The sequence below is a fragment of the Xenopus laevis genome, chromosome 7L, assembly GCF_017654675.1.
Source record: "Xenopus laevis strain J_2021 chromosome 7L, Xenopus_laevis_v10.1, whole genome shotgun sequence".
Taxonomy (NCBI): Eukaryota; Metazoa; Chordata; class Amphibia; order Anura; family Pipidae; genus Xenopus; species Xenopus laevis.
In genome coordinates, this window is record NC_054383.1 from 139,684,690 (window position 1) to 139,828,868 (window position 144,179).

The 144,179-nt window shown below is 42.3% G+C and overlaps 1 protein-coding gene and 1 pseudogene across 4 annotated transcripts; both read left to right on the forward strand.

The window, feature by feature from the left end:
- Positions 1-3,653: 3,653 nt before the first annotated feature.
- On the forward strand, positions 3,654-87,923 carry LOC108705063 (leucine-rich repeat-containing protein 4B-like). Of its 4 annotated transcripts, XM_041569942.1 has the most exons (6): positions 3,654-4,329; positions 22,779-22,886; positions 41,440-41,500; positions 56,304-56,393; positions 81,969-82,037; positions 84,740-87,923. In XM_041569942.1, exon 6 carries the CDS (start codon positions 84,808-84,810, stop codon positions 86,731-86,733), a length of 1,926 nt encoding a protein of 641 aa, XP_041425876.1. In that variant the 5' UTR covers positions 3,654-4,329; positions 22,779-22,886; positions 41,440-41,500; positions 56,304-56,393; positions 81,969-82,037; positions 84,740-84,807; the 3' UTR covers positions 86,734-87,923. The 4 variants fall into 4 exon arrangements, with proteins under 4 accessions (XP_041425876.1, XP_041425878.1, XP_041425877.1 ...); XM_041569944.1 differs by lacking the exon at positions 22,779-22,886; XM_041569943.1 differs by lacking the exons at positions 3,654-4,329; positions 22,779-22,886; positions 41,440-41,500; positions 56,304-56,393 and adding an exon at positions 63,883-64,516.
- Positions 87,924-99,639: 11,716 nt separating this feature from the next.
- LOC108705057 lies at positions 99,640-111,770 on the forward strand (annotated as a pseudogene).
- Positions 111,771-144,179: the final 32,409 nt, after the last annotated feature.

The window sequence follows — 144,179 nt, forward strand, 5'->3', positions numbered from 1 at the left end:
TGGAGTATGTATGTGAGGTGTAATAGAGGGGTTGGTGTGAGTGTGAGTATGTATGGGATTGTATGGAGGGGTCGGTGTGAGTGTGTGTATGTATGGTGAGTGTATAGAGGGGTTGGTGTGAGTGTGAGTATTGGTATGTGAGTGTAATGGAGTGTTGTGAGTGTGAGTATGTATGTGAGTGTATGGTTGGTGTGAGTGTGAGGTGATGTGAGTGTAGTGTGATGTGAGTGTGAGTATGTATGTGAGTGTATGTGGTGTGAGTGTGTGTGAGTGTATGGAGGGGTGTGTGAGTATGTATGTGAGTGTATGGAGGGGTCGGTGAGTGAGTGTGTGTATGTATGTGAGTGTATGGAGGGGTTGTGAGTGTGAGTATGTATGTGAGTGTATGGAGGGGTTGGTGTGTGAGTATGTATGTGAGTGTATGGTTGGTGTGAGTGTGAGTATGTATGTGAGTGTATGGGGGTTTGGTGTGAGTGTGAGTATGTATGTGAGTGTATGGAGGGTTGGTGTGAGTGTGAGTTGTATGTGTGTAGAGGGGTTGGTGTAGTGTGTATGTGAGTGTGTGAGTGGAGGGGTTGTGTGAGTGTGAGTATGTATGTGAGTGTATGGAGGGGTTGTGTGTGTGAGTATGTATGTGAGTATATGGAGTTAGTATGTATGTGAGTGTATGGAGGGGTCAGTGTGAGTGTGTGTATGTATGTGAGTGTATGGAGGGGTTGGTGTGAGTGTGAGTATGTATGTGAGTGTATAGAGGGGTTGGTGTGAGTGTGAGTATGTATGTGAGTGTATGGAGGGGTTAGTGTGAGTGTGAGTATGTATGTGAGTGTATGGAGGGGTTGGTGTGAGTGTGAGTATGTATGTGAGTGTATAGAGGGGTTGGTGTGAGTGTGAGAATGTATGTGAGTGTATGGAGGGGTCAGTGTGAGTGTGAGTATATATGTGAGTGTATGGAGGGGGTCAGTGTGAGTGTGAGTATATATGTGAGTGTATGGATGGGTCAGTGTGAGTATGTATGTGAGTGTATGGAGGGGTCGGTGTGAGTGTGAGTATATATGTGAGTGTATGGAGGGGTCAGTGTGAGTGTGAATATATATGTGAGTGTATGGAGGGGTCAGTGTGAGTGTGAGTATGTATGTGAGTGTATGGAGGGGTCAGTGTGAGTGTGAGTATATATGTGAGTGTATGGAGGGGTCAGTGTGAGTGTGAGTATGTATGTGAGTGTATGGAGGGGTCGGTGTGAGTGTGAGTATATATGTGAGTGTATGGAGGGGTCAGTGTGAGTATATATGTGAGTGTATGGAGGGGTCAGTATGAGTGTGAGTATGTATGTGAGTGTATGGAGGGGTCAGTATGAGTGTGAGTATGTATGTGAGTGTATGGAGGGGTCGGTGTGAGTGTTAGTATGTATGTGAGTGTATGGAGGGGTGGATATGAGTGTGAGTATGTATGTGAGTGTATGGAGGGGTCAGTGTGAGTGTGAGTATGTATGTGAGTGTATGGAGGGGTCGGTGTGAGTGTTAGTATGTATGTGAGTGTATGGAGGGGTCGGTGTGAGTGTGAGTATGTATGTGAGTGTATGGAGGGGTCAGTGTGAGTGTTAGTATGTATGTGAGAGTATGGAGGGGTCGGTGTGAGTACGTGTGGATTCATTGCCATTGAACTTTATGGACTTTGGTCTTTTTCAAGCTGATTTAACAATATAACTATGTAACTATGTAACTGTGTAACTATATAACTATGTAACTATGTAACTATATAACTATGTAACTATGTAACTATATAACTGTGTAACTATATAACTATGTAACTATGTAACTATATAACTGTGTAACTATGTAACTATATAACTATGTAACTGTGTAACTATATAACTATATAACTGTGTAACTGTGTAACTATGTAACTATATAACTATGTAACTATAACTATGTAACTATGACTGTGTAACTATAACTATGTAACTATGTAACTGTGTAACTATATAACTATGTAACTATAACTGTGTAACTATAACTATGTAACTATAACTATGTAACTATAACTATGTAACTATATAACTATGTAACTATAACTGAGTGACTATAACTATGTAACTATAACTATGTAACTATATAACTATGTAACTATAACTATGTAACTATATAACTATGTAACTATAACTATGTAACTATATAACTATGTAACTATAACTGTGTAACTATAACTATGTAACTATAACTGTGTAACTATATAACTGTGTAACTATATAACTGTGTAACTATATAACTATGTAACTATGTAACTATATAACTATGTAACTATGTAACTATGTAACTATGTAACTATATAACTGTGTAACTATGTAACTGTGTAACTGTGTAACTATGTAATTATGAAACTGTGTAACTGTGTAACTGTGTAACTATATAACTATGTAACTATGTAACTATATAACTACGTAACTGTGTAAATATGTAACTATATAACTATGTAACTGTGTAACTGTGTAACTGTGTAACTATATAACTATATAACTGTGTAACTGTGTAACTGTGTAACTATGTAACTATATAACTATATAACTATGTAACTATATAACTATGTAACTATATAACTGTGTAACTATATAACTATGTAACTATGTAACTGTGTAACTGTGTAATTATGTAACTGTGTAACTGTGTAACTATATAACTATATAACTGTGTAACTGTGTAACTGTGTAACTATATAACTATGTAACTATATAACTATGTAACTATATAACTATGTAACTATGTAACTATGTAACTATGTAACTGTGTAACTATGTAACTATATAACTATATAACTGTGTAACTGTGTAACTATATAACTATGTAACTATATAACTGTGTAACTATGTAACTATGTAACTATATAACTATATAACTATATAACTATGTAACTATATAACTATGTAACTATATAACTATGTAACTATAACTATATAACTATAACTATGTAACTATGTAACTATAACTATATAACTGTGTAACTATGTAACTATTATATCTTTATTATCAGAGAATGTTGTCAGAACACTGGTTCTGTGCAGTTGCAGATCCATTTGGGACATTTCAGTTCTAATAAATAGATTTTATAGGAAGAAGCCCAGTGTGTTCCAGTGTTGCCCCCATATGGTACGTGGCAGTTGCATTTGGAATGACCTGGAGTCCATGTGTGAGTTTTGGTGCCGCTCCATGAAGCACATTATACCCACTCACCCCATGGCACAGCCCTATGGAAGGTACTGTACCCCTGTGCCAGGCCACTGCAAATATTATTATACCCATGGGCACAAGGCATTTTGTATTGGTGCCCTTATACCCTTGTACATTATATACCCAGGAAAACATGGCACTGTTCCATGGAAAATATTGGTGCCCTGTACCCGCCCTCTGTAACATTCCCGGCTATGGGCACCAGTGATGTGTGGAAGGTATTGTGCCCTGGTGTCAGTCCATAATGTAGAGTGTGAGGCTGTGGTTGCCCTACAGTGAGTATTAGTATCCCTGTGCCACGCTTGGTGCCAGTCTCTTGTGCAGAATATAGTGTGTGAGGCTGTGACTGCTCCAGGGTGGGTATTGGTGCCCATTGAGAGGCAGGGACATGAGTGTTTGTGGCTCTGCACATGCTCTGTGGGTGCAGGGAGTGGGGCCCTTAATGGCAGTGCAGATGGAAGGCAGGAGGGAGGAATGAATGAGTAGGTGGAGGTGGCACATCTGCATTCCTGGGGCTCGGGGCTCACTGCCCATTGGAATCTCAGAGAGGGAAAAGCTCTGTCTCTTTCCATATTTAGATTTCCGCCTCCATTTCTCCCTTTATCCTCCCCCTCCCCCTCCTTGTTCTCCCCCTTTCCTTTTGTTTTGGTTTTCTGCCTCTTCGCTGGGTTCCAGTGGTTTCTTCCTCTGCTGCTGCTGAACATTTCTCATTCCTCAGTGGCTCCAGCATTAGTATTCAGTGGCTGTCCGAATGCTCTGCACCATCAATAGGGATGTTAAAGGCAGGGGAGGACGGATGCTGCACCTCCAGCCTTGTCTGAAAGAGCTTGTGCTAATTAGGGCTCTGCTTCCCATGCTCTGCTGGAGCCTGCAGAGCCTTTCCTTCTGCCTGATGCTCACTGATCAGTAATAGAACTGGACCCCTTCTCTTCTCCCACCGTCCCTCCATCTCTGCTCCCCCGGACTGCAGTCTCACTGGCGACTCTGTAGCAGCAGCAAGAACCTTGGGGAGTCATTCAAAGGGGAGTCCGTCTCTGCAGTGGCCCCAACGTGTGGCTCTTCCCCAGCACTGGACTGGCAGCAGCTCAGATTGACTCACAGCAGAACAGTAAGTGGCCCTTTGTATCTATTACTTACAGATGCCCAGAGCATTCCACTGAGCCCATGTCTGTCCCTGTCTCCTAAGCAGCCACCACAGGTATTTGTCCCTCACCTCTGTCACGGCAGGTGTGTTTGCTTGTGACATGTTAGTTAGTACTCAGGGCCGAGGATTTGTCAGTACCATGTTAGTACTCAGGGCAGGTAGGTTTGGCAGTGACATGTTAGTACTCAGGGCAGGTAGGTTTGGCAGTACCATGTTAGTACTCAGGGCAGGTAGGTTTGTCAGTACCATGTTAGTACTCAGGGCAGGTAGGTTTGGCAGTGACATGTTAGTACTCAGGGCAGGTAGGTTTGGCAGTGACATGTTAGTACTCAGGGCAGGTAGGTTTGGCAGTACCATGTTAGTACTCAGGGCAGGTAGGTTTGTCAGTACCATGTTAGTACTCAGGGCAGAGCATTTGTCAGTACCATGTTAGTACTCAGGGCAGGTAGGTTTGTCAGTTATCAGTCAGTGCAGGAATGTATTGGCTGTATTATCATTAAAAACAGGATTGATTAGTTTTACTTCAGTGACTATAAATAAATGAGTATTGACGATATTTTGCTGGGCGTCAGAATATACAAAGGTGAGTATATATTTCACTAGGTGACTGGCCAAGTGTTTATGGCTCAGACATGTCATGAGTTGGGGCAGGTATTGGGGGGCCATAAGTATAAGAATTTCTAATAAACGACTGCCCCATGTAGCTATAACATCTCAGGTATACAAGATATAGATATATAGGATATAGGGGTATATATAGGCAGGTAGGATATATATATCTATAGGTACAGTATATACTGGATCAATAACATAAATAAATAAATGATGATGATGATAAATAACATCCCTGAAATTCTTCTTTATACCTAAGAATGTGATGTCTCTCCCCTTCCTCCTGCTCTTCTTTCAAATGGAGGTTGTAGAGTATGAGTAGAGTAGGAGTAGAGTAGGAGTAGAGTACGAGGGTGATGATTAATATTAAAGAAAATGGAGAGAATTAAGACATTGGGTTTGTGTGGGAGAATCTCATGTGTGTGGGACTGGCAGGAGTCTCAGGTGAGGCCTGTGGGGCAGGGACCCCTTTCCTCTTGTCTCTCCCCCTTTATTGTAACTGAACTTTCTGTCTATTTCTGTATTGTCCCGTTTGTTCTATTTACTGATCAGCTGTGCAGTGCTTCTTGCATAACTACCACAATCTTCACACACATATATATATATACAAACACACACACACACACACACACACACACATACACACACACACACACACACACACACACACACACACACACACACACACATACACACACACATACACATACACATACACATACACATACACATACACACACACATACACACACACATACACACACACATACACACACACATACACACACACATACACACACACACACACACACACACACACACACACACACACACACACACATACACACACACATACACACACACACACACATTCACACACACACACACACACACACACACACACACACACACACACACACACACACATTCACACACACACACACACACACACACACACACACACACACACACACACACACATACACACATATATATACACATAGACACACGTGAACAGTTGAATGAGGGAGAGAAAGTTTGGGGTGAGGAGACTGGATAGAGACAAACACAAGACCCTCTGCACTCAGAACATTATCAATATATTTAGGACATTGGGACATTAAGTTGGACGGTCAGAGCCAGGGACGTATTTACAAAGAGGAACCCAAGGGACTGTGTGTAGGGCAGCAGTTATTTGGGGAGGCACGTGGGTGCCCATATAATTGGGGTTCAGGCCTCGGCGCAATGTAATATGGAAGTGACATCACGTGCACCCCAGGGTGGGACCGGACCCATATACAACACTGGTCACATCTTGTAACAAGAGTGTTTGGTTGTGGGGATCAGTGAGTGGATTATTTGGGGTGTATAGAATTCTATATCCTATAACATTATTCACTTTGGGCCACTTCTGGTCGGATCAGAAGGTCAGTCCCAGTGTTGGACAAGAGGAAGATTATTATTATATAAATATATACAAATATATTACCAGGTGTGAAATAACTTCTCCCCAGTGGCTAGTGGGGTCCCCTGTCCCCCAATCATCGTATTCCTTTCAGCACATCTGACCCAAGAACTTGGAGTATAGGCCTGTTCAGGCACGGACTGGCAATCTGTGGGTTGTGGCAAATGCCAGAGGGGCTGCTATAAGGTCCCATAGAAAGTCAGTATTTAGGGGGCTGGTGGGGGCTGTTTGGGCCTCTGTGTAGCTGAAATGCCAGGGCCTGTTTTGACTCTCAGTCCAGACCTGGGCCTGTTAGTATCAGGGTTCCACATATTTATCTGATATACTCAATGTGTGTGTGTGGGGGGGCTCTTGATGTTACTTCAGGTAACCGGGGGCTCTTTATGTTACTCTGGGTAACCGGGGGCTCTCAGATGAGTACCCCCCCCAAGTAACATAACAAGCAGACACGGTGCTAGGAATCAGCATTCTCATTGGTCACTTCCCTTGCACCTGTAATGAAGTTTTTACTCAGCTGAATTCTCATTGGTCACTTCCCTTGCACCTGTAATTAAGTTTTTACTCTGAATTCTCATTGGTGAATTGGTTTCCATGGTTATTTCTGTTATTTCTCTATAGAGAACTAGGGGTGCAGCGGGGGACACCTTTATGGTTGATTTTTGTGTCCCTTTAAAGCAGTTTATTTTATTCTGCTTTGTTTTTTTTTTTAATGGTGTTTAATGTTCATTTCAGCTGACTTGTCTGGGGGTCTGTCCCACGGGGCAGTTTTGAATTACAAGGGGGTGAAATCCCTTAAAGGGACACTAAACCCAACTATAAAGTCAACCCACAGCCCCTCTAGTTCTCTATTGAAGTTGAAAAATAACATAATTACACATGGAAAGCAACCGACCAATGAGAAATTGACTGACCAAAAACATAATTAGAGATGCAGAAGTACTGACCAATGAGAATGCAGATTCCCAGCACTGTCAGCCATCTTGCTCTTATCTTACAGACAGAGATAATTATGTTATTTATTTCATTATATGACACTGGAATGAAGGATAAAGGACTTGTTCACTGAAACTGGGCTTAATGTTTCCAACTCCAGTTGCAGAACAAACAACATGGAGCCACATCAGCTGAGATTCTCATTGGAGGATTGTTTTGTATTTGAAAGCAGTCGCTGGCCGTGGAGATTTGCGGGAAAGTTTTATTGTGCAATATTGCTTTAAGAACACAACCCGGATGTTGCTGGACTACAACTCCCTGCATGCCTTAACGGTAACAATATGTTAAAGTGTTTTGGGATTTGTAGTTCAGCAACAACAGTAAAGTGTGGTTGAGCCGTGCAGAGCAGCAGGGGTTCATGTCCCTTTACTTGGGGGGCTGCTGAGTGTTGCAAGGAGAGACTTCATGACTCCCAGTAACAGCCACTTTAGTCAGATAATCCCTACAGAAAATAAAGGTTAATGAGCCATTTGTTATACTCTCTATCACTCTACACAGCTGCTCATCTTCTAAAATCCAAAAGAACTGGACTCGTGGACTAAAAGCTGAAGCCGTGGAATTATTCTGTCGTTATTTTCATCCCTGTCCTCTTGTCCTTCTCTTATTTGCCCAAATTCTCTTTGAGTCCCATTGGGAGAACTTGGCTCTGAGGGTTTGTGGCGCAATTGTCCTGGTGCCAATGGACCGGCTCTTGGCTTAACCCCTTATAGTTAGTGATTGGCAAATGTATTTTAATCATCACCGGCGTCTAAATTGTCGCCAACATCAATTCCGTTGCCAGCTTCAAAAAACAATTGAAGACAATTTAGTTTAACTGTCATCGGTGTTAAAAGTTTGTTTTGCGAATTTTTCGTCCGTTTCACGAAATTCGTGGCAAAGCGAAATGGGACAAATTCGCCCATCACTACTAATAGTTCCTTTTGGGTGAAAGTGATTGGACTTGAGATGTTGCTCTGTGACCCACTCCCCATGTTCCATCTAAATAACGGAACCTTCTAGAACCAACCTGCACCGTCAGTGTTATAGTTCCACACTCACCAGACCAACATTTATTGCCCCATTGGGGGTAAGTTGTCCATGAATGTCCCATGTGTGCGGGTGCCATGTTACTGCTCCCCTGGAGTATAAATAAAAACCAGAGCCAAAGTCACAGTGGCTCTTATTGGCCATAATGTCCCATGTGACTGGTCAGCACATTTATCATGGGGCCGGGATTGGGCAGATCTGTCCCATTGATGTGAATGTGCCCAGATACATGGCAAGTGCTTCCACCCTGGAGACTCCTGGATACTATTTGGGCCGTAGGAAAGAGATGATACTTGAGTATCAGGAGTCACTTCTCCATGTCTCGCCCTCTTGTTGGGCCCAATGGTTTCTACAGCTCAGAGTCCCTCACTGGATTTATCAGCAGGATCCGCCTCCCTTTCCTCACCTGACTCACACAGTAGGGTTAGCTTTGCCTTTATTGAAACCAGGGGCCCCACCCTGAAATTCACCTCCAGACTCAATTCCTCCTCCATCCAACTTTATACTCAGTACCGCTATAGAGGAGCACTGGATTTGCTTCAGGATTTTATCAATGCAAATCACTTTCTGCTGGAGGGTTAATAAGCCCCAACCCTAAAATAAAATCCTTTACTTCGTGGAATGTTTTGGGCAAATGAAAGAGATTGTTCCCCTTCACTTCAGTTGCTTTCAATTCCCCAGAAATGTATTGGAAGGTGAACTTGCCCTTTAAGGCAACAATATTTCCCACTGATATGCAAATGAGGGTTTGGATTTGATTAGGGATTAGATACTGATTATTTAAGCAGTTATGGGATTTAATGTGATAAGAAAATTGTATCTCCTAATTTACTTCCAGATTTTCTCATAGATCCAGATGGAATTCCACAGGAAAAACTGTTTATCACCTGAAAACTCTATTGAGTCTATGACAAACTGTTTTTTAGTGGGACAGTCCCAATTTTGACAGCTCAACCCGCAGTCCCAGATTGTTACTGAAATGTCCCGACTTTCTCTTTGATCTCCTGCGCTGAACAGCCAGAAATAGATACAACGTTTTTAACTTAATTGGCTTTTGGCAGAGAGCCCAGAACAGATACATAGATACATTTATAACAGTTTAAGCAAAGAAAGCATTGTAACAATTTATGATAAGTAAAGCTACAACTGTAACATTTTAAGATAAGCAAAATAACAATTGTAACAATTTAAGGATAAGCAAAGAAAAAATTGTAACAGTTTAAGGATAAGCATAGACGCAATTTTAACATAAGATAAGCAAAGATATAATTGTAACAATTTAATTTAACCAAAGAAGCAATTGTAACAATTTAATGTAAGCAGGTTACATGTGAGAACACTCACAGCTTAAAGGGCAATTCACGCACATGTAAACCCCTCTATAAAAATGTAATCATTAAACTGCCACTCTGGTTGTTAAAAGGTTAACAGTAAGGCTGCAACATCCTCTTAATCACTTAGAGATCTTTCTCCTCCTCTAACCCACTGTGCCCCCTCCCTCAGGAATTCACTTTGGCTGTTGGCTAATGAGCATGCTCAGTTCTTCTCAGCTCAGATTACTAAACACACCCTCCAGTCTAACAGCCAATGAAGAGATAGCTTTTCTGGTCCCCATAGAAACTCTTACTGTCTCATCCTATTTATTTCGGAGCTCAGTGTAACTATTTCAGTGCTCAATCCCAGCAGAACTTTTTATCTAAGTATGTTGTGCCTGTGTAAAGCTGCATTGTATTACATTGCATGAACTTTATAGCTCACATGTCTCAATGTTACTGATGATGTCAGAGGGAAAATGGCCAACGGGTGATGTTGTGATGGTGATGGCGCTGGCAAATGGAGGGGGGTATATGCAGGACAAATGATGTGGCTTGGGTGGGGAAGATATGCCCAATGTATATACATGGAGGGAAATGTAGACTTTACTTATCCTTTAATTAGTAAAACTGTAATACACATAAAAACAACCTGCAAAATTTTGTAAAATGAACACTGTAATTAGGGGGTGTGGCCACAAAGATGGGCGTGGTCAGAACATGTAACCGCTCCACATGGTAAATCTTTTTATCCCACTTTCTATTTCCATAATGTTGGGAGGTGTAAATGGGAAACTCTGAAATTAGGAGAAATTAGGAGAAACGTTTATTCTTGTGTCGTACTTCATATCTCAGTTTTAAATCAACGCTGGGAGTTGTAGTTATGTCACACGTGTGCCCCTATAGCCCTTGGGAAAAGCATGATGGGAATTTATGACCCCCCCACGTGGCAGTGCAAGTGGACTTGCTGGAATTAGGCAGGTTCCTGTGTGGAGCATACCAACTCCCGTACTAGGGGGATTCTAGCTTCTTTGTGGGATTTACCACTTCTCACTGCAGGGGGATTATACCACAGAAAGGGAAATCTCTTGTGTGTTAGATGCAGTCAACTCACCCCCATTTTATTGGGAGTCACCCTGATTTAAAGGGGTGTTTGACCTTTACATTAACTTCTAGTAGAGTGGCTAATTCTAAGCGACTTTTCAACAGGTCTTCATTTTTTCTTTTTAATATTTTTGAATTATTTGCCTTCTTTTTCTTTCCAGCTTTTAAATTGGGGTCACTGACCCCATCTAAAAAACAAATGCTCTGTAAGGCTATAAATGTATTGTTCTTGCTACTTTTTAATCTTCATCTTTCTATTCCAGCCTCTCCTATTTATATTCCAGTCTCTTATTCCAATCAGTGCATGGTTGCTAGGGTCATCTGGACCCTAGCAACCAGGCTGCAAACTGGAGAGCTGCTGAATAAAAAGCTAAATAAGTCAAAAACCACAAATAATAAAAAATGAAAACCAATTGCAAATTGTCTCAGATTATCCCTCTCTATATCCTACAAACAGTTAATTTAAAGACAAACAACCCCGTATAACCCTGGTCTCCTACAGTAACAGATCTGTCAGGAATTTGCATCTGAAACTGAACTTACCCAGTGAGCTTGTAATCTAAGGTCCCCATGACATTCCCATCCGTTCCTGTCCAAGTGAGCTTGTAATATAAGTTCCCCATGACATCCCTGTCAGTTCCGTTACAGTGAGCTTGCAATCTAAGTTCCCCATGACATTCCCATCAGTTCCTGACCCAGTGAGCTTGCAATCTAAGGTCCCCATGAAATTCCCATTAGTTCTTGTCCCAGTGAGCTTGTAATTTAAGGTCCCATGACATTCCCATCAGTTCCTGTCCTAGTCAGCTTGCAATCTAAGGTCCCCATGACATTCCCATCAGTTCCTGTCCAAGTGAGCTTACAATCTAAGGTCCCATTGACATTCCCATCAGTCCCTGTCCCAGTGAGCTTACAATCTAAGGTCCCCATAACATTCCCATCAGTTCCTGTCCAAGTGAGCTTGCAATCTAAGGTCCCAGTGACATTCTCGTCAGTTCCTGTCCCAGTGAGCTTGCAATCTAAGGTCCCCATGACATTCCCATCAGTTCCTGTCCCAGTGAGCTTGTAATCTAAGGTCCCCATGACATTCCCATTAGTCCCTATCCCAGTGAGCTTGCAATCTAAGGTCCCAATGACATTCCCATCAGTTCCTGTCCCAGTGAGCTTGTAATCTAAGGTCCCCATGACATTCCCATCCGTTCCTGTCCAAGTGAGCTTGCAATCTAAGGTCCCAATAACATTCCCATCAGTTCCTGTCCAAGTGTGCTTGTAATATAAGTTCCCCATGACATCCCTGTCAGTTCCGTTACAGTGAGCTTGCAATCTAAGTTCCCCATGACATTCCCATCAGTTCCTGACCCAGTGAGCTTGCAATCTAAGGTCCCCATGACATTCCCATTAGTTCTTGTCCCAGTGAGCTTGTAATTTAAGGTCCCATGACATTCCCATCAGTTCCTGTCCTAGTCAGCTTGCAATCTAAGGTCCCCATGACATTCCCATCAGTTTCTGACCCAGTGAGCTTGCAATCTAAGGTGCCCATGACATTCCCATTAGATCCTGTCCCAGTGAGCTTGTAATTTAAGGTCCCCCATGACATTCTCATCAGTCCCTGTCCCAGTGAGCTTACAACTAAGGTCCCCATAACATTTCCATCAATTCTTGTCCCAGTGAGCTTGTAATCTAAGGTCCCCATGACATTCCCATCAGTCCCTGTCCCAGTGAGCTTACAATCTAAGGTCCCATTGACATTCCCATCAGTTCCTGTCCCAGTGAGCTTGTAATCTAAGGTCCCCATGACATTCCCATCCGTTCCTGTCCAAGTGAGCTTGCAATCTAAGGTCCCAGTGACATTCTCGTCAGTTCCTGTCCTAGTGAGCTTGCAATCTAAGGTCCCCATGACATTTCCATTAGTCCCTGTCGCAGTGAGCTTGCAATCTAAAGTCCCATTGACATTCCCATCAGTTCCTGTCCCAGTGAGCTTGTAATCTAAGGTCCCCATGACATTCCCATCCGTTCCTGTCCAAGTGAGCTTGCAATCTAAGCTCCCAGTGACATTCTCGTCAGTTCCTGTCCAAGTGAGCTTGCAATCTAAGGTCCCCATGACATTCCCATCAGTTCCTGTCCTAGTGAGCTTGGAATCTAAGTTCCCCATGACATTCCCATCAGTTCCTGATCCAGTGAGCTTGTAATCTAAGGTCCCCATGACATTCCCATCAGTTCCTGTCCAAGTGAGCTTGCAATCTAAGGTCCCAGTGATATTCTCGTCAGTTCCTGTTCCAGTGTGCTTGCAATCTAAGGTCCCCATGACATTCCCATCAGTTCCTGTCCTAGTGAGTTTGCAATCTAAGGTCCCCATGACATTTCCATTAGTCTCTGTCGCAGTGAGCTTGCAATCTAAGGTCCCATTGACATTCCCATCAGTTCCTGTCCCAGTGAGCTTGTAATCTAAGGTCCCCATGACATTCCCATCCGTTCCTGTCCAAGTGAAGTTGCAATCTAAGGTCCCAGTGACATTCTCGTCAGTTCCTGTCCAAGTGAGCTTGCAATCTAAGGTCCCCATGACATTCCCATCAGTTCCTGTCCTAGTGAGCTTGCAATCTAAGGTCCCCATGACATTTCCATTAGTCCCTGTCGCAGTGAGTTTACAATCTAAGGTCCCAATGACATTCCCATCAGTTCCTGTCCCAGTGAGTTTGTAATCTAAGGTCCCCATGACATTCCCATCCGTTCCTGTCCAAGTGAGCTTACAATCTAAGGTCCCCATGACATTCCCATCAGTTCCTGTCCAAGTGAGCTTGCAATCTAAGGTCCCCATTATATTCCCATCAGTCCCTGTCCTAGTGAGCTTGCAATCTAATGTCCCAATGACATTCCCATCCGTTCCTGTCCAAGTGAGCTTACAATCTAAGGTCCCCATGACATTCACATCAGTTCCTGTCCAAGTGATCTTACAATTTTAAGTCTCTAATACATTGCCATCAGTTCCTGTCCAAGTGAGCTTGCAATCTAATGTCCCAATGACATTCTCATCAGTTCCTGTCCCAGTGAGCTTGCAATCTAAGGTCCCAATAACATTCCCATCAGTTCCTGTCCCAGTGAGCTTGTAATATAAAGTCCCCATGACATTCCCGTCAGTTCCGTTACAGTGAGCTTGCAATCTAAGTTCCCCATGACATTCCCATCAGTTCCTGACCCAGTGAGCTTGCAGTCTAAGGTCCCCATGACATTTCCATTAGTCCCTGTCGCAGTGAGCTTGCAATCTAAAGTCCCATTGACATTCCCATCAGTTCCTGTCCCAGTGAGCTTGTAATCTAAGGTCCCCATGACATTCCCATCCGTTCCTGTCCAAGTGAGCTTGCAATCTAAGCTCCCAGTGACATTCTCGTCAGTTCCTGTCCAAGTGAGCTTGCAATCTAAGGTCCCCATGACATTCCCATCAGTTCCTGTCCTAGTGAGCTTGGAATCTAAGTTCCCCATGACATTCCCATCAGTTCCTGATCCAGTGAGCTTGTAATCTAAGGTCCCCATGACATTCCCATCAGTTCCTGTCCAAGTGAGCTTGCAATCTAAGGTCCCAGTGATATTCTCGTCAGTTCCTGTTCCAGTGTGCTTGCAATCTAAGGTCCCCATGACATTCCCATCAGTTCCTGTCCTAGTGAGTTTGCAATCTAAGGTCCCCATGACATTTCCATTAGTCTCTGTCGCAGTGAGCTTGCAATCTAAGGTCCCATTGACATTCCCATCAATTCCTGTCCCAGTGAGCTTGTAATCTAAGGTCCCCATGACATTCCCATCCGTTCCTGTCCAAGTGAAGTTGCAATCTAAGGTCCCAGTGACATTCTCGTCAGTTCCTGTCCAAGTGAGCTTGCAATCTAAGGTCCCCATGACATTCCCATCAGTTCCTGTCCTAGTGAGCTTGCAATCTAAGGTCCCCATGACATTTCCATTAGTCCCTGTCGCAGTGAGTTTACAATCTAAGGTCCCAATGACATTCCCATCAGTTCCTGTCCCAGTGAGTTTGTAATCTAAGGTCCCCATGACATTCCCATCCGTTCCTGTCCAAGTGAGCTTACAATCTAAGGTCCCCATGACATTCCCATCAGTTCCTGTCCAAGTGAGCTTGCAATCTAAGGTCCCCATTATATTCCCATCAGTCCCTGTCCTAGTGAGCTTGCAATCTAATGTCCCAATGACATTCCCATCCGTTCCTGTCCAAGTGAGCTTACAATCTAAGGTCCCCATGACATTCACATCAGTTCCTGTCCAAGTGATCTTACAATTTTAAGTCTCTAATACATTGCCATCAGTTCCTGTCCAAGTGAGCTTGCAATCTAATGTCCCAATGACATTCTCATCAGTTCCTGTCCCAGTGAGCTTGCAATCTAAGGTCCCAATAACATTACCATCAGTTCCTGTCCCAGTGAGCTTGTAATATAAAGTCCCCATGACATTCCCGTCAGTTCCATTACAGTGAGCTTGCAATCTAAGTTCCCCATGACATTCCCATCAGTTCCTGACCCAGTGAGCTTGCAGTCTAAGGTCCCCATGACATTCCCATTAGTTCCTGTCCCAGTGAGCTTGTAATTTAAGGTCCCCATGACATTCCCATCAGTTCATGTCCTAGTCAGCTTGCAATCTAAGGTCCCCATGACATTCCCATCAGTTCCTGTCCAAGTGAGCTTACAATCTAAGGTCCCCATGACACTCCCATCAGTTCCTGTCCCAGTGAGTTTACAATCTAAGGTCCCCATGACATTCCCATCAGTTCCTGTCCTAGTGAGCTTGCAATCTAAGGTCCCCATGATATTCCCACCAGTCCCTGTCCCAGTGAGCTTGCAATCTAAGGTCCCAATGACATTCCCATCAGTTCCTATCCAAGTGGTTTTACAATCTAAGGTCCCAATGACATTCCCATCAGTTCCTGACTCAGTGATCTTACAATCTAAGGTCCCCATGACATTCCCATTAGTTCCTGTCCCAGTGAGCTTGTAATTTAAGGTCCCCATGACATTTCCATCAGTTCCTGTCCCAGTGAGCTTGCAATCTAAGGTCCCCATGACATTTCCATTAGTTCCTGTCCCTGTGAGCTTCTACGGTCCCCATGACATTCCCATCAGTTCCTGACCCAGGGAGCTTGCAATCTAAGGCCCCCATGACATTCCCATTAGTTCCTGTCCCAGTGAGCTTGTAATTTAAGGTCCCCATGACATTCCCATCAGTTCTTGTCCCAGTGAGCTTGCAATCTAATGTCCCCATGACATTCCCATCAGTTCCTGACCCAGTGAGCTTGCAATCTAAGGTCCCCATGACATTTCCATTAGTTCCCGTCCCTGTGAGCTTCTAAGGTCCCCATGACATTCCCATCAGTTCCTGACCCAGGGAGCTTGCAATCTAAGGCCCCCATGACATTCCCATTAGTTCCTGTCCCAGTGAGTTTGTAATTTAAGGTCCCCCATGACATTCTCATCAGTTCCTGTCCAAGTGCGCTTACAATCTTAAGTCCCTAATACATTCTCATCAGTTCTTGTCCATGTGAGCTTGCAATCTAAGGCCCTCCATGGGTTCAGTTCCCATGAAGACTTTCTATTGTTAGCATGTCTGTTTGATGCAATGTTACTGCTTTGTGTCTTTACTATGTAACCATGTTTGTTGTTTTCCAGACCACATGTCACGTGTCAGTGCAACATGGAGTTGTGTATGTTTAGTCCCAAAGGGGTGTGAGCCCCCAGGTCTTATCCCCCCTAATGTGACTTGTGTGCTTTTTGCTTCACCCAATCACAGGCCGAGGCCTCACCCTTTTGTAAATGGCAAATAATGTGACCACTAGTCTGGATATTCACAGGAGACACTGGGCCAGTCAAACACACAGACGGACTAATGACAAGGAGAGGCCCAGGCAGATTGGCCAATCACTCCATACATGTGGGGCCAATCACTCCATACATGTGGGGCCAATCACTCCATACATTTGGGGCCAATCACTCCATACATGTGGGGCCAATCACTCCATACATGTGGGGCCAATCACTCCATACATGTAGGGCCAATCAGTCCATACATGTGGGGCCAATCACTCCATACATGTAGGGCCAATCACTCCATACATGTGGGGCCAATCACTCCATACATGTGGGGCCAATCACTCCATACATGTAGGGCCAATCAGTCCATACATGTGGGGCCAATCACTCCATACATGTGGGGCCAATGAGTCCATACATGTGGGGCCAATCACTCCATACATGTAGGGCCAATCACTCCATACATGTAGGGCCAATCACTCCATACATGTAGGGCCAATCACTCCATACATGTGGGGCCAATCACTCCATACATGTGGGATATTCCCCATTGCTCTGGTGGATCTGCTGGAATCAATGTTGGGTTAATGGAAGTGTCCCCTATTTCATTCTTTCTTTATTACTATGCAGGGAACATGGCAGCACATAATCATTGTCCTGAGCCTGTAGATGTGCCGTTATGTAGATACTGGTACTGGGGGTGCAGGACCCTCGTTACAGGGAGATACAGTGAGGGGCTGCCGCTTATTGGAGTCTCACTGCAGATCATATTCACATTGGAGGAGGATATTTGGGGGGAATGTGTGGGGCCCAGTCACTTGGCTGGTGGCTTCTTATGGCAACACAGGGATTCAGGCACTGGCCCCCCGGCCCCCCGCATTATGACACATGGAGCAGGGAGGATGGAGCACGGAAAGGACAGGAGGCGGCCAGCAGAGACTGTTGCCATGGTGACAGAAGCAAGTGCAGGAAAATTCCTGTGAAATGAATGGCGGTGAGAGGAGGAAGGAGAGAGGCTGAAGGTTACCATGAAAAATCAGCGTAACATGTCTGTACAGTGGCCGCCATACTGGGAGGGACACCTGCCTTCTCTATCCACATACAAACACATATAAATATATAAGGGGATATGATCACTATATATAAATATATAAGGGGATATGATCACTATATATAAATATATAAGGGGATATGATCACTATATATAAATATATAGGGGGATATGATCACTATATATAAATATATAAGGGGGATATGATCACTATATATAAATATATAAGGGGATATGATCACTATTTATAAATATATAAGGGGATATGATCACTATATATAAATATATAAGGGGGATATGATCACTATATATAAATATATAAGGGGACATGATCACTATATATAAATATATAAGGGGATATGATCACTATATATAAATATATAAGGGGATATGATCACTATATATAAATATATAAGGGGATATGATCACTATATATAATATATAAGGGGATATGATCACTATATATAAATATATAAGGGGATATGATCACTATATATAAATATATAGGGGATATGATCACTATATATAAATATATAAGGGATATGATCACTATATATAAATATATAAGGGGGATATGATCACTATATATAAATATATAAGGGGATATGATCACTATATATAAATATATAAGGGGATATGATCACTATTATAAATATATAAGGGGATATGATCACTATATATAAATATATAAGGGGATATGATCACTATATATAAATATATAAGGGATATGATCACTATATATAAATATATAAGGGGATATGATCACTATATATAAATATATAAGGGGATATGATCACTATATTAAATATTAAGGGGATATGATCACTATTATATAAATATATAAGGGGATATGATCACTATATATAAATATATAAGGGGGATATGATCACTATATATAAATATATAAGGGATATGATCACTATTATAAAATATATAGGGGATATGATCACTATATATAAATATATAAGGGGATATGATCACTATATATAAATATATAAGGGATATGATCACTATATATAAATATATAAGGGGATATGATCACTATATATAAATATATAAGGGGATATGATCACTATATATAAATATATAAGGGGATATGATCACTATATATAAATATATAAGGGGATATGATCACTATATATAAATATATAAGGGGATATGATCACTATATATAAATATATAAGGGGATATGATCACTATATATAAATATATAAGGGGATATGATCACTATATATAAATATATAAGGGATATGATCACTATATATAAATATATAGGGGATATGATCACTATATATAAATATATAAGGGGATATGATCACTATATATAAATATATAAGGGGATATGATCACTATATATAAATATATAAGGGGATATGATCACTATATATAAATATATAAGGGGATATGATCACTATATATAAATATATAAGGGGATATGATCACTATATATATAATATATAAGGGATATGATCACTATATATAAATATATAAGGGGATATGATCACTATATATAAATATAAATCGGGATATGAATGGTAAAGAAGAGGGGGATAGTACTATAAAAATATAAGGGATAATCACTACAGTATGCATATATAAGGGGATATGATCACTATCATATAAAATCACATATATAATATATAGGGGATATGATCACTTATATATAAATATATAAGGGGATATGATCACTATATATAAATATATAAGGGGATATGATCACTATTATAAATATATAAGGGGATATGATCACTATATATAAATATATAAGGGGATATGATCACTATATAAAATATATAAGGGATATGATCACTATATATAAATATATAAGGGGATATGATCACTATATATAAATATATAAGGGGATATGATCACTATATATAAATATATAAGGGGATATGATCACTATATATAAATATATAAGGGGATATGATCACTATATATAAATATATAAGGGGATATGATCACTATATATAAATATATAAGGGATATGATCACTATATATAAATATATAAGGGGATATGATCACTATTATAAATATATAAGGGGATATGATCACTATATATAAATATATAAGGGGATATGATCACTATATATAAATATATAAGGGATATGATCACTATAAATAAATATTAAGGGGGATATGACTAATATACAAATATAAGAGGATATGATCACTATATATAAATATATAGGGGGATATGATCACTATAATAAATATATAAGGGAATGATCACTATATATAAATATATAGGGATATGATCACTATATATAAATATATAAGGGATATGATCACTATATATAAATATATAAGGGGATATGATCACTATATATAAATAATAAGGGATATGATCACTATATATAAATATATAAGGGATATGATCACTATATATAAAATATAAGGGGGATATGATCACTATATATAAATATATAAGGGATATGATCACTATATATAAATATATAAGGGATATGATCACTATATATAAATATATAAGGGGATATGATCACTATATATAAATATATAAGGGATATGATCACTATATATAAATATATAAGGGGATATGATCACTATATATAAATATATAGGGGATATGATCACTATATATAAATATATAAGGGGATATGATCACTATATAAATATATAAGGGATATGATCACTATATTAAATATATAGGGGATATGATCACTATATATAAATATATAAGGGGATATGATCACTATATATAAATATATACGGGGATATGATCACTATATACAAATCTATAAGGGGATATGATCACTATATATAAATATATAAGGGGGATATGATCACTATATATAAATATATAAGGGGGATATGATCACTATATATAAATATATAAGGAGATCATGCATTAAACCCTCTAATGCTTTATTCACCAGTAGCTCCGCCTATCTGACAGGAGGGAGCCAATCAGATTACAGGGAGAGCTGGGAAGCTGTGGGAAGTGGCTGGCAGATACAATAGACAGGTAGAAGGAAGGGTCAGATTTAGTGAGGAAATACAGGGTCACTGATATTGGATTTGGGGAGGGGTTTTATTGCCCTTTTGAAGTCAGGAAAGTTTTGCTGCACTGAGACAGAGAGGAGAAGGTCTAAGTATTCACCTTCCTTTGGATCAGCTAATTACGTTTTAATTAGAGAAATGTACTTAATGGACTTGTGTCTTTTTTAAACTCATCTACAATTTCATTATAATAACTTAAGGTGATCCTTCTATTATGGGGTTAATTTGTTACATATCCATTTATTTCCTCTTCCTATACTGAGCCTCCTCCAGCCATCATTAGCTCTGCACCTGGAGTTAAATGGTTAACCCCTGTAACTCCTCCCCCAAAACCCCAACATCCATGTTACCTACAGGATATTCTGTTTTTCTCTGCCTTGTCTCCGACCCCCCGCACTTGCCTGACCCCACTTGCACAACTACTGTTTTACTGGTGGTGTATGGTATTGAAGTTGCTGGGAGTTGCTTGTAACAATGAAGGTACTGGGAGTTGCACACTGCAGTGAAGGTGGTGAGAGTTGTAGGTGGTAGTGAAGATGCTGGGAGTTGTGCATGGCAGTGAATGTGTAGTTAGTTGCACATGTGAGGACGAGGCAAAGCTGAAAGAAAATGTCTATATGTAGAGCCAATATTCTTCCAGGGAATTAAAGTTGTGGAACAAATTGGACCCCTTCCATCTTGGAACTATGAGTTCTTCCCCTCCAAATCCAACAGTGGACCCAAAAAAAACAAATAAATCCTTCACTAAATGCCAGGTAAACTCCCAGCACCTTCACTGCCATGTCCAAGTTAGGTCAGTTAGGGGGAGATTTGGGGTGAGTGTTTATTTGTGCCCTGGGTACCCCTGGAACTATAGCAGGGTGACTGTTACCCCAATGTTTCTATATATCTGTAACCTTGTTATGAGCTAAGGGGGCCCAGTCTGAAGGTCAGTTAGGGGAGATTTGGGTGAGTGCTTATTTGTACCCTGGTACCCCTGGAACTATAGCAGGGTGACACCCCAATGTTTCTATATATCTGTAACCTTGTTATGAGCTAAGGGGGCCCAGTCTGAAGGTCAGTTAGGGGGAGATTTGGGGTGAGTGCTTATTTGTGCCCTGGGTACCCCTGGAACTATAGCAGGGTGACACCCCAATGTTTCTATATATCTGTAACCTTGTTATGAGCTAAGGGGGCCCAGTCTGAAGGTCAGTTAGGGGAGATTTGGGGTGAGTGTTTATTTGTGCCCTGGGTACCCCTGGAACTATAGCAGGGTGACACCCCAATGTTTCTATATATCTGTAACCTTGTTATGAGCTAAGGGGCCCAGTCTGAAGGTCAGTTAGGGGGAGATTTGGGGTGAGTGTTTATTTGTGCCCTGGGTACCCCTGGAACTATAGCAGGGTGACACCCCAATGTTTCTATATATCTGTAACCTTGTTATGAGCTAAGGGGGCCCAGTCTGAAGGTCAGTTAGGGGGAGATTTGGGGTGAGTGCTTATTTGTACCCTGGGTACCCCTGGAACTATAGCAGGGTGACACCCAATGTTTCTATATATCTGTAACCTTGTTATGAGCTAAGGGGGCCCGTCTGAAGGTCAGTTAGGGGGAGATTTGGGGTGAGTATTTATTTGTACCCTGGGTACCCCTGGAACTATAGCAGGGTGACACCCCAATGTTTCTATATATCTGTAACCTTGTTATGAGCTAAGGGGGCCCAGTCTGAAGGTCAGTTAGGGGGAGATTTGGGGTGAGTGTTTATTTATACCCTGGGTACCCCTGGAACTATAGCAGGGTGACACCCCAATGTTTCTATATATCTGTAACCTTGTTATGAGCTAAGGGGGCCCAGTCTGAAGGTCAGTTAGGGGGAGATTTGGGGTGAGTGTTTATTTGTGCCCTGGGTACCCCTTTAACTATAGAAGGGTGAAAATGAAAAGAATTAGGATTCAGAACAAAAGGTTGAAAACTTTGTTATTTAGGGGGGATTCCCGGGGCCCTGCTGTGCATGAATACAATACTATTTGTCTGTATATTTTCTATGGTGCAGATGCTGAGATTAAGGAAACAAATCGTCAGATCCAATTGGATGACCAAAACCTAACTCTGCGCTCAGTTCCAGGTTTGGCTGCACTACAATGGAGTTTTCATGAGAACGGTGAGAGGAATAACTGTATTTAATAGATTTGGTTTATTACACAAAGTAGCCGGGAGTAGCAGGGAGTAGCAGGGAGTTCCCGGGAGTAGCCGGGAGTAGCTGGGAGTAGCAGGGAGTAGCTGGGAGTAGCAGGGAGTGCAGAGGATCCGCACAAAATGTTATTTTTACTTACAAAGAAAATAGTGGTAGTTGGGAGGGGCTTGTGGTGTGATGTCATCACTGTGTCATTATATCGGTATTGTATAGAATTTCCATCGTTAATACACACATTTAATGATTATAATATTTTATTAATGACTCATTATCATCACAATGTAAAGCTCAGGCAGCCACATTACTCACTCTTACTCTTGTTCCGCCCCCCAAAAATCCATTGAAGCATTCTAGCCCCGCCCACTGCCTGATTCATAATGTCCCTGCCCCACCCACTGTAATGTGGGGGGAGGGCGAGTGTAAATTGCACCGTGGGGAGGTAAATATTAGCCCTTCCCCCCTGGGCACCTGCCTCTTCTGCCTCCCCGAGTTCTAGTCCTGGACTCCGGCCCCTCTATAAGAACTGGCCCATGGGTAAGAAATAAGCAGAATTAATAAGCCCCTTTATTACTTCCAGGTCTCGATGCCCTTGGGCCCCCCCATCACTGAGCGATTCCCTCTGCTCCATTTATTTTTATTGCTGATATTGATTCACCATATTGTACTTTTCTACTGAAATATTGACTTTCTGCTGATACTCTAGTACCCGGGACCCCTCTGTGTGGTGCATCACAATGTCACTGGTGCAGTCATTTTATTTATATTCTTATTATTATAATGATATATTTCTATTCCTTCTCTGTATATTTGTAGTTAGATTTGTGGCTGGAGCTGCCATACTGTAAATAGCAATCAGGTAAGATTTGGGGTGAATAGTGACTGGCTGTATGTTGGGGTGACTGTGTCAGGACATGAGAGACAGGAGTCGGGGTACAGTTTGAGGCTGGGGTGCAGTTCAGGAGCTGAGAGCTGGGATTGGGCACATGTGGAAATGGATAATAAACTCCTCCAGGAGAGAAGGAAATCAATAACAATATCACTGAGGGAAAACTCCACTTACTGGGCGCCCAGAGCAATTTCATGCTGCGTTAGTGTCGTAACAAAGAAATGTGCAATAAATGTGATTGTGTCTTTCTGTGTGTGGAACACTATGGGCCCCTCTGTATTTATCTATGATCTGCCAGTGCCCTGTCACTTCTATAGGAACCTCCAGAGCTGAGGGATAGAGATGTTACACCCCCTCCCAACCTGCACCCTCTAAACCTGGCAGCCCCCTCCCAACCTGCACCCAACCTGCTCCCTCCCAAACCCCCACCCTCCCAACCTGCACCCTCCCAATCTGCACCCTCCAAACCCAGCCCCCCCCCCCCTGCACCCAACTGGACCCAGTGAGTCACTGCTAAATATAGACCCACATGACAAAGAGGACAGAGGGCAGATCAGGTGTGACCTATAAATGTCGATTGTGGGAAGTGAAAATCGGCCATAGTCGGGCCGACCAAAGTGTCACTTGTACAGGACCCAGTAACAACATCATTACTCATCTCATCTCTAGTGAATTACTGACACTTATTGTACTTGTATTTTACCAACAACTAAAGGTCCATACTGTGAGCAGCACAGACATACACATCTTACATTTTAACTACTGTCTCCATCTTGCCCTACTGTCTCCATCTTGTCCTACTGTCTCATCTTGCCCTACTGTCTCCATCTTGCCCTACTGTCTCCATCTTGTCCTACTGTCTCATCTTGTCCTACTGTCTCCATCTTGTCCTACTGTCTCCATCTTGTCCTACTGTCTCCCTCTTGTCCTACTGTCTCCCTCTTGTCCTACTGTCTCCATCTTGTCCTACTGTCTCCATCTTGTCCTACTGTCTCCATCTTGCCCTACTGTCTCCATCTTGCCCTACTGTCTCCATCTTGTCCTACTGTCTCATCTTGCCCTACTGTCTCCATCTTGCCCTACTGTCTCCATCTTGTCCTACTGTCTCATCTTGTCCTACTGTCTCCATCTTGTCCTACTGTCTCCATCTTGTCCTACTGTCTCCCTCTTGTCCTACTGTCTCCCTCTTGTCCTACTGTCTCCATCTTGTCCTACTGTCTCCATCTTGTCCTACTGTCTCCATCTTGCCCTACTGTCTCCATCTTGTCCTACTGTCTCCATCTTGCCCTACTGTCTCCATCTTGCCCTACTGTCTCCATCTTGCCCTACTGTCTCCATCTTGTCCTACTGTCTCCATCTTGTCTTACTGTCTCCATCTTGCCCTACTGTCTCCATCTTGTCCTACTGTCTCCATCTTGTCCTACTGTCTCCATCTTGCCCTACTGTCTCCATCTTGCCCTACTGTCTCCATCTTGCCCTACTGTCTCCATCTTGTCCTACTGTCTCCATCTTGCCCTACTGTCTCCATCTTGTCCTACTGTCTCATCTTGTCCTACTGTCTCCATCTTGTCCTACTGTCTCCATCTTGTCCTACTGTCTCCCTCTTGTCCTACTGTCTCCCTCTTGTCCTACTGTCTCCATCTTGTCCTACTGTCTCCATCTTGTCCTACTGTCTCCATCTTGCCCTACTGTCTCCATCTTGTCCTACTGTCTCCATCTTGCCCTACTGTCTCCATCTTGCCCTACTGTCTCCATCTTGCCCTACTGTCTCCATCTTGTCCTACTGTCTCCATCTTGTCTTACTGTCTCCATCTTGCCCTACTGTCTCCATCTTGTCCTACTGTCTCCATCTTGTCCTACTGTCTCCATCTTGCCCTACTGTCTCCATCTTGCCCTACTGTCTCCATCTTGTCCTACTGTTTCCATCTTGTCCTACTGTTTCCATCTTGTCCTACTGTCTCCATCTTGCCCTACTGTCTCCATCTTGTCCTACTGTCTCCATCTTGTCCTACTGTCTCCATCTTGTCCTTCTGTCTCCATCTTGTCCTACTGTCTCCATCTTGTCCTACTGTCTCCATCTTGTCCTACTGTCTCCATCTTGTCCTACTGTCTCCATCTTATCCTACTGTCTCCATCTTGTCCTACTGTATCCATCTTGTTCTACTTTCTGCATGTTTTCCTCTTGTGCTTTGTACTAATAACTGTGCCTTTAGCTCCTCCTAAACTTGTCAGTCTGGCATTGGGTGACTATTCTCTTTAAATAAATATGTGTGAGGTCATCTACTTTATGTTGGCAATATGCTGCTGTTATATACTGTATATATATATTGTATATATATATATATATATATAAAATACACAATATCCTGTAAATTATATCGTAATAAACAGTGCTTAGTGATGTCATCAGTTACAATCAGAGCTGAGCGATGTCATTTCTGTCACATGACTCCCTGAAACTTGTGTATTATAATAAATAAAGTTCCCCCTGTTGCCAAATATAAGGATATTAGAAGTCACCTCGGAGTTCCATGACCTGGATAAAAACACTCGACTTCATACTTTTATCTGGTCATATAAGTCCTCGGTATATATACAACTTTATTTACTGTATATTAAATCATTTTTCTCTTGTTTATACAAAGCTAATTAATTGGTTAGAGAGAACCCGTGGCTTTTACCCTTCCAATAAACCCCTGATCCCCATAATTTAGCTAGAGACTCGCACATAATAGTGGGGTGAGGGGAGATTGGAGGAAACGAGCAGAGATGACACGGGGAGAAGTTACTCTGAGATTTACTCCATTTTATCAATTTTGGGGGAAATTTTGTTTAAAAATGTTATCTTTCATCTCTGTTTAATTTAAACCAGTTTACACCAGTTCACTCCAAATAATGTTATTCCCACTTTTCCTGTGATGTTTCTGTGTTTCCCCAAGTTAATGTGGCGTTTGCGTGAGTCCCTGAGACGCTGGGGGTTTCGGGGCAGATGGGGCAGTGGGAGGAATAGTGAATAAAAGTGAAACGGAATCATTGAGTGAATATTGTGCAAATTGTGGTTCCCAATGAGAAAGTCCCATTTATATGCCTGACGTTTGTGTTCCAGACGGTGAGAACCAGACAAGGGGCAGTTTAGGGGAATTTTGGCTGAATATTTGCCCCTCTGTCCCATTTGCCACATTCCTGTGTAAGTTTTGAGGGGCCCCAACTGAGAATGTAGCGGTTCCACTGGGCCCTGGTAATTGTTCTGGTGGCCCCCTGGGCTTGAGTGTTGCTGCAGGGAGAGTCCATTGATATTCCCCTCACACGTCTCCTCTCAGGCAACAGCAGCTGCTCCGAGCTCCCCCTCCCGCACCCCCCGTCCCCCTGTTCTATTGATTAACATTGATCTTCCCATTGACATTCAGCTCGGCCACTGCAGTCCTGAGACACTGGGGCCTTGAGACGCCTGCAGTTATTAATGGGGTGCTGGAGGTCCCCCCGTGGCTCATCATGTACATTGGGTGGGAGGCAAGGTGTTTGGTTAATACCCCCAGTGGGGTTAATGTGCAGCCCCAGGAGCTTCTCAATGACACTAATTGTCTCACTAATTGACTGGGAATGAGTTTATTGTGAATTTCACTAATAGGAGACCATTCCATCCACAGAGCTGCTCTAATTGTCATATAGCCACAAATGCCCAGCCCCCTCATGAACCCCCTGCACCCAGCAATAAGATCATTTAGGCCACCACCCCCTTATCCACCCACCCACCGTGTCCCCCAACAGCCAATCAAAAATCTGTATCTGAAGTGGATACTCAATATCTAGTGGCACCTGATACACTGGGGCAGCAACATGGCAGCACCAGCATTGGGGGATCTCTGAGACAGAAGAGACTAAACCAGCAGAGATTGTTACTCCCCCATCACCCCCCAATCAGAGGGGTTCAGGGGTATCTGTTCTTTTCCCCCCTGCAATCTGAGCCCTTGGGTTGAGCCTATCAGAGAGCGGCTTCCTCCCGGCATGTTTAACCAATAGGAAAGATATTTCATGTGATTGGTGAGAGGCTTGTCCTCTCTTCTCATTGGTTCTCCACAAAATTGGGTGTGTCCGATGTTTTCATTGGTTCTTTACTTAAATCCAAACTGCCCCACATTAACGGCCTCCGCAGGGGGCAGGGTTTGGTCTGTACACGCCCACATGGCGTTTGAGCAACAGCCAATGATCTCTTTTCACTTTCTGCCTCATCTGGTTCTTGTTTAGGGGGGACACGTTCAATGGATGGGCCCCAGGAATAGTCAGGGGGCAATAATTCTCTTGTTTTCGAGTTTCAGGAGATAATGTGATGGGAGGAAGGGGGAGCTTTTAGTTTTATGTCTAAAGAAGCCAAAAACCAGTGGGACAAGTCAGATTATAGAGAAGCAGCTGGAAGTAAATCAGGGCTGTCCAACCTTTTGGCTTCACTCGAAATACAAACACTGACGCTGATTTCTGATTTATTTGATTGTAACAATAAAAGAAAAAGGGATCATAAAGCCAGTGGGATTTTTCACATTGAGTTTGAGAAACGAATGGATCAATATCTGGTTTTCGTTGCAATTCTCAGTGAATTCTCAAGGTGATCATTTTACTCTTAGGGGGTTATTTAGAAAAGTCCGAATTTATCTCAATATTTCCTGCTACAAAACTTCAATCAAATCTAGTCAGGTGTTTTGCGCTTATTTATTATAATATTTTCCGAAATTTTGCATTGTGGGAAAAAAGCTGATTTTCACGATTTTTTCAGATTTTTCATCAGTTTTTCATGATATTTTCTGATTTTTCATCCGAAAACTCTTTTGCCTGAAAACGCCGAAAACTTTTGGGCATTGCACGAAACCCAGCGCACTTCAAATAATCATTGAGACTTCTCCTGCCATTGACGTATATGTAACCTCGACAGGTCTGAGATGCAGGATTTTCTGATTCTGACTTTTCCATCCTTGAGTTTTAATAAATTCCGAAATATTTTTTAAAAGTCCAATTTCATAAAAAAATTCTGAGTTTAGTAAATAAGCCCCCGTGTGTTATGCCGCTGAAGAACACTTACCTGCTTTTGTAAGTATCAGAACACTCACTTGTAATGGCTATTTCTGCTCGAGAAGCCACACACACCGCACACCCCATGTAAAATTGAAAGCCCACAATTAGCGAGCGCGTCATACGATCTGTGTGCGCGCGACATTGCAACATGACGTTTCCTGGATTGGCGGAAGTTCAAGCTGTGCCGCATTCATATCCATCCTGGGCCACATTCGGCTCTCAGGCCGTGGGTTGGACACCCCTGATCTAACCATCATCATCACATACAGCGCCGGATTCGCTGGGCGGGCGCCCCTAGGCTGTGTGCTCCGCGCGGTCCTAGCGACCGCCCACACTACCACACGCTGGCGCTTTGCACAGCACAGGCTCCCCACAGAGTGGCTGGGTGGCATGCCGCCCCCAAAAATGTGCCGCCCTAGGCCCGGGCCTATGTGGCCTCGCCACAAATCCGGGCCTGATCACATATCAATTCCCCCCTCCTGGACTATCAATTGCACATGTAGTGTTAATAGAGCAGCACTGATGGGGTTAATACAGCAAGGTAATACTGTTAGGGTTAATAGAATTGAGCAGCACTGATGGGGTTAATGATATAGCAGAGGTGATGGGGTTAATAAGGAAGTGCTGCTACAGGGCAGGGAAAGGGGCAGATTCAGGGGCGTCTGGGGTAGAATCGCTGGATATTTGGGGCAATTGATACAGTAATTAATGATTTAAGGGGACGGGGGTTCCTTCTGACCCAATTTCAGCCTGTTTTCCCTCTCTGTTCTAACACCCCCACGCGTTTCACTCGTTTGACTAATCCCAAGGAAACCAGGGCCACTGATTCTCCGGATTTGTCCGCGTGTGGGAGGAGATCACGGCTATTGTCAGTGTCTATTCATTTATCCCCCACACTGCGGGGGGCTTCCCTTTATTCTCCCCGTCTCATGGACACCGAGCTGGGGGTGGAATAGAAGGAGAAGTCAATAACAGTTCAATTGTAGCCTTACAGGGCAATCGGTTTTGGCTGCCTGGGGTCTGTGACCCCCATTTGAAAGCTAGAAACAGGCAGAAGGAGAAGAAGGCAAAAATAAATGAAGACCAATTGCAAAGCTGCTAGAGACAGGACATTCTAGAAGATGAGCAGGGCAGGTATTAGAGGGCTACAGGGAGTTGAGGTATCAGAGAGGTACAGGGAGTTGAGGTATCAGAGAGGTACAGGGAGTTGAGGTATCAGAGGGCTACAGGGAGTTGAGGTATCAGAGGGCTACAGGGAGTTGAGGTATCAGAGAGGTACAGGGAGTTGAGGTATCAGAGGGCTACAGGGAGTTGAGGTATCAGAGGGCTACAGGGAGTTGAGGTATCAGAGGGCTACAGGGAGTTGAGGTATCAGAGAGGTACAGGGAGTTGAGGTATCAGAGGGTACAGGGAGTTGTGCTATAGGGGCATCACAGGACTCCCACCCAAACTATATAGATATACTGTATATTCACTGTGTTCCACTGATTTCCAATCAAATACCTGGTGCCTCCTTAAATGTGAGGGATATCAGTCAATCCGGGGTCTAAACTAAATGGGGTGTATTATCTTTTTCCTGATAAATTGTAATTTATTTTAAAATCAGTCTCCCCAATATCTGCAGCACAAGGTGGAGCTGTTCTGTTTGTGTCTATGGGAAACACTGCAACTTGTTACTGCTATACACTGCAACTCACTGAATCATGTACAGGAGCCCCTGGCACTGGGCAGATAAATGATATTGTGGATAAGAACAGAATATAGTGAATAAAGTCCCCCCTCTTGTAAAATATAAGGATATTATAAGTCACACAGGAGTTTCATGATCATATAAAAGTACGAGGCCGAAGGCCGAGTTATACAAGTCATGCAACTCAGAGGTGACTTTTAGGGGCCGAATCACTAACTTCGAGTGAAGGATTCGAAGTAAAAAAACTTCAAATTTCGAAGTATTTTTTGGGCTACTTCAACCATCGAATGGGCTACTTCGACCTTCAACTACGACTACGACTTCGAAACGAAGGATTCGAAGTAAAAATCATTCGACTATTCGACCATTCGATAGTCTAAGTACTGTCTCTTTAAAAAAAACTTCGACCCCCTAGTTCGCCACCTAAAAGCTACCGAAGTCAATGTTAGTCTATGGGGAAGGTCCCCATAGGCTTGGCTAACTTTTTTTGATCGAAGGATATTCCTTCGATCGTTGGATTTAAATCCTTCGAATCGTTCAATTCGAAGGATTTAATCGTTCGATCGAAGGAATAATCCTTCGATCGTACGATCGCAGAATTTGCGCTAAATCCTTCGACTTCGATATTCGAAGTCAAAGGATTTCAATTCCTTGTCGAATATCGAGGGTTAATTAACCCTCGATATTCGACCCATAGTGAATCAGCCCCTTAATATCCTCATATTTTGCAACAAGGGGAACTTTATTTATTATAATACACAAGTTTTAGTGAGTCATGTGACAAAAAATTTATAAAAAAGTTTATAACTGATGACATCACTACTCACCGTTTATAATTGATGACATCACTAGTCACCGTTTAAAAGGATATAATTTACAAGATCAGAAATGACTGAATCTTGTCACATTAAAGGGCAAGAAAGTGTTTGTGCACAAAGAAAAACGGGTTCCAAACAGCAGAAAATGCAGCATCTGGATATAAAGCATTGAGTCTCAGCAAAGTGCCAGCTCAGCGGCCCAGTCTTATTACAATGCGCGGCTCAGTCTCACGTAAGTTGGGAAACTGTCGCCACAACTTGTACTCGGCTAAACATGAGCGTAGAAACATCTCATGCATTGCTGGTTCCAACTCCTGAACATGTTACAGTGGGAAAGGGGAGGAGTCTGTTGGTTAAACAAATTGTTCACCTTCCAACACTTTATTCTGTTCAGTTGGTTTCACTTCCCCAGAAATAAAGACTCGTCCCAATCACTTTCTATTTTCTATTTGTTTGTCTAATATTAAAGTGTAACGTTTCATGTTTCCCCTTATGTGAATGTGAAGCAGCTGTGGGAGGGGGGTCGGCGACCCTGTAACTGATCCATGAGTTGATCCATGTGTTTGTCCCTGCTGAGCAGAATCCCTGAGTGACATTAAAGGCAACTGTTAGACTTGATCCAATAGTTACACTTATATTCCCCATAGATCCTACGGAGAAATGGATCAACTAATGGATCACCCAATTGGAACCTGCAGCTCACACTCACACTCACACTCACACTCACCAACATTACATTTTACACTGACATTTTGGGAAAACTGTGAAAATGAAAAAAGGAAACCAATGGAAATCTGAAACTAACTGAAGTGAATAATGAGTTTGGAAGGTAAACTTTCCCTTTACATTCTTTGCAGCAGGAGTGATTGTAAGTGTCTGGGTGGCACCCGAATCTCTAATCACAAGACTAGTGACAGCCATCGCTGAAAAACTTGATAAAAATTCCCGAAAATGTCCTCATAACTGACCAAATGCAGTTTTTTCTCAACACAAAAGATCACAATTTCCCAGAGAAACAAAAGGAATAAATTCTAAGAATCCCATTGGCAAAACAATCCACGGCTCCTCCTTAAATACATTGTCCCGTTTGTCATTGAGGTGTAAGTAACACAAGTAATACATTGAGGTGTAAGTAACACAAGTAATACATTGAGGTGTAAGTAACACAAGTAATACATTGAGGTGTAAGTAACACAAGTAATACATTGAGGTGTAAGTAACACAAGTAATACATTGAGGTGTAAGTAACACAAGTAATACATTGAGGTGTAAGTAACACAAGTAATACATTGAGGTGTAAAAGTAACACAAGTAATACATTGAGGTGTAAGTAACACAAGTAATACATTGAGGTGTAAGTAACACAAGTAATACATTGAGGTGTAAGTAACACAAGTAATACATTGAGGTGTAAGTAACACAAGTAATACATTGAGGTGTAAGTAACACAAGTAATACATTGAGGTGTAAGTAACACAAGTAATACATTGAGGTGTAAGTAACACAAGTAATACATTGAGGTGTAAGTAACACAAGTAATACATTGAGGTGTAAAAGTAACACAAGTAATACATTGAGGTGTAAGTAACACAAGTAATACATTGAGGTGTAAGTAACACAAGTAATACATTGAGGTGTAAGTAACCCAAGTCATACATTGAGGTGTAAGTAACACAAGTAATACATTGAGGTGTAAGTAACACAAGTAATACATTGAGGTGTAAAAGTAACACAAGTAATACATTGAGGTGTAAGTAACACAAGTAATACATTGAGGTGTAAGTAACACAAGTAATACATTGAGGTGTAAGTAACACAAGTAATACATTGAGGTGTAAGTAACACAAGTAATACATTGAGGTGTAAGTAACACAAGTAATACATTGAGGTGTAAGTAACACAAGTAATACATTGAGGTGTAAGTAACACAAGTAATACATTGAGGTGTAAAAGTAACACAAGTAATACATTGAGGTGTAAGTAACACAAGTAATACATTGAGGTGTAAGTAACACAAGTAATACATTGAGGTGTAAGTAACACAAGTAATACATTGAGGTGTAAGTAACACAAGTAATACATTGAGGTGTAAGTAACACAAGTAATACATTGAGGTGTAAGTAACACAAGTAATACATTGAGGTGTAAGTAACACAAGTAATACATTGAGGTGTAAGTAACACAAGTAATACATTGAGGTGTAAAAGTAACACAAGTAATACATTGAGGTGTAAAAGTAACACAAGTAATACATTGAGGTGTAAGTAACACAAGTAATACATTGAGGTGTAAGTAACACAACTGTGTCTGTGTGTAGAGAAGCCAACAAGTACAGTAAGTACAGGGCACTGTGTAATCTCATCAATCACTACAAATATACAGTGTGTATATATATATATTTATATGTAATGTCTGAATACAGAACAGACAATGAATTGGATAAGGGGGAAGGTAAGTTGCTCATGGGCTTCAGTGAAAAGCTGTTGAAGTGACTGTATAAAAGTCTGAGTCACATGGGACGAGGCAGAGATTGTCATTTATACAGGGGTGTCACTGAACCCACAGAATATAAATAGAATAAAGGACAAGTAAACCAAACACATTCATTCAGATTTCCAGCAGAAAGTGATTTAACTCTGTGCTCTCTGGGTGTCAGTATGAGTGTCAGTATGGGTGTCAGTATGGGTGTCAGTATGGGTGTCAGTATGAGTGTCAGTATGGGTGTCAGTATGGGTGTCAGTATGGGTGTCAGTATGAGTGTCAGTATGGGTGTCAGTATGGGTGTGAATATGGGTGTGACTATGGGTGTCAGTGTGGGTGTCAGTATGAGTGTCAGTATGGGTGTGACTATGGGTGTCATTATGGGTGTCACTATGGGTGTGACTATGGGTGTCAGTATGGGTGTCAGTATGAGTGTCAGTGTGGGTGTCAGTATGGGTGTGACTATGGGTGTGACTATGGGTGTCAGTATGGGGTGTGAGTATGGGTGTGAGTATGGGTGTCAGTATGGGTGTGAGTATGGGTGTCAGTATGGGTGTGACTATGGGTGTCAGTATGGGTGTCAGTATGGGTGTCAGTATGGGTGTCAGTATGGGTGTGAGTATGGGTGTCAGTATGGGGTGTGAGTATGGGTGTCAGTATGGGTGTCAGTATGGGTGTGAGTATGGGTGTCAGTATGGGTGTCAGTATGGGTGTCAGTATGGGTGTCAGTATGGGTGTCAGTATGGGTGTGAGTATGGGTGTCAGTATGGGTGTCAGTATGGGTGTCAGTATGGGTGTGACTATGGGTGTCAGTATGGGTGTCAGTATGGGTGTGACTATGGGTGTCAGTTTGGGTGTCAGTATGAGTGTCAGTATGGGTGTCAGTATGGGTGTGACTATGGGTGTCAGTATGGGGTGTGAGTATGGGTGTGAGTATGGGTGTGAGTATGGGTGTCAGTATGGGTGTCAGTATGGGTGTCAGTATGGGTGTCAGTATGGGTGTCAGTATGGGTGTGACTATGGGTGTCAGTATGGGTGTCAGTATGGGTGTCAGTATGGGTGTCAGTATGGGTGTGACTATGGGTGTCAGTATGGGTGTCAGTATGGGTGTCAGTATGGGTGTCAGTATGGGTGTGAGTATGGGTGTCAGTATGGGTGTCAGTATGGGTGTCAGTATGGGTGTGACTATGGGTGTCAGTATGGGTGTCAGTATGGGTGTCAGTATGGGTGTCAGTATGGGTGTGACTATGGGTGTCAGTATGGGTGTCAGTATGGGTGTCAGTATGGGTGTCAGTATGGGTGTGACTATGGGTGTCAGTATGGGTGTCACTATGGGTGTGACTATGGGTGTCAGTTTGGGTGTCAGTATGAGTGTCAGTATGGGTGTCAGTTTGGGTGTCGGTATGGGTGTCAGTATGAGAACAATTGACTGATGCAGGAGGGCAGCCCATAATACACTGAGCTCTATCACTGCAATGCTGTAGCATAAATACTTGATTACTATGAAAGTGCTGCTGGGCCAGTGTTTATCAGTAGAAAGGCTGACAGTTGACTAGGGAAGGGGGTCACATGGATGTGTATGGGTGTCAGTATGGGTGTCAGTATGGGTGTCAGTATGGGTGTGACTATGGGTGTCAGTATGGGTGTGACTATGGGTGTCAGTTTGGGTGTCAGTATGAGTGTCAGTGTGGGTGTCAGTATGGGTGTCAGTATGGGTGTCAGTATGGGTGTGACTATGGGTGTCAGTATGGGGTGTGAGTATGGGTGTGAGTATGGGTGTCAGTATGGGTGTGAGTATGGGTGTCAGTATGGGTGTCAGTATGGGTGTCAGTATGGGTGTGACTATGTGTGTCAGTATGGGTGTCAGTATGGGTGTCAGTATGGGTGTGACTATGGGTGTCAGTATGGGTGTCAGTATGGGTGTGACTATGGGTGTCAGTTTGGGTGTCAGTATGAGTGTCAGTGTGGGTGTCAGTATGGGTGTCAGTATGGGTGTGACTATGGGTGTCAGTATGGGTGTCAGTATGGGTGTCAGTGTGGGTGTCAGTATGGGTGTCATTATGGGTGTGACTATGGGTGTCAGTATGGGTGTCAGTATGGGTGTGACTATGGGTGTCAGTATGGGTGTGAGTATGGGTGTCAGTATGGGTGTCAGTATGGGTGTCAGTATGGGTGTGACTATGTGTGTCAGTATGGGTGTCAGTATGGGTGTCAGTATGGGTGTGACTATGGGTGTCAGTATGGGTGTCAGTATGGGTGTGACTATGGGTGTCAGTTTGGGTGTCAGTATGAGTGTCAGTGTGGGTGTCAGTATGGGTGTCAGTATGGGTGTGACTATGGGTGTCAGTATGGGTGTCAGTATGGGTGTGACTATGGGTGTCAGTATGGGTGTCAGTATGGGTGTCAGTATGGGTGTCAGTATGGGTGTCAGTATGGGTGTGACTATGGGTGTCAGTATGGGTGTCACTATGGGTGTGACTATGGGTGTCAGTTTGGGTGTCAGTATGAGTGTCAGTATGGGTGTCAGTTTGGGTGTCGGTATGGGTGTCAGTATGAGAACAATTGACTGATGCAGGAGGGCAGCCCATAATACACTGAGCTCTATCACTGCAATGCTGTAGCATAAATACTTGATTATTATGAAAGTGCTGCTGGGCCAGTGTAGAAAGGCTGACAGTTGACTAGGGAAGGGGGTCACATGGATGTGCTACTCGCTGCCCCCCTATATTTCTGCTCCGTCTCTCTGAGCCCCAGTCCATTTCTGATTGTGCCCCCTGTCAGCTTCACCACTAGTATAACACCATGTATGTTGCAGGTGGGGAGCTCACCCCTTTTCTTTAAAGTGACCACCTGTGCCTCAATGTTTCGGGGGGATTAACCTGACGAAGGGCAGGAAGCATCGGTGAAAGGGTGAGAGGTGCGGTTCATCTACACACAGAGCTTCACCAGTAGGACATTGGCACAAATGTATCAGCTGCACCAGACACTGGGGCCTCACTATGGGAATGTTATTTCATTTCATTTATGGGGCTGTTTATTCTCTCAGTTGCCCATGTGACCCCGAATAAAAGCAGAACATTGGACTCAGCTTAAATGAACACACATATATATATATATATATATATAATTATAAGGGATGCAACGGATCTAGGAGTCGGGATATGGCCTGGAGTCTCTTTTACACCAGGATTTAGATTTGATGAAAATGAATTCAGCTGAATCCCAAAATAATGGGTCAGATTAGACATAGTGACACAGGAGGGTGAGACAGTGAGACAGTGAGACAGAGAGACAGGGAATGAGACAGACTGAGACAGTGAGACAGTGAGACAGAGAGACAGTGAGACAGTCAGACAGTCAGACAGTCAGACAGTGAGACAGTCAGACAGTGAGACAGTGAGACAGTGAGACAGGGAATGAGACAGACTGAGACAGTGAGACAGAGAGACAGTGAGACAGTGAGACAGTCAGACAGTCAGACAGTGAGACAGACAGTGAGACAGTGAGACAGTGAGACAGCAGAGAAGGAGCCATAAGGACAGACCGGGAGAGTCAGGAAGAAGTCGGGTCAAAACCAGGGAGTGAACAGAAGGGACAGGACCAGGGAACAGCAGGAATCAGATCCCCAAGGAACAAGCAGTTGGGATATAAGAGCGAAACTCTTGATTTGCATCAGATTCTGTTGGTCAGATTCAATTCAGTAACAACTCATGGACAAGATTCAATGTGAGATACAATTCACTTCCGAAAAACTTTCCTCACTGTTTATCACATGAAAAAAGCTGGAACTGAATTTGGAGAAAAGTTTTTACTCCTGGAATTATGGGGAGATGGAGGCTCAGATCTGTAACCAATTAGCAACTCACCACTCAGTGTAAAGCACAGCAGGGAGTAGTCAGTACGGGGAGTAGTCGATACAGAGAGTAGTCGATACGGGGAGTAGTCGGTACGGGGAGTAGTCGATACAGGGAGTAGTCGATACAGGGAGTAGTCGGTAAGGGGACTGGTCGGTACGGGTAGTAGTCAGTACAGGGACCCACATTACAACTACATAGTCTACGTGGGGCATTAGCAGCTCTGTGTAACCCTTTCCTCCCGTGGCTCTATTACTCCATTACCCATACATACCCCCAGCCAACAGGGAGACAATCTAATGGTTTCTGCTCCCCAGGGTCCCCCATTACCTGTACATTTATCATGAGTTACACATCCCCTCGTGCATCACAACCATTTGTCTAGTGAGTTCTTTGCAGAAAGGGTTAACAAACAGTGCAGAGTCATTGAGGCTGCTGAGCCAAACACTTAGCGGTCTAAAACAGCAAATATCACATAAACCTCAAATATAGCCTCAAAACCCTCCTGCACTGCTGCTCCCCCTGCACTGCTGCTTCCCGCTCCTGCACTACTTCTCCCCCTGCACTGCTACTCTCCCCTGCATTCTGCTCTCCCCTCCTGCACTGCTGCTCCCCTCTGCACTACTGCTCCCTCCCGCACTGCTGCTCTCCCCTCCTGCACTGCTGCTCCCCCCTCCTGCACTACTGCTCCCCCTGCACTGCTACTCTCCCCTGCATTCTGCTCTCCCCTCCTGCACTGCTGCTCCCCCTGCACTGCTGCTCCCCCCTCCTGCACTACTGCTCCCCCTGCACTGCTACTCTCCCCTGCACTGCTACTCTCCCCTGCATTCTGCTCTCCCCTCCTGCACTGCTGCTCCCCCCTCCTGCACTACTGCTCCCCCTGCACTGCTACTCTCCCCTGCATTCTGCTCTCCCCTCCTGCACTGCTGCTCCCCCTACACTGTTGCTCCCCCTGTACTGCTGCTCTCCCCTCCTGCATTGCTGCTCCCCCCTCCTGCACTGCTGCTCCCCCCTCCTGCACTGCTGTTCCATCTCCTGCACCCTCCGCAATGTATAAATGAAAGTAATTAGTGTTGATGTGAAATTGATTCCGAGAGCTTCACATTCATTTCATTTGGGACCAGTATTGATATTTGTGTCGCCCCCGTGTCCTCTCCATCTTCTCCCCCAGCCACTTGGCACCTTCACTAAGTGACAGCCCGGGGGGGTCTGGGGGGGCAGATGTGACCAAGCGCAACATTCTGGGCTTTGTTGCTGAGATAACTCTTTTACTTTCCCCTCCCCCCACAGCAAGATCCAATAAATCGCCCCCCCCAAAAAACCCTCTGTTCCCCATGTTTTACTCCCCCCCATGCTCCCCCAGAATTCTAGAGGGGTTGCCACCCCCATGTATAAAGACTGGACAAGATGCAGCAAGAAGTGCAACACGGGGGGGGCACATTTGATATTATTATATATTATATTATTTTCCATATAAATAATATTGGCACCCCCCCCCCACATACACTGATCACTTACCGACACAACACACTGTGGGGGGCACAGTGACACCCCTGAATCTCATGTACTAGTACTGGGGGTTCAGCTCCTAGTGACCCCCCCTATCAGCCCCACAACATCTTACTGTTTATATATATGGGCCGACAACATTGATTGTAAACTTTGTGCCCAACACACTCACACTGTCACTCACTCACACTCTCACTTACACTAACACTCACACTGCAGCCAATCAGTCTGTCTGAATTATATTGTACCATCTTCTATTTATATGCTGTCACTCACACTCACTCACAATCAGTCACACTCACACTCACTTACACTCACACTCTGAGTGAGATTTGGTCTCTGTGCCCCTAAACCCCGACTTCCCCCATTGAATTGTACAAATAGGAGTTTGATGTCACTTTGGGACAAGCTCCCCCAGGAGGCAGAGACTGAGGCTCCAGATAATTTAACCCCCATAAAACTACAATAAAATCTGCCCCAGCCCCCCCCCCGTTCCCTCAGACGAGTGATGGTGAGACTTGAGCCCCCCCTACACATAGTGACACATTAACCCTTTCACTGGAGGAGGCAGATTAACCCTGTGGGCCCCAGGCTGTGGGAAGACAAAGCTTCAGTAGGATTTAACCACTGCAGGGCCGACACATTCAGTCTCTCACTGTCAGTGTTTTATCCAACTCCCCGCACCTCTGTCCTATTAACCCCCTGCACCTCTTACATCACAGCTCTGCTAAGGTACCAATGAAATAAAAGCAGTTTAGCTTCCCCTTTGATAGGGACATGACTGTGATTAGGATGGACCCCCCCCCCAGCCTTGGGAGGAAGGATTAGTCCTTTGTACCTGCAGAGCTTGGAGACAATGTCCTTGAATGTACCAAGAGCGAGGGGGGGTTCATAATGATCCTTCAGTCTGAGGATCCATCACTGAGCAATAAATAGTAAATATAGTCTGGATTCTTGTCAATATTCCCAGGAGCTGATCCATTGTCTCCTCTCTATCCTGGGACACGGCCAGTCCTACATCATGAGGAGCCCCCCGCAGAGCCCCCACAACACAAAGCTCTACTGTGGGAACAATGGGAGTCATGTGACCTCATCCAAAATACAGAGACAAGTTGTGCCGACCCAACCCCCAAGGTTTCCTATAAAGGGGAACAGATGGGGGATTTGCCCTGGTGCCTCTCATTTAATACTGGGGGTCTGTTCCTCCTCTCTGACCCTCAGGGACCGGCCAGTCACAGCCTTGGGCATCTCAGGGCCTTTCCCAATGGATCGAGCTTTCCCATTAGCCGGAAGCACAAGACTCACTATTGGCTGTGGCTGAAATACTGGGCCCTCTGCTGATATGACTGACCAATCAGTTGGCAGGAGTTTCTTTGGATCAGAAGGGGGAGGAGCTTGGGACTGTTCCCCAAATGTGCAGAGTGACTCATATGACAGGGGTTGGAACATGGGATGAAGTGGAGGGTCCCAGGGATAATGGCAAGTAAGATGGTACCACGTTATGGGAAATAAAGAGAATTCAGCCTGTCGCTGGGAGGTCAGCAGGATCAACTGGGGGGCCCGGGGCTGCTGTCTCAGAGCCCACCTCCGCCACAAAAACCCCTCTGGACCCCCGCCATTTAGCCCATGCACATACATTGTTTTGCTGCAACTGGGGCCAGACAGGGTGGTCGGGGGCAGTGAGAAGGGAGTAGGTCTGGGCTGTCGGGGCCCATCAGCTTTTACTGCCCAGTCTGACCCTGGAGGTCGGGGAATTCTCAAATCTCATTATCTACAGTTTCCGGACATTTAGAAGAAGTTCAAGCAAGTGCAACGTGACTTATACCCAGAACCAACCCCCACATTTGAATGCAGATTAGAGACCATCTTGATTGTGGGGCTCAAGGTGCCTCTGGGACTTTAGGAGACCCTGTGTGATGTCTGCACCCCATGAATCACATGACTGGGAGCACCAGGAATATTTCCCATTCACATTTACAATAATTCAATTCTCAGCGAGAGCAGCGCTGGTGCCCGGGTACATGTACGACGCTGGGGGACTTGCCTTTGTTACATGTACAATTGGAATTTCCAGAATTCCTATGGAAATGCAAAAAAAAATATTCCTGCTAAGATTTTGTGGGGGAGGGGTGAATGCAAATTCACAGGAGAAATTTCCATAGGGAATTGTGCTCTAGTAATATTGTCTAATTCCTGAATATTTCTTCTCCCTTTTCAGCCTGAATTGTGTCACTTTTCCTCTGCTCTCGGACATCTGATTTATATGGGAATTGGGAGAGGTGAGTTTCTGGCCCCAGGGCCACTTTCTTTTCATTTGCTTATTAAAAACAGTTAATTGCACTTAATTAGCAGCTGGTTTCCTTGCTGTGTATTGGGCAGTTCTGATGGGTCAGTCTCAGAGGTGGAAGGAGAGGGGAAGGGGGAATGTGCACAGTGGGGGGCCCAGTACAGGATTGTGTATTATAATGTTCTTATTGGGAGGAAATTGAACCCCCTCTTACAGTCCAAAATACCCGTCTGGTTTTCAGAGGTCTGTCTGATTCTGATTGACTGGAAATTCAGCCAACCCCTTCCTGCTATAGCAGAGCCTCACCAATTACCATTGGCCTTGACATCAGATCCAGTTCAGGGGAGACGGGAAACGCATGAATTGTCAAATAAAGCTTTACCCTTGTAATTCAGTAAAGTCCTCTGTGGAACAGTAGGGGTTAATGCTTCCTGCAGCCGACTCCCCCCCAGTTCTTACTTCCTGTTTCCTCTCTCAAATACAGGGACCCGCCATCTTGGCAAAGTCCCTCCTACAAGTAAAACATCCATTAAATCCCCACAGTACAAATTAAAAGATGAACGGCAAGATCATTGGTTGATTTGGTTACTAATATGGTGGCCCATAATAGCCAGTATAGGCCTAGATTTATTCTTTCACCAGAGCCAGGCCTCCTCAATGGTGGTGGAATAGGTACTCCAATTGGGGGTCTTGTAGCAGAGGAAGGGCCCAGAGAGGCACTGTTGTTATATGGACAGACTCAAACAGGGTGGGACTTGCAGGGCAGGGGGTGGGGTATTTGGAAGATGTGGCTAGGGTGAGCCCCATTATTACTGGTGGTGGAAGCAGGATCTATATTTAGCCATGATGAATAATGATCAATGCCAGGAGTGATGAAGGGACTCCTTGAAGACTTCCTTGACTGCAGGGGCAAGGGTAACATGGGACAACCTTCAACCGACTGTAAATAGCCAACTGAAACATGTTACTCTTGGTGTTCAACCCTTTGGGGAGGTTTGGTGACACCCAGTGATACAGATCTCACATCAGACATCTGATCTATGTGATATTTTGGAACCATAAGATCCCTAGGAGAGCCAGTGTATTAGGGTGAATCATGGGCTGAATCTGCCTCACAGCCAATTAGATGCCCTTGAACACGTTCCAATCACCATCATCCAAGCTCGGACCCTAGCAATGCCCACCCAAATACTTCAGATTTGAAACCCCCTCTTTCCAAATTGGCACACCTACCCCAGGGATTGGCTGAACCCCCTTATTGCTGAGTTAAGAATTATTGGTTGAGGTCTATAGCAGACTTTGTCTTTCAGAAATCGCTATATTTATTTGGATTGTCAGCCATGTATAACAGTACAGCCAGATCAGTTAATGGGAACAAGTGGATCTAGTGATCTGTAATGAGCCAGAACTTATAGCAAATGTGCAAGTCATTGAACCCCTGGGTAATAGTGACCATAATGTTATATCATTTAATGATCTCATACACTGGGGCAACAAAACCCCTGAATTTCAGAAAAGCTAATTTTAATGCCATTAGAGCTGCCATCCAGAGCATTTATTGGGGCATTATGTTTTCTGCTGAAAACACAGAAATGGTTCTCATTTAAAATGAAAAGAAGCTGCATTTAATTAATATAAATATTATAATAAATGTTGTAAAACAGCAATCCATAAGGCAAAGATAGGAAATGAGGATCTCATTGTGACTGAGGCTAAGACTAACCCTGAAAAGTTTTTAAGTATATTAATAGTAAAACTATGCGGGTTCAAGCCCCAGTCAAGTCAGTGTTTTTTATGCAAAGTTAATAGTGAACAGGCCCTCATTTTCTCAGACTTGATTTCATCTGGAAAAGTAACTACAGTATGGATTGGAGGAAAGTTCATGTCATTCCAATATTAAAAGAGGGATTATAGACTGTGCAGACCAAGTAAATTGAAGGCTTGTTAAGGAATCAATGTGGATTGTGCCAAAGCGTTTGATACCGTGTCCCACAATAACTTCTTTCTAAACTAAGAGCTGTTGAGTAATGTTGTTTGTTCATAGATACAGGATCGAGTACAGAGGGGGGGGGGGGGGTCACTGGTACAGTCTCTGCTTGGAGTAGGGTTCTTAATGGGGTCCCTCAGGGTTCTGTATAAGGGACACTTTAACATTTTTTTTCAAAATGATTTATATTTCAACAATTCTTGTACGATGTGTAAGATCTCCATAAGGTTATTTATTATCTCTTGTTTCCATCAGCAGAGCTACATTCACATTAATCACATTGCAAGTGAAGCCACTTTTATTCATGACATGTGGGGCACTAAAAGTCTGTATCTTTGTTTCCTGATGGCACAAAACTGCAGCAAATGAATTCCATCCAGAATGTGGCAACTTACAGCAGGACCTGGGCAAGCTGGCAGTAGTGGGTGCAGATGAGATTTAATGTGGATAAATGTAAAGTCCTGCACCTGGGAATTAATCATAAGTGGGAGCCACTTGTACCTTTAATAAGCAATGCAGATATAGGCTACAGGAAATTATAGAATTGGATTTGAAAGAAGCAAATATAGGCCAACTAAGCTGATAAAGGGAATGGAAGGGATCAGTTACGGGGAAAGACAAGTTGTGATTGTTACACTGGAGAAGAGACAGTTAATGGGGATATGATCACTATATATAAATATATAAAGGGATATGATCACTATATATAAATATATAAGGGGGATATGATCACTATATATAAATATATAAGGGGGATATGATCACTATATATAAATATATAAGGGGATATGATCACTAGATATAAATATATAAGGGGATATGATCACTATATATAAATATATAAGGGGATATGATCACTAGATATAAATATATAAGGGAATATGATCACTATATATAAATATATAAGGGGGATATGATCACTATATATAAATATATAAGGGGATATGATCACTATATATAAATATATAAGGGGATATGATCACTATATATAAATATATAAGGGGGATATGATCACTATATATAAATATAAAGGGGATATGATCACTATATATAAATATATAAGAGGATATGATCACTATATATAAATATATAAGGGGATATGATCACTATATATAAATATATAAGGGGGATATGATCACTATATATAAATATATAAGGGGATATGATCACTATATATAAATATATAAGGGGATATGATCACTATATATAAATATATAAGGGGGATATGATCACTATATATAAATATAAAAGGGGATATGATCACTATATATAAATATATAAGAGGATATGATCACTAGATATAAATATATAAGGGGGATATGATCACTATATATAAATATATAAGGGGGATATGATCACTATATATAAATATATAAGGGGATATGATCACTAGATATAAATATATAAGGGGATATGATCACTATATATAAATATATAAGGGGATATGATCACTAGATATAAATATATAAGGGAATATGATCACTATATATAAATATATAAGGGGGATATGATCACTATATATAAATATATAAGGGGATATGATCACTATATATAAATATATAAGGGGATATGATCACTATATATAAATATATAAGGGGGATATGATCACTATATATAAATATAAAAGGGGATATGATCACTATATATAAATATATAAGAGGATATGATCACTATATATAAATATATAAGGGGATATGATCACTATATATAAATATATAAGGGGATATGATCACTATATATAAATATATAAGGGGATATGATCACTATATATAAATATATAAGGGATATGATCACTATATATAAATATATAAGGGGGATATGATCAATATATATAAATATATAAGGGGATATGATCACTATATATAAATATATAAGGGGATATGATCACTATATATAAATATATAAGAGGGATATGATCACTATATATAAATATATAAGGGGGATATGATCACTATATATAAATATATAAGGGGGATATGATCACTATATATAAATATATAAAGGGGATATCATCACTATATATAAATATATAAGGGGATATGATCACTATATATAAATATATAAGGGACAGTAATGAAATAGAGAAAGTACAGAGAAGAGGGACTAAGCTGATAAAGAGAATGGAAGGGATCAGTTATGGGGAAAGACTGGCCAACCAAGCACCCACTTTACTGTGTAAGTTGGGAGTTGTTGGGTGGGTGCAGAGAAGATGTGTAGGTGACAGAAAGGATAATCATTAGGTGCATTTATATTAATTCCACTTTCCAAATCTCAGCTCAGGGGCCGCTCTGAACCCCAGAAGTGGGCGCATAATGTAGAAGGATAGAGAGAATTGAAGCCAGTGAAGGGGAATATTTAAGAGCTGCTTATTTGCTGATAATGTAGTTGTGAGCAGTACAAATCTCACATTAGCCCCTAAGCCTCTTCAAATTAATTTCTCAATTGGAATATGTGTCGGCCTTGTGCATGTTAATCTCAGGGAGTCAGACACACGGCACATCTCCCCCCCTGACAGTCATTAGGGGGAACGGCTGTATTTATTAAGAGAGCTGCTAATATCTATAGGGATTGGGATGGGCACAATGATCAGGACGATGGGAATGAGTTGCCGGTAGGACAAGAACATGATGTGAAGGTGCCAGTCCAATGTTAATGTTCCTGACCTGACGTTAGAAGAACATTGGCCCAACATGTCAATACCCAGTCTCACAGGAGACACATAAAAGGCTGTGCCCATGCGGGATTGTCATTATTCACATTTACCTGGATTTAACATAACATCCAATCAGAGGTGAGCATTTAGTTATTTAATATTCCAGTGATTTCTGTAGGTTACTGATCTGGGCCCTTCTCCTGTCTGTCCATATATTAGAGCCGGGCCTGTAGGTGGAATGGGCCCCACTTGCTGCCACTGTATTTGCACCCTCTGCTCCCCATAGTTACCCTGCCCAATTTGTGAAGAATAAGGTGCCCAGTGTAACACACATCTAATGTTCAAATCCACTGGATCTTCAATGATCCCTGGAAACGAGAGAATTCCCCAGCAATGTCTGGTGTGTCCCCAAGCACCAGTCACTCTGGAAAGGGATAATTCTGCTGATTCTATTTCCCTTGTGTTAATGTGAGGTTTTCTACATGGGCCATTACCAGTGTTGTGTAAAGGGGAAGTAAAACCCTCAGGACAAGACCTTATTTGCCCTTGATGCTGCTGACTGGCATTGCTTGCTACAGACAAGTTTATTATCTACAAGGACTCCAAGCTCCGTCTCCATTATGGATTTGCCTAGTGCAGTCCCATTAAGGGTATAAGTGGATATTGTTACATCCCAGGTGCAGGACTTTACATTTATCAACATTGAATCTCATTTGCCACTTAGCTGCCCAGATTGCCAGTTAGTCAAGATCCTGTTGCAAGTGCCACATCCTGGATGGAATTAATTGGGCTGATAGTTTTGTCTCATCTGCAAACACTGATACATTACTTACAATCCCCTCCCCTAAGTCATTAATGAACAAGTTAAATAAAAGTGGCCCCAATACTGAGCCCTGAGGGACCCCACTAAGAACCTTACTCCAAGTAGAGAATGTCCCATTAACAACCACCCTCTGTACCCGATCCTGTAGCCAGTTTCCTATCCATGTGCAAACGACTTCATTAAGCCCAACAGACCTTAGTTTAGAAAGCAGTTGTTTGTGGGGCACAGTATCAAACACTTTGGCAAAATCCAAATCGCTCCCCCCTGTCCATCTCCTGCACCTTCACTGTCTGACTGCTGCACCCCACTGTCCAGCTTCCTACATTATCAATAGTATACGTCTGTTTATAATGGGATTCTCTGAAACAGAATCTGGAATGTGACAAACATTGAAATAACTGGCAGCTAGTGATGTGCACAATTAGGGATACGTGACTTTGTGGCACTTCCCTTAGTGGAAAAGTTCACAAAACTGCTGAAATGCATTGAGTTGAGTTGAATGGGAAGTGTCACTGTGGTTAAGGCATAAACGTTGTTCAACACTGCGATACAACTGCTCCTCATACAAACCTTCTTGTCAGTTTCTTACAAACACAGTAGCAAACAGGGGGTTAATCAGGGGAAGTTTATGTAACACCTTCAGGTACTGCAGTTTTATGAAAATAATACAAAAGATTAAAACTTTCATTTTTATTTTCAACACAGACATTTATTAAGAATTGAAAAGCAAAAGAAGCAGAAGAAGTTATTGGGCAGGAGAGTATGGGGCGTAGTCCCCCAATTTAGACTATAAACATAGAATTTTTGTGTTATCATTGGGTTTTACTAAATAAAGAGATAAAATGCCATATAGTCTCCAGTGTTATGGTTCTGTTACACCAATGATATGACATTTGGGGACAGCGATGGGATTCACAACATTAGATTACATTAGACCAGTGATCCCCAACCAGTAGCTTGTGAGTAACATGTTGCTCTCCAACCCCTTGGATGTTGCTTCCAGTGGCCTCAAAGCAGGTGATTATTTTTGAATTCCAGGGTTGGAGGCAAGTTTTGGTTGTATCAAAACCAGGTGTACTGCCAAAAAGAGCTTCATTGTAGGTTGCCAATCCACATAGGGGCTACGAAATGGCCAATCACAGCCCTTATTTGGCACCCAAAGGGACTTTTTAATGTTTGTGTTGCTCCCCAACTCTTTTTACATTTGAATGTGGCTCACGGTTCAAAAAGGTTGGGGACCCCTGCATTAGATTGTCACAAGCTCAGTACAATGCAAGGGGTGAGAATTGGCCAAGCTACGTCTGTCTGTCTGTCCTGCAGGATTAACTCTCCTCCTGGCTTCTGAAATCTCCTCTATGTGGTTTCCCCTCGATTTTGTTTTAGAAAGTTCTGGTGCCTGTAACTTGAATAATTGGGAGGGTGGTGTTTATTCTTCGACTGGGCAGGTGCTTTAAATTAGTTTAATACAGTAAGTGGGAGCAGCTTGTTCCCCGTCTTTGTAGAACAGGGGGGATGGTTCTGGAGAGCCTGGAACCTTAGTGAAGTCTGTGAACAGGGACCCCATGAATATGACTTGCATTGCTAGAGTGGTTATATATAAGGCACTCACGTACCTCTAGCTAGAGATAGGGGAGTGTCTGGTATAGTCCCACTCTAGGAGTGTGAGTCTGGGAACAGGACACATGAATAAGGTATGTAGATAGAGGTAGGTGAGTTCATGTTATAGTACCACTCTAGGAGTGTGAGTCTGGGAACAGGGACCCCATGAATGAGGTACCACTCTAGGGGGACGATAGATTGGGGGTGATACTGTTTGTTAGTGTAGGGATGATAGTGGAAAGGGAACGGGGATAGAGGATTTCTATGAAGGTTTCACTGGAGGTGATTAGGGTCGACTAAATGGTCTTACAGAGGTGACATCTTATGAGTACCAAGTCATCACTGGTAGTGTGTGAGTACTTATTTGTTCTAAATAGATATTTGTTATTGGTTCAAGAAATCCTGTGCATGTATCTGAGAGGTATAGTTCAACAACACCTCTCCTTTCCTTCACATACACTGTATATGTGAGGGACAAGCATTAGTGGGAGAGAGACTTGGGTTAGAAATAAGGGTTACAGAAAGTTGCCTCCATGAAATGTTGCCATGAGGCTAAGTGTAGGGCTATGGACCCAGTTTTAGGATTGACTTGATCAGTTGCATCAGTTTCTGATTCCTTCAACCATCTCTTTGTTGGGCTCCCAAACACCCTTGTGTGACTGTGATGAATAAGAGGACAATATTCTGCTGTCTGGGTGCAATATCCCCGTTACATGAGACTCCTTTCCCTCAAGCTCTTGTGTAGGACATTTCTCCTCCAGGCCTGGATTTACTAAACCCTCTGCTGAGACATGAGGAGAATGTAGGACCTTGAATGCAGCAGTTAAAATGGAAATGAATAATTGGGAAATATAAAAAGATTTGATGTAATGATGTTTCCTGGATGCTCAGAATGAGCCTGGTCTATAGAGTCAGCTGATCTCTGGAAGCTTCTTGCTAATTGTTTCTTTGCAATAAATAAGTGCAAAGCTTGTGTTTTTGGTGCATTTGTGCATAGGAAGGTGCAGATATGGAAGATGCCAGTGAGTGTGAAAGTGACACTTTATTGACGCTGCTTCCCCCATGTAAAGTCTCTCTGCTCGTTGATGGATCCCATTAATTCTGCATTTCTCCGTTTTCCTGCTGAAAGACTGCAATGAATTTTCTCTGAATCTCCTCCCAGAATTGTGCTGAGTGTCAGCAGCTGAGAATTCTCCGGCTTTATCAGGAATCCTGTGATTCATTGGGCAGCTGATGGTTATCAGACACAGAAGTGCAAATGGGCTGAATTCTTCTCATCTCTGCTCCATTTTCCTTTATCTTCTCCTCCCCAGCGAGTGCTGCTCCTGCACCTCACAATGCTGCTGCCGTAAGCAAAACGCCGGCTATTCCCGGCACCCACCGCTCCTCATTCAAATGTTCATTATCTGCACTTTGTGCTCCTCACACCCAATATTCATGTTCAGCCTTTTAATCAAGAGCCAGAATTAGTGCCCAGCGGGAGACACGGGGTCCCTAAAAAGACAATGATATGCGATGAATAAGTGACGACACAATAGAATTCACATTGCAATACAATGGAACTGCCATGTGTCACTGGTGGGACTGATGTTATTGGTAACACACTGGGGGTCATTTATAAACACTGGCCAAATGTGCACATGGGCAGTAACCCATGGCAACCCATCAGATATTTGCTTTCAGTGTTAAACTTGCAGCTGTCTGAAAAAATCTAATCCCTGACTGGTTGCTATGGGTTACTGCCCAGGTGCAAATTAGCCCAGTATTTATAAATGAGCCCCAGTGTGTGATGGCACAGCAGGCACTACTGGAACTGGCAGTTTGGGGTCTGTCAGACTGAAATTCCCCTGGGAATGTTAATAGATCATATGACGTCACAATAGTCAGTGTTGGAGAGAGTAATGTGCCTGCAACAAAGTATGTAAGTACTTGTGACATCAGTATTTATAGGAATAAAGTCTAAATCTCAAGTGGCTGTGGGCACAGTCTTTAAATCCGGCCGTGCCAGGGGGTATGTGTGCTGAATGGAAACCGCTGCCCCAGGGTGGGATTGGGCATATCATGCAAATTGATATTATTTCCCAGAATTCCTTTTAGTAAGCAAATTGGCCATATCTTTGTTTTACTCTGTATTTGTGTCGCTAAATTATAATCCTCTCTTTCCATGGGGTCAGGATTATTAACCAAACAATGAAGACCCTCAGCCGACCCCATAAGCCCCCAGAACCGCCCAGGAAAGGTCCCTACAAGAGAAGATTTGTCCCAAAACCACGGGAAAAGCACCTGCCCATTTATTCCCTTTCCCCGGCCATCATGTTGTTGAATCGGAGGAAGCAAATAAAGACATTTGAGTGGGAGGATCTAATGGTCTCTGGATTGAACAAACAGCTGAAGGCTAAAAATAATGTTGTGCCTCCAACAAGTGCCAATTCTTTCCCTCACGTTCCCTTGTGTAAGAGCCGATTCCCAGGCAGGTTCTGAGCAGCTTCAAATGCAGTTGGGCTCCTCCTCCTCTGACTCACAACCTGACACCCAGGACCCAATCTAAGGGGGTTATTTATCAAAATCGTTTTTTTTTTCACATTTTGTTTAAGTAAAAAAAAGTCTGACCAAATTAGAATCCACGATTTGACCTTATTTATCATTGAAAAAACAAGATAAAATCGGTTTTCGGAAAAAATTGTTTTTTGCAAAAAAACCCCACATTTTTGGGTTTTATGCCCAAAACGTTCAATTCTTTATTGAAATCACTTGAAACCCATGATTTTTTGCGGATTTTTTGGCCGAAACTCAGCGCAGATCATGATATCTTCAAATTTGAAATGGGACCTTTGCCATTGACTTCTACAGGACCCGACAGTTTGGAGAGTATTTTTGGATTCCGACTCTATATATAATAAATCATGAAAAGTTCTAATTTTTTTTTCACTAAAAATTTGAATTCTATAGTAAAAAAACCCCCAACATTTTTCAAGTTTTTGGCATTTGGATTTTAATAAATAACCCCTAAGTGTCTGCGATGAGGAGAAGCTGATGGTAATTGTCCTGCGGTGAAACAAACCAGGATTGGGACCTACTGGCAGAATTAATTGGTCCCTCAAAGGACAGACTGACCCTGCTGGGGCCGAGGGGTGACAGGGAGTTTTACTTATCTGAAGCCTGTCAGTCGTCTGAGGGACAGACAGACGTACAACAGACAGACGTACAACAGACAGACGTACAACAGACAGACGTACAACAGACAGACGTACAACAGACAGACGTACAACAGACAGACGTACAACAGACAGACGTACAACAGACAGACGTACAACAGACAGACGTACAACAGACAGACGTACAACAGACAGACGTACAACAGACAGACGTACAACAGACAGACGTACAACAGACAGACGTACAACAGACAGACGTACAACAGACAGACGTACAACAGACAGACATACAGCAGCTCCAGCAGGGAAAGTGTCAGCAATTCCATAGAAAATCCTGTTAATCATTTAGTGTTGCAGAAAGGCTCCAGACATTAACCCTTCGCTGCAGACAACTAAAGGCCATCGCATGTGACTGTGTTTGGTGCCCAGAACCTGTGAGAGGGGTACAGATGGAGGATGATGGGGGGCTGATGAAGGTTATTGGGACGTGAGTCAAATGAAATGAAACATTTATAAGTCACGGGGCACAAAGTGCGAATGTAAATGTGAAGCAGCGGAAGGTTCAGTGGATTGTGGATTATTTGTACTTGTATTAACAGTGTTGTGTCCAAGGGTCCCTTTGGGGACACTTTGATTTAACCCTTTCAGTTCCAGGGCACTTGCTTCTGCTCGCGGTGTTGCCAGTGTACAAGGGGCGGAACTTCTCGCCAGTTATGGTGTCGCTCAAAGGGTTAAAGAAGAATTTCTCCTTAGAATGAACATTTAATATTGAGGAAGGCCCTGGAGCGGCTGAAAGCGCCAGCTTTGCTGCCAAGGGAAGGGGCTCAGGGGTAGAATAAGAGCAGCCAGTGAATTCAATGTGAATGGGACACAACTTGCACCCACTGTTATAATCATGACTCCCCATTTAGGAATTTAATGTTAGGACTCGTGTGTGTCCAACCCATTCCTCTCAGCGCCACTAACACTATCGTTCCCCACTTTCACCCTTACTCTCACCCATCTGGGATCCCACTCCTGAATTCCTCTGTAGAGAATTATTTAATCCAATCTCTTTAATCCAATGAAAACTACATTTAAAGCCTCTCTGTTTGGGAGTGATCCCCAACCAGTGGCTCATGAGTCGCATTTTGCTCCCCAAATCCTTGGCTGTTTTGTTGCATAAAAACCACATGTCCTGCCAAACGGAGTCTCCTGCAGCTGCCAGTCCACATAGGGGCCCCCAATAGCCAATCACAGTCCTTATCTCACACCACCACCTTATTTCATGGTTGTGTTGCCTCCCAACTCCTTTTATAAAATTAGGACCCCAAACTGTTTGGGCACAGGCACATAAGTCAAGTTCTCCTCTAACTTTAATTGTAAGCTCTGTGGCACAGAATTCCCCTTGAGGAATTCCATGTCAATACTGCTCTCATTAAAAGGACCATCAAACAAATGCATTAAGTTCTCGTGGCCAGTTTCTCCCTGCGGTTGCCACGTTTTTTTTATCAAGATTCAAACTTATTGTCGGTCAATACTCACAGCGGGAATTTCTGGGGCCTGTCAATTTCTCAATCAGATGATATTTATGGATATTTATTATATATAGTGTTTGGGGCCCTGGAATGTCCGATTCCCCAGACTCGCCAGTCACATGACTCTACTGCAATGTTTGCACGACTACATAAACATGGGCTCGTTATTCTGAACAAATGGTGCGTGTATTTTCCTTTCTGTAACTGGGGCTCTGGGCTTAGGCAGTTACATTTGCCAGAAATCAGTATCTCAGGGCCCTGACAGAGGGATATATAATACTCTCCTAAAATATAATAACCCAAGATTCTACAGGATCCATTTGTTTGTTGCTCTAATATGTGGGGAATATCTAGGGAATGTGCTTGTCCTAGGGAAGACTATGAGAGATCTATGAGAAGGACTAGGAGCCCAAGAGCAGCTCAGACCAGGCTTTTCCAGATGGAGAGTTCTGGGAACTCGTTGCACTGAGCCACATAAGTACAATTGGCAGGTTCTGGTGGCTCAGGAATGGTACTTGTGGCCGTGCCATCCTCGGTTTCTACCAGCCTTGAGGGTTTCATGTTTGTGGATAATCTTAGGTATTTTTTATTGCATTTTGCTAAGATGTTTTTTTATCCAGGACAGAGTTTTTCCCTATAGAGTTTGTGCCATTTCTATGGGCTGAGCACGTTGTGTCTATGGCACCAATTCCCTTGTCTCCAACTGGCACCACATTGTTGCGCCTACTCAGTTGCAAGTTCAGACTTTGTGCAACCCAACCCTTCTATAGAAATTCTGTTCCAGCCTCTTATTTTCTTTCCCAACCAGCACTTTTCCTGGGTGTCCTAGCTGAACCCCCTGCCTTCCCAGCCCCTAATCCACAGCCCTCACACCACATTCCCATGAGCCTTGTACCCGTGGGTTGGGCCTGAATTACCCACTGAATTGGCTGAAATGGGAGGAAATGAAAATGTAAAACAGGAAGCAGAGAAAGTCCAAATCTCATTGGTCACATTGGCAGATTTTGGAGGGAACAGATGGCAGGTTGATGCTCAGCATTTTTGAAATCCCCTAAAACATGTTTTTTCCTTTACCATTCCATGTTGCTGAGTAGTTCTAATATACTATATGAAGTGGGGGCAATCTGATTGGTGCAATTGAGGGCATGTGATTATTTGAGTGAGTTGACGGCACATTGAAGCTCAGCATTGCTGAAACCCCCAGATTTGGTTGTACATTATGAATGGTCTAATGTTATTGGTTGACAGCTTGACAAGTGGGGAGTGGGGGCAACTGAGTCTCCACTGATTTATTAAATGGGAAAGTGATGAAAGTGCAGTGAAAGCAGCAAATCCATAGCCCACTGAGGTACAAGAACTCGTCATAAGCCTCATACAGTGACTGTGGCTAAGGGAGCAAACACACAGGCTTGTGGGTAATAGTGCAGAGAGGGGATCTTTCATACAGGGAAGTGATATCAGTACAGACACTTGATGCACCACATGAACAGATTGGGTGGTCCCCCTTGTGTCTCCTGGTGAACTTCCCTATTCATTGCTGTTTAAATGAAGACATTTGGGGCTGAAGGTTTGTGCCGGATTTACATGTGTTCAGAATTACATACAACATACAAGTGGGCACATTTCCTTATTGGAATCATCCTTTAAAATATTGTATTGTTTCTCTAATTTGCATATGTAAATTAGGGAAATGAGGGGGAAAGATTTTTTGGGTTCGTTTCGGCCAGGAACTTGGATTCGGCCAAACCCAAATCCTGCTGAAAAAGGCCGAATCCTGAAACTGAATCCTGAATTCATTGTATCCCTAACTTCAACTACAACTGGGGAAACCTACAACATGAGCAGATATATTAAGGGGGTTATTTATTAAAGGTTGAATTTTAGAGCTTGAATGGTTTCTAGTTTAAGGAAAAACTCGAATACTCAAATTAATCAAGACCCAATGACAAAAACTTGAACATCATAAAAGCTATTAACTTCTTGAAATGCTCCAAGGGACTCTGCCACTGACTCCGAAATGACCTCGACAGGTTTAAGGTGGTGTATTTTTGGATTCCAGCTATTTCCAGGATAAGGTATAATAAATCTCAAATAAATTGAGTTTTTAACCTGAACAATACATTTTTACTAAAAAATACCCTAAAAAAACTCAAATTATTCCTGGAAAACACAACTCGGCCTTAGATAAATAACCCCCTAATTGTATCCTTGTAAAGTTGCGCATTACAATGTGTTGGACACTAAGTCCTTAGGAAGGGAGGTAAGTGGATGTTGTTTAGGGGAGTAGGCATCTCAGGGTATGTACTTAGAGTATAATGTTTCCTAATACTTTAACAATCACTTACTAATATTCATACAAACTTCTACTTTTATTTAAGGAAACGTCTCAAATGTGCTTTTTTTCAAATGTCTCCTTTTACAGTATGACCCATTTCTAACACTCTCTGTGATTGGCTGTTCAGTAACGCTCTGTGATTGGTTGATTTATATTTAAATAGGTTGTTTGAACCTATGACTAAGAGCCTGTAAGTCATGAAACACGTAAGACTTATTTGAGAAGTTTTTTCTTGAAATACATCTATTTTTACTGCATTGACCTGTGATGAGCCGGTCGGGTTGTGTCCCAGTCTGTATTGGAATATTAGTGTCTTCTCTGCACACGGGTCCCACCAGGACATTAAATCCATTCCCAGTGCCGGAGTCTCTGATGACTTCTTACTGATACACAAGGGACAGTGTTTCAATACAACGTATCATGGAGTTTAGCTACAGTGATGGGAAAGGCTTCTGCTCCTCCTCCTATTATTTAGGAATATAATTAGGAATATAAATAAATACCATATAAATAGACTGTAAAAAAGCCCAGTCCTTATGTTCCCAAGCAGAAGTGTTCAGCCCGCTTGTGGGATTAGCCAGGGATAACATTACACCCCACCTCCCTGAAACAACTGGAGGGTTGACTCTGGCCTTGCTGGGTATTTGTGTCTTTGTCTTATAGAAATAACAAGAGCAAGTGCAGCATTTTCCAAAATAACTCTCAATTATTTCTTTTTTTTTTTAGGGATTTTCGGTTTTCAACTTCCTTTGGAGCCATTGGGTTTCTGTTCCTGGTGATGCCCAGAGGGACCGGCGGTTTGGGACGTGTGAGGAGGTAAGTGTGTTTTGTGTGTTTTTTATATTTGGATCTTCCAATAAATTACATGACATTTGTGCTTTTAGAGGAAGAGTTTTTTTGTGGTTTTAAAAAAAAACCTAAAACCACTAAAATAAGAATGTTGCTAAATGGTCCTCCCCGTGTGCAATGGGGGAGCAATGAAATCCTGAACTGAAATTCTGCAAGTTCTACTGCATTTCCTGTTGTGGCAACACATGTCCCAGCATTTCCTTCCTGTCAGGTGACTGTCTACACTTCCTGCATGAATATAGATGTCCCTATAATTATTACTCACACAGTGGTATTAAGGGGCCTATTTACTAACATTTGGATTTACATCTTTTTTCACACATTGTATTTCTTCTCTAAAAAAAGAAATTGTTAAAAAAAAATCTAAAACTTTAAAAATGTGAGACTTATTAAGTGTAAAACCCACAAAAAACGCAGTCAAGGTCCCATAGAAGTCAATGGGAACTACTGTACAATGATCCTATTGGCCATTTGTTAAGCTATTCAAAGTTTGAATGGTTTTTAAAAAATTTTTTGCTTGTAATTGTCTGAAAAACTCAAATTATTGGAGGTTTTATAGATATGTGTATTTTTTAGTGCATCGTTCAGTGTTGTTTTTTCTGCTTTTACTTTTTAGATTTGGATCTTTTAATAACTTCCATTTGTGATTTTAAAGTAAATGATTTTAATCATGGTTTCAAAAAGCTCTAATACCACTAAAATTCATCCTTGCTTAAGGGCAGAGACACACATGAAGATTCGTCTCTTCTTCGGGTGGCTAATCTCTTCCCGATGTCGCCCGAAGTTTCTTCATGAGGCAACTTCAGGTGACTTTTGAAAACAAAGCGCTTTGAGTGCCATCCCACCGGCGATTTCGATTCTAGCCGGTGGGAAGGCTTTTTGGGGAGATTAGTCACCAGAAGAAGAGGCGACTTGACGATGGGCAACTAAATCTCCCCAAATCTTCTCGTGTGTCTCTGCCCTAAGGGTCAGGGCACACCAGCAGATTCAGGGAGATTAGTCACCCGGCGACAAATCTCCTCTTCTTTGGGGCGACTAATCTTCCTGAACTGCCTCCCCGGTGGCTAAAATGTTTTTCCAAAGTCGCCTGAAGTTTCCTCGGGAGGCAACTTTGGCCAATGAAACACTCCGAGTGCCATCCCACCGGCAATTTACACTTTTTACACGCTGGTGGGAAGGCAGTTCAGGGAGATTAGTCGCCCCGAAGAAGTGTGCCCTGACCCTTAATGGGCCTCTCATTGTAGCTTGGTTCCTTGCTTTATTGAGTTTAGTTTTTCAAAATGTCTCCAAAAATTGGAACAGAAGAGGCAAAGAGCCCTCAGCAGGCCAGGTGCCAATCCAGCTTCATCTTCATCAAGTTCCTGAAGAATCAGATTGCACCCAGCATCTCATAATGTTACAGTACATGAATGGGGGAAAAGTAAGGACACCCCTACATTAATCACTGGATCTAATACCTAAAATGAGAATGGGGTGGTGCAGATAAGGAGCAATGTGAGAACATCATACAAGAGGATGTTAGAGGAACCACTCATTTCAAGGAGGCCCATGTGGTTGGGTGGCACTTGGTTTTTGGAGTGGGTGCTGTCTCTGTGTCTGGAATGGAAGAGCTCTCTGAAAAGCCCTAGGCACCTGTGAGCCTGACCATGGATTTAAAATGATCCCCAAACAACCTGAACTAATGGAGAAGATTTCACTCCTGATCAGGATTTGACTGCCTGTGAGTTATGGATAAAACATATTTTACCCCTTTTTGTTGGGTAATAGTGAAGGGGCGAATCTGGCACGATTCGCTGAAAATTTGTGAAGCTGCAAAAATTTGCTAAAATGCATTGAAGTCTATGGGTGACAAAATCATTTTTGACGAGCAATACAATTTTTTGCCCATTAGGGACCATGGGCATAATTTTCGCTGTGAAACTTGCTGAAAATTTTTGCTCATCACTTTTGAGTATTATAGGAGACAGCAATCTCTGAGGTATGAATCCCCCCTTATCTGAGTGACCGCGAAAAGGGTATAAAACCTCATACCCTCCGAGGATAAATCAAATAAATATATTTTACATTTCTCCACCTTGTTCTGTCAATCAAATCTCTCTCTTAAAGAGATCCTGTCATTGGAAAACATTTTTCTCAAAACGCATCAGTTAATAGTGCTGCCCCAGCAGAATTCTGCTCTGAAATCCATTTCTCAAAAGAGCAAACAGATTTTTTTATATTCAATTTTGAAATCTGACATGGGGCTAGACATATTGTCAATTTCCCAGCTGCCCCTGGTCATGTGACTTGTGCCTGCACTTTAGGAGAGAAATGCTTTCTGGCAGGCTGCTGTTTTTCCTTCTCAATGTAACTGAATGTGTCTCAGTGGGACCTGGATTTTACTATTGAGTGTTGTTTCTTAGATCTACCAGGCAGCTGTTATCTTGTGTTAGGGAGCTGCTATCTGGTTACCTTCCCATTGTTCTGTTGTTTGGCTACTGGGGGGGGGGTGATATCAGTCCAACTTGCAGTACAGCAGTAAAGAGTGATTGAAGTTTATCAGAGCACAAGTCACATGACTTGGGGTAGCTTGGAAATTGGCAATATGTCTAGCCCCATGTCAGATTTCAAAATTGAATATAAAAAAATCTGTTTGCTCTTTTGAGAAATGGATTTCAGTGCAGAATTTTGCTGGAGCAGCACTATTAACTAATGTTTACTTTTAATGCCTGGAACAATGTCTCAGGATAGAGAAGGCAAAGAGAGAGTGTTTTGGCCACAGTAGCAGAAGAACCTGATACAAGTGTAAGCATGATGGTGGAAATGTTATGTTTGGGAACATCGGGCCTGGGCAGCTCACTAATATGGAATCCACTATGAATTGTTCATTACACCAGTGAGGGATTGGGGATTGTGTGAGAGTATCTGTCAGAAGACTGAAGGGGGTTCTAATTTTTTCCATTGAAGGACAAAGTCAAATTTCCTTGTTTTACTGCTCATTTACTTCCCCTTTATTTGTATACACTGCTTGAATGAAGACCAAATATCGATACATCCTTATGTTTAAAAGGGAAAAAACCTTACATGGGGCGTCCTTACTTTTCCACATGACTGGATGTCCTTTCTTGTTGCCAAAAGAAATAAAAGAACCCTCTGTATGTTAAGGCAGGTGACACTGATGAAGGTCCCAGTTCTGGGGAAGTCCAGGAATATAAAGCTCAGAGTTACTTTTCTTCCATTTATAAATGGAACTCAGATTTCTCTTTGGATTCTAGTGAGGCATACGCAGTTCTTTTCAGTTTGCAGCTACTTCTGCCTTGTCTTGTACCTACTCTTGTGTTCTCTCCTCTTCCTTTCTTCACCCCAAGGCAGGAACTGTATCTTGTCCAAGCCACAATGGATAGACGATAGTCTTGCTCTAATGGAGCCCCAAGTGCCAGTGCAGATGGCCGGAGACTCCTCTCATGGGATATGTTTCTACAGAATATTGAGACCACATGGTCTAGGCACATGGAGAGACCTAATAATTGCAAATCTGAAGGCAGGGAAGATGTATCTGGGATGCACTGGGCCAGAACCAGAATTCCAGGAGTAGAAATGCTAGGTCCTAGTGGATTCTCTTCAAAGGACATGAAACCTGAAATAAACATGAGCTGATCTAGATACTAATAAGAAAGATACCGTTAAACTTGAACACCGAACAACCAATCCAGATGGCAACTGTATGGCATTCACAACTGAGCTAGCTGGCAAATACAATTCTCTGCATACAATTTATACCTGGCCCATTGGTGACCCCAAGACTGAATGGATCTGATGCTTATTGTGTAGATAACAAAAAAACTGGAGATACAGAGGTGGTCACCAGATGTGTATAAACATTATGATCCAGTGTTGGCTGCTACTGGGCTGTAGGGATAAGTCTATTGGCATCAGAATATCTGGTGGAAAACCAACTGTCGTCTAATTGAAAGAGAAGGTTCCACAGTGTCTGTGAGAGTCTACAGGAGACTGGGGAGACATGGGCTCATATATATCATTTGCATTTCCATGTGTGGCTACTGATCGGTGCTAAGGGCTCCCACAGAGGCTGGAAAGTGTTACCTGCTGTAATATTGCCCTTTGGTTTTACTGCACTTAGTGAATATGGACAGTGACCCTATGATTGGTTCTTATGGGTAAAGGAGACAGTGTTCACATGTATCAGGGGAACGAATGCGCCAGTTAGAGAGTCAGTTCTTGATGTCAATATCGCAATCAAGGTCCCATTACCATGTGCATAAAGAGTTAATGTTTAGTTAGTATTGTTTGTTAAAGTGACCCTGAGCTCCATAAACATTTTGCAGCATCACTTACAAATCATCTTTATATTGTTCTATTGGTTTTGTCCATAACCTCTTCTTACACTGGCCCCAAATATTTCAGCACAAGGCACGTAGTGTTCCTTGTATCCAGATGCACTGGGCTGAGACTAGAACACTGTAGGTGAATGAAAATAAGAAATTCGGAAGCTCTACCCCCCCCCCTTTTAAACCCAGTACTCATGTCTGTATTCAGTCTCTTCTCATCTGTACTGAATATTTTCTCCAAATAAGCCTACCTTGCAATTTATTCTATCATGTGATTTATAGAAATCCATTTTAGGGTGGAAATAGGAAACCTGCATAGAGACATGAAGTCCATTCACCTTTATAGAAATGAAAAAATATGTGCCACCCGCGTCAGGCAAATGCCCACGGGCAGAACCACTTTCTCATACAACTGCTGTGCACTGGCACAAGGTTTGGGGGAAAAGATCTGAAAAGTATTTAGAAATGTTACCTTACCAGGTGGGATCTGTTATCCAGAAAGCATGAGTGGGAGGCACTGGGGTCACTTGGATTAATGTACAAACACAGTGTCCAACTCAAAGAGAAAACTTCAGTCACTTAGTGTGAGTGTCAGTGTATCAGTCTATAATCAGTGTGAGTGTCAGTGTGAGTGTCAGTGTATCAGTCTATAATCAGTGTGAGTGTCAGTGTGAGTGTCAGTGTATCAGTCTATAATCAGTGTGAGTGTCAGTGTGAGTGTCAGTGTATCAGTGTATAATCAGTGTCAGTGTGAGTGTCAGTGTGAGTGTCAGTGTGAGTGTCAGTGTGAGTGTCAGTGTATAATCAGTGTGAATGTCAGTGTGAGTGTCAGTGTGAGTGTCAGTGTATAATCAGTGTGAGTATCAGTGTGAGTGTCAGTGTGAGTGTCAGTGTATAATCAGTGTGAGTGTCAGTGTGAGTGTCAGTGTGAGTGTCAGTGTGAGTGTCAGTGTATAATCAGTGTGAGTGTCAGTGCATAATCAGTGTGAGTGTCAGTGTGAGTGTCAGTGTATCAGTGTATAATCAGTGTGAGTGTCAGTGTGAGTGTCAGTGTATCAGTGTATAATCAGTGTGAGTGTCAGTGTATCAGTGTATAATCAGTGTGAGTGTCAGTGTGAGTGTCAGTGTATCAGTGTATAATCAGTGTGAGTGTCAGTGTATCAGTGTATAATCAGTGTGAGTGTCAGTGTGAGTGTCAGTGTGAGTGTCAGTGTATAATCAGTGTGAGTGTCAGTGTGAGTGTCAGTGTGAGTGTCAGTGTATAATCAGTGTGAGAATCAGTGTGAGTGTCAGTGTGAGTGTGAGTGTCAGTGTATCAGTGTATAATCAGTGTGAGTGTCAGTGTGAGTGTCAGTGTATCAGTGTATAATCAGTGTGAGTGTCAGTGTGAGTGTCAGTGTGAGTGTCAGTGTGAGTGTCAGTGTATAATCAGTGTCAGTGTGAGTGTCAGTGTGAGTGTCAGTGTATAATCAGTGTGAGTGTCAGTGTCAGTGCATAATCAGTGTGAGTGTAAGCTTCAGGGGTGCCAGCGACTCATGCACTGGAAGTTGGTATTGGGAACAGGGAGTGGGGAATGGGGAGTGGATATTGGGCACAGAGATTAGAAATTGAGCACAGGGAGTGGATATTGGGCACAGGGAGTGGATATTGGGCACATGGAAGTGAATATTGGGCACAGGGAGTGAATATTGGGCACATGGAGTGAATATTGGGCACAGGGAGTGGATATTGGGCACATGGAGTGAATATTGGGCACAGGGAAGTGAATATTGGGCACAGGGAGTGGATATTGGGCACATGGAGTGAATATTGGGCACAGGGAAGTGAATATTGGGCACAGGGAAGTGAATATTGGGCACAGGGAAGTGAATATTGGGCAGAGGGAGTGAATATTGGGCAGAGGGAGTGGATATTGGGCACAGGGAGTGAATATTGGGCACAGGGAGTGGATATTGGGCACAGGGAGTGGATATTGGGCAGAGGGAGTGAATATTGGGCACAGGGAGTGGATATTGGGCACAGGGAGTGGATATTGGGCACAGGGAGTGGATATTGGGCAAAGGGAGTGGATATTGGGCACAGGGAGTGGATATTGGGCACAGGGAGTGAATATTGGGCACATAGTGGAACCGAAGATTAAGGGGCAAATTTATCAAGGGTCGAATATCGAGGGTTAATTAATCCTCGATATTCGACTGGGAATGAAAATCCTTCGGCTTCGAATATCGAAGTTGAAGGATTTTGCGCAAATACTTTGATCAAACGATATATATATTAAGGATAAGGATTATCCTTCGACCAAAAAAACTGCCAAGAGCCTGTACTTCGACTATCAACATGATTTTATGACATATTTTCAATAAATTTGGACTTTTTATATGACCCCCTGGTGCTCCATGACTTGGTTGCCTGGTGGATACAGTTCAGCGTGTTCTTCCGGAAACGCGTCATGTGTCAGCACCGACGGCAAGGGCGGCATACAGCGGCTTCGGGCGAGTTCTCTCTAGTACTATCGAATGGTCGAACGATTTTTAGTTCGAATCGTTCGATTCAAAGTCGTAGTCGAAGTAGCCCATTCGATGGTCGAAGTAGCCAAAAAAACACTTCAAAATTCGAAGTATTTTTTCTTCTATTCCTTCACTGGAAGTTAATGAATTGGCTCATGTTATTCCCTATAGACAATAGTGCGCAGTGTCCGTCCCTGTCTGTACGTCTGTCCCTCACTGATCTTGTATAAGGGGAGCAGCTCCCAGTGCCACTGAGAGACCAGAGTGAGAGGGGATGTAGGACAGACAGACAGAAGTGATGGATTTGGCCTCTCGGGGGGGGGATAAGAGAAACAAGTGGCACCAGGAGTCGTTTTCTGATTTAATCTTCGCTAATTCCCAATATTCTCCCTCTCTGCCCCCCCCCCAGTCCTTGGTTTTGGCAGCTGCCGGGGGAGGAGTCAGTAATATGTGGAACACGTGACCCAGTGATGACTGACACCTGGGGGCCACCGTACATTTCTCTTTTTCTCTATTATTCACATTGGCAGCCCCAGTCAGTCTCAGAAGCAGAGGGACAGCCCTTTATACCGCTCAGAGGGACTCTCCTCACACACAAGTAACGCTTTCCCGCTCTCCCTCCCTATTGGCTCCTCACTTGTCACGTGCCTGTGCTGATGACGCGGGGCGGAAGCTGAGGGAGCAGCGGGAGGAATAGAGAAGCCGAGTCCGCTCTTGGGAGGAGGAGATTGTGGCGGCTTCTCTCCCTCACAGAGTCCGCACTCAACATTACAGCCGAGCAGCGCTGACAGTAATAAAGATCACGTGGGACTCGGGGAGGCGGCTGTTCCGGTGGAGCAGGAAATGTCTCCGATAGCTCCTCCCAGCAGGCGGTGCTCAATCAACTTCAACACGCCCCTCCCCAGTCCCATTGCGTCACTGAACTAAACTCCACGCAGGAGGCGTGTCTAGAGCCGAGGGCAGAAGTAGGCGGAGCTCCGTGTCGTACCGAACGCCCCGCCCCAAGTGCGTCATTGCGCTACGCTCCTCCCGAGAGGTGGGATTCGGGCCGAGCTCGGAGAAGCGGCAGCTCCCGGTGGATGTTCGGATCGGACCGGAACGTTTGGGCCCCGGATGGAAATTGGGCGGTAGAAAGAGGAATCGGGCGGAGCAGGAGGACGAGAGACGCTGGAATCTGATCCCCGGGGAGGAGAGAGGAGGATGGAGCCCGGAGCGCGGCCTGGGGGGCGGGGGAGTCCTGAGGAACCGGAGAGAGGTGAGTGGTTTCCATGGTAACAGCCCCGGGGCAACTCACCCTCCCCCAAAGGCTTCATCTTCATCATCACTGGCTCCTTCATCCTCCTCCTCACAGACATCTCATCCCCAGCCCGGAGCCTTCATCATCATCATCATCCCCAGGACCTTCATCTTCATTCATCCTCAGCTCCTCAACTGGCTCCATTGTGTCAACTGAAACCTTCATCCTCCTCCTCCTCCTCCCTCATTCTCCCTCATTCTCCTGACTGTGCCCCACACCCCCTCCAGTGCCACCGATACCCCCCACTCCTCGTCTGCTCTTCATCATCACTGGGACCCACCGGCATCATCATCATCATCATCTCTACCTCCCAACTTCTCTCCTAACTCATCATCATCATCATCATTGGCACCTCCATCCCTCATTGATACCCTAGTGCTGGCACCTCCACTCCTCGTCTGCTCTTCATCATCATCACCAGGACCCACATTACTTCCACCTTCATCATCACTGGGACCCACTGGCATCATCATCTCTACCTCCCAACTTCTCTCCTAATTCATCATCATCATTACGACTCCATCAGTGGCACCAGCCTCCACATTACCAAGCAGCAGCCTAGTGGCCCCTCATGACATCTCAACTGCACCCCAACATATTCTATTGCTCAAACCCCACCATATTGTACTAAACTGTCATCCTCTGATGCCACCGCCTCCTCACACTGCCCACTCATTGTCACCCTGCTCTGTGCTACGTGGACTCCCCACATTTGTATCCTAAACCCCCCTGACATGATTGTGGTACCCCAACTCTGACTGTTACACTACAAATAGTGCCACTGATTCCTGTTGTTACCACCAGGGTCTATAGACTCCACCACGACTGGGGGGACAGTTGCACCCCAAATATATGCCATGTTGTTTTAACCAGACTCCCACTCCACATTGGTACCCAGCATATCTTCTGCCAATACACACGCTCACCTTTCTGTGCAGACTCAGAGCAGCACCCCCATACACCCCCATTCACCCCTTCTTAAAGTGATACTGACACAAAAGACTGGTCACAATATACATGGAAATGATTTAGGTAATGTTGATGGTTCCCCCATAGATCTTCTCTGTAAGTGACTGTTCCTTCCTAAACCCCTTATTGTGTCACATCGGGTGTCAGACAGGGAATGTAACAGAATTGGGCAAATATTATTATATTAACGTTGTACATCACATGCAAACACAGTGGTATATCATTTTGGTGTTAGTATCTCTTTAATGAACTGCACATCCACTCTCTCCTTTTACACTGGCCCAGCCCTTAGGTCCCCTTACTGTCATCCCATCACTGCTCACTGGCACCCCTACATTCCCTTGTGATACATCACACTCTCACCATAGAACACTACTCTGTAATTCCTCCAACACCCACCCTCACCTTCATGTCATCAAGCTCCACCCACTCACTCACCCCTATATACCTATTTATTACACTCCGCCCACCCTCACCAGTCATGTCATCAAGCTCCACCCACTCGCCCTATATACCTATTTATTACACTCCGCCCACCCTCACCTTCATGTCATCAAGCTCCACCCACTCACTCACCCCTATATACCTATTTATTACACTCCGCCCACCCTCACCAGTCATGGTCACCAGGCTCTGCCTTAATATGAGGGAAGTAACTGTCAGTTTCATGAATATGTTGTGGGCTCTGGATAGAGGTTTCTTCTGCTGCTTTTGTTGGGGGATGGGCACAAGAGCTGCACATTCACTTATTATTATTACAGTCCATTGTTGGCAGAATGTTGGTGACCCAACTGAGGGAACTGGAGGATGAAATGGTCCAGATGTGTTTGTTTCTAATCAGGAGAGAAAAGAGGATTATGCTTTATGTATAAAAGAATGGAATAAACAGGATGAGATGGTCAGACTCACACATTAAACTAGTGACAAAGCGGAACTGGGTCCCTATGAGCAGAAATAAACAGCAATGGACTCAATGATAAAACCCAGAGCCCCCAGCGCCGCTCCCAAATCTCTGACACAAAGCTTAAAAGAATTCAAAACCGATAAAATGATTAAAAAAATAACAACAAAAAAGTGGAAGCGTCAGACACTGAATAAGGGCAAATGGGCGTGGGAACGGCATTAGAATGGCGACTGGATGTCTTGCCTGGGGTCGGGCACCTCTGTGACGCCTTATTATCCACTTCTCTTTCATTGCACTGATATTGTGTGCTTTTACTTACCCTTTAGAAATTACACCGTCTCCTCTCATTGGCCAATACGATTTCATCCTTCTAACGTCAGGAGGAAAACCTGGAGAATTGGCTTGGGGATTAGGAGGAGCCTCGTCACTGGGTAATAAGAACCAATTCAAAAGCTTTAAAATAAAACCAAAAACCAGAAGAGAACATTCTATAAAATACTAATAGTTCCCTTAAAGGCAGGAATGCGCCCAAACCTGGATTTGCCTGAATCTGAGCCTTTTTAACAGGATTTGGTTGAATCCAAGAGCTTGGCCAAAGCAAATCCAAACCCAATATAAAGTAAGTTGCCTTATGTTACATGAGATGTGTGAATCCACTATTTCCACCAGTCACATCCAGCTACACAGCATGTAACCCCAAAAGCCAATTCAACACCCAGTTCTACAGTAACCAAACTGGCACCCCAAGTTCTACGTTTCAGCGAGTGTTTGTCACAATGCAACCCAACCTTTCCTTGCCGGTATTATGGGGCCCCCCTCAATAGTTACACCACTATCCCAGAGGATTAAAGTTGCAATTTGAGAGAGAACTTACATTCCATATCTGTCATAGAGTCTTCCAGGTTACCCCCCAAAGTGCTGATATTTTTAAGGTTGCAGAATGGTGTGAGTATTGGTGTGAGGTGGGGACAGGTTGTGGCTCTCAATTAGGCTTCTCAGCCCTGTAACCTTGTTATGAGTGGGCCCAGCCCGAAGGCTAAATAACGGGGATTTGGGGTGAGTGCTTATTTGTGTCCTGGGTACCCCTGGAACTATAGCAGGGTGACACCCCAATGTTTCTATATATCTGTAACCTTGTTATGAGCTAAGGGGGCCCAGTCTGAAGGTCAGTTAGGGGGAGATTTGGGGTGAGTGATTATTTGTACCCTGGGTACCCCTGGAACTATAGCAGGGTGACACCCCAATGTTTCTATATATCTGTAACCTTGTTATGAGCTAAGGGGGCCCAGTCTGAAGGTCAGTTAGGGGGAGATTTGGGGCGAGTGCTTATTTGTACCCTGGGTACCCCTGGAACTATAGCAGGGTGACTCCCCAATGTTTCTATATATCTGTAATCTTGTTATGAGCTAAGGGGGCCCAGTCTGAAGGCCAGCTAGGGGGAGTTTTGGGGTGAGTGCTTATTTGTACCCTGGGTACCCCTGGAACTATAGCAGGGTGACTCCCCAATGTTTCTATATATCTGTAATCTTGTTATGAGCTAAGGGGGCCCAGTCTGAAGGTCAGTTAGGGGGAGTTTTGGGGTGAGTGCTTATTTGTGCCCTGGGTACCCCTGGAACTATAGCAGGGTGACACCCCAATGTTTCTATATATCTGTAACCTTGTTATGAGCTGAGGGGGCCCTGTCTGTATGCCAGTTTTGGGAAAATGTGGGGTGCAAATGTGGAACTATAAGAGGGCGACTTCTCTACAGAAAGCTGAGGCGTAAGCAGTGGTTAGAAATATTAATATCTTGATTTTTTTTAGCTTTGCTTATTCTATTCCCACATTGTCTCACATGTAAGATGGTGTAGGAGCTGCTCAGTGTATATAAATATATATATATATCCCTTAGGATTTCCCAGTCCTACTGCCCTAATTTCATGTGCACATTTGATAGGTGAGAAAAGACTCGCCAATATATTCACAAAAGTGCACAATTCAGTTAAAGTCAATGTCACACAGGGTTCTGCTCTGTGAGAAGAGAAACCTAAACCTGTCTGTGCTGCTTTCCATTGACCGAGAAATGTACAGATTATTTTGGGTAGAAACTTATAGCTGCAGTTTTGGAAGGGAACGTGAGTTTTCAGCATTTCTCCACCGGGACTTGCCCTTTGCCTTATGGAGCTTTCCAGCGCCTCATTTCTTTGTTCTTACCTGTTGCAGCTTTGGGCACATATACATCACATTGTATTAAAGGGAAGTGACATCACATTGTATTACAAGGAAGTGACATCACATTGTTTGACATGGTACTGGCTCTTATAGGCAGTGACATCACATTGTATTACAAGGAAGTGACATCACATTACTAAACGGAAGTGATATCACATTGTTTTACATGGTACAGCTCTTGTAGGATGTGACATCACAGCTGGAACCATCATTATTAAAACATACAGTTTTGGGGTACCTTAGCACATCCTTTGGCAATCCGAGAGAAAAGGAACAATTACAAACAAGGAAGGACAAAAAGACACAGAAGTCATAGAGTTGGTTAAAGGGATCCTGTCATTGGAAAAGATGTTTTTTTTCAAAACACATCAGTTAATAGTGCTGCTCCAGCAGAATTCTGCACTGAAATCCATTTCTCAAAAGAGCAAACAGATTTCTTTAGATTTCTTTATATTCAATTTTGAAATCTGACATGGGGCTAGACATATTGTCAATTTCCCAGCTGCCCCTTGTCATGTGACTTGTGCCTGCACTTTAGGAGAGAAATGCTTTCTGGCAGGCTGCTGTTTTTCCTTCTCAATGTAACTGAATGTGTCTCAGTGGGACCTGGATTTTACTATTGAGTGTTGTTCTTAGATCTACCAGGCAGCTGTTATCTTGTATTAGGGAGCTGCTATCTGGTTACCTTCCCATTGTTCTGTTGTTTGGCTCCTGGGGGGGAGGGAGGGGGTGATATCACTCCAACTTGCAGTACAGCAGTAAAGAGTGATTGAAGTTTATCAGAGCACAAGTCCCATGACTTGGGGCAGCTGGGAAATTGACAATATGTCTAGCCCCATGTCAGATTACAAAATTGAATATAAAAAAATCTGTTTGCTCTTTTGAGAAATGCATTTCAGTGCAGAATTCTGCTGGAGCAGCACTATTAACTGATTCATTTTGAAAAAAATGTTTTTTCCCATGACAGTATCCCTTTAAGATAATAATTAGCATTGGTGTATCGACTGCACCTCCCACATTAATAGTCTCCCCATCTCACCTGGGCATATGTACTTGTTCCAATTCCAAAGACTTTCATTGTATTATAGAGACTGGTATCTTGGTGTTACTTTTCCTAATAGCAGAGTGGTGTCCTAATGTCGAATACGGTCTCTCACACACACACACACACACACACACACACACACACATACATACACACACATACAAGGACATTGGACACATACAGCACAACATACAAACATAAAATATCCCCTTGTGACTGTATGAATGTACCCCCTTTCCTAACACAAGAACACTGGGTGCATAGGGTCCAATGTTCAGCTGACACTTATAATACATTCACACCACTTGACTTTCAATTGTTCGTCCCCTTCTATTTGATACTAAGGTGGGTGTCTGGACTCGGACTCCATCACCTCAAGACGAGTGAACTTCCCCAATGTCTCCATAATACTCTAGCAACCTGACAGCTGCCATATACTACGAGTCCCATGTGTGCAGATCTTGGTTCTATCTAACACCTGGCATGGGTGCCCTCTAGCCTGGAATTTCTGGTACCTCTCACTTATTCAGTTTAATTGGGTTATTTACTACCCTTTCAACTGCACCAAACCACAAGGACACTGTCCAGCCACCAGAACATCCCATAGTAATTGGGTTGGTCTTCTTTGCTCTGGCATCTTTACAGGTCAGGCTCCTTTCTCCTTTGGTGCAACAGGGGGGCATCACATATGAGGGGTCATAACCACTTTCTAGACAGCTATACAAGTGGATAACTGGGATGAAATAATATTGTGTCTTCGTTATAAACACCAGTCCCATGTGAGGATGGAATGAAGTTTTGAGGTTGGTTATTATGGAAAAGTGGTTTATACGCTGAAGTCCAGATCACTTTTTTTCAGGCCATGTTTGATCTCATTCCATATAGCAATTCTTTTTATTTCAAGGGCACCTTTTACATCTCTGTGGGACCTACCTAGGGTCTAAAGTAGCCCCTTCATACACAATCTCCTTGATGCTGAGGCTGGAGATGGAGTTCATATATCAGCTTGTATCATTCACGTACCAGAGTGTGTGGCCTGGTGTTGAGACAACATTTTCATCATCAACTTTTGCATTTACATTTTTATTTCTTCTGTGCTTATTCCTGTATATGTTTATATGTACTAGCACCCAGGTTTTGTTTCTGCATATGGTATTTGTTCTGGACTACTTTATGATTAAATAAATACAGACACACCTATACACTCACATACTATATATATATTACAGTGTGGGAGGTGGTGCCTAATACCCAGGGGGTGTATATATGGGGATGTAGGGTTTTCCCATGTTATAGTGGTTGGGAGGTGCCTAATACACTGGGGGAGTGTAGAATTATCAAATGGTACAGTCGGGTGGGTGCCTCATATCTAGGGGGTGTGTATATGGGCGTGTAGAATTCTCAAATGTTACAGTGGGGGGTGCCTAATATTCAGGGGGTTTATATATGGGGGAGTGTAGGGTTTTCCCATGTTACAGTGGGTGGGGGTGCCTAATATCCTGGGGGTGTATATATGGGGGGTGTAGGATTCTCCAATGTTACAGTGGGGTGGGTCATGCCTAATATTCAGGGGGTGTATATATGGGCATTTGTAGGGTTTTCCCATGTTACAGTGGGTGGGGAGGGTGCCTAATATCCATATGTAGGACTGGCTGGAGGGATGATAGAGATGGTGCAGTGTTCCCCAAATGGCCGATGGCAGTTGATGTGAAGGATTAGTGATTTCTCCCCCACATTCCTTTTTCTTGTCTGACTCGAGACAGACTCTCTTTGGACTCATAGTGAAAGGCATCCCTGCTGTGCCTTCTAACATACTAGTAACCATGGAAATCTCCATGACAACCTATCACCCACAAGAAAAGAGAGAAGGACCAGAGAACGCAGCATCGGCAAAATGTGCACATCCCGTCTGCCGGCCCTATAGTCTCTACTGATGCCCCACATGGATCCTTGGTCTGAGAATGAGTAAAACTGCCTGCGGCACCTGCTCAAAATGGACCCCCCCCCCAGGATGTTATAATGTCACAAGCACCATATTCCCTACATAACTTGCCCAAACCGGAGCCCACTTGGACAGGTGCCATGTCCCTTCCATCAGCTGCAAACTGCTGCCTGGCACAATAAGGGTGGTGCCTAATAACCCCCATAGGTGTTCCTTATATTCTGTTTCACCTACAGAGGATGCGCTGCCTCCTATCTTCCTATGGTAGGGGTTTATACGGGGCATCCTAGTTCCAAATCTAAAATCTAGGTTGGATTTTACCAGATTGTAGAAAAGACAATACTTGTATAAAGGTTCTGTGTCAGAATTCCTGCACATAAATATATTTATTGGCTGCTAAAAGCCCCCTTAAATGATACTGAAAGCAAAACTCAAAGTAACATAGTAAATTAGGTTGAAAAAGACACATGTCCATCAAGTTCAACCTCTTAAGTCTATATATAACCTGCCTAACTGCCAGCTGATTCAGAGGAAGGCAAAAAAAAACCCTTTTGATTGAAGTCTCTCCAATTTGCCTCAGAGGGGGAAAAAAATTCCTTGCTGACTCCAAAATGGGACCAGTCCCTGGATCAACTTGTACTATGAGCTCTCTCCCATATCCCTGTATTCCCTCACTTGCTAAACACCACCCAACCCCTTCTTATACCTATCTAATGTATCAACTTGTACTATGAGCTATTTCCCATATCCCTGTATTCCCTCACTTGCTAAAAAGCTATCCAAAGCTGGTCTTTCCAGCTGACACAAGGTCACCCATTCCGATTAGAAGAAAAGAGGTTCCAGCTAAATATTGGAAAGGGGTTTGTTACAGTGAGAGCTGTGAAGATGTGGAATTGTCTCCCTGAATCAGGGGTACAGGCTGATACATTAGATAGGTACAAGGAAGGGTCGGATGCTTTATTCACCAGTAGCTCCTCCCAGCAGAAAGGATGGAGCCAATGAGATTAGAGGAGGGAAAGGGGTGTTACAGGGAGAGCTGGGAAGTGAATCGGGTACAGGCTGATACATTAGATAGGTACAAGGAAGGGTCGGATGCTTTATTCACCAGTAGCTCCTCCCAGCAGACAGGAGGGAGCCAATGAGATTAGAGGAGGGAAAGGGGTGTTACAGGGAGAGCTGGGAAGTGAATCAGGGGTACAGGCTGATACATTAGATAGGTACAAGGAAGGGTTGGATGCTTTATTCACCAGTAGCTCCTCCCAGCAGACAGGAGGGAGCCAATGCCATTAGAGGAGGGAAAGGGGTGTTACAGGGAGAGCTGGGAAGTTAATCAGTGGTACAGGCTGATACATAGATAGGTATAAACAAAAGGAACACCAAGAGCCCCAATAGTGTAATATGTATTGGTAAGGGATAATGAAATAAGAGTAGATAACATATACTCACAAACCAAGTTACCAATAGGCAACCACTGTAAAGGCAGGTGGGGAGATTGTCCTGACCCCACTCAGGATTAAGAAGTCGCTCTCTGTAGATAGAAAAAGGGTATCAACCCTCCACCCAGGGTGGACTTAGTATTGTATAAACAGAACAGAGGCGCCAAAAGAATAAAAGGATATAAAGGAGTTTAAAAACCAAAACTTGGTAATGAGAGGAGGCAGTAGTGGACTTACCTCCTCCAAGCAGACACATAATGACTGTAATTAAGTAGTCACAATTTATTAACGAACTCCAATCAGTACAACGCGTTTCACGGGCTCAGACCCACTTCTTCAGGCAATAAACATAGGAGTTACAGCTGTGAATTTCAGAGACCAAAGTGACAAATAGTATGCTGTATGCTTATTCATCAAAACAAACGCTTTTTTAGTATTACAAAAATATGTATGGTGGTCATTATTCTGGGATAAAGGTATGGTGCAGGGATTGACCATACCTTTATCCCAGAATAATGACCACCATACATATTCTGTAATACTATAAAAGCTTTTGTTTTGATGAATAAGCATACAGCATACTATTTGTCACTTTGGTCTCTGAAATTCACAGCTGTAACTCCTATGTTTATTGCCTGAAGAAGCGGCTCTGAGCCCGTGAAACGCGTTGTACTGATTGGAGTTCGTTAATAAATTTTGACTACTTAATTACAGTCGTTATGTGTCTGCTTGGAGGAGGTAAGTCCACTACTGCCTCCTCTCATTACCAAGTTTTGGTTTTTAAACTCCTTTATATCCTTTTATTCTTTTGGCGCATCTGTTCTTTTTATACAATAGATAGGTATAAGAAGGGGTTGGATGGCTTTTTAGTATGATATATCAGGCAGTATGACTGATTCAGGGAGACAATTCCACATCTTCACAGCTCTCACTGTAACAAACCCCTTCCCTCCTTAAAATGAAATCTCCTTTTTTCTAATCTGATTGGCTCCCTCCTGTGTGCTTGAAGGAACTACTGATGAATATATTATATAACCCCTATATATATAGATATATATATATATATATAGATATACATATTTATAGCCCGCCTTAAGCGCCTCTTCTCCAGAGTGAACATCCCCAATTTGGCCAGTCTTTCCTCATAGCTAAGATTTTCCCTTTACCAGCTTAGTTGCCCTTCTCTGTCCCCTCTCTAATACAATAATGTCCTGTTTGAGTGATGGAGACCAAAACTGTAGGGCATATTCTAGATGGGGCCTTACCAGTGCTCTATACAGTGGGACCCCCTCCTCCAGTGACTCTCTGCCCCATTTAATACAAGTCAAGACCTTATTTGCCCTTGATGCTGCTGACTGGCATTACTTGCTACAGACAAGTTTATTATCTACAAGGACTCCAAGCTCCGTCTCCATTATGGATTTGCCTAGTGCAGTCCCATTAAGGGTATAAGTGGATATTGTTACATCCCAGGTGCAGGACTTTACATTTATCAACATTGAATCTCATTTGCCACTTAGCTGCCCAGATTGCCAGTTAGTCAAGATCCTGTTGCAAGTGCCACATCCTGGATGGAATTAATTGGGCTGATAGTTTTGTCTCATCTGCAAACACTGATACATTACTTACAATATCCTCCCCTAAGTCATTAATGAACAAGTTAAATAAAAGTGGCCCCAATACTGAGCCCTGAGGGACCCCACTAAGAACCTTACTCCAAGTAGAGAATGTCCCATTAACAACCACCCTCTGTACCCGATCCTGTAGCCAGTTTCCTATCCATGTGCAAACGACTTCATTAAGCCCAACAGACCTTAGTTTAGAAAGCAGTCGTTTGTGGGGCACAGTATCAAACGCTTTGACAAAATCTAAATAGATCTACTGCCCCCCCCCCCACTGTCCAGCATCTTACTTACCTCATCATAAAACGCAATTTGTCTGACATGACCTATCCTTCATAAAGCACAACATTTTGAATGTGATCCTTTAACAATAATTTGCCCACCACTGTTGTCAAACTTACTGGCCTATAATTGCCAAGCTGGGATCATAATCCCTTTTTTAAAACTGGAATGGCATCATCTTTTCTCCAATCCATAAGTAACATACCAGATGAAAGTGATTCTAAGAAAATCAGAAATAGAGGTTAGTCTAAAAAAGAAGCTCTCTTAGTACCCAGGGGTGTATGCCATCAGGCCCTAGAGCCTTGTTTACATTCATTCTATTAAAGCTTTATGAATCATATCCTGAGTCAGCCACTGACTAGATTGAGCTGAGCCAATAGTGCAGTTATAAAGTGAGTCTGGGAACTCACACTCCTCTATTGTATACACTGAAGAAAAGAACTGATTTAACACATTTGCCTCTGTATCTGTTACAACCATACTGGTACCATTATTTAAATGGGCCACACTCTCAACCCCCATATTTTTACTGTTAATATGCTCATAACCCTTTGGGGTTAGTCTTAGCCTCTGCTGCAATGCGCTCCTCATTTCCTTACTTTGCCTCATGGACCGCTGATACAACATTCATTATAGTGTTTTTATTCAGTAAATGCAGCTTCTGTCCTACAGACTTGTACTTTTTAAATGCCTTTCTCTTTTTTCCTAATAACTTCTTTACTTCTGTATTAAGTCACATAGGGTGGTTCTTGGTGCTTCTACATTTACTTCTTAAAGGAACAGTTCAGTGTAGAAATAAAAACTGGGTAAGCAGATGTTTCTAATATATTTAAAAGGCAAAAATGTAATGTAAAAAGGCTGGGGTGACTAGATGTCTTAACATAGACTAGAACACAACTTTCTTCTTTTCAGCTCTTTAACTGTTAGGGTATAAACAGTGATTTATTTTGTCTGCCTGTATATATGGTATAAATGCTTTTCCCCTTTTCTATTGCCGGCAAGCAAACTTCTTTTTCTGCCTACATCTTTCCTCTGCAAACAAAGTAATAAACTATGCTCTCCACATTTCACCCAGCATTACAAAAATTACTATAAAAAATATCACTTACCAAGTGTAAATGTTCCCATTCAGTATAATGTGAGCAAAACCTTAGCACTGGGTGTGAGCAGGATCCATGCACTGAGCTTAATTAGCAAATGGTAAAAGCTGTAGCAGGTCACATGTAAACAAGATGGGGTTTTCGTATATGCTGATGATGTGCCTGTGTTTTTTGTAAATAATAAGATTATAAACTCATTTTATATGGAGATAAAAAGCAAAAAACACTGTTTTTGTTCTGGTTTTTTTTTTAATCTTTTTGCTCTGGAAATAAATTTACCTTTCAACAACTGCTGGCTCCTGATCTTTGATGAATGCAGGAAGAACTTCCATCCCAACATTAACTCTAACTCTGAGTTAGTCAGTGACTATAAGGGGGGCCACATGGGACATAACTGGTCAGTGAGTTTGTAATTGATCCTCAGCATTCAGCTCAGATTCAAAAATCAACAGATATGTCCCATGTGGCCCCCCTCAAGTCACTGATTGGTTACTGCCTGGTAACCAATCAGTGGAAAGCAAGAGAGCTGAAAAGCAGGAAGTAGTGTTCTGGCTATTATGTTACACATCCACTCACTCCAGCCTTTATACATTACATTTTTGCCTAACTAACTATATTAGATACATTTTTTATTTTGCACAGACTATATAACTAGTTTTTATTTGTGTATATTTGTTTTTTTCACCAGATATCAAGGGGCAGATTTATCAAGGGTTGAATTTCGAATTTGAAAAACTTCAAAATTCGAAAAGACCAACCGAAATGTATTTTTTAAAAAAATTGCCGTTTTTTTTGACGGAATAGGTACAATTTCTATCGAATAGGTCAATTTTTGATTGAATGTGAATCGAAGTAATAGCACATTCGATCCACCAATTGACTCCAAATGGGTTCTAGGAGGTCCCCCATAGGCTAAAGCAGCAATTTGGCAGATTTTAGATGGTGAATGGTAGAAGTCGCATTTTTAAAGAGACAGTATGTGGTAAATTTCAAAATTCAAATTTTCCATTGTTTTTCAAATTCAAATCGAATTTGGACTATTTCCTAGTCGAAGTACACAAAAATTAAATTAGAATTTTCACTTCAACTTTTGATAAATCTGCCCCTAAATGATATAACATTATGGTCACTATTACCCAGGGGTTCAATGACTTGCACATTTGCTATAAGTTCTGGCTCATTAGAGATCACTAGATCCACAATAAAATTTTTTCTGGTTGGCTCCTCAACAACCTGTGGCATTTTGGGGGTTCCACTACACAGACAGAATATTTGGACCCAGTTGGTTCACACAAACATATCGTGCCCCACATCTCTGCATTTTGTGCTCGTATTATTTCTGTATTTTGCTCTGCTGAAGCACAAGGATACAGATTCTGTTGGTACCAGTGCAATATTTACTATATAATTCAGCCTCGCAATTTGACTTTAATCGTTTTTATTTAGGCCACTTAGGGAATGAATTTCTAAGGGAAGGTACAACTGCCCCAATTCCATTCTATCTACAGTGTAAGAGTATGAGTGGGAGTTAATGGAGGGGTAGTTTATGTGAGTGTGAGTGTAAGTGTGAGTGACACTGAGGCACTATTGTAACAATGAGGAACTGGGCCCCCTACCTTCCGAAACCTACCCCTTTTTTTTCTTTCTTTCTTTAAAAATGATGGCTAGTTTGGCTGGAATGTTCCATTCTATTGGCTGGAATGATTTGGTTTAATTATATTAAATTAATCTTCTCACCGGGTGGAATGGGGTGGGAGTATAAACCAAGTGAACCTTACTCATGGTTTGGGAATGTAAATCCAAAGGGAGGCTGTAGAACGTTAGAACTAGCAATCATATGAATGTGAATAAGTGTTACAGACACATGATTACAGCAAAGACTCCTGATGAAGCAGCTCCTCATCATTGTCACATTGTCTCCATAGACCCATGGATTGACCTAAATGTCCCCATATACTCAACTGGCACAGACACTACTGCACAACTGGCTAAACACAGATAGGGCCAAGTGCTGTTGTGTTGAGGGATTGGGCCACTGGCCCCAGATAATCCAAACTGCAGGAATGAAAGTCTTGCTGCTGCTTCTGTTAAACCAACCCCTGAGCTGATAAACATGACCTGTATATTGTGCAGTATGGCTGGAGAATGCAGTAAAGTGAGACCTGGGTGCTGTATCTACACACAGTGGCCTAGACACGCCCCTTTTTTGGATTGTGTAGAGGTCATGTCATGTATGTTTAATGTTGATGTTAATTGTGCCGCTTCCAATGTTAAGTGTTTGGAGTTTTTATATCATTTTTATATATGTGCAACTTTCCTATCTACATTTTCAATGATTTTAAATGCAACTGAACACAGTATATATTAAAGCAGTTCTTTTGTTTTTTCATATAGAATGGCCATGAATATATTCTATACGTTCCTATAAATTTGTATATCATGAGGGCCAACATTTTGGACATGTGCAACATGCGCTCGGCCTTCTACAATTCTTATATAATAATTTGAACTTCCACCTCCAGAAATTGAATACTTACTACATATATGTATATACGCACACAGACAGACACAGAAATATTCTTTTAGTAATAATATTAGTTTTATGTTTCATATTTCATACAAATGTAACGATTGAATTAAATGTGAGGGGAGTAAATAAAGAATATTCTATCAAACGGATTGGCTGATGGGTGGGAGGTGACACTTTTGTAGCCAATGTGTCAAGATTCATGCGCTGCCTTCCCAGGGTGCCTTTACTTCTGCCACGTGGCACCACATGCTGAGGAGATGTAGCTCTCAATTCATTTCTATGGGATTTTGAAAGGCGTATTTATCAATGGATGAAGTGAAATTTCACCCTTTGATAAATACGCCTATAAAAATCCCATAGAAATGAATGGAGAGTGGCGGAATTTCACTATTAACTTCACTCTTTGATAAATATACCCCCAGAACTTTGATGGGTGTAGAAGTGGTTTATACATTTGATGAATGGGTGTTAAGTTGGTTGAAACTTGTTTTTACTGGATTTTTAAGTTAAATAGAAAGAAGACTGGAAATATTGAGGGAAGGAATAATGAAAGAGGCAATTATAAGAGGAGAAATTGTGAGAGAGGGAATAACGAAAGGGAGAATATTATAAGAGAGGAAACAATTAAATAGAAAAGCGTGAGAGTGGAAATAAGAGAGGAAATAACAAGAAATGAGATTGTAAAAGAGAGAGAAAATTGCAAGAGTGGAAATAATGAAAGAGAGAAAATTATAAGAGGAAATTAAATAGAAAAGTATAAGAGTGGAAATAAGAGAGGAAATAAAAGAGAAAATAACGAGAAAGGAAATTATAGAGAGAGGAAATAATGAAAGAGAAAAGTTTGAGAGAGTGGAAATAATGAAATGGGAAATAATGAAAGAGCTAAAAAACTAAATAATGGGATGGCTAAAAAAGAGTAAATTATGAGAGAGAAAATAATAGGAGAGAGGGAATAATGAATGAGCAGAAATATTGGGAGAGATGAAAGAGTAAGAAATAAAACAGAATCATATCTCGTACTTGTTGTTGGTGCAGAATGGAGGTGCAAGGGATGTATGAATAGATATATGTACATTACTGATACTAGAGAATAAAACATAAAGTGCACATTCTTATGATTACAAACAAGGAGGCTTGTGGGTGCACTACTAAAGCCATATAGAAACATATTTAAGTACAATAAGCCCCTGTCTAAATGATTCAATGAATATACAAGTGCAAGTATTATAGAAAAAGAAAAGAAAACCAGGGTTTTTTTGTTACAAAGTTCTGATCATAAAGTTGATAAGCCACAATAACATGTCAAGGTAAACCCCATACGTCGGTCCCTAACTTGTTTACCTGTGATCAAAATATAAAAGGTCATATACTTCTCTGCTTAAAGGACAAGGAAAGGAAATCCCATTTTTACTTCCTTTAATGAAAAAGAAACCTTTCTTCAATATAATTTAATTAAAAAATGTGTACCGTTTTTATAAGAACCCTGACTGTATGCAGTGAAATTCTCCCTTCATTTGCTGCTGTGGATAGGAATTGTCAGACGGTCTTAGTCCTGCAAAGATGTATAACAAAGTTACAAGATGGTGACCCCCTGTGGCCAACTTTGAAAGCATAAATTATTTGTTTGATTAGACTTGTGGTGCAGTAAGTTCATGTTTATGTTTAGTATACAAAATACAGCATTTCTAGCCTTTTTCTTTTTTACACTTTCCTTGTCCTTTAACAACATTACTTAAGGTAAAAATCTCCTGACGCTTGATTTGTGGACTAGACCCTCCCCCGCCACCTGCATATGCGGCTTTAAAAGAGAGACTGCCCAAACCAACGCCTATTTTTTAAAAGAAAAATGTGATAATGAAGAGACTATTCCTTGGATTATTTAGACAGGGGATTATTGTACTTAAATATGTTTTTATATGGCTTTAGTAGTGCACCCACAACCCCCCTTGTCTGTACCTTTCTCATGATTACGCCTGGCACTTTGGCCTCTTAATCTGAGAGTTTATAAATTTGTTTGTGTCCAAAGCGGCTCCTTTTACCCCCAAATAATTGTGCCACTTCCGCAGGAAAACCCTGGATCTGTTTTCACCTCCAAATGTGGTTCCACGTTAAAAGGAAAACACAGGCACAATGACTTGTGTCCGGGTCCCACCCAACCACTTTCATGGAATATTCCCCATTCATTGCCATTTATTTCATGAATTGCTTTCCTTGACCCACTTATTTATATTATTTTACTTCATTGATCCCAATGTGCAACGTCTGTCTGTTGTTACATAGAGGCAACGTGTGGTGAGACCCAAAGAAACAAAGTGAATTTGTGTTTTTTACTATTTATTTTAGATTAATACACAAGTCTACAACCTTACTCTCATCCTGGATCCCCTAAATAATGATCAGTCCCCCTCATTTGGTCACGAAATGTAACAATTTAGCTTTATCATAACACGTGACACAGTTTAGTGAATGATGTGCAAGTTGTGCAAATGGTTGTGGGAAGAGTTAAAGTGGACTTGTCACCTACACATAAAAAGCTGCATAATGAAAGTCCTTTCAAATTAAATATGAAACCACAAAAAAAATTTTCATTAAAACCTCCATACCTGTTATAAAGGTGTTTAAACATCTAAACTGTCAATCAACTATTACCTGCCCCGCCTCTATGCCCGTGACATAGAGGCGGGGCAGACAATTACTTTCACTTTCCATTCAGCACTTCCTACATGTCACTGCTCTCCTCACATCCCCCCTTCCCTCCTCAGGCTCTATAATTGTGTAGGGCACTGCACATGGACATTAGGTCCCCCATTCTGGTTCATACACAAGATTTTGGGGTGATACACAATTTCCCTTAATAACCGTGTCCACAAAATGGCTGCTGCCTGCTTGCTGTGATTGTATAATTCCAAGACAGAAGAAAACAAAATGTAAATAATAAATACAGTGTAAGTAAAGTTTATTTTGCTCAACTAACATGATAGAAAAGAATTTGAAATGATTTCTTAGGGTGACAGGTCCCCTTTAATAGGATATTAGTGACCATTGTGCTCAGTGCAAGTCCCACTTATCAGCACAACTTGTTACTGACGTCACGTCCGGCCTGGGGATAATCCAATGGTTCTCTAAAGCCCTACTTGTCTGGACCGGGTACTAAATGGATCTTCCCAAATATTCTCCAATGGATCCATGTGTTTGGTCTAGGGGCCAGCATTCCCCATGGGGGGCTGTATGTTCCCGCGAGTCACTAAACACACCCAATGAATGGACCCAAACAAAGTAAAGTCTGCGCCCGGATGCACCACAACCATTTCTTTTTCCTTATTCATTGGCATTTTGTCATGGTCTCCTCTTGTCTCTTTCTCATTTCAGATTATATAAAGATGACTTCACTCTAAGCCGAGACACGGGGACAAATATCCAGGCTCCATCATTTGCGAGGTAATTCTCATTCCATTCCTACACCCACAGCTTGTACCCTAATCTGTGTCACTAAAACTTCACTTGTGTCCACATTTAACTACTTAAATCCTACTTGTGCTCCAGCAAACGATCAGCCCAGTGTTGTCTATCTCAAGGTGTATATCAAGTGTGGAGAGAGCAGCCTGGGAGCCGGGGCCCCACACAAAAGATCAGGATACAGCTCAGTGGGTGGGAAAGTCCATGTTGTATTTTTCCCTTTAATGAAAGATGGAGCAGCAGTGTTGGAAGTGAACATATTGCAGATCTTATGGCTGGAGATCTTGTGTAGCACATCTCCCTCTAGTGGTTAAGAGAGGCAGTGCAGTCTCCTTATTGGCCGCTTTATTCCTCTCGTTATATTATTATTATTATTATTATTATTATACAGGGAACATTACAATAAGTGCATCAATGTGTAGAGAATATTGTAACCCTTTCATGGTGTTCTCCATAAAGAACTATTACTTTCATTTTTGAGTGCTGTAACAAAAGCTTGCAATCTAAATGCCAGCACATTTGATTCACTTAAGGGGTTAACAGTTTTGCTCCTTGTTAAAAGAAAAGACTAGAAACCTGGAACTGTTACATCATCTCCAATGTATTTGAGTTTTAATTCCACAGCAGGCGCAGAACGAGTTAAGCACCTCGTTTTAATTGCTGTTTTTTTACTAGCACCCCAGAAAATGAGGGTGACCCCCTTTGAACAGCACAGGGGTGTATTTGGGAATTTTGAGGCTGAGGTTGAGGGTCCCTGCTGTAAGTTCAGTGGCTGTACAGAAAGACACATGATACAGAAGCTGGGATATATTATATAAGCTATGTCAATGTGCTATCCAGAAACCCGTTATCCAGAATGCCCTGAATTTCAGGAAGTCCATCTCCCATAGGCTCCATTTTAATTAAACAATTCAAATTATTAAAACTGATTTTCTTTTTCTGTGTAATAATAAAACAGTCGCTTGTACTTGATCCCAATTAAGATATAATGAATCCTTATTGGAGGCAAAACCAATCCAGTTGGTTTTAATTTATGTTTAAATGATGTTTCAGTAGACTTCAATTATATCCCCAAATTACAGAAAGGTTCCTTATCTGGAAAACCCCATGTCCTGAGCATTCTAGATAACAGGTCCCATACCTGTATAGGCTGGATAGTCTGGATATAGGGCAATGTGTTGTATTATATTCTCTTGGCATGTTATTGTGTTCAGCCACAGCACCCTAGCAGCACCCTATATTGGGTGTTAGTGATTTCTTTGCTGGGCCTAGCGATCATATACTGTAGGGCAAACATATCAAGATATGAAGCAGATCAGCTCCAGTTCTTGCCTTGAAACCCTGTAGGGCAGGGGTCCCCAAACTTTTTTTATGCGTGAGCCTCATTCATATATAACAAAAAAATGTTCGAGAGCAATAAATGCATGCAAAAAAATACTGGGGTGCCAAATATGGCTATTGGTAGCCCCTATGTGGACAAGCCGCCTATAGTACGAGTTCTTTGGCTGTACATATGGCTTTTATGCAACTTAAACTTGCCTTCAAACCAGGAATTCAAAAATAAGCTCCTGCTTTGAGGCCAATGGGAGCAACATCCAAGAGTTTGGAGAGCAACATGTTACTCATGAGCCAGTGGTTGGGGATCACTGCTGTAGGGTCTCTAATGCCTTCTTATTACGGGATGGGGAGGGGCCTCTGGGGTTAGGGTCTTTGCTCCCATAATCCTGTGCACTTCCCAGCCAATCAGAACACTCTCTAGTTAGTGTAGCTGCATGATGGTGTCTATGTTAGGGAGCAGTGCCTGAACATTGGTAGCGGTTGGGACAGGGGATGAGGGGGTGAGTAGGAAGTCCTCCAAACCCCAACTCTAACCCCCCAACTTTGCCATTGTATTATTATTTTACAAATTTTATGTCCAGTTTCACAAAAATATCCAAACAAGCCTTTAATATGTGTAAGACAATTTCTATATATATCACAGAAAGGCTGAGTTGTTGCAGCCGCTCCCGGGCAGTAGTAATACACAATACTCACACTAATATTGTCTCATAATGAGCCAAAACATAGAGCCAAAGCAACCCAGGAGTTTATTAAAGCAAAGAAGTGGAATATTGAGCTGATGTGAAGCCAATTGAGCTGCATTTCACTTGTTGAAGACTAAACGTGGGACAGAAAGGCCACAAACAAAGAGCAAGTGAAAGAAGCGGCTGCAGTAAAGACCTGGCAGAGCATTAAACAGGAGCAAACCCACAATCTGCTGATGTCCATGAGTCCAACACTTCAGCCTGTCATTGCAGCAAAGGCTTTTCTACCAACTATTAGACATGAACATTTCATTTGCACTTTTTTCATTTGTCCAATTACTTTTGAGCCCCTGAAATGAAGTGATTGTGTTAAATAAAAGCCTTTAGTTCCTCACATTTTTATATAATCTTTTTGTTCAACCCACTGAATTAAAGCTGAAAGTCTGCAGTTCAACTGCATCTGAGTTGTTTCATTTAAAATTCATTGTGGTCATGTACAGAACCAAAATTAGACAAAAGTTGTCTATGGACTTAACTGTATATTGATTTCTTTGATCTTAAGCTCCCTGCATCATTCAATTGACTTACACTTGCAGTCTGATATCTTTCATATAATCTATTTATTTGTATTAATTTTTTTTTTGTATTTTTCTCTTTAAGGTGTTTTTCAAAAAAAAAGAAAAAAAGGGTTCCCTAGAAGAGTTATGACAAAAGTATGAACATTGAACATGGTTACCCACCTTTGCACGTGCAGGATTCTTGGTCTGAAGCTCATTAGAATGATTTGGAAGCAAGCTTTAATTCTCTTGTGGGTCACAGCTCTGGCACTGGGTGGCCCATCCCCGACGTCATGCCCAGCCCTTTGCACCTGCAGTAACCAGGCCAGTCGTGTCGCTTGTACCCGGAGGGAACTGGTGGAAGTGCCAGAGAGCATCTCTGTTAATACGCGATATCTGAATCTTCAGGAGAATAATATCCAGGTCATTAAGACAGACACTTTCAAGCACCTTCGTCATTTGGAAATTCTTCAGCTCAGTAAAAACGCCATTCGCAACATTGAGGTTGGAGCTTTTAATGGACTCCCAAACCTGAGCACGCTGGAACTTTTTGATAACCGCTTGACCACTGTCCCAACTCAAGCCTTTGAGTACTTGTCAAAGCTGAGGGAGCTGTGGTTGAGAAATAACCCAATTGAAAGTATACCCTCTTATGCGTTCAACAGAGTTCCTTCTTTGCGGAGACTGGATTTAGGGGAACTTAAAAAGTTGGAGTATATCTCTGAAGCTGCCTTTGAAGGTCTTGTGAACCTGCGATATCTCAACTTAGGCATGTGTAACTTAAAGGAGATACCCAACCTTACAGCTCTGGTGAGACTCGAGGAACTGGAACTCTCTGGAAACCGTCTGGAAATGATCCGCCCAGGCTCTTTTCAAGGGCTGATCAGTCTTAGAAAGCTGTGGCTGATGCATGCCCATGTTGCCATCATAGAACGCAATGCCTTTGATGACTTAAAGTCTCTAGAGGAACTGAATCTCTCTCATAACAATTTGATGTCTCTTCCCCATGATCTTTTCACACCTCTCCACCGCCTGGAGAGAGTGCATCTCAACCACAACCCCTGGCATTGTAATTGTGATGTATTGTGGCTAAGTTGGTGGCTAAAAGAGACCGTACCTAATAATACAACATGTTGTGCCCGTTGCCATTCACCTCCCAACCTAAAAATGAGATATATTGGGGAGCTAGATCAGAGCCATTTCACTTGCTATGCCCCAGTGATAGTGGAACCCCCCACTGACCTTAATGTGACTGAAGGCATGGCGGCTGAACTTAAGTGTCGAAGTGGTACGTCGATGACCTCTGTAAACTGGTTGACACCAAATGGAACCTTGATGACCCATGGCTCTTACAGGGTGCGCATTTCAGTCCTTCATGACGGCACACTGAATTTTACTAATGTAACGGTTCAGGATACAGGCCAGTACACATGTATGGTGACCAATTCGGCTGGAAATACATCCGCCACTGCCACACTTAACGTGTCTGCTGTTACTGATCCCTCAACCACTGATTATACATATTTCACTACTGTAACTGTTGAAACTTTGGACTCAAACCCAGAGGAGACAAAACCTATTGACAAGGAGCCTGGTCCCACCCCGACGGTCCGATGGGGGATTACATACTCCACCACCTCCCTCACACCACGCAGTACACGTTCTACGGAAAAAACCTTCACAATCCCAATCACAGACATGACGGGGAACATTATGAAGGATCTCGATGATGTTATGAAGACCACAAAAATTATCATAGGATGTTTTGTGGCTATAACTTTCATGGCAGCCGTTATGCTGATCGCATTTTACAAACTTCGAAAGCAGCACCAGCTTCACAAGCACCACGGGCCGACACGGACTATCGAGATCATTAATGTAGAAGATGAGATACCAGCCACGGCCCCGGGGGACAATCACATGGCCCTACCAGCCATCGAGCATGACCACCTCAATCATTACACTGCGTTTAAGACCCACTATAACAACAATACGGGAACCCTTAACTGTGCCAAAAACCCCATGCTGAACTCCATCCACGAACCCCTTTTGTTTAAGAGCAGCTCAAAGGAAAACGTTCAAGAGACGCAAATTTAGCAGAAAGAACCGGGCAATTCGTGAATTTCAAATGACAGAAAATACTTTTCCACATCTTCAGAAAGAACTTGCGAGCGTGTCCAACCATGAGATGAGTCTGTTTGGCTTGTGATACCCTGAGAGTCTTTTCATAGCGACTGGTCTCACGGAATTCTTGGACTAATAGAGAGACACCCCAGACAAAGCACTGACACAAACTGAAAAACCTTTTGATAATTTCCAAGGGATGTTTCACTCTCCGACTACCTGATGTATTACTAAAAAAAAAAATAATTAAAAACCTAAAAAAAGATTAGAAAAAGGGGGGGAATGTAATGAAAAGAATATGTAAGGAAAAAAAAGCTTATTTTGTGGTACAGCTCTTTATGTGTAAATTCTATTTCAGATCTATTTTAATCAAGGAAAGGTGTTACGGAACAGAAAAATCAATCCTGGGATTACTGAGGCAGTAAATTGCATTTTTTATTAATAGTCTCACTAAAGAGTTTCTGTTGAATAATTGTGTGACACAAAAGTGTTGATGCTTCTCATAGATCAGTTGAGGGTCATTGTTGGGATTTGCTAGCCGAGGGTGCCGGCTGTGGAGTACTGGCCCCACCGACTGTCACTTGGCTCAGTTCTAATCCGTTTGGACATTTCATTGATAATAATAATGGGAAGTGGAAGGAAACGTGTCGGGGACTCCCTGCACCCTCTGCCGCTTCCGAGGGGGTTTTCTTTTCTTTTTTTTTCTAATTAAAAATAATAAAAGGTTTTTCCAACCTTTAAATATGTTTATTTTAAAAGTTACTGTGCCATAGAAACATTTAAAATGTGCCAATTATCTTCTGAACTTTACAGAAAAACATGTGTATGAAAAAAAAACAGGTTTTTACAAAAAAAAATTGTTTTTGGGACACATGGAGGACTCAATTTTCATTCTTCTGCCACAGGAATATTTGGGCCAGTTATTTTTTCTGGATTTACGTCTAAAAATGAAGTGTGAAATCATGACATTGATATGAACTTTTGTTTTTTCGCTTTGTTTTTTTCTTTTTTTAGTTGATTTGATTTTTTTAATAGGCATTTTTTTGAATGATCCTTGAAGGTATTCTTGTGCCAAGAAGAAGAATGGATTCTCTCTCTGACAATGATTCTATACAGGAAGGGCATTGCCAAGTCTACAAAAACAAATAAAAAAATGAAAAAGACATTGTCTTAAGCTTTGATTTTTATACATAAAGAAAAGGCCGATGTAGATGGGCATCAGCCTGAGCTTCAGCGGCACCACAGTAGGGGCAGGTAGTTTGTGCCCTTCTGTAAGAATAGGGGTATGCAATGGGGTCCCCCATAACCTGTGAATAAAGCACAGTGCATGTAGTTGTGATGAACCAAGGCACATGTTTATTTAGTAGCTTCTCACAGGTTCACAGGGGCAGACGGGAGTCACAAATGAGCAGCAACTTATAAGTTAATGAGTTACTCAAATACACTTCCAAGGAGATCCTCTCATGATCCCTCTGTCACACCCAGCGTGTCTCGCTGAAGCTTCCAGGACCCCTTTCATGTAGAAGTGCACTGGCAGGGGGGGGGCCTCCAAGCCCAATGACTCTCCCCTTCCTCTCTGTGGTGTCTTTATACAGTACTCAAGCTTTCTCTCGGCCACCGGCCACAACAGTCCTACTAGGCTGCCACTAACCTAGTCCCTACACACTCTCTTCCCTGTCTGGCACACAATTGCCCCAGGACAGTTCCCCAAAGCTAAACTCCTCATTGGGACACAGGCTGTCTTTACTAGCTAGCCCTATCTAACTCTCACTACTGCAGTGAGCTATGAACTCCCACTACCTACCTATCCCTAGCAAGGATCAGGTACCCACCTGGTCTGGCTCAGTCATTTCTGTGTCTTCTATGGATGATTCTAGGCCAAAGAGGAAGTGCACAGCTCCTAATCTTCCCCATATAGGCTCTTGTGGGGGGATTTCCCCTACAGGCCAAGCTTATGGCTTGGTACCCTCTGCCGGCTACTCTCAATATTGCCTATTTACATTTATAACATATATTTGACCTCCTTACAGGCAGTTGAGGCAGAGTACTTTCTGCAGGGTATTTGGTGCCCTTCTGTAAGAGATGAGACATGTAGTAGGGTCACCCATAACTGGTACGCTCCCAACCAATGGAGAAAATTGAAGCAATTGCCAAATGCACTGCTCAAATGAACTTTCCATGCTGGACCTTTGTGTTCCTCTAGGTAAGTCATATCTGCAACTATCTGATTTCTTTTTCAGTAGTGCAAGGAAATATTTCCAGTATACTTCATAGACTGCCCAGGTTCAACTCTTGTGAGGCTCATGGGCTCCTTATACAAGTCTGTAGCTTATAACATACTCATTCTTCATCCTGGTGTTACTACATGCACATTATTCCACAAACCAGAACCTTTTCCACATTATTGATTGAAATAATCCCCTTGCACAGATTAGGTCTAATTAGGAGAAGAAGCCCAAACCCAAGGTGATATCATTTTCTCTATTCTATTATGATCTATTTTAATTGTTTCATTAAAATAAAAATCTTCTTCTGTGACATCAAATTGTCCATTAAGATTCTGAGGTTGATAATGACCTTCCCCCAGTCATTGATCTTTTACAGGTTTCTGTTCCTGACAAATCATATGTAGAAATGTATCAGCCTAATCTTGGCTCCTAACTAAATAATTCAATTCCCTTTATTACTCTAATTTATTCTGCCCATCTCAATTCAGTGAAAGTCTGTACTAAATGACAGTGTTATGGTCCAGGAGCCACTATTGTACTGGTCTGACCGATATAAATGATGGTTGATGTCCATGTGACATATATAGGGAGCCTGACCATTATGATGGGAATTTTTATCTTACCAAAATTATCAAGACTTGTTTGTGGCAATTTGCCTGTTCCTTTTGGGTCATGTTAATGAAAATACAGTTCTTCTGTTCAAAGTCTGGTTGTGTTTCCAGAGATGCAGACCCTGTGACAAGGCAATAGGAAGTGGAGTTTCCTCTCTCTTCATCTATGGAAGTGAAGTCTGGGATGTGATGGGAGAATCTCTGGGATTCTGAGTGGGTCCCTCAGTGCTGAGTATGTGGGTCTCCTGGGCACATGGTTGGCACAATCTGCTCTCCCTTCATCTGTAGGTCTGTCTGTGCCACCCCAGTTCAATCTCCAACCCAACGTCTTTGGGGTTCTGTAGAATTCTCAGGTATGGGGCCAGTCTGTATTCCCCCCCCAGTCATTGGTAGATAGAAAGTTTCTGAGAGTTTGATATCTGATTCCTCCAATCACAAGGGTATTGCTCTATGGATTTGTAGATTTGGTATTATATTTATTACTTGGCATTTTGTCAACGGGTGGGCATCTTGGTTGTTCAAAGGAAAGTCATAGCACTTCACCACTTCTTGCTGTGCAATTATTCCTTTATTCAGATTTGCCACTCAAATTACTGTACTTGAATAAAGGAATAATTGCACAGCAAGAAGTGGTGAAGTGCTATGACTTTCCTTTGAATACTTTGCTATGTAATGACGTGGCCGTATGTCTAAGAACAGCAACACTGTGTACAACAAGTAGTACTCACCATATTTCTGTTTGTAGGTGTCTTGGGTGAGCAGGGGGCTGATGAGTTGTTTCAGGGTGCACAGTTTGCCCTGGGTCTTGTTGCTCAGCCAGACTTTATGGTGGAAGGTCATGGGGTTGTTGTTCTGTAAGTGTGGCAGTATAAGAGCGCCCTCTTCTGTATGGCAAACAAGATGGAAATATGCCCAGATTAAGCCGACAGGCACTATTTGAGTTGCTCCACTGGGCTGGGAAAAGGTGCCTGCAGGATTCCAGATGGAATATTTCTGTAAGGCTAGTGTGCCATGTTGTTTGGTCGGGCCCCCAGGACCCCACACTTCACTAACATAGAGGAGGATTAGAGTGGAGGCACTATGAAGAGTTTAAGCCAGACTCTCACCAGAGATTTAAGTGTCTCCTGATGGTATAGAAGGTTCTGCATGCCCTGTCTTTTAGGACTGCTATTGCTGGTTTGATTCTCCCTGATTGGTTGATTTCTCAACTGAGGTGGGTATAGCTGTCAGTGTCACTTTATGCAGATTTATAACACAGAGGAGGGACTTTTGCTTTGTTTAATCTTCTTCTTCTTCTGGAACACCATGACTTTTATTTTGTCTGAGTTGATGGGCAGTGCCCATGTTGTGCCACGCTGGCATGCAGGCCACTTTGTTGGTGACAGGAGTAGCAAATGATGGGCAAACAGCAGGAACTTCACCTCTGTGTCATGTGCTGCCAGTCCTGGTGCCAAAGAGGAATCTAAAGCTTCTACCAGTTTATTAATGTATATGTTACAGAGAGTCCTGCAGGAACCACTCATTCTCTTCCAGGTCCTCTTCAGACTGAATTGGTTCTCAGTGTGTCTTCCCTCCTATCCAGCTCTCCAGAAGTCTCAGGAATAGGCCTGGGGGCCACACTGAGTCAAAGTCAAGTCTACAAAACAAAATATTATGTATTATTATGTATTATGGATCCAGTCCCTGATGAGGCTGTGCAGTGAGTAGATCAGTGGTGTGATGGTTTGGCATGAACCCTGCTTGGCTCTGGCTGAGGACATGGTGCTGGGTTAGGAATGGGAGGATTCGCCTATTTAGGATACTGTTGAACAGTGTCCACTCACATCCCTCTGTAATTGGCTGGGTCATACCGCTCCCCACTTTTGTAGATGGGGGTTATGAGGCCTTGGTTCCATATCTGGGTGAAGTGACCAAAACTAAGAAGCAGGTTAAAGGGGACCTGTCACCCAGACACAAATTAAACATGAAATCCAATTTCTATTTTTTATTAAAGCATTCATAGCTGTTGTAAACTCATTTAAAGCTCTCAGCTGTCAATCAAATATTGTTTGTCCCTCCTCTATGCCTAGAGGTGGGGCAGACAATTACTTTCACTTACTAGTTGTCACTACTCTCCCCACATTCCCCCCAATCTCTTCACCATTTAATTGTGTAGCCAGGACATGGGGATGGACATCAGGTCCCCCATTCTGGTGCACAAACAAGATTCTGAGATGATACAAGACTTGTCTTAATAACAGTGTCCCACAAAATGGCTCCTGCCTGCTTGTTATAATTATGAATTCCCAGACTGATGGATTCACATAATTTATATAGTGTAATTAAAGTTCATTTTGCTTGACTAATGGGATAAAATAGGATTCTGAATATTTTTTGGGGGTGACAGGTCCCCTTTAAAGAGTCTTTGTGCCTGAGCCGAATTTAACCATCTCTGGCAGGATTACCTCTGCACCCTCAGCTTTATTACTTTGTAAGTGTTTTATTTTCTCTGCTATTTTTAGGGTGTCATTGGTGTGTCTAGTGGGGTCTAGTGGGGTTTGGAAGTCCTTAATTTTAACCTCTTATCTGCTTTTGTTCTGGGGTTTGCTTGGCTGGGGGATTTCTTTGTACAGATCCCGGAAAGGTTGTTGCTAATTTGTATATAGAGGGGATTTTTTTTGGGTTGGGTCGCAATGTGCTTCCATATCTCTCACTATGGTTGATCTCTCTTGGTTGATGTCCCTATGTGGTTCATTTCTCACAGAATTATTTTTTTGGGTCGTGTCCCCATGTATTCCTGTATCTCCCATTATGAGTTCTCTTGGGTCAGGTCCCTATGTGTTCCAGTATCTCCAAGAATAAGATCTCTTGGGTCGTGTCCCCATATCTTCCAGAATGAGCTCTTCTTTCCAGCAATCTCCAGTTATCAGAGATCGTTTAAGGTATCATTATGTTTTTTCTTTTTAGCGAGGAGGTTCATGTATTGCTTGGTTCACCCCTCATGGGGTTCTCTCATACATGTTATTTTGGAATCTTTCACGCAGTTGTTTGACATCAGTTCTGTTGGTGACCACCTGGTACTTCATGGCAGAGTGTTGGGCCAATTTAAAGGATGAAGGGAGGTTGTAGAGACCGGCCTGGTGGGGTTGTGCAGGGGTTTGTTGCTAGATTTAATATATAGCTGGTTATGATCTTACAGGTGGGTTTCTGGAGTCACAGTGAAGGTGCTGATGTTTGAAGGGTCCATGTCTGGAATGGCATAACCCCTTTGGTGCCGCTATTAGGAATAGAAAGTCCAAGGCTTCTGCGCAGGATGGACCTATTTTCTCCCCATTTTGTTTACTGTGGTGTCGTAACTGTTTCTTTGGGTCAGTACTAATTCCTGGCAGCATTGTACACAACCCAGTAGGTAAGTATTTCCCACAGAGGTCAGGGAGTCTGTTCTGGCATTGAGATCTCCATAGATAATCACTTGGCCCAGGGACTGGAAGTACCAGACTGGTTAGTAATGAAGTCACGTGCGGCACCCTAACTCCAGAACCAATACTAAGCTCCCTGGTCTTGGCTCTTGCTTTTGCCTTTAACAGACGCCTTTCACCTCGGGAGGAGCCATCGGCTAATTGGATGCCGCCAGGTCTTACTAAGAGAGGAGCAAAGCTAAAGGTTCTGGATCAGCAAAGAGGCAAATCATTCCACCAAGGAAACTGGATGGAAGAAACACAGCTTGGAAGACCAGACAATGTAGTGTGGACGGGCAGGCCGGGCAGCACAAGCAGAGTTAAGAATCAGGATTGGAGAATGTAGAGTAGTCAGACAGACAAGGGTCAGATTGGAGAGTTCAGAATAAACAGGCAAAGCAGGGGTCAATAACCAGAAGATCAACAGGATTCACGTAGAAATAGCACCAGGAACAAACTAAATTGAACCTAACAACGTGCAAAGTGTTTTATTCCAAAGCCCCTTCAGATACTTTGAATTTTGTGCCATTGCGCAATGACGTCATCACGCTGGCGCATAAACTTGGAATCGAGCGGTCGCGTGCGCCATAGAGATACCGGCGCTGAAGGGGCAGGAATCACCCGGTGTCCCCACTGCTCACAGGGTAAATCACTAGACCACCAGGGAAACTTATCTTTACAAATGTGCTGCTTATTTTTATCCATATAGGACTGTCTCCTCTCTTAATTGATGCCCCTCCTTGTACCAGACTAATGCCCCTCCTTGTACCAGACTAATGCCCCTCCTTGTACCAGACTAATGCCCCTCCTTGTACCAGACTAATGCCCCTCCTTGTACCAGACTAATGCCCCTCCTTGTACCAGACTAATGCCCCTCCTTGTACCAGACTAATGCCCCTCCTTGTACCAGACTAATGCCCCTCCTTGTACCAGACTAATGCCCCTGTTTGGGGATTCCCTGTAGCCAGTGGGTACCAAGGATTCACCCTGATGATCTGGAAATCTCTGTTTAAATTCCGGATCATTTACTTTGGATCCAAAGGCTGAAGCATTGAGTCCCTGGATATTCCGGCTCCTAATCATGATGTATATCGGTATATATATATATACCTTGTCATGAACTCCATTCTATGGGACAAACTAGATTCTCATTGGTTATTGCTCTAGGTTTGTTCTTCTTGTTAAAATATTTTCTTTGATATTCACATAAACAAGAGAAATTAATATGACAGCAAATACATTAAATAGACTGAGAGAATGTAGTTTGTTCTTTGTTGTATAATGTGCTGAGGAGGCGCCTCATGTTCTCTATGTTGCTGGTTTGAGGGGTCCCCAGTGTCCAATGTTGGGGAGGTGCTTTTCTATACTCCTGCCTTCTCTATGCTCCCGATTTCGATAGGGAATATTTGGGGTTGCCATTGATCAAGATTGGGGTCTTCATGCTGTAACTGCTGCCTCTGGGTTGATAAGAGTTGGTGCTTTGGGGTCAGTACAATATCAGTCTCAACCCGTGTTTCACCACAAATGAAAACCCCACATTATATGACTTATTGACAATTGCTTTAGTTGCTCTGGGTTTTGTGTGTTTAAATTAACTGCTTCATTACCAAGCAGAATGAGAAGAGTATTAATGTAACAATGTAAAGGCTTCTGTGCAGCACATGGACTGGACTTTCTACAACAGACTTTCTCTGATGCAAAAACTGAATATATTTTAGCCACAGTTTCCACCAGGAACCATATGTACCCCATATACCCAACCTTGGACCTGTCCCCCAAAAGCCCCCCGATTGCACAACTGCAGTTGTCTATAGCAACCAATCAGAAATTACATTTCATCTACTACCAGCTAGAACATAATAAGTTAGTTTGAGGTTAAACTTGATGGACGTGTGTCTTTTATCAAAGTCTATCTATAACCTGCCTAACTGCCAGTTGATCCAGAGGAAGGTGAAAAAACCCTTTTGATCGAAGTTTCTCCAATTTGCCTCAGAGGGGGAAAAATTCCTTCCTGACTCCAAAATGGCAATTGAACCAGTCCCTGGATCAACTTGTACTATGAGCTATCTCCCATATCCCTGTATTCCCTTCACTTGCTAAACACCATCCAACCCCTTCTTATACCTATCTAATGTATCAGCCTCTACCCCTGATTCACTTCCCAGCTCTCCCTGTAACACCCCTTTCCCTCCTCTAATCTCATTGGCTCCCTCCTGTCTGCTGGGAGGAGCTACTGGTGAATAAAGCATCCGACCCTTCCTTGTACCTATCTAATGTATCAGCCTGTACCACTGATTCACTTCCCAGCTCTCCCTGTAACACCCCTTTCCCTCCTCTAATCTCATTGGTTCCCTCCTGTCTGCTGGGAGGAGCTACTGGTGAATAAAGCATCCGACCCTTCCTTGTACCTATCTAATGTATTAGCCTGTACCCCTGATTCACTTCCCAGCTCTCCCTGTAACACTCCTTTCCCTCCTCTAATCTCATTGGCTCCCTCCTGTCTGCTGGGAGGAGCTACTGGTGAATAAAGCATCCGACCCTTCCTTGTACCTATCTAATGTATCAGCCTGTACCACTGATTCAGGGAGACAATTCCACATCTTCACAGCTCTCACTGTAACAAACCCCTTCCCAATATTTAGCTGGAACCTCTTTTCTTCTAATCGGAATGGGTGACCTTGTGTCAGCTGGAAAGACCTACTGGTAAATAAATCATTAGAGAGATTATTATATGATCCCCTTATATATTTATACATAGTTATCATATCTCACCTTAAGCGCCTCTTCTCCAGAGTGAACATCCCCAATTTGGCCAGTCTTTCCTCATAGCTAAGATTTTCCCTTTACCAGCTTAGTTGCCCTTCTCTGTCCCCTCTCTAATACAATAATGTCCTGTTTGAGTGATGGAGACCAAAACTGTAGGGCATATTCTAGATGGGGCCTTACCAGTGCTCTATACAGTGGGACCCCCTCCTCCCGTGACTCTCTGCCCCTTTTAATACAAGTCAAGACCTTATTTGCCCTTGATGCTGCTGACTGGCATTACTTGTAGAGAATATACAAATAAAAGTCTGTAGCTGGAAACTGGAATTCCTGTATTATAATAGTGGATATAAAATAACACACTTTATTCAGCAAATAATACGTTTTAAACATGACACTCCAGTAAAACAGATAAAAAGTAGCCAATAATGTGAGTAATAAAGTGCACTGTGCCGGCTACAAGAACTACACAATTTCGTAGCTAAATTCTCTGTATGAGGCTCCAAAGAGTCCGACATCTCCCAGGACTGGATGGAAATCATTGGCAGGAATCTCTGCTACATCTCCTGTATCACAATTACATGAAAAGGCTCCACCCAGATCCTCCCCTTCTGGCAAATGAATCCTGACGTCTGTTTTATGGTCATTTTGCCAAACTGGCCCAGTCATGTATTTGGGCATTAAATATACATCACTGGGCCAAATTGTCCAATCACTTTGCAAATCCTAATTATGATGTTATTAAATTAGGCGTTGATTGTATTAGCAAGATTGGAGCTTTGATGTGTTATTAAACCTTCCAGGGGGAGAGCAAATTGGCTTTACTGGGCCTTGTTGTACCCAGACTCCCTGGAAACACCCAGCTGGATCAGACACCAGAAGCCAAAGAGGAAGCTCCACCCCCTCTCACTCACTATACCAAAGTGTGACAGGAAGTGGTCACAACACCTCTAAGCCAATAACTGTGATATGTAAATTGCAACTAGCTACATGGGCATCTGCCCAGCAACTAAGGAGATCAGTAGTCACTTATAGTCACTGACTAACTCAGAGTTAGAGAGATGAAAAGCAGGAAGTAGTGTTCTGTTCTGTTATGTTACACATCCACTCACTCCAGCCTTTATACATTACATTTTTGCCTAACTAACTATATTAGATACATTTTTTATTTTGCAGAGACTATTTATTTACCCAGTTTTTATTTTTATACTGAACTGTTCCTTTAAAGGAGAATTCAACCATAAAGTAAAAAAAACCCTACTCCCCAACCCTATTTAGACAACATAAGAAGAAAACAACAGAAGATCAACAAATCAACAGAAGAGAAACAAAATTCATTCAGTCGTCGTTGAACAGGAAGAAATTACGTTTATAGGAGAAAATGTGGAGCCCCATCTCCTTCCCCCACCTTACAGAACCCCCTGTTTTAGAATGATGGTGAGAACAGACAACATATTCCTCCTATACCATTTGTATCCCTTTAATATAGTCTCTGTCTTCACTGTACCCCCACATATTATATTATTTATATTCAATCTTTTTTATACACATTTCTGCATCACATGGAATGTGTGACAACTGATACGGAGTCCAAAGACAAAGACAAAAACATCTCAGAGGAGCTTTGAAAGCCTGTGGCCTCCAGACTGGGCCTTTGTCAAAACCAAGCCCAACAGGAACACCAATAGAAATAACCGCCCGGAGACACATAGTAGGTGAAACATAGTCATCCCATATGTAGCTGGAGTGTCAGAGAAACTCAGGAGGATTTTTAACAAACACCATGTCCCTGTGTTTTTCAAACCTATCAACACACTGAGACACAAACTGGTACACCCAAAGGATCCAACACCAAAAGAAAAACAAAGCAATGTGGTATATGGAGTCCAGTGTAGTGAGGAGAGCACAGATCTATACATTGGGGAGACAAAACAACTGCTCTCCAAGCGAATGGCTCAGCACAGGAGGGAGAACTCTACAGGACAAGACTCAGCTGTCTTTCTACACTTAAAAGACAAGGGACACTCCTTTGAAGATAACAAGGTCCAAATCTTGGATAAAGAAGACGCTGGTTTGAACGAGGCGAGAAAGAGGCGATTCATGTCAAGGTGGAGAAACCATCCCTGAACAGAGGCGGGGGCCTTCGACACCACCTGTCTGCTACATACAATGTGTTCTAACATCTGTACCCCGGGGGATTCAGAACACGTCACACATCCATTCATGTAACTCTCACAAGTAACAGCTGTATCTAGGAGTCACATGACACATTGGATAATCCTATCACAGTAACTACACACAATCTACACCTCTGTGAGTTTCACCTCTCTGAAGAGTTACAATGTGCCATTGTGATTGGATTAGTGGAAGAGTTTATATGCCGAGAACTTCCCACACCAGTCAGTTGTACTGAAGAAGCTGCTCGGATGTGAAACGTCTTCATTGATTACTCAGCAAGTCCAGTTGTTTATTTTTGAATTACTTGTATTAGATATACCATGACGTGGATGAATGAAAATCTACATAGTCATATAAATAGATAAAGTTCCCATATACATTAAGTTGTAGTGTGAGACAAAATAATGAGGATGTTCTGTTACTTATCATTGGCTGCAATATGTCTGAATAGGGGAGCAGAGGAAAATGAAATAACACAAAGGTGACACTAGTGAAATCTAAAATGATGGGATTCCTGACAGATTTGAGATGATTCTGGGAATATAAATGTGCATTAGGGGCTTTATCTTCAGTATATCCATCTGCAAAGGACACATTGTGACTGACAGAAAGTCAATTCTAAACAAAGAGACGTGAATAATCATTAACAAACTAGAGGGAGAGACCCCCCCGAATCTGCCGCAGTCAGTGAAACTGGAGGTCAAAATATAAAGATAATTTCTCCTGAAACTGCCAGGTAGCGACTCTAATCCAAATCCACAAGAGAAATAAAAATAAGGTATGTCCATTGCTGTGTAATGCCCCATAATTCCCCATAACAATGTCCCATCATTCCCCATAATCATGTCCCATCATTCCCCATAATAATGCCCCAACATTCCCCATAATAATGCCCCAACATTCCCCATAATAATGTCCCATAATTCCCCATAATCATGTCCCATCATTCCCCATAATAATGCCCCAACATTCCCCATAATAATGCCCCATAATTCCCCACAATAATGTCCCATAATTCCCCACAATAATGCCCCAACATTCCCCATAATAATGCCCCATAATTCCCCACAATAATGTCCCAACATTCCCCATAATAATGCCCCATAATTCTCCACAATAATGTCCCATCATTCCCCATAATAATGTCCCATCATTCCCCATAATAATGCCCCATAATTCCCCACAATAATATCCCGTCATTCCCCATAATATTTAGCCATCATTCTCCATAATAATGCCCCAACATTAAATCAGTAAATCAGTAAATCAGGGCAGACTTTATTGAGAAGCTGTATATACTGTATATACGGGGATGGCAGTGTGTTGGGAGTTTCCTTAAATGAGAAGGATCTTGGGGTCTTTGTAGATAACAAGTTGTCTAATTCTGGGCAGTGTCATTCTGTGGCTACTAAAGCAAATAAAGTTCTTGTATAAAAAAGGGCATTAATTCAAGGGATGAAAACATAATTATGCCTCTTTATAGGTCCCTGGTGAGGCCTCATCTGGAGTATGGGGGCAGTTTTGGACTCCAGTCCTTAAGAGGGATATAAATGAGCTGGAGAGACTAAGTGCAACTAAACTAAAGGAATATATAATATATAATATATAAATATGTGCTGGGGATAATTAGGACAGGGTGGGGGTGCAGCGGGGACACCCGCCATGTCCGTCCTGTTTGGCGTCTCGCCGGTGAATGAATTCTTCCTGGTTTCCCGCGCTCAGCAAGTTTCGCTATATCCGGAAGTTTCGATCGGCCGGTGCAAAATTCATATATTTAAAGGGTAAATAGGGAAATCATTGCCCAACGTAAAGGTCTTTACTTAAAGTTCCTGGGTGGGATTCTTCTGTGTATTCCTGTTGTTACTGGCTCTGCCTGTCCCATTTCTGCCTGTGCTTTTCTTCTTGTCTGCTGCCTGTCCTGATTATTACTCGATTCTGTTGTGTTTGACCCGGCCTGAGAGCCGACCATTCTCACATCTCCTGCATCTCTATCGTATTGACTGATTGTTTCCAACCGGCCTGGCTTTGACTACGTTCCTTCTTTCCCATTGTACAACACTACTCTCGTTCCCTTACTCACTCACAACTCTCTCCTTACTTCTCCCTCTATAGACCTGGTGGCATCTAGTAGCCCCCGAGTAGGTCTCCACCCAAAGCCATAGGCGGCTGCTACAGGCAGAAGAGCCGGAACTTTGGGTTTGTTCTGGGTTTGGGTTACGCCGTGTTCCACAGGGTTGAGTTGATGGACAAATCAATGTAACTGTAAATATGGAAGTCACAGCGTTTGGCAACATTACAAGGAGTTGTGGACTAGTGAATCTTTATTATTGCAATAAATAGCAAATGCAGAGAAAGGAAAAGAAATGATGAATTAATATCACAGCATTTCTGTTATTATTAGTCTCTATCAAGTTGATTCATTCCATGTGATTCCCCGGCATCACTGACCCACATTAGGAAAGAAAAAGCTGCTGACTCTGCACCTCTCTATGTAAATATAGATTTCAGGTTCATTATTATCATCCTGTATTTATATAGGGCTGATCATTCCTTAGAGCTTCACCCAAGTTGTTCACTTCAGTCTTTGCCCCACTTGTTCCAATGGAACTTCCAGTTCTGCACAAACACACGACTCCTGAACCTGCCGCTACGTCTGTTGTGTAGGGGGAAAACCTTGGAACTTTATACTGAGATTTGTCATCATTCTCCTCCATCCCTGTCTCTGTGCAGCTTCCAATCCCTGTCTCAATCATATTCCCACACACTCACTCACACTCACTCACACACACTCACTCACTGTCACACACACTCACACACTCACACATTCACACACACACACACACACTCACACATACTTACTCACAGACACACTCATACTCTCACACACACTTATCCTCACACACATACTCACACACACACACTCACACACACACTCACACACACTCACTCACATACACACTCATACTCTCACACACACTCACACACACTCACTCACACACACTCACTCACATACACACTCATACTCTCACACACACTCACACACACACTCACACACTCACACACACTCTCACACACACTTATACTCACACACACACTCACAGACACACTCATACTCACACACACTAAGGCAGCTCAGGTAACTCAGGTTGATTAGCCGTATGGGGGGAAATCTGTACAGACATGGGGGCAACATAAAAACTCCTTCCAGATATTTGGCCAATTTCCTTTTTTAAATAAAATAATTCACTGTGTATTTTCTAGATAGTTAGATCATTTGTCTCACAACATTGGCCGCTTAATCCTGTCGTTTCCTCTTCCTTATTCATGAGGTTAACCCTCCTCTTACACCTGAGCTCCCCAACTGCCAACTTCCCTCTTCCCTGCTACTGTCATCTTCTTTAAAGGCATAGGATACACAAACATAGCCAATTGGAGCAATTCTCACAATTAACTGGAGTTAATTGTGAGAGTTGTATGAATGGATGTGTGAAGTGTTCTGAATCTGCCGGGGTACAGATGGTAGAACACATTGTATGTAACAGACAGGGGGTGTCGAAGGCCCCCGCCTCTGTTCAGAGATGGTTTCTCCACCTTGACATGAATCGCCTCTTTCACTCCTCGTTCAAACCAGCGTCTTCTTTATCCAAGATTTGAACCTTGTTATCTTCAAAGGAGTGTCCCTTGTCTTTTAGGTGTAGAAAGTTCTCCCTCCTGTGCTGAGCCATTCACTTGGAGAGCAGTTGTTTTGTCTCCCCAATGTATAGATCTGTGCTCTCCTCACTACACTGGACTCCGTATACCACATTGCTTTGTTTTTCTTTAGTCGTTGGATCCTTTGGGTGTACCAGTTTTTGTCTCAGTGTGTTGATAGGTTTGAAAAACACAGGGACATGGTGTTTGTTGAAAATCCTCCTGAGTTTCTCTGACACTCCAGCTACATATGGGATGACTATGTTTCGCCTACTATGTGTCTCCGGGTGGTTATTTCTATTGGTGTTCCTGTTGGGCTTGGTTGCTGCTGTTTTGACAAAGGCCCAGTCTGGAGGCCACAGGCTTTCCAAGCTCCTCTGAGATGTTTATGCTCCTTGTCCTTGGACTCTGTATCAGTTGTCACACTTTCTGCAGAGTTCTTGTGACACCCAGTTTGTGTTCCAGTGGATGGTGGGAATCGGACAACAGATATCGATCCGTATGAGTGGGTTTCCTGTATACTTCCGTCTTCAAGTTACCCCCCTCTTGGATACATATCAAACAGTCCAAAAAGGCAAGTTTGTTCTCATTGACATCTTCCCTTCTGACCTTGATGTTGTTGTCCACTGAGTTTATATGTTCCTTAAAGGCTGCCACTTCATAAGATCTGATTTTGACCCAAGTGTCATCTACATACATGAACCAGTGACTTGGTGTAGTTCCTGAGAATATATGCAATGCCCTTCTTTCCACTTCTTCCATGTATAAGTTGGCCACAACTAGAGATACTAGAGAACCCATTGCACACCCATGTTTTTGTCTGTAGAAGGGCTCCTTATATTTGAAGTATGTGGTGTTTAGGCACAAATCTTCACTGTCCATGTGACACCATTGTCTCTTCTGCTGCAATGTTGTAAGTCACTAAGTTGATGCTGCTGACAATAGGCCTGAGTGGGGCTCCTTCCTTGTGTATCTTGGGGAGTCCATATAAGCACGGGGTGGCTTCTCTGGGGTACAGTTGATGGTACAAGGCTCGATTGATGGCTTCCTCCCTTTTAAGATGTTTCAAGCAATGTATCACCTTTATCTTGTAACTGCTTGTTGGGTCTTTCCTTAAAGGCTCATATGTATTACTATCACTGAGTAGTGTGGTCATTTTGCAGGGATAGTCAGTTGTGTTGAGTCTCCCTTTATCTGCTGCTAGGATAGTGATGTTGGGGTCCTTACTAAGAGATGTGAGACCTCCCCTTTCTTGGGTAGTAAGTTTAGAGGGTGGTATCCTAGTGAAACAAAAGCAAAAAGTTGGGAAACACTTACTGTTGCGTGAAAAAGAGGAGCCCAGATGATATTTAAAAAGTAGAAAAACTTTATTTAGGACATACTTAAGCTTGACGCATTTCATGCCAAGGATGGGCACTTACTCATAGGCTGTTGCTCTCCCCTCCACACCATCAATTTAAGGGGGGATAATGAGCAATAAAATGTACATACATGACATCACACAATACCTTAAAGGGATACTGTCATGGGAAAAAACATTTTTTTCAAAATGATTCAGTTAATAGTGCTGCTCCAGCAGAATTCTGCACTGAAATCCATTTCTCAAAAGAGCAAACAGATTTTTTTATATTCAATTTTGAAATCTGACATGGGGCTAGACATTTTGTCAATTTCTCAGCTGCCCCAAGTCATGCGACTTGTGCTCTGATAAACTTCAATCACTCTTTACTGCTGTACTGCAAGTTGGAGTGATATCACCCCCCCCCCCTTTTCCCCCCCAGCAGCCAAACAACAGAACAATGGGAAGGTAACCAGATAGCAGCTCCCTAACACAAGATAACAGCTGCCTGGTAGATCTAAGAACAACACTCAATAGTAAAATCCAGGTCCCACTGAGACACATTCAGTTACATTGAGAAGGAAAAACAGCAGCCTGCCAGAAAGCATTTCTCTCCTAAAGTGCAGGCACAAGTCACATGACTGGGGGCAGCTGGGAAATTGACAATATGTCTAGCCCCATGTCAGATTTCAAAATTGAATATAAAAAAATCTGTTTGCTCTTTTGAGAAATGGATTTCAGTGCAGAATTCTGCTGGAGCAGCACTATTAACTGATTCATTTTGAAAAAAAACATGTTTTCCGATGACAGGATCCCTTTAAATTATTTATATTGGCCATGGGGATTACACAACAGTCTAAGTTATACTAGGCATGACAGAGACCTCTAGTGACTGAACAGAGGTAATACATACAAGATCCAAAAATGTCTCTATAGTCAAGATTTATTGAAACAGCTTTAAAAAAACAACATTACCCCACATTGAGCCTATACACAGGCTCCAGTTTTTTATATAGCATTTATATAACATTTTTGGATCTTGTATCACACATTTCCTTATCCAATAAGGGTAAAGCTTAATACATAGGAATAAACCAATGAGAATGAACGGTATAAGTTACATTACACTAAACTTGTGTCCCTATGTGACAGGCTCAGAAGCAGGACTTTGTTTAAAGTTATTTTAATATTGGAAGAAACCTCTGATATCAAAACAAGCACTGGAGAAAGTCAGATTATGTTGTATAGTGACATATTGATAGTGTAAAGTTTAGGCCATCTGGTATTGTGGTATGTACAAAGAAAATCCATTTAGTCTTTAGCTGTAAGAGTTAGGGGAATGGATCCTCTCCAGCTTTTCTTCAATTTGTCAATACCTGTGACTTTTAGTTTATGTATGTCGCCCCCATTGCATAGAGCAAATTGTTTTTGTTCTTAATATCCCGAATTTGTTCCCTTTTTAGGGGTCTAGTAGTTTGCCCCACACACTGTATAGGAAATTTTAAACATTTCAGGAGAAATACCACAATAGTGGTGTTACAATTTATAAATAGTTTTTTGGTATATTTCTTGTTTGTGACCTGAAGACATAAAACATTGTGTTTTCTGGTATCGTGTTACCCTGCACTTAAACATGTCATATGTATCAAGCTAATTTCCAGTACTGGGTCCCTGTACATTGCTCTGCGCTATTAAATTACCCAAAGTGCAACTGAGTCTGGTCACTGATTTGAGCCCATGTTCTAAAACTGTATCCAATGGTAGATCTGTCCGTAAAATGTTTACATTTCTATTAATCGCATGAAATTGGGGACTGAACCTGGTAACAAAAAAGGTTGGTGAGTGGGTTCTATCATTAACTAGAGACATTTGTACCACCGGATCTGTCTCCTGCTTTGTTTTTGGTTGGTAATTGACGATTAAAGACTTTTTTAAAAGCTTTATCTAATTGTGTTTCCCCAAATCCTCTAGCTCTTAATCTTTGTTTAAGGATTTCTGATCTTTTGGTGGGATTGGATTGCAAGCACTCATATGAGATGATATTTGAGAGTTGGCGTAGAGATTCCCATGATAGTCTTCAAAGATAAGCATGACCACCATTCCTCCCTTATCTGCTGAACTGACCACAACCGTTTTATCATTCTAGATGTTTTTGAGAGCCTGTCTCTCTTTGAAAGTCAAATTTTGTGCATGTGAGTTTGATTGTGTTTTCTATTTGTTTTTTGAAATAGATCAGCCACTGTACTTCTCTGGTGTACAGGGTAAAAATCTGATTTTGGTCAAAAAGAGTAGTAGTGAAGGTATTCTAGTGCTTGACAAGGCAGCTGAGATTTTCAGTCAGAGTTTTTCGGCTTTCTCCATTGGTTTATGATTGTTCTTGATATAATATTCGGTGGCTGTGATGAGCTTGACCACTGGGATGTGTTGTGGTGTCACTGTGTAGTTTAAACCCTTGACTCGCACATCATTTTCCTGTACCCAGTTGGGAGGAGATGACTGGAATACTATGAGAAGGTCCCAGTGTGAGACTATGGATGTGTTTGGGGCTGTTCTAGTTCCCCGGCATATAATGGAACACATTTACTAGAATATCTGTCTGTAGGTTGGATCTCCCACTGAACTCGCAGATGAAGCCACTGAAGTGAAGCTGAGAGAATGCGCCAGGCTCTCGGGGTACACTCTGTATGTCCCTTATGGTGCATTGTGGGGGGCAGAAGACATCTTTAAAATGGCACAAAGAGGTAGTCTGAAAGTAAGGGGCACCATAAGCTTAAAAAAATATTGGCACCAGGGCCTGCCCCCTTACAAGTTAAAAAAAAACTGGGGCCCCAAAAAATATTTTTTAAAAAAACATTGTTGGCAGGGGCCTATAGAATATTAAAATAATACACTGGGGGCCATGGAATTTAAAAAAAACACACACATTGGTGTTCGGCTGTTTTCTTCACTTCAGGTCTTTGCGACGCTTCGGGACTTTGGCTGTTCAGCTTTTCGGCACTTCCGCTTTGAAGACTTTGGCTTTTCGGCACTTCCGCATTCAGGACTTTGGAAGGAGGCAGCGCGGCTTTGGGCTTCGGTGATGTCAAGGGGACCAAAAGTTCAGCATTGCTGGGGCCCCCTTCAGGCCCGGGCCTGGTACGCTTGTATCCCCTATGCCCCCCTGATGGCGGCCCTGCTTGCTTTACTATATGAAGTCTATCAAGTGCCCCCCCCTAACAAGCTTTATTTCAAGGGTCCGTCCCTTTGACCAACAATATTAATGCAGAATCTGTGAAAGTTGTAAAACTAGCCAGACCCTAAACTGGCCCACAGCTTTGTGAGAAGCACAAGCAACTCCTTAGCTGTACTGTACCCCAGAAATCATAATGATCTTTCATACATAGGAAAGGGGGCTCCAGCTTCCTCCAGAGGGTGGATAAAAAGTGGCAGTGAGGTAGCTGACATTTGTGTGGAGCAACTGGATGTGAGCAATGAATTCTGCTGCAGGGGCAGTAACTCCCAATCTCCCCAAGAGAAAATAGTCAGATCTAATATCGTCAAAACCTGATTTTATGATCCCCATTTTACATTTTCCCGAATTTTAAATTTTTTTTATCCCCTGGAAAACGTAACATTGGGGTTTGTCTGTAATACATTTATTGCTGGAAACATTTTGTGAGAACAAGTCCCTCTATATTTCTAGGGTATGAAAATGACTATGACAAAGCACCCAAAGAGTTTAGAAGATTAGAAGAGACTTGGGCCAAGAGGAACCGAGAAGCGATGAGTAAACGGACAGTTCTGTACGAGGGTCCGGTGCCCACACTGTGCTCCTTGGCTCCCAATAATGTCAATACAATGGCCGCCGCTTTCGTGGCTGCTCATACGCTCGGGTTCGATGGTGTGATTGGAGTTCTGGTGTCTGATCCAAGGTAAGAAACACTCACATATAGGATACAATGTCCCCATTACTTCTCAACACAAGGGGTCATGGCCAAGTTCTGGAATCCCTCTTATATTGACCCTATAAACTCCCACCTTTCCCTGGAGCCTCTCCCACATTCAGTTTTCTTCCAACTCCGACAATTAAGTCTGACACCAGTTGCCCAAGTTATTAATGAAGTTATTAATTACTGCACTTCATTGAGTCAAACCTAATGGCACAGTCACAACTTAAAAACCAATAAGAGGTTTTTACTGTGAATATGTTCAAACCAATCCCTGCCAATCAGTGGCGCGTTATTAGTCTCGCAGACACATGGGTAAGGGAGTGGGTAAGGGGAGGGGCTTCTGTCTGGGATCAAAGGGGTGGAGCTTACCCATGCACATCCCCATGGCCAGGAAAGGTAAATCAAGGTGAGTACTGTGTAGTTTTCCTTTTTCTTCCCAAATGATTCCCTATTATATAAAGTGCAACACATTATCCTGCGTTCTACTCTCTACTCAAACAATGCCCCTTTGTTACACAATTATGTGGGGGACTTTTTGGGCTTTGCAAATAAATGAATTTTCAACAAATCTGAGATCACCTTATCCCTCTATACAGAATTCATTTACAAAATCACGTTGCTTTTAGTTGATGATTTTGCCTCCGCTGGAAAATTACAGATGCCCACGGACCCCTGGCAGGGAACTTTGTGCCAGTACAGTAGTTATTATTGTAGAGAGTCAGCTCTGCAGTCAGCAAAATAGCCACATGAGCATGTGACTATCAGGGCTGGAAGTAGGGGCAGGTGGAATAGACACAAGGCTTGGCTGCAATGATGGGAGTCGGGGCACCGATCTCTTCTTTCTGCCCTCATACTGAATCTCTTACCCCAACCACTGTGGGACACTTACCTCCTTCCCTTGAGGTGCCCAGGAGAGTTACATAGGGTGCCAGTGGGCTCAGCTCTAGTGACTAGTGACATAAACAGGTCTGGACTGGGAGTCACAATGGGTTCTGGTATTCCAAGTACACAGAGGCCCAAGCAGCCCCCATCAGCCCAATAAATAGTGAGTATCTATGGCAACTTACAGCAGCCCCTCTGGCATTTGGCACAACTCACAGATTCTGGACATAACTGCCATGTTGGAGGGAACATGTTGCCTTTGTAATGGTCTTAGTGAATACAATTGTATAACAAAGTTGTGAGTTGTTTGTGACTAAAAGCAGAATTAATATGAGGGTCGGTTGCAGCATTCTAGATTGGCATTTTGTGGACATCGAGGTCACCGGATCGACCATAGAGAAAACAGGCCAAGTGTTCAGTGTAAAAACAAAGAGACACAATTGTGCCATGCCATCTTCTGTCACGGCCAGTGCCACCTTCACCTTATTCTGGAACAGCCTTCTAGGGATTTCATTCATTCAATACCTTTCATTTCTTCAAAACAAAAACACACAATATCTCAAAAGCTTTGCTAAGGTGTCGCCCTGTAGGTGTCACCAATATATATATATAGACGCATGAGCGGCACATAGACATGCCCTTTATTGGCACAAGTACAACTGACACTCAGTTCTATAAGCAAGTCCTGGAATTTAAGCCGGGTCACAAAATATATTGAGTTGAGTTCTGCAGGTTGTAAGGGAAAAGTCTCAAATACTAATATGAGCTCAGAACAATATAGGGGAAATATCAGAGCACCTCCAGCAGGTAGTGGTTCCCCCCAAGCTGACCAATTACAAAGCAAGTTCATTATCCTTTATTATCTACATGCTCTTCATTAATGATAAATGGAGGAAAATGGTAACTTAGTAAATTAGATTGAAAAATAACACACGTCCATCAAGTTCTGCCTTTTATGTCTAAGTGAAACCTACCTGAGTGTCAGTGGATCCAGAGGAATTTATCTATCTATCTATCTATCTATCTATCTATCTAATGTATCAGCCTGTACCACTGATTCAGGGAGACAATTCCACATTTTCATCTCACTGTAACAAACCCCTTCCCTCCTTAATATGGAACCTCCTTTCCTCTAATCTCATTGGCTCCCTCCTGTGATGGAAGGAGCTACTGCGAAAATATATCAGATAATCCCTTTATATATTTATATATAGTGATCATATCCCCCTTATATATTTATATATAGTGATCATATCCTCTTATATATATATATATATAGTGATCATATCCCCTTATATATTTATATATAGTGATCATATCTCCCTTATATATTTATATATAGTGATCATATCCCCTTATATATTTATATATAGTGATCATATCTCCCTTATATATTTATATATAGTGATCATATCCCCTTATATATTTATATATAGTGATCATATCCCCCTTATATATTTATATATAGTGATCATATCCCCTTATATATTTATATATAGTGATCATATCCCCTTATATATTTATATATAGTGATCATATCCCCCTTATATATTTATATATAGTGATCATATCCCCCTTATATATTTATATATAGTGATCATATCCCCTTATATATTTATATATAGTGATCATATCCCCCTTATATATTTATATATAGTGATCATATCCCCTTATATATTTATATATAGTGATCATATCCCCCTTATATATTTATATATAGTGATCATATCCCCCTTATATATTTATATATAGTGATCATATCCTCCTTATATATTTATATATAGTGATCATATCCCCTTATATATTTATATATAGTGATCATATCCCTCTTATATATTTATATATAGTGATCATATCCCCTTATATATTTATATATAGTGATCATATCCTCTTATATATTTATATATAGTGATCATACCCCCCTTATATATTTATATATAGTGATCATATCCCCCTTATATATTTATATATAGTGATCATATCCCCTTATATATTTATATATAGGGATCATATCCCCTTATATATTTATATATAATGATCATATCCTCTTATATATTTATATATAGTGATCATATCCTCTTATATATTTATATATAGTGATCATATCCCCCTTATATATTTATATATAGTGATCATATCTCCTTATATATTTATATAGTGATCATATCCCCTTATATATTTATATATAGTGATCAAATCCCCTTATATATTTATATATAGTGATCATATCCTCTTATATATTTATATATAGTGATCATATCCTCTTATATATTTATATATAGTGATCATATCCCCCTTATATATTTATATATAGTCATCATATCTCCTTATATATTTATATAGTGATCATATCCCCTTATATATTTATATATAGTGATCATATCCCCCTTATATATTTATATATAGTGATCATATCCCCTTATATATTTATATATAGTGATCATATCCCCCTAGCTGAACTGAAAACTTTATATTAATTTTTAAGGATCTAAGCAGGTCTTAACAATAATTAAACAATGTGTTACAGAGTTAAACTGGGATCAGAAAGCTGTGGGTATATTTGAAATATAAAAAAAATATAAAAACTATTGGTGGTTTATGATAAAATGATGTCTGATCAGTCAAGATGCAGTGAATACGCTTTTATGTAGCGTTTGGAAGGAAGGGGAGAGTCTGATAGGGCAACGCAGAGAAGCCCTAGTGAAGTCTTGTAGTCAGGAATGGGATGAAGTGATAAGAGAGAGAAATTCAGAATAAGAGTAGACATCAGAGATTAATGGAGGGCTTCATTGTTAAGGGCTATAAATATAAGTATTAGGACAATAGCGACAGTAGAGCAAGACAGAGACATTAGGAAAACATGGAAATGGATGGAGACAATAGGACTAGATGGAGACAGTAGGATAAGATGGAGACAGTAGGACAAGATGGAGACAGTAGGGCAAGATGGAGACAGTAGAAGAAGATGGAGACAGTAGGACAAGATGGAGACAGTAGGGCAAGATGGAGACAGTAGAAGAAGATGGAGACAGTAGGACAAGATGGAGACAGTAGAAGAAGATGGAGACAGTAGGGCAAGATTGAGACAGTAGAAGAAGATGGAGACAGTAGAAGAAGATGGAGACAGTAGGACAAGATGGAGACAGTAGTGTAAGATGAAGACAGTAGGACAAGATGGAGACAGTAGGACGAGATGAAGACAGTAGGACAAGATGTAGATAGTAGGACAAGATGGAGACAGCAGGGCAAGATTGAGACAGTAGGACAAGATGGAGACAGTAGGACAAGATGGAGACAGCAGGGCAAGATGGAGACAGTAGGAGAAGATGGAGACAATAGGACAAGATAGAGACAGTAGGACAAGATGGAGACAGTAGAACAAGATAGAGACAGTAGGACAAGATGGAGACAGTAGGACAAGACGGAGACAGCAGGGCAAGATGGAGACAGTAGGACAAGATGGAAACAGTAGGAGAAGATGGAGACAATTGGGCAAGATAGAGCAGAGAAATTAAGAAAAGATGGAAGTGGATGGAGACTGAAAGGCAAGATGATTACAGTTTCATTCTCATTTATTTGTATAGAGCCAGTAAGTTACACAGAGCTTTGCATTATTATATAACAAACAAGGGTCTTCACAATAATTTAACAAACAAGAGTAAAAAATTTAAAAAACCCTAAAGGGTTATGTAAATTTGAGACATACGAAGGATGAAAAGAATTGGTAATTTCTGAAAACTGATGTCTGATCAGTCAAGATACACTGAATATCTGAAACGCCCATGAAAAATATTGAAATGAAATATTGCAGTATGGCAGCACCACTGGCACATTCTTTTGTTATGAATGTAACGTTTAGTTTCCTGTGAAACATTAATTATTGGACTCAGTAATAACTTCTCTTTATTGTTCTTTCAGTTTGCAAAGGTCACGGTGGAAGAGTTTACATCTGATAACATTTATTTACCATTTGTACAATTTACAATTCATGTTTAATATCAATAAATGGTAATGTTCCTGAACAAGTATTTAGCAAGCCTGATCGGATAGACCAAGTGCCCCTGAATAAAATTATTATTATTACCCCACATATATAGGAGCAAATAAAGATGCCAAAACCCCTCAAATCTGCAACAATGAATATGGCCAATCACAGCTAAACTCAAATGGGGTTATGTAATAAAAGGCAATAAGTTTGCCCAGGAGCAGTAACCTATAGCAACCAATCAGCAAGTAGCATTCACTGGTCACCTGTTTAAATGCAAACATCTTATTGGTTGTTATTGGTTACTGCTCCTGGGAAAACTCAGTGTCTTATATTACATATGGGGGTTGGAGTACTTCCATCTTATTTTCCCTTTACCAGGGAAATACAACACAAACTTTATATTTCTTGAAAGTACAGTCATTCAGCAATTTAGGCTGCCAGTGCAGTTCTTTATAGAATTTCATGGTTTCCTAACAAAAAAACTAAAAAAACTCAAAGTTGGGGTTTTCACCAAAGATAATAGGAACATGCGAAATCTCAATGAGCAGCTTCTTCTATAAACACATGTGGGTGCAAATAAAGACGCGGCCCCAAACTCAGTTCTGTGAGACTGGACTTGGCTCTTGGTAAGTTGTCTGTAAAGTGGAAGTTAAAAGTAGTCAGTAAAGTCATTGTCGGACCGACTCGAGAAGATCCAACCAGGGAATTGGAAAAGAAGCATTTTTAATAGGATGGTTCTCAAGTGTTTGTAACAAAGGAATGATAGGAATGACCCTACAGAGGAGACACCTAGGCCATTCCCTGGTTCCCCCGACTGGCCAGTCCAACCCTGAGTTCAATTGTACAATGGTTTTTCCGCAGCTCCTCTGTCAGCGCCATTTCTTAGGAAAGATCTGAGGCAGCTCCTGTAATGCTGCCCCCCTGTCAGCTTACCTTTCCGGGGGGGGAGGCAGCAACGCTAGTGTGATAAACGCAATTGAGCTCTCTCGCACTAGTAAAGCCAGATTTCTGGCTTAAAAAACTGAAATTTGGCTCTTAAAGGCACCAGGAGTAGCTTTTTGGCGCCCCTGGAAACCTATCTGGCGATGCCACCTGAGGCGAGTTGCTCAACCCGTGACCTCCGTCTATTGAGTTGCCCAGGGCGCCTCCCCACAATGCAACATGTGCAAATTCGCAAATGGACACGCATGCGTCAATAGACTCTGGATAAAGCGGAAAGAAGGGAACGGACTGGGGTAGGAGACAGAGAAGGTACGTGCCTGGTGCCCCCCCCAGCTTTGAGCCCTAGGCACGTGGCTACTTTGTTACCCCTAGTTCTTGCCCTGCTTCAACATCTGTACAACTGTACATGACACAATTGGCTCAATAATGGGAAACTTGTAAAACTGGTGAAATGAATGTACGTGTTTGGGCTCCTGTCCTGATGCACAAGCTATTGTATGACATGTATCATATACCGCTCTATAAACACAGTCAAGCTCCTCATCGGGACTGTTATGTGTTGGTCCCACAGGTCCCCAGAGGTTCCCTATATACACAGATGTCCAAGTCATGGTGGCCCCCAGCTGCTGCTGAATTGTGACTCTGTAACAAACATGGACATCTGCAGAGAATTGGTCAGAAGTTCTTATAGAAATCAATAGCCAATAGAGTTACACTGGGGCAACACTTCCTTCCTGGACTGACCAGTTAATAGGAGGGCACCAGAGGTTCTTGCAGCAAAACAAAGAGAAGTTTATTTAGCTTCCATAGGGTCACATACATGATTTGAGGCAGAATTAAACATGTATGAGACACGGCACAACGTGACATCCATAGAGGGACAACTTACAGGTTTCTAGATGTCCCTCACAATCTCTGGACAATGACCTGGATGGCCACACATTGGATCAGGGAATCCACATAAGCTATAAGTTAGAAGTCCCTCTTAGGGTGACCAGTACAGATATACAAGCTCAGATATACCAGTACAGATATACCAGTACAGATATAGAAGCACAGATATACCAGTACAGATATACCAGTACAGATATACAAGCACAGATATACCAGTACAGATATACAAGCACAGATATACCAGTACAGATATACCAGTACAGATATACCAGTACAGATATTACGTTTCCCATGATATTTGGTGGGAGATGAGGAGACTAATATCCCAAGATGGAAAATGATGATTTTCTTTTTGAACACTGGCAAAGGGACACTGCTGAATTATCAGATACAAATAGAATTCTATTGATTCTACTTCTTTATCTGATGATTCAGCTCTAAACATTTGTAGTGAAAACTATTTGCTGCAACCAGTGACTCCTTGTATTGGTGGGACAATGGAAAGCATGAAATTATCTGTTGCTGAAGGGAATCATTATGTGGAACACTTAGAATAACAATGTTTTGCACTAAATCTAAACAATCCATTCAAGGAAGAAGACAAAATTCAAAACCCCATAAGGAGTCAGATATATTCTCATATGTGCAGAGGGGTGGGGGCACCTTTAAAAAAACAAATGATGGTCGATGTTATGCAGAATGGGCCGGGGAGCCTGTTGCTTAAAGATGAAAGAGAAGAACTGAGAAGACTTCACTGGTTGCCAGGAATGTTACATGTGTAAAACTAGGGTCAGCGACCCATATAAAGTAACAAACTGTGTAAATTCTGTGAGTATCTTGTCCCTGCAGTGGGGGGGGGGGGGTAAGGTTTTCATGCTAACGTCCCACCCCCAGTATTAACCCATTCTTGGAATCAGAACATTAACTGCACTGAGTGGGTGAGTGGGTATTGATTTAAATCATGTGTATAAAGTACTTTTATCATCTCTGTTTTCCATACGGGCTCACTGAACATTCTGGGAATCATTCTGATGTGTGGGGGGACATTGCTGAATTTATAAAGGTTCTGGGACAGAGACACTATTGTTATTTAACAGGCAGTTTCCCAGAGATGACAGTTTAATGCAACAGACTGTGAGCAGGAGGGCTGCCATCTGATCCTTTTATCAATCCATTTACTACAGGGATGAGAAACCAGTGGTTTCTGTTTGTGAGGATTCTATACATGTATATATTGTATACATTGTATATATTGTGTATACATTGTAGACTAATACAAGAGTCCTCTGCACTCAACCCATTATCAATATATTTAAGACAGAGACATTTTGTGCTACTGCTACTGAAAAATGACTTACCCTTTAAACAAAACAGGGATTGTTTGTCCATATATTGCAATATATTTAATAATAAACTCATCCCATATCTGGCCAGTCCTACGCTCAATTTTCATCTGATTCATATATACATTGTATACATTGTGTATATATTGTATATATATTGTATATATTGTATATATTGTGTATATATTGTATATATTGTATATATTGTGTATATATTGTGTATATTGTATACATTGTTTATATTGTGTATATATTGAATATATTATATATATTGTGTATTTTGTTTATATATTGAATATATTGTGTATATATTGTATATGTTGTATATATTGTGTATATATTGCATATATTGTGTGTATATTGTATATATTGTGTGTGTGTGTGTGTGTGTAGGTCCATATCTCATTTTTTAGAATTTCGTTCTTTTCCATTACTGTAGCTTCAATGTTAGAAGTAGCCAAAACTGGCCACTTGAATGTCTGTGATTCCCCACTTGCTGCCGTTGGAACTGCAACTCCCAGCACTTTGCCTCTGTCTTTTGCCAGTTTTACTCCTGAAATTCTTTTTTGGATGGACCAGAGACCTGCTAAATACTTTTTATATAACGCTGATTTATTCCTGTGTTGCCACATGAGTCCAAATTCCCGTGTAAATGAAAGGCTTTTGCACCTCAAACACATTGAATCACAGGAATAAATAAAAACTATTTAGCAGATCTGTACTGAACATCATATCTAACTATTCCTATAGCATTTCAGTGTGTGCGTTTCCCTTTGTAGCCATAGACTTAAGTACAATGCTGTCTGTATTTAGTATATATACAGTATATGTACAGTATGTGACAGGGGGTCTCTTTCCTCTATAGTGATGCCCCTGTATGTGGATAAAGTTCTGAATGTGTAACCTGAACAATTGCTAAACAGTCTCCAGAATCTCTCTGTGTTTGTATGTCTGTCTGATTTGCTGCAGGGACAGACGTCTACACTAATGTTTCCCCATAGAAAATAATGTGATCTAATTACAGCTGAACAGAGGTTCCAAATTCATAAATCACAATCCTTATTGACAATGTTGCTTTAAATCCACATCAAGTTCCATGTTTCCCTGTTTAAAGGGGAAGACTTATGAAAAGAACTTTGCAGTGTGGAACGTTAATAAGAACCTGCATGTAGGGTTGTCTCTGGGTCTCTAGGGCGGCCAAAGCAGCAATGTCACTATAAATCTATTATAGAGGGAGAGATATTGGACTATTTTTGTAGACTGCTGTGATATGAAATAGTTATGTAGGTACACGTTAGAGAAAAGGTTCTTCTTCCAATTTGACAAGGTGATCCACTGACAACTGGGGACTAGGAACCCTGGGGGACTCAATAAAATATGGGGCATAAATTGTATTATATACGGTTAACAGTGAAATGATAAATAAACTAAAGTGATTGGATGGGATCTATAGAATGTGATCATTTATACAGACATTTGATACTAATTTATGATACTATGCTTGCTCTAAGCTGTAATGCTGCTAATTTCTATATATATCTGTTTTCTTGGTTAATATTGTATGTAGATATGATTGGTCGGAAGTAATCATGTGATTTTACTGCTCTGTTCCAGGGTGAATAGCATTGTGCGTATGATTAAGGACCAGATTTGATACTTCTCCTTTAATTGCATGCTCTAAACATTATGATATAATTGGTATCACTGAGACCTGGTGGGATGAAACATGTGACTGGATTGTGAATTTAAATGGTTACACCCTATTTAGGAGGGACAGAGGGATTAAATAGCGGGTGGAGGAGTGTGTTTGTATGTAAAGCCTGAATTAAAGCCATGCGCTAAAGAAATAACAATAGCTGCCACTGGTGAGGGTGTAGAATCCCTCTGGGTAGAAAGTGATTTGACTGGAAAAAAGGTAATCATGCAAAAAGTCAAGCTAAAATCCATATGGAAAATGATATTGTAGCAAGCAGTAAAAAGAATCCAAAATTATTTTTTAATTGTGTAAATAGTAAAAAAATGAAGCAGGAAGGGGTGGGACCTTTAATATCAGAGGGGGCTCAGCTGGTTGATGAGAACAGAGAAAAAGCAGAGATTCTAATCTGTTATTTTTTTTGTCTTTCTACACAAATGAGGAACCAGTTAATGAAGGTTTCCTTCTTAATAGTCCCACTCCTATTAATTCAACTAATGATGCATGGTTCACACATGAGGAAATTCAAAAGAGACTAGAACAAAGGTCTGGGGCCAGATGGTCTTCATCCCAGGGTACTTAGAAAGTTTAGCTCTCTTTACTTAATTTTTCAGGATTCATTAAGGTCTGGCATGGTGAGAAGACTGGCAAATTGAAGTTCTACATTTTCAAAAGGGTTAATAAAGGATAAGATACTGATCTTCATAGCAAATCATAATACTATGAGTTTGTGCCAGCATGGTTTTACGTGTAATAGATCTTGCCAGACTAACTTAATTTCTTTTTATGAGAAGGTAAGTAGAGACCTCGATTCTGGGATGGCAGTGGATGTGATTTACTTAGACTTTGCTAAAGCATTTGATACAATGCCACACAGAAGGTTACTGGTTAAATGAAGGAATGTTGGCCTGGAACATAGTATTTGTACCTGATAGAGAACTGGCTAAAAACATTTTCTAGTTGGACCAGTGTTGTTAGTGGAGTACCGCAGGGCTCTGTACTAGGTCCCTTGCTTTTCAACTTGTTTATTAATGACCTGGAGGTGGCCATTGAAAGTACTGTTTCTATTTGTGCAGATGAGACTAAATTGTGCAGAACTATAGGTTCCATGCAGGATGCTGCCACTTTGCACAGTGATTTGTCTAAACTGGAAAACTGGGCAGCAAACTGGGAAATGAGGTTCAATGTTGATAAATGCAAGGTTATGCACTTTGGCAAAAATAATATAAATGCAAGTTATACACTAAATGGCAGTGTGTTGGGAGTTTCCTTAAATGAGAAGGATCTTGAGGTCTTTGTAGATAACACGTTGTCTAATTCTGGGCAGTGTCATTCTGTGGCTACTAAAGCAAATAAAGTTCTTGTATAAAAAAGGGCATTAACTCAAGGGATGAAACATAATTGTGTCTCTTTATAGGTCCCGTAAGAGGGACCTCCAGTCCTAGAGGAACGTTGTTTCATTTCACTGTGTACTGTACAAATGTATATGGATGAAATGACAATAAACTCACTAAGTGCAACTAAATTGGTTAGACAGAGGGAAGAGTTAAATTATGAGGGGTGGCAAAATACATACAAATCTAAAGAGAATGGTTCCTTGTGGGCATGGGATGGGGGCAGGACACCTTGGGTTAATTACCCCTCCCCACTCAGGCTATAACTGTGGTATTACTGACAACAGGGGCAGCACAGATTGGCCAAGTTTTCCCTCACCATGCTCACCCCCCTGGAGAGATTATAAAGCAGTCCCGGTACCTGGTTCTGACAGTGCAGCCTGGGGATCTCCATGATGAGGTTCTTCACAAACGTGGGTCTGGAACGACTGCTGTGACATGGCAGGCACAAAAGGAACACAGTCAGGCTGCAGTGGAAGTTGGAGCGGATACGGAGAACTTCATTTCCTGGATGCGTCACGCTGACCCAGAGACATATTAGGCAGCAGGTACACTTTATGAGAACAGAGGAGGCGACAACTCCAGACTCAGAGGATGCCCCTAGCATGAAGAGCAAATTAAGGGTAAAAATAAAAAGGGAAAATTACTACATACTTTCCTGGCCACTAACCATGTCAGCTACGCCTGGGTAAGCCCCTCCCGTGCTCCATATAGAAGGATCCACCCCCAATAAACTTTAAATACCCCCACAGCCCAGTACCTGGTGTCTAGTATCAAGTCTAGTATCAAGCGGTCTTAGTAACCTTAAGGGTTGCTGACATGGTTAGTGACCAGGAAAGGAAAATCAAGGAAAGTATGTAGTAATGTTCCCTTTTCCCTGGCCACACCATGTCAGCTATGCCTGGGAAGCACCCAAGTGAACTGGGAGGTCAATAATAACCTTCCTGAAAAAGACATATTGCAAAAGTTTTGTTTATTTTTGGATTGAAACAGATTGTAGAACATTTCTACCAAACTGGGATCTTGCTGAGTTTGCTACATCCACTTTATAGTGGGATATGAATGTGTGCAGAGATGAAGCTGCCCTACAGACCACTTCCATTGGTGTGCCCATCTTCACTTCCCATAAAGCCAAAATGCCTCTTGTAGAATGAGCCCTTACTTGTAGCGGACTTGCTTTGTCCATTAGGGAATAAGCCCTCTTGATGATAATTGTTATCCATCTGGCCAAGGTACTTTTGGATGCTGCTAATCCTTTCCTTTTACCTCCTGGGATTATGAACAGTCTATCCGTATTTCTAATGTCTTTTGTCCTTGTGACATATTCTTTCAGACATCTTACCGGATCCAAATTTTTTAGTCTGGGAGCTTCATTGTCTAAGGAGGGAAGATCCAATTCATCCTCTTCATGAAAAGGGGAAATAACTTTTGGTTTGAAGTCCGGTATGAATTTTATTACTACTCTGTCCGGGTGGGATATCGGACTGGTAGAATCATGGGCCTGGGATTGGAGTTCTCCTACCCTCTTTGCTGATGTGATGGCCACCAAGAATAGTGCTTTTAAATTCCATAAGGAAATGTCCTGTAGCGGTTCAAAGGGAGATTCTGATAGAATCCCCAAGACTGAGGGCAGGTCCCACTGGGGACAACACCTTCTTTTAAATGGAATCAATCTTCTGGTAGCCCTGAAGAACCTCTCAATTAGTGGGTGAAGAAAAATTTTTTGATAAGGCTGAGCCTTGAACCTTTAGAGTTGAAGGGCTGAATCCTTTATTCAAGCCAGATTGAAGTAACCCCAAAGACCTGAGCTACCGAATTGGGTAGTTCTTTAATCTTTTGGAATCTACACCACAGTTGAAATTTTTCCCAAATCTTCCAATATCTGGCATTGGTTGAGTTTTTTCTTGAGTTGAGAAGAGTAGCTATTACTTCCTCTGATAGCCCCCATGTCCTGAGTTTTTGCCACTCAGTCTCCAAACCACCAGGTTCAGACCTGAGGGATTCGGATGACACATACCTGCTTGGTGTAGTAGGTTTTCCAGTTCTGGAAGTCTCCATGGATGATCTATCGCCAGCTTCTGTAGGATTGTGAACCAGGGCCTGCGAGGCCAAAAGGGAAATACCCCTATCACGTCCACTTTTTTCCCATATAATTTTCTGAAGGTATTAGGGGAATTGGCGGGAATATGTAAGTAAGAGGAAAATTCCACATCTGAGTCAGGGCGTCTGTTGCTTCTGCCCCTTCTTCCCGTCTCCTGGAAAAGTATCTGTGACACTTGGTATTCCTCCTTGTTTCCATGAGGTCTATTGAGGGAGCTCCCCACCTCCTCACTATGGAGAGAAATATCTCTTGATTCAATTGTCACTCGTGGTATTCCAGACTTTTTCTGGTTAGGAAGTCTGCTGTTTTGTTTTGTGGGCCTGGAATATGTATGGCTGTCATTTCTACTAAGTGAAGTTCTGCCCACTGGAAAAGAGGTGACACTTCTTTCAACATGGAGATGCTTCTTGTGCCCCCTTGTTTCCAAATATAGGCCACTGTTGTGACATTGTCTGATTGTACCTTTGCATTTCTTCCCTGTATCTTTTCCTGAAAGAATTGAAGTATCCGGAATACCGCTCTTGCTTCTAAGATGTTGATGGCAGATCTCCTGAGGGAATTTGCCACTTTTCTTGTGTTACTTGTTCTCCTAGGACTTCCCCCAGCCTATTCCCGAGGTGTCTGTGTTTAGGATTAACCAGGGTTCTGGAAACAGGACCGTTCCTTTGCTTAGCCTTCCTGGGTCTAGCCACCAAATTAATTCTTCCTTTACATTTTTCTTGATAATGATCTGTTATCCAGACTCTTTCTTTTCTATTGCTTGAGGAATGATATCTGGGGAATTCTCATGTGCCATTGGGCCAAAGGTACCAGCCCTATTGAGACAGACATGGAGCCCAAGATTGACATAAACTGGCGTGCTGGAATTTTCCTCCTTCCAGGACAGGTCCTCACTTGAACTGCTAATTTTTTCTGTCTCTCTTGAGAGAGGCTTAACAAATTCCCTGGAATATCAATTCAAGCCCCTAAGTATTGGAGAGACTGGGTTGGGTTCAATTCACTCTTCCAAGGATTCAGACCATGGGAATTCAGTTGATGACCATCTGCAAATCCCTTATTAACTCTTCACAGGATTGTGCCGCAATCAAAAGATCATCCAAAAAGTGGAATATCCTTATTCCCATCAATCTTATGTGGGCAACTAGGGTTACCATTATTTTTGAAAAAACTTGGGGAGCTGTTGAGAGACCGAATGGCATGGTGATGAATTGATAATGCTGGTCCTGAACGGCAAACCTCAGGAACTTGAAATGCTGGGGATTTATTGGAATATGATGGTACGCATCCTGGATGTCTATGCTGCATAGCCAGTCTCCTGTGGACAAGGAGTTTTTTAATGAGGATAGTGATTCCATTTTGAACTTTTTTACTTGTAAGCATCTGTTGATTTTCTTGAGATCCAGAATAGGTCTCCATTTTCTGGATCTTTTTTTTACTAGAAAAAAAGACTGAATATATTCCTTTGCCTTTTTCCTCTTCTGGTACTGGGGAAATTACTTTTTGTATCAGAAGATCCTGAATGCACTCTGCTAAGGCCTGGCCTTTTCTTTTTCTCTTGAGGAATTGAAGAACGAATGAAGAAATTTTCTCTGATGGGTTCTCTGAACTCTAATCTGTAACCTAGTCTTATGACTTCCAGAACCCACTGGTCTCTGATAGATTTCACCCAAGAATTTTGGAACTCTGTCAATCTGCCTCCTACACAAAACCCCTGGGCTGGCAGATCCTCAGAACTGTTTTTTAGGAAGGGGAAGGCTCTTCCCTTTGGCCTGTCTGAATAGTCCTGATTGGCCTTGGAGCTTCGGGTCTGTTATGAAAGGACCGATTGTCTGAAGTTTTCCTTTGGGCTCTGAAGGCATTTCCTCCTCTGCCTGATTGTTTAAATGGATATTTCCTCTTTTTGGATTGTGGCAAGAACTGACTTTTGCCTCCTGAAGTTTTGGAAATTAAATCTTCCAATTTTTTTCCAAATAGGATTTGACCCTGAAAGGGCAGGTGACATAAAGCCATTTTAGAGGCTATGTCTGCTTCCAGGGGCCTCAACCACAATGCTCTTCTGGTACAGACAGATAAGGAAAAATACAAGATTCCTCTGCACTCAAGAGGCATCTTGTATTTTTCCATATGTATTTTGTGGTTACACCCTCATAGTGGTGAGCACAAGTTTCCCTTGTTTGCTACAGACAGATAAGGCCATGGATCTTTCTTGAAGCTAGTCTGGTGATATCTACAGCTGCATTAGTGAGGAAGGCAGCTAGCTTAAGTTCCACCAATCCTTCAAGGATATCCTTCCTCTCTTTTCCTGCTCTGAGAGCCTGTTCTACGTTGTCAATCCAGACTTCTAGGGCTTTAGACACTGAGATACTTGCCATTGCCGGCTTACAAATTTCCCCTGCATTTGTAAAGGCCCCTTTTAATTCAGCTTCCATTCTTCTATCCATGGGATTCTGAAGAGTAGCCACGTCGTCGAATGGAAGGGACGTACGTTTTGAAAGATGAACTACAGGAGCATCTACAATAGGGACTATGCATAAATCCTTTACATCTTCTTCCTTAAACGGATAGTATTTGAGGAATCTCTTTTGTACTGAAACTTGTCTAGACATCTGTTCCCATTCTGAATGAAGCAAAGCTTTGGCCTCCTCATGGATAGGAAAATGGTCTGCTGATTTTTTGACTGTAGGTAGAAATACAGATTTAGCTGGTGTGGAGTCTGAATCCTTAAGAGATAAGGGTTCACTTACTGCTCTGATAAGGGGAGCAATAATGGAGGTATCTAGGGAAGAGGAGTAATCCTCTTCTTCTTCCCAACCTTCACTTTCCAATGAATCTTCTCCAGAGACTAAACCACTCAGACTGGCTTCTTCATTATCTGAGATCTGACATTCAAAAGATGTTGATTGTTTAAAGGACTTTAACTCTTCCCTTACTGTTGTCTTGATCAGATTTAGCATGTCCTGATCTGGCGAGGTTTCTGAAGTTGCCGCAGCCCTCACGCATGGTTCACACAATTTTTTGTCTAACATCGGTGGAAGATCAAGGACTGCACAAGTTATACTATGGCTAGGATTAAACAAAACAGGGATAGTTTGTCCATATATTGCAATATATTTATTATTTAAGCTGAACAACTACGTCAAAGTCATCCCATATCTGGCCAGTCCTGAGCTCAATTTTCATCTGATTCATTAAGAATTCTATTGCTTCATTATACATTTTACACAGGGACTAAGTTTTACCTGCAACTTACTTGCTGCTTTCAAAGTAAAACTCCCAAACTTGGCTGCCCTTTTATTAGACACCAGTGGGTGAGTGCAGAGGACTCTTGTATGTGACTATATGTATTTTGTGGTCACAGCCTCATTGCACCCCCGCCTAATGGTTTTATAAATGAGTGGTGAGCACAACTTTCCCTTGTTATATTTTATATTTAAAAATGGATTGTCAAAAAGGTTAATTAACCCCTGATGCCAGAGCCACTAATTACCTGGATATACACAGGTCTGGATACAGTAATCCGCAGTATGGCAGGGTCCAATCAGCAGGGCAGGATAAGTAATTTTGGGCAGCTAACCCTTGGTTCATTTGGCTGGTGTTTAATTAAAGCCTGAACCTTTTAGGTGCATTGCTATGACGCCTGTTCCACCTTCCTGGCCACCAACAGCTGGTCTGGACTATTCGGTGCGCTCTGTGATGCCCATTCCATGTTCCTGCCCACAAATAAAATGGCCGCTGGGGACTGCGCATGCACAGAGCACGTTTTCCCCATCCAACATGGCTACTGCCGATTTTGCCCATACCTTAACGGGCCTAGGGATGATGTGATCCTCTCCAGAATGGAACCGCTTCTATTAACCTGCTGCACCTGCTCTAATCCACCAAAAATCTTAGACCCCATCCCTTCAGGCCGGTATGGCAGGGTGGATGTAGGGACAAGTTTCCTCTGAAAAGGAGCCTGGACAGAAGGACAAAAAGACACCAGGTACTGGACTGTGGGGCTATTTAAACTTTATTGGGGGAGGGGCTTCTGTATAGAGTGGGGGAGGGGCTTACCCAAGAATAGCTGACATGGAAATCTACTTTTAAGCACTCGTCACAAAATATTGCCAAAAAGAGAGTAAAAGGGTAGTTAAAACTCTAACTAGTAGTAGTTTGAGGCCACTTATGTCTCCCCCTATCCCCAGTACTAGCAGAGCATTGCAGGGGACTTATACCAGCAACTCATATAAGTGACTCATTATATATATCAAATATATTATCCACCAGACACCACTAGAGGGCAGCACAAAACACCAATTCAACAAGCAGGTAATGAAGCTGCAGCACATGAATTAGACACAATTTAAGAAGTTTTGGCATCATTATCAGGAATGGTTAATAAGTTACAAGAAAGCAATGGAAAGAAGTATCTGAAGGCAGTTTAAAGGATGTAATTACATGTGAATCTACTCCCTTAGGTTTACACTTATCATCAGCTGTTAAAGATAAGCAAAGGGGAATATATAGACAGGCCGTTGTTACTACCTGTATACAGGGATATTAGATACTTGGATATTATACTGGAGGCTTATCATGGTTTACCTATGATAATCGCTTTCATCAGAAACTAGGGGTCCATTCAAGTTTGTCTTGGGGACAAAACGATGTTGATTTGTGGATAGGAATGTTGGTGCACAAGTCGGTATTTGCATCCACTACACACCCTGTACCTACAGAGCCCAATACATTCTGGGCATATAATGAGATGGAACGGCAGAACTCATGTAGATAAAAGAACGAGTTCTCCCACTGTGCGAGGAATCTCCCGGCATTTTATTGCGTCCGCAAATTCAACACAGGTTTAAAGCCAATGGCAAGGAACAAATAGCAAAAAGCAACAACACCAGTGAACTGGAAAAGAATGTTGTCTTGGCTAAACAGATATCCAAACAGACTGTGGGCAACTAATTACGTCTGGGTTTCAGTTTGGATTTTGGATTCCTACAGAGTGAGACCATTAGTAACATTACCAGATAACTTACACTCGGCTTATGAACACCCACAGGTTACTACAGACAAAATTGCCAAAGAATTATCATTAGGAAGAATTATAGGCCCTTTCCCTGAGTTCCCTATTGAAAACATCAAGGTCTCACCATTAGATTTAGCTCCAGAAAAGGAACCGGATTCATTTCAGTCAGGGCCGCCATCGGGGGGGGACAGGCGTACCGGGCCCGGGCATGAAGGGGGGCCCGGCAGCGCTAAATTTTTTGAAGATCCGGGTCCCCCTAACGAGCACCCGAGCTGTACGGCCTCCCTCTGCATTGCCGAATGTGGAAGTGCCGAAAAGCCGAAGCCGATGCGCCGAAAAGACCCAAAGTCACGAAAGGAGGTGAAGTTGAAGTCCTGAAGCCGTGAGTTCAATTCTACTGACACCAGTTTGTGTGTGTTTTTTTTTTTTTAATCCCCTGGCCACCAATGTATTATTTTAATATTCTATAGGCCCCTGCCACCAATCTTTTTGTAAAACGTTTTTTTGGGGCCCCAATTTTTTTTTAACTTGTAAGGGTCCCCTTGCCACCAATGTTTTTTGTTTTTTTTTTAATTTTTTTTTTAAAAACTTTTTTTTTGGGGCCCCAATTTTTTTTAACTTGTAAGGGGGCCCCTGCCACTTTTTTTTTTGGGGCCCCAATTTGTTTTTAACTTATAAGGGGGCCCCTGCCACCAATTTTTTTTTTACATTTTTTTTTGTTGGGGCCCCAAGTTTTTTTTAACTTATAAGGGGGCCCCTGCCAGCAATGTTTTTTTAAAAAAACATTTTTTTTTGACATTTTTTTGGGGCCCCAATTTTTTATAAGGGGGCCCTGACCATCAATAGCTTTTTATAACTTGTGTGGGGGGGGGTTACTTTTTTAGCGCTGATGTCTGTGTGGTCTTTTAACTGCGATGTGGAGTGGGCGGCATATGGGGTGGAGCTTGGGCATCAGTGTGGGCGGGGCCCAGGGGGCCCCAAAAATTTTGTTGTACAGGGCCCCGTGATTTCTAATGGCAGCCCTGATTTCAGTTGATACATTACTTGTCATTTCCAGCTGCTTATTGATGTTCAACTCTGTATAGTAATTTATTCATCACAAGATGAGGCAATAAAGTTACTTTGAATTTGTGGTCAAGGAGCTTTAATGCCCAAATGAGACATAAAGTCAGTCTTTTGTCTTCTTCCCATACACCCTGACTGGTTTATTTATTTGGCTTTCATTTTGATGGTATTTTCTATTTTGACAAATATCTGCCTATGGGGTGTTCACTTTCATGATTTTATTTCAAAGCTTTCTCTACTTTTATTGAATTGCCATTAAGATTTGAGTCTGGTTCCCATTTTGTCATTATCTGAATGATTTTGTTATTTTTGGGGCCTCAAGGTACTGAAAGTGGCTCACAAGTCAGTTTGAAGTTCCATTGGCCCCAGAAAAACCAGCAGAGCCTACTACTGGAATTCATTTCTGGGAATATAATTAAATTCAGTCTCATGGAATTCAGATTACCCCCAGATAAAGTAGCATTGTACCTTTTGTTGATTAATGGGTTGTCAGCTTCAAAATAAAAAATAAAGAAAATTGCAGAGCCTCGTGGGACACAACATTTGCCACAAGAATGATGCCGATAAGACGAGTTTTCTTGAGACATCTGTTCCCATAACAACTGCTGTAACAAACTGAATTGGCACATTCGTATGACAGCAGCGGTTAAGGAGGATTTACTCATTTGGCAGGAATTTTTACAACATTATAATGGCAGATCTTGTTGGCAGGAGGATTTTGTGGCTAATGAGGCCTCACAGTTATATATGGAGGCTGCGGCCTTGGCTGGTTTCGGAGCCTTTTTCTAAACCCAATGGTGTGTGGGTACATGGCCTGATCACTGGAAGGAAACAGGTCTCACTACAACTACGAGTCTGCTGGAATTTGTCCCTATTTTAGTATCATTAGATATTTGGGGACCCGCATTACAGAAGAAGAAGATCATTTTGAATTGTGATAATTTAGCAGTGGTTCAAGTAATAAACTATTTGTTTTGAAAACCCTGAAATATAATAAACTCATTAAAGCAAATCATATGCGAGGTACAACTAATTGAACTGCGGATTCTTTATCTCGTCTACAGTTCGATGTTTTCTGGAAAATAGAGGAGCAATCACAATGGGGATCCCTTGCCCAAATTACCTATGGGACTTGATATAACCAGAGTAATGGCTAATGTGCAAGGCTCCTTGGCTTGGAAAACATGGGTCATTTATAAACCAGCATGGATGGAATGGCAGATATTTAAAAGGCACAATTCCCTTGATTTAGAGGATGAAGACCTCTTAGCAATATTTATTTTACGGATGCACTGAATTCACTATTTTGGATTCAGCCGAACCCCCGAATCCTTCTCGAAAGATTAGGCCGAATACTGAACCGAATCCTAATATATATTTGCATATGTAAATTAGGGGTGGGAAGGGGAAAACATTTTTTACTTTCTTGTTTTGTGACAAAAAGTCACACGATTTCCCTCCCTGCCCCTAATTTGCATATGCAAATTAGGATTCGGTTCGGCAGGGCAGAAGGATTTGGCCAAATCTGAATCCTGCTGAAAAAGGCCGAATCCTGGATTTGGTGCATCCCTAATTTATTTTAGATTGCTTTCATTCAGGCCAAACAGTTAATACAATGAAAAAGAAGTTGGCTGGAATTTCATTTTGGGCAAAGTTGATGTTTCCAACAAATGTAACTAAAAACCAGTTAGTGCAACAAATTATGAAAGGTTTGGTTTGGACACATGTCAAGTCAGACAGTAGAAGGCCCATTACAATAACCGTATTGTATAAACTGATGACGGACCTCCTCTAATGAAACGCGTCAGGAGGGTGTGGCTAACACAAGTTGGGTAGACCGGGGGGGGGGGGAAGACACTGTATTATGGTTTGCTGTGTAAATGTTTAATTCTGCAACTTTGCTGTAGTTAAAATGCACAAATAAATTTTTCAAGTAGAAGATGTGCATGTTTCTAATTTATGTATTAAACTGATGAGAGTGTTGCCACAGACCTGTTCATATGGATACAAAACATTTACAACATCATTCTCAATTAGCTATTTTGCAGCATTGCAGTTAAGTAAAGTAGTGTCCCCAACAAAATCTAGACCCGGGGGGATCTTTTTTGGATGACATACATCTCATAGACAGTAGACTCTGTATCAATTTTCAGGCTTCTAAAACAGACAGGGAAGCCAGGGGATGTTTGATTTTGATTGGTGAATTTATAGAGCCATTTCTATGTCCAGTAAATAACTATGGGTGGTTCACCTTTGAGATAACTTTTAGTATGACATAGAGATGGATATTGTATGCATGGACAACCAAATGTAAGTCTACTTGACCATACAAGTGAGAAGCACTGCATAGAATGCCAATGGCCATGTGCTATGGAAGTGAAGGTGACAGTGTTCACTCCCTGACTTTCTTGATCCTGAAGACACAGAATACCATCACTCCACTGTTTGATGTGGAGAACTTCAAACAGAACCTCCTGAACAACAAACCTCAGGCCCTTCTGTGGACTATGTTCTTTCTCCACCTCAATGTGGATGGTGTTCTTCAGAAGGGTCTCCCCAGATGGAAATTTATATAAGAATATCATTGGGAAAGGTTCCAGACAAAGATAAAAAAACTAATCTGAACACAACCAAACCACTTCCACCAACACATCATCTCTAGTTCCATAGGAATAGCCCTTTACCCAACAGTCACATGGGACTGAATTTTCAATGAAATGATGTCCCAAGGCAAAGTAAAGAAGTAGATGGCTTTCAAGATCAAGGCTTTCACCTTAATTTAGGCCAAGAAAACTTAAAATCTTCTGTGGACTCATATGGATCAAAATCAGGTCTCTACACTCTTAGGCGGTACACAAACCGACCACCAAATTATCACACTTTGTTACCCTGTCCTCTTTCACAACAGCAGTAGATGGGTGAAGTCCACAAGTAAATTAGATAAACAAGACAGAGGAAGAGGAGCTCTGAATACCTTTCAGCTAATCTCTTCTATACTAAGTACACTTGAGTTTGATCTTAGCCAAAAAGGCAGATATACGCAATCTGGTATAATGATGTCAAGAGCTGCCAAAGTGGCCCTATCAAAACTGAACTTTCAAGAACCATTATATTACCAGACTGCAAAAATTTACATTGTGAAATTAGAGAATTCCTATCATACTTACCGTAATTCTCTTTTCCTGGCCACTCTCCATATCAGCATTACATACGGGGGGCTCCGCCCATCCCCGCCCATTGACCAGATAGTCCCTCCCTCCCAAGCTTTAAAGCCACCCCCAGGGGCCCACATACCTCGTCTAATACCAAGCTTCTGGCTGAAGAGGGGTGGGAAATGCTGATATGGAGAGTGGCCAGGAAAAGAGAATTACGGTAAGTATGATAGGAATTCTCTAATTTTCCTGGTCACTCCATATCAGCATTACATACGGATATACCAAGCCATCGTGCTTCCGGGGTGGGAAGAAAAACCACAAAACACCAGAGGTGCTGATACAAAGAAATTTTTTTTTTTTTACTGACAAGAAAAGGCAAGGTGGGCCCCTGCCGCAAAAGCATGGTTACTCGAAGAGGGTAGGTCCAGACGATAGTGCTTAATGAAGGTCCGAGCCGTAGACCATGAAGCGACTTCACAGATCTGAGAAGGAGGAACATCTGCCAATGCTGCCCTAGAAGAAGCGACCGCCCTGGTGGAGTGAGCCGTTAAACCCTCCGGAGCTAGCTTGCCCTGAGCTTGATAGGCTTTTGAGATACACAGGGTCATCCATCTGCTGATGGTAGAAGTGGCAGCAGCCTGCCCTTTTCTGTTTCCCGCTGGGACAACAAATAGTCTGTCTGATTTTCTAAAGGAAGCTGACATTTCCATATATCGCTTCAGACTTCTTACTGGATCAATCTTTTTTAAATCCTCTGCTTCCTGAATGTCCTCCGAGAAAATAGGAAGAGTGACTTCTTTCCTCAAGTGAAAAGTCGAGACAACCTTTGGGAGAAAAGACTGAACTGGCTTAATAATCACTTTGTCATGCAGAAAGGTTATGTGTTCTTGACTGCAGGAGAGGGCTTGCAGTTCCCCTACTCTGCAAGCTGAGGCAATGGCCAATAGGAATAAGGTCTTTAAAGTCAGATTCCAGAATGAAATTGACTCAAGAGGCTCAAACGGTGGCAAGGATAGGGATCCTAGGACCAATGGTAGACTCCAGGCAGGTGAGGTTTTAACCCCTGGAGGGCGTACCTTCAAGGTTGCTTTAAAAAATCTTTGGACTGTAGGATCCGAAGACCAGGATTTTCCAGAAATGGCTGATATGGCGGAAGCATGAGCTTTTAGGGTTCTATACTGTAGACCTTTCTCTAAACCGGATTGGAGGAAGCCTAGAACCAGAGGGAGAGAGATCTCTTCCCACGAGTAACCAAACTGATTGCACCAAAGCTGAAACCTTTTCCAAACTCTGCAGTAAGCGGATGATGTGGAAGACTTCCTAGACTTGAGCAGGGTGTCTATAACACTTTCAGGTAAGCTCAACTTTTCCAGCCTTTTGCGCTCAACCTCCAGGCCTGAAGAGACAGAGCCGCTGGGTTTGGGTGAAGGAGAGGACCCTGACACAACTAGTCCCTCCTCCTGGGAAGAGGCCACGGGGGATCCACTGAAAGTTTGATAAGTAATGGGTACCAAGGCCTGCGCGGCCAATTTGATGCAATTAAGATCAAATCGCTCCTGTCTTGGATTACTTTTTGGAGAATCTTCATGATAAGCGGGAACGGGGGAAAGGCATAGGCCAGGCTGAAGAACCAGCTCTGAAGCATGACGTCTGCTGCTTGAGCTGTCGGGCAAGGTTTTCTTGAGAAGAAAATTGGAAGCTTTGCATTGAGATGTGATGCCATGAGATCGATTTCCGGAAGACCCCATCTTTCCACCAGCTTCTGAAAGACCTCCTGGCTTAAGGACCATTCGTGACTTGACACCGAATTGCGGCTCAGAAAATCCGCCTCCTGATTGTCTTTCCCTGGGAGATATTCCGCTGTCAGTGAGACCAGATTCCTCTCTGTCCAACTGATGATAGGTTGAACCTCCTGGAGAAGAGAAGTACTCCTGGTACCCCCTTGTCTCCTGATGTAAGCCACTGCCGTGGTATTGTCTATAAGGAGCCTGACTGAGGAATTGTGCAGATTTTTTGTGAACGAAAAGAGAGCTAACTTCGCAGCCCTTATCTCCAGGATATTGGAAGGCACATTGGTCTGTTGTGAGGACCATGTTCCTTGTACCCATTCCGAGTCCAGGTGTTCCCCCCAACCCCAGGTTGAGGCATCGGTGATCAGTGTCTTCCATTGAGGTTGTGATAAGGGAAAACCCTTCTCTAGGTTCTTCTCCTTGGTCCACCAGTGGAGCGACTCTTTGAAAGGGTGAGAGAGAAGAATCTGCTGCTCCCAGTCTTTCGTTTCCCTGTTCCATTGATCCAGGAACAAAAACTGGGCTGGCCTCATATGCCATTGTGCCCACTTTGTGACAGGGATTGTCGATGCCATGGACCCCAATAAGGACATCATTTTTCTGGCTGAGACTTGGGACTGAGTCAAGAAATGTGAGGCTAGGTTGATGATAGCCGCAATCTTCAGAGGAGGAAGAGATACTAAGTTTTCTTGGGTATTGAACCAAGCCCCTAGATAGACCAAGGATTGGGATGGTGATAGTTGGCTCTTCTCTCCATTTATCAACCAACCATGGGAGAGTAGGAAGTCTAAGACTCTCTCTCGATGTTTCAGTAGAGTCTCCTTTTTTCTTGCTAACAGAAGGATGTCGTCCAAATAATGCCAGATTGAGATCCCCTCCAGCCTGAGTGCCGCCACCAAGGTGACCAGAATCTTTAAAAAACTCTCGGGGCTGTGGACAGACCGAAAGGGAGACAACGAAACTGGAAATGTTTTCCTCCGATGGCAAATCGAAGGAAACGCTGATGTGAGGCTGTCACAGGGATATGTAAGTAAGCGTCCCTCTGATCGATGGAGAGGAGCCAGTCTCCTGGGAGAATTGCAGCAATGATCGAATAGATTGATTCCATCTTGAACTTCTGTACCCTCAGATGCCTGTTGATTAATTTCAAGTCCAGAATACGTTTCCATCCTCCTGAGTTTTTCCTTACCAGGAATAGTACTGAATAAAACCCCTTGTTTTGTTCCGCTACCGGGACAGGAGACAGAACCTTCTCTTCCAGCAGCCATTGTAGGTAGTGATCCAGGGCTTCTCTTTTTTCCCCTTTTTTGGGGTAAGAAGAGGTGACAAAATGGTTCTCTGTTGGGATGGAGTTGAATTCCAGCCGATAACCCCTTGACAGGATATCTAGAACCCACTGATCTGAGATGGTAGAAATCCATATATGGAGAAAATCTGACAGCCTGGCTCCTACCTTTTCTATCGTGGACGGATAGTCAGGAAGGCTTCTTATTAGACTGGGATGACCTGGACTTGTCTCCTCTGACAAAGGTCGCTTGGCCTTTTTTCCATGAAAAGGGCTTGTAGTTTTCACCTGCTGGTCTGGAGACTTGTCTTCCCGCAACCGGTCTTCCTGAGCCGCGGAAAATAGAGGATCTAAAATGGAAAGATGATGGTCTCTTCTTTTCTTGGGGTAAAAATAAACTTTTCCCCCCAGAAGCCTTAGATATTACGTCATCCAATTTGGACCCGAAGAGGCGTAGGCCCTCAAAAGGTAAGGTGCACAAGCTTGTCTTGGAGGAGGCGTCCGCCGTCCAAGATCTGAGCCAGAGAGCTCGACGAGCCGCCACCGATAGGGCCATAGAACGAGCTGCTAATCTGGTGAGATCTACTGTGCCTTCCGATATGAACGCTGTGGCAAGTTTGAGTTCTGCTAGGCTAGAAGAAATTTCCTTCCTATCCACTCCTTCGGCAAGGGCTTTGTCGATGCCATCTATCCAGAGGGACATGGCCTTAGCCACCGAGACCAGTGCCACTGCTGGTTTACATGCTGCCCCAGCTACCAGAAACCCCTTTCTGAGGTCTGAGTCTACTCGTCTGTCCGTGGGGTCCCTAAGGGCAGAGCTGTCGTCAATTGGCAGGGTAGTTTTCTTTGCCAAATGTATGACTGCGGGGTCCACTGAAGGGGCAGTGACCCATTCCTTAACCTCTGAATCTCTGAATGGATAGAGTTTGGAGAACCTAGTGCCTTGTGACACAAAGGAGACCTTCTTTGCAGCTTTTTGCCACTCTATCTTGATAAGGTCAGAGACCTCTTGGAAGAGAGGAAATGTATGACGGTTCTTTGCAGGAGATGGCAGGACCTTAAGAGTTGAGGTTCCTGTGCTTTCCTCTTCTACCCCCAGGGTCTGCTTTACTGCCCTAATTAGTGGAGTAACAAGGGAGAGATCAAAGGTATCCTGGGGGCTGTCTATTTCCTCATCTGAGTCTAACAAGGCTTCCGACTGTAACTCAGGGGAAAGACACTCGTCTTCAGAGGAATCCTCTGCCACTCCCCAGGCATCCCTATGCTGGGAGACAAGATCCTGACCTTCTTCCACATTCCCTGTGGTTAAGACAGGAATCCCCGAGGCTGAGCTGCAGAAATCTTTCCAGCAAGACTTGCAAAAATTTTTGCCCACTAGGGGAGGGATAAAACAACCCATGCATTCTGGGGGAGCCGACTGGGGACTTTTAATCCTACGTTTTTTAGCAACATCTTCAGGCAAGCTGAAAAGAGAGAATGGGGAGAGAGAGAGAAAATAAGAAATGGAAAAAAGGAATAGTACAGGAGGGACCTACCTAGCTTGGAGGGCAGAAGCTGTAGAGGAATCCATAGGAAACCAGGCAAAGGATACCTGTAATGCAATAGACATGCAAGTGGGGGTGAACTGAAAAGATCCCTTAGTAGGATAAATAGAATTATGGAGCAGCACTGAGTGGCCTAATCCTTAAGAACCCCCCCCCCCGCAAGCAGGACACAATAACCCCCTTTCACCTACCAGAGCTGAGTCAGCAGCAGGGAAGCTCGAACCTTCAGGCACCTAAGAGGAGCAGAACCGGCAACAAGTGAAAACCAGATGCGCCAGAATTAAAAACACCCGGGCCGGAACCGGAAGTGCGTCACAGCCGCAGACTTTGCCCACATCCAAAATGGCCGCCGCCATGGACCATGTGGACGGCTCCAAACACGCTTAGCCCACAACAAAGATGGCCGCCGCGTGTCTGGAGGAAGGAGCGCTATTCCTCTACTGAAGGCAGCAGAGGTTCTGGCTGAAGCGGGTCAGAGAGACCCACAAAGGGAAAAGTATGGACGGATTCCTAGTGCCACAGGCAACCTTAAGTGATCACCTCCATGGCACGGCCTCATGGAAAAACTCTCTGGGATCGCACTGCTGCAGGCCAAGTGCTAAACCGTGAGTAACCTGCCTGTCCCTGTCCTCACAAGAGAGGGAGGAGGAGTAAGCACTCTGCCCTGATCCACCCGAGGAAGCTTACAACTACCTAGGGGATGAGTAACAAACTAGGAAGGACCCTCTGGTCAGTCAGAGCAAAGGACAGAAAGAAAAAAGATGAGGTATGTGGGCCCCTGGGGGTGGCTTTAAAGCTTGGGAGGGAGGGACTATCTGGTCAATGGGCGGGTATGGGCGGAGCCCCCCGTATGTAATGCTCATATGGAGTGGCCAGGAAATATAAGATTTCAATAATACTTTATTGAAGTACCAAACAATAAAAAAGCTCCATCCAAGAATGAGGATACACAATCACAAGAGTAAGAGTAAAATAACAATATGTCATTCCAATATTTAAAGCCCCACAATGACGTTGCTTCAAAAATACCAACATATTTTTATCTCTCAAAAAATAAATGTACATTTTACTCAGAGAAATTTTTATACAATATTTACCATCAAGTTTCAACAAAGATATTTCTCACTTTCCAGATGATATTTTAAAAACAATTACTAATCATTCAACATACAGTGCATTGTTTACAAGAAGGGCAGGTAATAAGGGCAAATAAAACATGTTCATGATATAACATAAAAGAATAAAAGCAGATTAGGAAAATCTTATCCCCCACAACATTTATTTTTGTACATTTATTTTAAAGGGGTTGTTCACCTTCAATGTCCAAATCTCATGAAACCACTAAAAATGCTGTCATTGTGTTAGAAAACCCATTTGACATCAAATAAAGTAAAAAGGTCAATGTAAAAGCTAATTTATATCCCATTTAAATCTGTCCTTCTCCCGTCTCACTGATCAGTTTTCTGAAGGATGGGAGTGGCCTGTTTTACACCTGCACTTCCTATATGATGACGTCATCACTCTCAGGCTTTGCCCTTACTTGCTTCTTATTGGACATTGATACTGCCCTCCCCTTGTAATTCATTGGTTGTTTGTGCACTTGTAAGAAGTCACATACATTGAAAGGCCATTGGTTAATTTCTCCCCTGCATTGGCTGCCATCTTGTGTGCATTGCTCGAGAGTCTCAAAAAGAGCAGCATATCCCAAATCTAACACATATTTACTATGCAAATAATCCTATACATTAATGGACATGTAAACCCTATACACCTTTACCATGTCATTAAATTGGGCACATATTCCCCACACAAAATGCACCATTGTCTCTGTATTGGGTCAGGTGGTATCTGTAGCCCCTCCATTAGTCTGTACTGTAGTGTTTCCTGAATACAAGATCTGCTTCGGCCATTTCTATCAGCTACATCATCATTTATATTTGTATATCCAGCCTGATGTCCTTGCTTTGTAATGTAACTTTATTAGCAAGTATGTGTAATCTCACTCACTCATATACATAATCCCACTCACTCATGTAATCTCACTCACTCATATGCATACAACTCACATATGTATTCCCACACACTCATATGCATAATCCCATTCATATATGTAATCACACTCACTCATGTAGTCCCACTCACTAATATACATCCCACTCAAACATATAATCCCAATCCCGTATAATCCCAATATGTGTAATCTCACTCACCCATATGCATAATCGCACTCACATGCATAATCCCACTCACTCATATACATAATTCCACTCGAACATGTAATCCCACTCACATGCATAATCCCACTCACTCATACATGTAATACCACTCACCCATATACATAATCCCACTAATACATGTAATCACACTCACTCATGTAGTCCCACTCACTAAAATACATCCCACTCAAACATATAATCCCAATCCCGTATAATCCCAATATGTGTAATCTCACTCACCCATATGCATAATCGCACTCACATGCATAATCCCACTCACTCATATACATAATTCCACTCGAACATGTAATCCCACTCACATGCATAATCCCACTCACACATGTAATCCCACTCACATGCATAATCCCACTCACTCATACATGTAATACCACTCACCCATATACATAATCCCACTAATACATGTAATCACACTCACTCATGTAGTCCCACTCACTAAAATACATAATCCCACTCATACATATAATCCCACTCACTTATATACATAATTCCACTCGAACATGTAATCCCACTCACATGCATAATCCCACTCACTCATACATGTAATCCCACTCACATGCATAATCCCACTCACTCATACATGTAATCCCACTCACATGCATAATCCCACTCACTCATACATGTAATACCACTCACCCATATACATAATCCCACTCATACATGTAATCACACTCACTCATGTAGTCCCACTCACTAAAATACATAATCCCACTCATACTTTTAATCCCACTCATTAATATGCATAATCTCACTCATATGCATAATTCCACTCACTCATATGCATAATCATACTTATACAGGTGATCCCCCTAACCCCACTCACTCACTCTATGTTGAGTTTTTGCTATAGGTGTACAAGGCCAGTATATGTAATGGGTGAAGTACATGAGGGCACATTTTATCCTGTCAGGGGGGAATCAAAACAACAAGTGGATCAGATACATGTGGATGTGCTTATTGGGGGTTTTCAGTCTGATTTACTTACAAGACCCTTTTCTACTTGCCGCAGGCTACACACAGCAGGTTGACGATCTTTAGATAATTAAATCACTGAGATGTACAAGTAAATGACGCTGCTCACATTTGCCCGTATACCACAATCTCTGGAAGGTAATTTGATATATTTGGGGTAATTTAACTTACACTCCCCAAAAACATCACTTAGGGCTCTTACTTATGGCCATTGTATGTGATTTGCAACTGCAAAAATGCATTTTGGGCATTTATATGAATCTTTAAAAGCAACTAATGGCTCTTCCTCAAGTGCATTAAACCTGCGCTCCAGTGCATTCAACCAGTGCAGCCCAGATAGAAACACACACAAGTCTTTTCCATGGCTCCCGTAATGACACAGGCCCATGTAAGAGCCAAACACAGAATGTTGCACCTCATTCAGATCTTACATGTGTCTGTGTCAGTATAGGAAAGAAATGCAGCCTGTGGCATCTTAATGAAACACTCAAATCTGCACATCAAATGCACAAAATAATCCCCCTGTGTATGAGCCCTAGGAGTGAATGTTCTCTAATTATACAATCTGATAAGTCACACTTTTGGTATTTATTATAGTAAACTCCAAACACACAGAGATTTGTTGCCTGTGCTAAATCTATCCTGACACTGGTGACAAGTCTGCCAAAAATACTTCCACATTACATTATAATACACATTATGCAGCAATCCAAATAGTACTAGTACATGTTCTGGGCAGCTAAGTGGCAAATGAGATTCAATGTTGATAAATGTAAAGTCCTGCACCTGGGATGTAACAATATCCACTTATACCCTTAATGGGACTGCACTAGGCAAATCCATAATGGAGACGGAGCTTGGAGTCCTTGTAGATAATAAACTTGTCTGTAGCAAGTAATGCCAGTCAGCAGCATCAAGGGCAAATAAGGTCTTGACTTGTATTAAATGGGGCAGAGAGTCACGGGAGGAGGGGGTCCCACTGTATAGAGCACTGGTAAGGCCCCATCTAGAATATGCCCTACAGTTTTGGTCTCCATCACTCAAACAGGACATTATTGTATTAGAGAGGGGACAGAGAAGGGCAACTAAGCTGGTAAAGGGAAAATCTTAGCTATGAGGAAAGACTGGCCAAATTGGGGATGTTCACTCTGGAGAAGAGGCGCTTAAGGGGAGATATGATAACTATGAATAAATATATAAGGGGATCATATAATAATCTCTCTAATGCTTTATTCACCAGTAGCTCCTCCCAGCAGACAGGAGGGAGCCAATGAGATTAGAGGAGGGAAAGGGGTGTTACAGGGAGAGCTGGGAAGTGAATCAGGGGTACAGGCTGATACATTAGATAGGTACAAGAAAGGGTCGGATGCTTTATTCACCAGTAGCTCCTCCCAGCAGACAGGAGGGAGCCAATGAGATTAGAGGAGGGAAAGGGGTGTTACAGGGAGAGCTGGGAAGTGAATCAGTGGTACAGGCTGATACATTAGATAGGTATAAGGAAGGGTCGGATGCTTTATTTGCCAGTAGCTCCTCCCAGCAGACAGGAGGGAGCCAATGAGATTAGAGGAGGGAAAGGGGTGTTACAGGGAGAGCTGGGAAGTGAATCAGTGGTACAGACTGATACATTAGATAGGTACAAGGAAGGGTCGGATGCTTTATTCACCAGTAGCTCCTCCCAGCAGACAGGAGGGAGCCAATGAGATTAGAGGAGGGAAAGGGGTGTTACAGGGAGAGCTGGGAAGTGAATCAGGGGTACAGGCTGATACATTAGATAGGTACAAGGAAGGGTCGGATGCTTTATTCACCAGTAGCTCCTCCCAGCAGACAGGAGGGAGCCAATGAGATTAGCGGAGGGAAAGGGGTGTTACAGGGAGAGCTGGGAAGTGAATCAGGGGTACAGGCTGATACATTAGATAGGTACAAGGAAGGGTCGGATGCTTTATTCACCAGTAGCTCCTCCCAGCAGACAGGAGGGAGCCAATGAGATTAGAGGAGGGAAAGGGGTGTTACAGGGAGAGCTGGGAAGTGAATCAGGGGTACAGGCTGATACATTAGATAGGTATAAGAAGGGGTTGGATGGTGTTTAGCAAGTGATGGAATACAGGGATATGGGAGAGAGCTCATAGTACAAGTTGATCCAGGGACTGGTCCCATTGCCATTTTGGAGTCAGGAAGGAATTTTCCCCCTCTGAGGCAAATTGGAGAGGCTTCAGATGGGTTTTTTTGCCTTCCTCTGGATCAACTGGCAGATAGGTAGTTAATAAAAAATAAAAAAAGGTTGAACTCGATGGACATGTGTCTTTTTTCAACCTTACTTACTATGTTACTATGTTACATACTGTACTACATTATGTATAATGCAGAGTAATTGCCACATGGTAAAATGATGACTGTATATGCACAGTGTATATACCTATATACATATACCTATATACATATACCTACACACACATACCTACACACAGAGTAGAAGCAATTGTGAATCAAAAATAATGATCACTGGATACATAAATATATACCAAGTAGTTGCATAGATAATATACTGAGTCGTTACAGACTATAGATTGTATAGTATAAACTTGCTGAGAAAATATAACATGGTATTTACTGAATAGTTGCTTGTAGTAAGTATAATGAACTACAACATACACAGTATTAATATGCGGAGTAGGTTGCAACACTGGAATATGATGAGTACAAATGTGCAGCATTAGATATTGAGGATTTGTAACATTGTAGTAGTGAAACCTAAATGTCCAGTATAAAACTATCAGTTGCTCCATGTTGTCATAGTGGGCTCTCCTGTCTACTTAACCACAGCTCTATGAGATAAATGAGCCTGGTCATCTCATCTTCTACCAAATGAACAGTTATCACATGTATACAGAGATACCGACAGTATAATCTACTGGTGACAACCTGGTAGCACAATAACTTCACAGAGACAATAATATAACATACTGATTGCAACAGTGACCACAAGCATGAGATGTTACTGTGTTGAGTTGAGTTAACCTGTCCATACTGATCAACTGTTGATATAAACAATATGAACATATTGAATTTAGATGTGGTAATATAAATATGGAGATGCAAACAGGCCTCCAACTCACATTAGAAGGAATACAAGCTGCAAGTCCTAGTCCACCAAAGACAAAAGTGATCATATCAGAATAGATAATGGCTTGCCTAGCCCTGGAATAAATGGATTCATACCTGTAGTCTGTATACAACATACGTTGTGCTTATACACACCTTGCACACTGCAAATTACCAGACTCTGAGATTCACATAATGCAGGTTCCTCCTAAGATGCTGAATTTCTCAACGATATATCAACGACACTCTGATATTCTCCTGTAACTCACCCACTTAACTAGAACTACCTCCCAGTACCCATAACTGGGGGGAAAGGAAAAATCACTATTTAAATCACTATGTGGCATAGAAATTTGCCTATTGTACTTACATAACATGCTCCAAGCTATTAAACAGAATGTACCTGAGGAGAGCACTTGTCCTTGTTACATTCTCAAATCATTTGTAGTGATGGGCGAATTTGCGCCGTTTCGCTTCGCCGAAAAATCCGCAAATTTCACGCGAAATTTGTGAAACGGCGCCGGCGTCTCGTTTTTGACGCCGGCGCCCGTTTTTGACGCTGGCGTCCGTTTTTTTGAAAAAAAAAATTTTTGACGCCGGCGAATTTGTTCCGCGAATTTTCGCGGGCGTTTCGCGAATTTATTCGCCTGCCGCGAATCACGCAAATTCGCGCCTGGCGAATAAATTCGCCCATCACTAATCATTTGGAATTCAACCATCAACTTACTGTGCGACTTCAACCACCATGCGGCTTACTGTGATGTACCGGCAACAGAAGAACATGGTCTGGATAGGACCCTCGCAGGATACATTAAATAAACCCTGGAGCTTCAGCAGTCACAGGCCCGAGACCCTGCTGGTATTGGGATGAGCTCAAACACAGGAAAATAAGGCTGGATTGTGGGGCTGGAATTTAAACTTATTGCTATTTCCTCAGTGTCACGTGACCAGGGATTAACCCGTTAGTACCCACTGCAATGTGAAGTACAGGACAATGGTGAGATAGTAAAATAGGAAATTGAACAGAATCTGGACAAAAGATCCAGTGATTTACTTTTGGAGAGAGAGGGAGAGTCTGAGCACAAGGTTGTTCAGATCGTTTACAGGTATATTAAAGATATATTAATATGATGGATGGATGGGGTGTCAGATAAAAGGTAATAAGGAGACAAAGCAGTGAAATTCAGAGGTTGGCCCAGCAGTCGATATATGACAGCAGTGCAAAATGATACAGGAGAAAAGACCCTCAAACGAGGAAAAAGACACAGAAGAAACAGGTGGAAGAAATGTAAAAGTGAAGCAGGAAGAGAGAAGTGAGTGAGGTGTAGGCCCCAATAGTATAGGGCACCTGGTGATGCAGCATCAGTGGGACAGATTAAAGGAATTAATAAAGAAATGGTTATATTCAGCAAATGGAGCGGCTGTTCCACAGAGCACAGGTAAGATGAACTATGTTTTTGTGTATAAGGATAGTAGTTCTGTGATACTGGCATTTATTTAAAACAAAGAGGAAAGAGGCCTTGGCTGTGAAATAACTTGGATGGTGTAAGGGCCAGGGTTGGGGTAAATATCACCAGCTGAAATCAATCGAAAGAAGAGAAAAGCAAAATGAGAGTGGGATTTGTAACTTCTAAATTTGAATGAAGAAAAGGAGTTTCGTGGAACTTTGTATAAGTCAAATGTTAAAAGTGAAAGGAGGAGAGGAGAGAAGCTAAAATTTCTATATTTTCCTGAATTGTTGGAGTAGGTGCAAGAAAATCTTTTTGGAAGGATACAAGTACAAAGAGGAAAAATACAGGGTAAAACAATGTTATAGTATGGAGTAAAAAACTTACCAACTACAAAACTGTAGAAAGTTATCCCAGATGGTTCAATGAAGATTGCAGAGAATTTTGTGCCTTCAGCCTTGTCAGTGCCTTGTCCAACTGCCGTGTTTAACTGCCATATAATAACACTTGTGAAATATTAGCACTTAGGAAATGTTTGCACTAGTGCCATGCCCCTGACACTAGTGCCATCCCCTAGATTGAGTCTAAAATTATAAGCAGATAATTTAGAAAACCAGAGCCTAATTAACTAATTAATCAATAAAACAGAGATCAAACAGCAGAGTTCTAAAGACCCAAGAACCAAGTTTGGCCATATAGAAAAACCCTCTACATTTACCAAATAGAAATGTGTGCATGAGATGGCTATCATAAAAAGGCCTAACAAACATAACTTAAAAGTCTTCTTCATTTCCATATCGGTCAAAGTTGACCAATCACAAGAGGACTTTCCAATCCATGTTAAAGACTGCCTGTCAACAACATAGCCCTTTGCCTAGACTCTATGACAATTTGACATTGCCATTATCCCGTAATACCATAGGGAGAGGAAAAAAACGGCAAAGTCTTCTTCATTTCCATATCGGTCAAAGTTGACCAATCACAAGAGGACTTTCCAATCCATGTTAAAGACTGCCTGTCAAACAACATAGCCTATTGCCTACTATAGATTCCTCCTTGCCATACAAAGAATAGGAAGACCCACGGCCTTCTATGACAAGAGCTGTCAGTCCCATAAGCCATTGCCTAGGCTCTATGGCAAATTAGCCATTGCCTAAGAACTCCCATGATAAAATCTTACATTCCAACACATAACCATGTGTTGACCTGCGCCTAGTAAGCCTCAACTTCCCTATCCGGTAATACCATAGGGAGAGAAAAAACGGCAAAGTCTTCTTCATTTCCATATCGGTCAAAGTTGACCAATCACAAGAGGACTTTCCAATCCATGTTAAAGACTGCTTGTCAAACAACATAGCCTTTTGCCTACTATAGATTCCTCCTTGCCATACAAAGAATAGGAAGACCAACAGCCTTCCATGACAAGAGCTGTCAGTCCCATATCCCTTTGCCTAGGCTCTATGGCAAATTAGCCATTGCCTAAGCACTCCCATGATAAAATCTAACATTCCAACACATAACCATGTGTTGACCTGTGCCTAGTAAGCCTCAACTTCCCTATCCCGTAATACCATAGGGAGAGGAAAAAAACAGCAAAGTCTACTTCATTTCCATATCGGTCAAAGTTGACCAATCACAAGAGGACTTTCCAATCCATGTTAAAGACTGCCTGTCAACAACATAGCCCTTTGCCTAGACTCTATGACAATTTGACATTGCCGCTATCCCGTAATACCATAGGGAGAGGAAAAAAACGGCAAAGTCTTCTTCATTTCCATATCGGTCAAAGTTGACCAATCACAAGAGGACTTTCCAATCCATGTTAAAGACTGTCTGTCAACAACATAGCCCTTTGACTAGACTCTATGACAATTTGACATTGCCGCTATCCCGTAATACCATAGGGAGAGGAAAAAAACGGCAAAGTCTTCTTCATTTCCATATCGGTCAAAGTTGACCAATCACAAGAGGACTTTCCAATCCATGTTAAAGACTGCCTGTCAAACAACATAGCCTTTTGCCTACTATAGATTCTTCCTTGCCATACAAAGAATAGGAAGACCCACAGCCTTCTATGACAAGAGCTGTCAGTCCCATATCCCTTTGCCTAGGCTCTATGGCAAATTAGCCATTGCCTAAGCACTCCCATGATAAAATCTAACATTCCAACACATGACCATATGTTGACCTGTGCCTAGTAAGCCTCAACTTCCCTATCCCGTAATACCATAGGGAGAGGAAAAAAACGGCAAAGTCTTCTTCATTTCCATATCGGTCAAAGTTGACCAATCACAAGAGGACTTTCCAATCCATGTTAAAGACTGCCTGTCAACAACATAGCCCTTTGCCTAGACTCTATGACAATTTGACATTGCCGCTATCCCGTAATACCATAGGGAGAGGA

Coding starts and splice junctions, on each gene's coding strand:
- LOC108705063 (XM_041569942.1), top strand. CDS start 84,808: ATGGTTACCCACCTTTGCACGTGCAGGATTCTTGGTCTGAAGCTCATT.